This window comes from Dermacentor variabilis, chromosome 7, assembly GCF_050947875.1.
Source record: "Dermacentor variabilis isolate Ectoservices chromosome 7, ASM5094787v1, whole genome shotgun sequence".
Taxonomy (NCBI): domain Eukaryota; kingdom Metazoa; phylum Arthropoda; class Arachnida; order Ixodida; family Ixodidae; genus Dermacentor; species Dermacentor variabilis.
The window spans coordinates 91,356,181-91,500,359 of record NC_134574.1 but is presented as its reverse complement, the minus strand read 5'-3'; the positions used below and the strand labels follow the sequence as shown (position 1 = coordinate 91,500,359).

Here is a 144,179-nt window from a genome sequence, read left to right as displayed (position 1 = left end):
TGCAACCTCACAGTATGCGAAAGACAGGTACAGCAGGGCTTAAACAAAGTGTCCAAATGGGCAGACCAAAACGGATTTAAGGTCAACCCCCACAAAAGTTCTTGTGTTCTCTTCACAAGAAAGAGAGGCCTGGTCGCAGATCCTTGTGTAGAACTGGGCGGACAACAAATTCCTGTCAACAAAGAACACAAATTCCTAGGTGTTATTCTTGACTCCAGGCTCACTTTCATTCCTCACTTAAAACATCTTAAAGAAAAATGCCTTAGAACAATGAACATACTTAAAGTACTATCCCACACAACGTGGCGTAGCGACAGACAGTGTTTATTGAATATTTACAGGAGCCTAGTTCGATCACGGTTAGATTATGGTGCCGTAGTATACCACTCTGCCGCACCGAGCGCGCTTAAGATGTTAGATCCCGTACACCATCTGGGTATCCGTCTGGCCACTGGCGCATTTAGGACAAGCCCTGTTGAAAGTTTATATGTAGAGTCAAATGAGTGGCCGCTCCATCTTCAGCGAACCAACATCAGCTTAACGTATTTTCTCAAGGTTCGCTCTAATAAGGAACATCCGTGTTTTACAACCATTAACGACTTCACGTGTGAAACACTTTTTAATAACAGACCCTCTATGAGACTTCCTTTCTCACTGCGTGCAAGAGAACTTAGCAAGGAAATGGATGTCCTAATTCTCGAACAACGCCTAATGCCTCCAGCTAAGCTAGTACCGCCCTGGGAGTGGCAGCTGATAGAGTGTGACACATCCTTTGTAGAGGTCACTAAACATGCGCCAGAGACACATATCAAAATGCATTTCTTGGAGCTCCAGTACAAGTACTCGTGCACAGAGTTTTACACAGACGCTTCTAAGTCGCATGCCGGGGTGTCCTACGCAGCCATTGGTCCATCCTTCTCGGAATCCGGTGTACTGCACCCTGAAACAAGTATATTTACGGCTGAGGCCCATGCACTATTGTCGGCTGTGAAACATATTAGAAAATCAAATATTCAAAAAACAATTTTATTTACAGACTCCCTAAGCGTCGTGAAAGCCTTGAAGTCACACTGTAAACAAAGAAACCCCGTAATTACTGAGCTCTATTCCATTCTCTGTAGAGCGTATATGTCTAACCAGCATGTCATTGTATGCTGGGTGCCTGGACATAGGGGCATTGAGGGTAACGTTCTAGCAGACCAGATGGCCACATCAATTTCATTGCATGCAGTTAATCCTACCGCTTCGGTCCCTGTCACAGACCTGAAGCCTTTTTTAAGAAGGAAACTGCGAAACCACTGGCAACGTAAGTGGGACGCAGAAGTAAACAACAAACTGCACGTGATAAAGCCACAATTAGGTTCTTGGCCCTCCGTAACAAAATCACGCCGGACAGATGTCCTATTCTGTCGTCTAAGAATAGGACACACATTTGGCACACATAACTTTTTACTCACCGGAAACGAGCCTCCAACCTGTGGTAGATGCGGGGAGAGGCTGACCGTCCTCCACGTCCTTCTGGAGTGTCGGAAAGCCGAATCTGAGAGAAAGAAACATTTTCCCTTAGCATACCGCCAGCACATCCCCCTTCATCCAGTAATGTTACTAGGCCCAGAACCGCTGTTTAACTCCAGCGCAGTCCTGGGCTTCCTGAAAGATGTTGTATTACATGTTATTAGCCCCACATGTTCATAGCGGGTCCTCTCTTCAGAGGATGCCGCTGTGATAGCTCTTTCGTATAGCACGCGCCTCTAGGCCCTTGTGTTCCAAGGGCTCCGGTGAGGCAGCAGTGCTCCAGGTAATTTTACTATCTCTTATGTCTTTCGTCATGAGTCACTGCCATAATTTTATAGCACGTAGATTTTACGCACTTTACAGCGACAATTTTTAGGCCAGTTTACAGCCAAGTCACATCTCCATAATACATCGTCAACATCACCACTTGTCATGGCGCTCTTTGGCCAAACCTGGCCCTTGCGCCATTAAACACCACATATCATCATCAAACTTTTACACGCATTCCAGTGCAAAATAAAGACAAAAGGTACGCGGTTCATTCCGAAGGAGAATGATGTCCTAGCAACAATCCCCAGGTAAGAGCACCCTGCTTAAGAGTTATTCGCCTTTATGTTGAATTTCAAAAAGGTATTTGTGGTATAAAGTTTGTAAACAGGGATAAGGTGCCTCAGAAAGGCTGGCCAACGTTTCGATAGGAGGACCTATCTTCATCAAAGGCGGCCTCGTCATCCTCGGCACATTAGTTTTAAAGGTTTAGTACAGTGACGTCACGTGTGGGTGTTGTCACTGGCGGCTGGTTTTAAAGGGAGAGACTTCAGAGGTAATGAGTGCTGTCGTCCGACGTCTGTGAGCTCCGTTCCCAAGACGAGGGCACAAGAGCAGGAGAGTATTTTAAGTTCCTGCATACTGCACCTCAATATACTAAATTTATTGCCAACAATTACACTCACGAAACGAACGGTTATATGATACAGATACACCGCGAGGGCGATCTGTTCATCCTTAGATTAGATTATCTGTTTCACTGCAACAATAGCTACTACTGCAGAAACTTGACATTTCGTCCCACAGCGAGCTTTATGGCGAGCTACAATGTGATTTCCATATTGACTGACAACTTAGTCCGAGTTTACGCTAATACTTTTATTGCCTTGGATTACACTGCGCCAGTATGTGGCAAAAGTAATGAGAAATGACACGTAAAACTTTTACTAATGCTATAGATGCGTAGTGTCAGGGCGTAAAAAAGTGTATGTACCTAAAGCTAGGGATCTGAATATAGTGCAACTGACGGTGGTCTCCTCCCGGCCACCAACAGTTGCACTTCGCTCCTAGAAGACGTAGGACGTGTGCTGAACGACCTCCTTAACAAGATTTGACATTGTGGTCAATGCGATTTATGTCATGGTTCATGGGGCTTCAGTGAGGTCAATCGGCAACCTGACGCATTTGTCTCGCATTTACCGCTAAATCCCCTCTAAATCTTCTTTTATCGAGGTACAGTTATATGACAGGCGCACCCGAAGGTGCCTGAAGAAAGCGGACTCTTCGCAAATAAAGAAAATCTGCACAAAAGAACAGACAGAGCAAACTCCTTGACCAGAAAATTTCTACAATATTCAAGGCATGGTTTCCACACGGTACGTACAACACGAAGCACTTTTCAAAGTCTTGCACATGTTGGTACACTTACCAATTTACGGAGGACCTCCAGCGCATACAATATGGAGTACCCCATACTGGGAAAGCAATAAACTCATCGCATCTGATTGCGCCCTCTTCTGCATCTGAAGCGGCTCAAGAGAGGGGTTAAAACCCTTGGCATTCCATACGTCAGCCTACTTGGTAGACTGTGCACATTGCTTCGGTATTACAAGGAAAAAATTTGTGATCAGTGGCACAATATCACGAACACATTGAAATTTAGAGAAACAAGCCAGAAGAAAGGAATACCTGCTAGTATAATGTGCCCATATGTGAAAACGTGTGCAAGGTGAATTGTTTGAGAAGACAAAATTATTTGTTAGTATTGAATACATCAATTAATGTCCCACAGTTACTGAAGATACACTGATCAGAAGCAAGAAATCATGGTTCATTTCAAATACTTATTTGCGAGCACGGTACTTGAATAAAACCTGTCGAGTATGCTATGTCTAGGCAAAAATATTAAAAAGGTGTTTCCCACTTCAATGTGTTCAGTCTGTTTCCTGTGTACTTACTTTGCGACAGGGGCACCGCAGTGCCACTTCCGTCACTGCTACCACAGTTCTCCGTTGCGAATGCTATCCTCCAAAGCAAGCCATCCCGCACCCAACCCCCCATGCAAGCATAGGTTCGACAACTCCCCGGACTGCTCAGTGTGTGGCACTGTAGAGACTGTAGACCATGTGCTCGTGGTGTGGCATTAGCATGCGCGCGAAATACTGACAATGGCAGATACCTTGAGACATTTACACAATAGACCACTGTCGGAGGACCTCTTGCTAGGCGCATGGCCACAGACTTGGCAGAAGATAGAGACAATGCGTGCTTTTTCACGTTTCTTAGGCGACACGGGCCTGGACTCACGCTTGCGATACCACTTATGCAATGTGTCCTTCACCTCGTTCCTCCCATTGTCATCCCCCATTGTGACCCTTTTTCTTCCCTTCTTCCCGTACCCTTACGTAGAGTAGCAGGTCAGATGCTCCATTTTCCGGCCGACCTCTCTACATTTTCCAGTCATTCAACTACTTCACGTTCGGCAACAATCGGAATGGTATCTAAACCTGATCTTTTCAAGCTGCAGGCTATCGTGCAGCACAACCACTCTGTTCGTAGCCTCAAAATGAAGGCAGATGGTGATGGTCGTGGTCGTAACAATTTTATTAAAATTCTGCTCAGGTAACGTCTGACAGGCCCGAGTCTTAGGATCGCCCCTCGCAAGGAGCGACCCTTTTGGACCAGCTGACGAGGATTTGCTGTCGTCTTTTATCAGGCGTTCTTCGCAGTTCTTCCCCCGTCTGCTGTGAGGGAGCTAGCAGGAGTGACGTAGGAGGGGTAAACATTCGGACCTCCAAGGACTGTGCTTTTGGGTAGCCAATGCTTGATTTGTGCAGTTTTGACATATTGGGGGGTTCCATTGCCAGCTGGTAATTATGGCCAGCCTATGTGAGCTGGCAAACGAATTATTTTAGATTCGAGGCACGACCGAGGCATGTGCTCAAGTGAGGCTTGTGTTAGGAGGCGGATAAATTCTCCATTTGTCCATATAGTACTTTCTTTTTCGTGGTTGGTCATCGGTGTCTCATCCATGGGATCCGAGTCTTAGGGTAATCGCTAACTTTCGGGAGGCCGATTGAGTTCAGCTCGATCCCGCTACTGGCGGGATTGAGCTAAACTCCCGGTCACACTAGGACGACGCTACACTAATTTTTTCTGTGGCCTACGATTAAACTATCGCTCACCAATGTGCACATATTTTCAGTATAGTTTCATATTGTGTTGCCCTTTTAATGTATTTTTTAGATACACAAATATATGTACGCGGTAGGTGAGCTATGCGATGTGAATAAAGTGCGATGACGCTGTGTGTTCGAGAGAATATTGCCCGAGGCTAGCAATCTGTCTTAACTGAACACCAACATTGTGATCGCTTTAGCTCGCAGGACGAAAATCTAAAATATGGTGTCTGTTTCTTCACTATTGTATATAAGTCCCCTTATGAATATAAAAAATAAGGTAATATTTTGTTTGATTTCTCTTACTAGGGATATCTAGGCTTCTTTATTGAGGCGTTTAACATGCGTTTCTTTCACCTGTATCAAGAGAGTAAATACGCCATGCCATTCAAGCAAAAGTTTTATTTTTGTGCGCCCCCCCCCCTAAAAATGATTGTAATACAGCAATCAATGAAAATGCACCCATTTTACCCGTGGTAAATAGTGCTACACTAAATTTGCAATACGTAGGAAACATACTGGACTAACAATTTACCTTAATCAAGTGAAGCTATATTCTTTCTGGGTTCTTAGACTCTACTGTGGCTTCAGATCATGAAGTGCTGCTTGTTCAAGGCACCATAATCTGCTTTTATGTTCAAACCACGCCTATTGGTCTAAGCTGAAATTACAGAAAAAGACATGAATATCACCGGTCGCACGCATCAGGTGCAACTCCTGGTGCCGGCGAATCTTAAGGCGAGTGAAGCAGCGCACGTTCAAACTTGTGTTACGTTGTGGACGGAAGCACAGAGCGTGGCCGGGAGCAATGCCCCATCTCCACGTGTGTTTATACATCCTTTCCTTCTTATCTGAGGGGACGCAGCCCCAGAGGCGTGTATTTCCGGCTTCCTTAAGAAGATGAAAGAGCGCAAATATACTAGGCACGCACATCGAAAGCAACGACGCTATAACCGTTCTGTGCAGTATATACCTGAGCGAGAAATTTTTTGCTGCATTGCTACATTAAACGTTTTGTGTTTCATTAAGTTTTGTGGCCAACGTAGATACGCACTCCAACAGCAACTTGCACGCTTTTGGGCGTGCATTTATCCCACGACTGTATTCGTCTCCTTTATTAGCTTGGCAAGGTATTTTTGACAAGCAATGACGAATGCAGATAATTTGAGAAAAGAAACGCGAGCAACACAGATGACGAATATTTCTGGGTAACAATGATGGGCACCATAAAGGGTGTCAGCTGATTTTACAGAATGCCACAATATAACTTCTTGTAGGCATTGCACTTTTCATTCCAAGGACTCTACCCTCTGTACGCGGTATTTTTTCATGAGGCGAAAATTGGATTCTAATTTTTGTTCATCGGCTAATAAAAAGAAAAAACTTTTTATGCTTGAATTCAATGAGCCCAAGGTGATCCCATTGGCTTTTTTCGCTGTATACAAATTTGAGAATCCACCAACAGCAACATTATATTCCTACTGCGTTCATGTTACAGTAAACGTTTCCTGACGACCCGATCTAAGCTCCTAATTTATCCATTATTTTCACTATTCCTAAGAGCATGTTGATCCTGCCACTTCATTTTCTCAAATTTCGTTCTCTTTTTGTCTCTTCTATTTCATTCTCAACGGTAAAACACGTGAGTTCCCTCCGATTTATTTCTATTTGGCTCTCCTGTATCTTTTTTCTGTAAGCGCAACACTGTTGTGTGGTTTCTCTTCCTATTGCACAGGCTGTCTTATTTTGCACACTTGTTAATTTCTTGCCCACCAAGCTCGGCCAATGCTGTTACACAATCATACTGCCAATGTGGACGATTATAATGTCGCCAGGAAGCGCATCCAGGGTGGAAATGCTGATGCATCAAGCCAGTAAACAATATGTTTAATGAACTTTTCGTTGCATTGCTTTCTTCTGCACATTTATTTCCTTTGCTAGCATTTAGGAAGTAGTTATTTCTTGGTATTTTTATGTTTGCTAGTAAGCCAGTTACCAGACCCTTGACATAACGCTAAGCGTATTGATCCGCGCCCACCCTTACCTCCTTTCTCAAAAACAATACTTAGTAAATAGCGTTAGCGTGTCCGGTGTAACCGTGTTGCTCCCTTAAATACACACCAGCAGGAAATTAGCATACACTCAGATACTGCAATATTTGCCATGTTTGTCTGGTTGAGCTCTGTGCCACCAGGTCGCTGCGCCGTGCAAGCCATCCCCGTTTGGATCTCTGCTCATCTGGTAAAACATCCAGTCCGCTTTTGTTTACTAGAGTACCGGACACCTTAAAATGTAATAAAGCTAAGTCGGCCGCTCTCGTTCGGCTAGCCATTTTCGTTTCCGCCACATTGCGCGTGCGCCGTTCGCACACGGATGACGCTGTCGTTCGCTTATACGACACATATTTGTTCACGCTCTACGGCTGTACATCACATGACCTGGCAGTCGCAGACGAGTACATATGTTCTGGCGGTTTAAAACCTAACGTTTCGGAGCCCGGCTGGCTCTTTCTTCAAGGGTGAGAAGGCGTCAGGTGTAGCTGTGCTTATATGAATTTTTGGTACTTTCACAGGTGCGCAGGCAGGCGCCGAAAAGCTTCTGTAGACTTTGAGAGTGAACGCCGGGAAGTGTTACTACCGAACGATTGATGTAGCCGACGTCTTCTGGACGCGCAGGTATTCGAAAAGGGGCCGCCACAGGTAGTTTCATTCTGTCTCCAAGAAGACAGCGCCGTCGGGACTAAAGTGGTGATAAATAGGATCCCAGTGTTCTACCGCAGCACTGTGCTCTCGGTTTAAGTGGCGAAGGTCATTCTTGCCTTGAGAAATTTTTTCATGAAAATTTTTAGCCTCGCCGAAATACGACGCGGGACATTTGGCGCAGGTAATCTTGTGCACAATGCCTGGAGCCTTTTCATCAGGAATGCAGTCTGTTTGACGAGGGAGGAGCCTACCTACCGTAGAGAGACGCTTGTGAGCGACGTTTCCGTGTGGAAATGTGAAGACGAGCTAATTTGTTCATTTCTCCGTAGACAAATTCATATCCCTATGTGCAATTGTCACAATTACGTCGCTACGCTTCTGTGGTTCGAGAAAATGCTGAAGAAATGTTTCTCCGTTCGTCTTGCTGAGTTTGTACAGTACATTCCGCAGCAGTATAATTAGTATATACACCCCAGGCCAGCACAAAGCGGGTCCAACAGCGCTGTGTAAGTTTTGACAATGCTAGCCTTCGTCTTCACGGAACTAAAACGCTAAAGTGTCTCGACTGCGTAATCACGTAGGTCATTTGCGGCTGTCTGTGTTGCCGCTTTCAGTATCGCGGTGGATCACTGTGTCACCGCATGAAAGTGTTGACAGCGCCACTTCAGCTGCAGGTCACGACCCACACAACAATGCATTTGAACATGACGCTGGCAGTGCTCAATGTATATTACAGTTTGGTGAGCAAGACCAAAATTACCAAGTAAATAGATGCGACATAAAAAGAACACAGTGAGCACTCCTCAACTTGCCTCTGGGTAGAGGCAGTGCCGTAGTTCAATAGTGCTGCCGTCTTACGGTGTAGGCACAAAACTCAATGTTTCTCATCCTCTGACATGAAGCTGACGCTTTACTTTGAAGGCAGCAGGTAAAGTAGGCACTGCATACAGTAACTACCCAGAAAGAGATGTTCTGCCGACAGAAAATGCTCCTTCGCAGTGTTTCGGTGCCTTATTTTAGCAGCCCACGACTGCCGCGTGCATCATCTTCGTGGCGCTGAATGATGAAACACTGCCAGCACTGTCCAACACACCCGGCGCACTCTTCTTTCGCATATTCTCAGCCGCCCTAGTTCTTTTCCGCCGTAGTTGCCGCCGTCTTAATTATTCTTAATTTGTGACCAGCGCCGCTCTTTACGACCCAACCGCAGGGCCACTGCGAGGCTACCCACCTCCTGGGAAGCTCTCTCTCCCTACAGGAGTTAAGCGCAGCTGCTAGCCACAAAAGTTGTCAAGTTTCGTTTTGAATGATGCTTTGATAAAAACTGCTTCGAGCGTCAGCCTCACAAAATAGCAGACAATCTGTCACGTTGGCGCTGGCTCGTAAATCAGGGCAGCGCCAAATCACAAGGACCACTAGAAAGCAATAAGTACGACCGATGTAGCGTTGCAAAATTTGATTCGCAGCAAACGCATATCTCCTTCTGCGCTGCCCGTATTCATGAAGCCTAAATGCGGAAGGGTGTAAAACGCGTACGCGAAAACCTTCACATCATTTATTCTACTGAATACTGCTATACACAGAGACGTGACCGAACGTCTTCATACGCAAGTATTTCTTTTTTTCTGGTCCGGTTCTAACGGAAATGCCATATATTTAAATACCCGAAAGAAAACTGAGAAACACGTCTTTAAAGTGGTTCACAAGGAATATAAACAAGGCCTTCTTTGGCGCATTGGCATATCACATGGCTTCTTAAGACTTCGTGATGCACCGAAATTGTTGTGCTGCACAATCTCCAAGTTTGTCATATTTTTGCTGAGTAAATATTGCCACTTCGAGTAAACTTTGATTCGCCTTCAGGTTGAACAAGCGTATGTGCGTTGAAAACGCATATAACTTCTCGACACTTTTCTACTGCTAACCTGCTGTGCCTTTTTCAGCTTCTTTATGACGCTTTTTTTTTTCTGGGTGCATAGCGACGCCTGAAGCTCTCTCGTTTTACGAGACAAAAGCTGCCAAAAACACATATCCAACTAGCCCCAAATCAGTCTGTAATCGCCAAACAGAACTTGTACTCAGAAACGGACCTTTTTCTTGCTGCGCGTGCAATAAGCTGCGGCCCTTTCCTTTACACGGTGCTGTAAGGAAACATAAATATAATATTTTCTTCTTTTTTGTGCACCAACTTCAGCCCTACATTCTCTTGATTTATCACGTGATGTTTCCATATGTGCGCACATGTAAAGATGTTTACAATATTGCGGTCACGGGGAAATAGACCGGATGTTTATTCTGACACCTTGCAGGCGCAGCATAAGACACGACAAAGGAAGCCGTCAACTACGTTTGAAGCGAATAACCTTCTTTGGCTTTTTCGTCTGTTTTTGCAGCAGCAGGCAGCTGATCGCAAGCTAAACAAAGATGTCGAGGCACCGGGCTGCGCTTTCACGTTGTTGGGTGCCTTTCTTGCTGAACGCGAGCTGCTATAGCTTATTGAGATCCGCATGTTCTCGACCTATGCCACCGCTGTTCATAAACCCTGCCTGTATGGAACCTTTGAGCGCATCAATATGTATATAAAGGCGTCCGTAGGTGTCTCGTGTTCGGTAGTTATATAACCCTAACATTGTTTCCCATTGATGCGTCGTATGTGGTAAGCGTTTGGCTCTCATTTCTATTCGGCTTCAATTTTGTAACCAAGCTCAAACGCTATATATAAGTATTTCTAAATCTAAGGGAAACTTTTTTTTCTCTGAACACATCAGTGATAAAGACCTGCCGTCCGTTCACGGCATGCATGTCTCCTTCCTCCTCGTGTCGCGTCATTGCACAAGCTGAGAAATACGCTTGTGCATAGAAAAGCTGGCGCTGTTACAAAGTGCAGCTCCGAGTGTCCACTGAGAAGCACAGTATAATTGACAGGAAAGTCTCAAGGACAGCGTTTGTTTATTCTGCACGGCATGCACCAAATGTTTCACAATGTAACCTAGAAAGGCTCTCCACACAGCCCCAGCTTCCTCCACTCAAGAAATGTGCTTCCAAATCATCATAACAACGCTTCTTCAGCCGTCTACTTGCGCACAAAAATGCTTGAAAAGCCCAAGTGGCATCGAAGAAAATGAAGTTGCGCATCCCGAGTCAATATTTCTATATTTCAGAGTAACAAGACCGGTTGATGATGCTTTACTATCTGACATCCTCATAGTAAACAGATCCTCATATCCTCAGGCGATCGAGACAATTGATAATATGTTTCCCAATTTTGATGTGAGCACATCAATCCAAAACTCTTTGGAAATTTGAGGCAATAGCTTCCCCACCACCGCTGTCACCGTAGCCATGACGTCCCCGGCTCCATCAAGGAAAAGTGACATCTTGTCGATGAACACAGGCCTTGGAGTTCTGTGATGTGTTAGGACTGGGCCGTTGGCACCATGGCGAGGAAAGCTTGGGCTTACAACCTAAAGGAAAGAAAATAATAGCAAGAAAGCGACCAAGATGAACGTATTCATTTGTGCTATAGACTTTCATTGCATTCATTTCATTTATTACGCCATAAATAATATAGACGCTGGCACGCTTTCTTTGTTGTTTGGCTTAATTATACAGGTACCCATGCATGCCTATAATTTTTCTATAGATTGCTCCAGCGGACTCCGGCGCAGTGCAGCTGTTGTTTATTGTTCCGTTACATGCCAAGCCACTTAGGTGCTTTGCAAGAGCATGTGTTTTCGCCAACGGTGTAAAGTTCCCCATAACGCGTTGGAATCAAAATTGGATCGTAATACGGCAACTCATTACTTAGCGCATGAATTTCCTGCCGTGATTCAAAAAACAACATGCCATTAGAGTCTCCCTCAAGAGCCATGTGGTCAAAATCTTCGATGTACTTGCATTATTGAGAAGTGTCCGCTTTGTGAGAGTAACCCATCAGTCCCAAAAAAGCTTGATAAAGATATCTCACAGCTTTGAGATTGGTCTTAATGAAATGTCTTTGTGTGCTATATACAAGCTGTTTAGATTTGTATAAATTTGTATTTATACTCGTGTGTGATTCCTTACCTGTTCTTGGTATTTTTTTAGAACGCATTCTATAAAATAAACATTTCAAGTTGTAGTCACCGCTGCATACTGTATCTTCGTGTTTTTACCTTGGGTGACGCATTTGATTCGCCAACTAATCAACATGAGATCACGCTCTCCAAACGTCTGCTCCCCAACACGTGAGGCATTTGACAAAAATATTAAAGTAGCATGTTGAACTCACGTTCATTATCAATCATATTCTCTTCCACCAAAACTCCTGCTTTTCTAAAAAAATTATTGGTCCTTATGTTAATTCCTACTTTAATTGAGTATTCAATTTACCTCGAATGTTACGGTCACTCTCGCTCCAGTGTAGGTGCCGAACGTTCCGTTCAGACCGTTGCATGTCTTCCAGCGGGCCCAGGCACCAATCTGATCATCTCCTCTCGTCGCCAAATCAAATTGTACGAGCCTCGATGCGTTTCTGCAGTATGGCACAGCAGGACCAAAAAGCTTGAGCTTCTCTAAACCAGTGTAGACGATTGAAGACGACAGAAAACCGGCAATGAACTGTTCGGGCCAGTGTTCGTGCTCTGCGTACTGTACGGGCAGGTGGCTCAAGACATCCTTGATCATGCGCTCGAGGTCGAGGCCAGAAAAATCACAGTTCCCTGGAATATAGAAACACACGAATACTAGAATTACATCCGCTGTGTTGGAGCAATCGGGGAAGAATACTGAATACCCGATCTAGTCCACTAAGTCTCTGTTTGTCTGTGTAGGACAGTCGTAGTTGATTTGAGGATGCTTGGTTTTCCGTCCATTGTCGCAAAGAAAACTATTATTTTTATTGGGGCTACAAATTCGCGTTTTTTCAGGCACCTCAGAGCTCCACTACGCCGCATGTCTTGTATATCCCCTCGTAAGCTTTTCTTGACGATTTACTTTTCTTTAGGACCGCACTGGCACTCTGCGCAAATCGACGGGCTCCTATATTTTATTCTTACCAGAAATCGCATACATGTGGCACAACTAAATATTTATCCCTACTGCCATAAAAGCCACGGTTTCTATTGAGAAACTCGGAACATTCGTGGCAATTGCAAGCTACTAGATTCTGATATACGAGGCAAGGCTCTTCGCTTATTAAGCAATATTACTTGCACCAAATATTCCCTTAGTAAGTATAGACCCCGGATGTGGCATGCTTAAAGAACACTTACAGAGTTCCAATCGTGACTACCAGCACTTGTCGTCACAACGCTCGCGCGGTGATCACTGCGGGCAGCGGAGAGAGCGTCTGCTTGCAAAAAAACTCACATCGGAATAAAGCTGTAGGCCAAGCTTCGTGTATTAGTCCGATAATCTAATCATCCCATAAATATTTTGCCTTTTGGGCAAAACCGTGGCGTTTTTGTTGCTCCCTTCATGGCATCAGACAACAGGTTCAGTCATTTCGTAATCACGTGCACGCCCTCACGGCCTCTTCCTTGGCCATGGAACTCAGCGAGCTGCAAGATGTGGTCAGAAGACGCACCGCTTCACGCACAACGCCTGCGGTTGAGAACTGCCAGGGGTGTACGCATAATTACTACCAAGAAAGAACGCAGAACCTGAACGCACTAGAATAACAACGCAATCTAACACATAATATGAAGCGATGTACTGCGATTTCACATTATATTAAAACCACATATATCATTATTAAAATATGCAACTGCGTTGTACAATGCTTTCTTAATATCGGCTATTGCATGCAAGGAACAACTATCACAGGCTATTTTCTGTTACACGAAAACAAATTTGAATTGTAATGTATCTGTGGTATACGAATAACCGCGAAGAAAGGGTTCAAGAAAGCAGCAACTGAGGTTCAGAAAAGCCCGATCACAGAACAACGGTACCAAAAGTCGCTTCAATTGAATTTACAACCATAGGCTTATCACATGTTTTTGACATTATCAAACTGTACCACTACGTGCAATGCAAACTCTTCAAATCTGTGCATGTTTGTATGTCGGGCTTCGTACAAACTAGCGTATGGTACAGACCTGGTGGTGGTTCGGGTTGCGAGTCAGTGTAGGGGACTACAAGACCAAGTAATAATAAAGTGGCGAGACCTTGCCTCATATTGGAAGACCTGTTGGAGAAAGTAGACAAATTCCAGCAGAAAATTATTTCGAACCATCCTTAATTTATTTAGCTATAGCTCAACGTATACTTAGCATGCTTCCTAACAAGTCTCACTTTGCGTGGTCTGGTATATATTGCCATATTTATGGATACAGTATAACAGGCAGACGTGGAATATCTTATCTTGAATGTCACTTTATATAGTGGAAAGCTATGATAACTATTTCACCGAGAAAGATAGCCATGGGCGTTCATTTACAGGGTGTTTCAGTGAACACTTTCAAAAATCTCTAAGAGTTGCCTGCGGCAGATATCAAAATTCCTGTTCATGAGATGGTCTACTCGAAGCGGTGGAGTAGTAGCACGAGAAATTGAGATGCAAATTCGACAAATAATTGAAATTCACTACTTAATTTTTAACTAATTACAATATGGCCCATATTGTAATTTGCAAATTCTAGCCATGGAGTTCGCAAAGCGGATCCACTTGGAACGAATTTTGAAGATAACACCAGTTTCGAGATACACATTCCCGAACTTTGTGGAGAAAGGCATTGGCGTTCTAGTTAATTTGTTAAGAAAACGTCGTTTCATGCACTGACGCAAACAAGTGACTGGAACGCCAATGCATTTCTCCGCAAAGTTCGGGGACATATCGAAATTGGTGTCGTACTGAGGATTCGTTCCAAGGGGATCCGCCTTGCGAAGTCCGCTGCTAGAATTTGTAAATAGCAATATGGGTCGTAAGATAATTAGCTAGAAAGCGAATTAGAGAATTTTTGTTAAGTACTCGATTTTGCATTGCAATATTTGTGCAAGTAGTGTGCGCTGCTTCAAGCAGACAGGCTCATTTACTAGAATTGAGCTATCTGCCATAGGCAACCTTTAAAAAAGTTTGAAAGTGTTCGTTGAAACACCCTCTATGCTTTCTACGTTATTAGGGAATATTTCTAGTTAGGGAAACTGCATAGTCTAAATATACTATTCTAGTATTACTATTTATTTAAATGCACTTCACATATTACACGACGCTGAATACCAGTAGCGAAAACTGCCATCTATTGTCTCACTGGTACGATATAAATATATCATATCACTTAATAAAAGGCCCCCAGTACTTTGCAAGTTTCGGCGCACTGCTGGACAAGAAATATTTCGCTGATACATTATATCATGTTATATCAGCTCAAAAAGTATATCATTAAACCAGATTGCTTAGTGATCAAAAGGTTTTGAAAACAAGTGTTGCACTGTGGTGTTTGTTGTGATTTCAAAACTAACAATATCAAAAACAAATATCATATTTAAGTTGCGCAGAGACTGACTAACCTAATCATAAAAGAAGGCTGATATGTTGGCTAGAATACAGTGAAAAGTATATTGTGGCCGAAGTGTTTTGTATGGTTTGCGAAGGAAATTAGCTGGTAATAATATAACGTGCCAGAGTTTGGTGATAAAAGCTCCATTGTGTTGCGGCTACTATCTCATTGGAAGAATTTTCATACTAGATACACTGCGACTCTTTTTGGCGAAATCGAGAATCTAGTGGGGTAGTCAGATTGCCAGTACGTTTTATAATATGAGAACAGATCAAAGTTTGCACTTGGGAAACAACTAAAACTTTAGGTTAATATAGCTGTGCTAGTTTGTTGTGGTTGTATAACCTGATGGCAAGGAGGCTCTTACCTGCTGGAATATTTTTACGGTGTTTGCATTGTAATCACTGAGGTAATATACTTTTAACAATTCCAAGTAATTAGAGATGCCTTAACTTCTCTGATTCTTACTCGCTCAGCAGTATGACTGCTCGTTCAGTTTCAAGAGCGTTACCCGCGTTAGTAAACCTTCGCGCACGATATAAGATATATATCTTATATTTTGCGCGAAGGTATATTGACTTGGGTACACGCTCTTAGAACTGAACGGATGTATATATCCAACACTTCAGTTATTTCACACAGTGTGCTTACGCCCTACTTATCCGTATTTCACGTGTAACATTAGAGCCGCATTCAAAACATTGCTGATTTGAACAGTCGCAACATTCTGCTAGGAAAAATTACTTAATTAGGGAACTGACTGACCGCATTTGATTTGTATGAGTAGACTCACCCACTGGAGCAAACGAACGTGTTTAAAAGATCAAAGCAAACCAGCCAGAAGTAATACTTACTTTGCTATGCAGCTATTTTCCGAAGAAGATACGTCGGGCCCGGCTCCTGCCTATGCTTCACATGCGTCGTGTACACCCACCTCCAACGGTCGCTATTCTATCCAGCACTGCCACGTGCTATACAGGAAAGCCTCGTCTCCACGTGTGTGGAGCCAATCCTCATTTCTTATCGCAGATGAAACCGCCGTAGAAAGGTGCGCCTCGACGATTTCTGTACGAGGCCTTCAGTTCCTGCTTCCTCAAAAAGGCTTCAAAATGTACGAACGTTTTTCTAAGTGGCACACAGTGCCATAAATTCCTAAAGGAAGCGTCCCAATATGCGGCTCTCACGTTGCTGGCGCTGTAAACGCAAATGCCTGCTGAACATTACTAAATGCAGTCTACGGAGGTGTAAACATATGCCAGCCCCTCCAAACACAACTAAGCAGCTAAGAAGCCAGCTAGCGACAAATTTGCCACGTGGGAAAATACTAATCTCGGAAGTTTTTTTTTAGCTATGAACAGTAAAAAACGGTGCGATCTTGCCTGCGGCAGCAAATTTGTACAGTGGAAACTGCAGCATTTTACAGTGAGTCGAAACAAAATTATCTTCGACTTTATTTACGCTAGTTCCTGCTCAGTGCTTATTTTTTAATAATTTTTTCGATATAATCAAAATTTCCACACTTTATGAGGGCATTCTCACGAAAATTGTCCTCTAAATTGACTACTGTTTTTCTCCACTTTCGTGAGTGGAGTGTACTCCATTACACACTTTTTTTCTGCTAGTGTTATTACTAGTGTTATGTCTATAGATGGCATTGCATCCTAAATGGCGAACGTTAGAGCTCAAATTCTTTCTCGACCGAATTTGCGGTTCTTCGTGCGTAAGTTGTCTGACAAAGAAACTGGTAATGTAATTAGAACTCCTTAAAAGAGTATATGCGTGTTTAGGAGGGTCCTTAATGAACTGCGTAACACCCATAATATAAATTTATAGGTAATATAGGGAATTTTTGTGCTTAATAGAAATTTGGAGGTTCGTTAGGGGATGAATGAAAATTGCTTAACCCTGGATGCTTGCTTCATTAGAAGCGTTATAATAAATGATGGCAAAGCTTTCCTCCTTCTCTGAGATAGCTAAAGGTGTTAGCTATTCAATATTTCTAGAATATCAGGCCATGTCATGGGTAACCTGTGTGGAAAGCTATTAATATGTAGTTAATTGCAGCTTTTGTGGGGGAAAATGGGTTCAAGCTTGCCAGAGGTCGCTTGATGACCAAGATTTCGCATATGCGTACGCAATGGGACCTGATACTATCTTTTTTTCTTGTTAATTTTTCGTATATCGTTGTGCACACGGCCAGTACAGTTAGCCGGTGTATACATGCACGGTCTTTTCTACAAAAATAAACTGAATTGTCACTCAGCGCTGGTTTGTTAACACGCCTGTTTTCATCTTTCGCGCTTTCATCTTTCCTCCAATGGATGATACGAAAATATTTGCCTTAACTGGCAATATTTAAGTGCAAACTTTCCAATCGGGAGGTTTTCTGCGAGGGCAAAGTTAAAGGTTCACTGTCGTTTGCGCGACTATCATACCGGCCTTCTAATGTACAATGAGCTTAAATCGGTGGCACGAACTGCGTTTAATTTCTATATTTTTAAGGGCACGCGGCCGTGTACAAATATGCCGCGGAGTTGCAGGCGATCGCGACCACTTTTATTATAAATTGCAAAGTCCTTAAGAAAATCTACGATGAGTTTCTGATTAGAACAGTATGCATTCCTAGTGTGATATCAGACAGCCATTAGAAATACATCGTCTAATGCTCCTTAGCATCACAAGTGCATGAGAGACTCAAATGGCAATACATATTAACACTTCTCAGGAGAGGAGCCGACAGCTTTTTGTTATTGCTAATGTCAAAAGCGATCAAAGGCGATGTTAATTAAGCACAGGTAATTATTAATAGTCAATTAAGCCACTCGAACCAACGCCATTCGTTGGGGATGAAGGCCATGTTAATTAAGACCTGATTAATTAAGGCACTTGCGACCTTTGGTGGTTGCCGAGTCCACGAGCTTTGTTGTTAGTTAAGGCGACGTTAATTAAGACCCAGTTTATTGAGATATTGTTAATTAAGACTCTTGAACCTACGACCTTCGGTGGGAGTCGACACCAGGACCTTTGGTTAATGAAGTGAAAATGATACATCCACCCATTCGTAGCAATTGCTACACAGGAAACCCATACGCGTTCCTCGAAAGAAAAGCCTCGCAGTTAAAAGAATATTCGTCCTGGTGCGGGAGTCGAACCCGGGTCCACCGCCTTTCCGGGGAAGCCGCTCTACCATCTGAGCTAACCAGGCGGCTAGCGGATGGCAGGGCGAAGTCGAATTCATCGACAACTCGAAGCAAAGGCAATTGTTTGACGTAATAGTTCTGCGGAAACCCGCTAGGTGGAGGGAAGTAATTAATGAAGGGAAAATGATACAACCACCCTTTCGTAGCAATTGCTACAAAGGAAACCCATACGGGTTCCTCGAAAGAAAAGCCTCGCAGTTAAAGAAAAATTCGTCCTGGTCCGGGACTCGTATGGGTTTCCTTTGTAGCAATTGTTACGAATGGGTGGATGTATAATTTTCCCTTCATAAATTACTTCCCTCCACCTTGCGGGTTTCCGCAGAACTATTACGTCAGGATCTTTGGTGTTAATGAAGGCGATGTTTTAAAGACGCTGTTAAATAGGATGGAGTTAAGGCACTCGAACCAACGACCTATTGTGTTAATAAATGCAATGGTAATTAAAGCACGCATAATCAAGATATCGTTAATTAAGGCACTGGGGCCCATGACCTAGGGTGGGAATCGAACCGTTGGCCTTTGGTGGGGGAGGTATAGATTCAAGGTTGGAGCCAGTCTAAGTGACAAAAACGAAGAAAACCATATAACATAGCATCAGCGCCTAGTATTGTGTTTTTAGTCCCTTGTGCAGTCACGAAACATGAATATATTGCTTAAATAAATAAAGGAGGTAATGCATGCTCTGGCAACGATTCCGATTTATCCGGGCTCAGCACAAAACACTGGCTTTCTTTAAGACCACTGTGAGTTTGTGCTGCCCCGCTACCACTTCTAGCAAACAGTGCAGACCTGTAGCGTATGCTTGATTTTGCGTAGTTTGGTTTCTTGGCTGTGTTACTCGTCTTTAAGTGGCAACCGACAATTGTGCAGATTGACATGATTGGCATGAGGTTGGCAAAGAAAACTGCGCGTAAGTGGCCACGTCTGTTCACTGGAATTCACTGTAGTACTTGGTTGCAAGCACATCGTAAGCCGGCGCACATTTCTGGCATAAATCTTATAGGACACGTGCACCCTGCAGAGATATGTGGGTTTTTCGAGGAATGTTTGTGGGTTGCACGATAAACACTGATGGCACGGACGACAGGAGCGCAACCCGCGCACAATAAAAACCTGCGCCACACGAGCACATTTGATGCTTTCCGACTGACACAGCAGCAACGCACCCTGAAACATCGCAGACTGCACAAGTGTACCTCGGAGATCGCGTCAGCAATCTCCGAGGCTGTACAGTTGATGTTAACGACAGCAGTAAGTTATTTAGGATAGAGTAAGTGCCCACGTAGCACGGAGAGGCGTGGAAAATGTAAGTCACTGGATTTAAGAGAGGCTACCGAAGTGCAAATCATTCAAATAACGCCACAGCGATGGCTTCCTATAAGGATAATATTTTCGAATCTCGAAGGCCATGCTTTTACTCGCTGCAGAGATTAGAAGTAATTCAAAATTGAAAATGCGTCATAGAATTTCTTTCTATGCTAAACTATAGCGTAAAATATACACTGATTTGTGGTTCTTTCACGAAGGCCAAAATGGCATCACGGAAGCAACAACAGCCTCACAAGTCCACAGATGACGAGGGCCCCATGCGACTTCTTGATGGCGCCCCCCCCCCCCCGCCCCGTTTCAAACAGAACGCTCATAGCATCCGTCCATCCAGCCTGTTCCTGTTCCGTTTTCAATCTGCCGGTCGGGTGTGCAAGCTGCAACGATGTGCTTGTCTGATCATCAGTTTTTTGTGTTTGTTTTATTGAAATGTCGCGTAGTTCGCATGTGCATAAGTGCCAGAAGATAGCGTGTGTCTCCCTACAAACTCGTCGTATGCCTGTCGCGCCAGCACAATGTGGACAAACGATGTTCATGCCATGGAGTGCGTTCCCTTTGTCTCGGTAGTCATGGAAAGTTGGGTGGACGTCGCGAAGAAAATGCGCATTATTAGCGTGCCACGGCTCATCCACTACGCGAAAGCAGGTATGCTGGGAGTAATAGCGCAGCAGCAGCAATCCGTATGTCGCTTTTGTACCGTGTCATATCATTTGAAAGATGAGTAACTGTGCTTGCTAATTACGCATGTGTTGAGCTTGATCTTCTTGTGGGCATGGAGTGCCATGCGAACGCAGTAAATATAACTCGCATGACAACAGTGAAACCTGTGGTGATGCTTCCTGAGCGCTTTAGTTATGCAAATTTAGTTATGCAAATATATTGCCTTAATGCAAAACTGTAAATTTTGATACGCATTTTCTTGCGATTAGAAAGATTACGTTCGGAAATAATCGTGTTCATCATGCGCGCCTGTGCGTGAGCTCTCGCTTTTCTGCTGAAGTTGCATGATAACTACTCATCTGGCTCTTGACCGATTCTTACTGCAGTAACGTTTTATCGCTTATAAAGTATTTGACGCTGTCAATAATCTCTGCTTAGAATGCTTTCGGCTTGCGAGCACTATCAGGGAAAGAAATGTAAGCAATCAGAGCTTGCTACTAGTGCAGCTTCTTTTTTCAAGACAAGGGGTGTTGCCGTAACTTTGACGTAACTAAACATGACAGGGGAAACTTGCTTAAACTAAGTCATGAAAGAAACTCTAGAACTGGTATGTAAGCAGACATTTCTTGTACTGCGCTGCTGCTGCGTGCATGCTCAAAATTTTACTTTGTTCGAGGGGTTCCTATTATCCTGACATTCATTAATGGCTTCCATTTGTGCTCTGTTGCCACCCTGCACTAGAGGAGACATTGTCTTCGTGACTTTTTACATGCCACAGCTATAAGTTAACACAAAATCCATTTTGCATTGGCGAGGCCATGACCCACAACACTGTCCAGATAACAGAGCAGCCCCCGGAAATGCAAGGAACCCGTAGACATGCCTGCAGCAGCACGGCGTGTAATCTGGATGGTCATGCCAGGTGTATATTAAGTGTACGTGTTCTCGAAAGTAGAATCTCGGTATCAATCGTCGACAAGTTTATCGACATATTAGTTGACGCAGCTTACTAAATACGCTAAATATTTATGCAACTTCATTTCAGTCGCTGCTTATTTGCGATCGTAGACAATATGGACATATTATCACGTTCTATATGAAACTAAACCTAACATGTCCTGATGTTTGGTATGTTATTCGCGTCACTCGTTTAGCTGCAAGTTAAATTTTATTTCCGTTACTACACAATATATTTCTCAGTTCTTCTTTTGGTTTTATTGGTTTGAATCTGTTTCCTATGTTGCAGCATTTATTTTCATTTTGTTCTGCTTATGCTATGCGCATGTGCAGTTTTTGTCCATGTAAGAAGTTGAAGTGTAGTGTGCAAAATATGTCGCAGGTCTAAGCATGCAGCGTGAATACCATTGCTTAACATTGAGATTTACAATTATTTCTGTCTCGTTCTCAGAATAACTCCCACTGGCAAATACACATTAGAATAGCTTTAACTCCTTGAAATGAAGTAGCAAGATCAGTATTCACTGTACTGCAGTTACTTCAGTAGTGAGGTGTTTTTTAATAAGCTTGTTGTATTTCCTCTCCCTTTATTTATCTTCTTTCAAGCTGTCCCCATTCATGTAGGTAGGTATTGTAGCAGTTGCGAGTCTGTGTCTACTGCAGCAATGTCTAAGCTTGTGCGCACACGCTACAAGATTCCATCAGATACCTATCACTGTATTTGTGCACACCTGAGAACCATCCGTGTCCGCTAGATGAAGCTTGTAGTGTCTGCTTCAGTTTGCCCGTCCATTTATGTAATTTTTCAGGCCAAATCTACATAGAAAGGGAAGGGAAATTATAAATGTCCAAGGCTAAGAACTTACTGTTTAAGTTGATTGAAGGGTATAAAAATATAGTACTGGATGTGCGCTTGTATATGCACAAGTTAATATGAAACGGAATACAAAGCATAGAATCACGATAAACGGTGTTGGCATAAAAAAATAAGTAAATAGGCAAGGCCCAATTTCTGTCTCGTGTCACCTAGAAAGGACGTCTTTTTTCCTGCATTGATATTGGGGGCTGACTCGCACGCTTTCTTATAAATGTCTTATGCCTCACTGATTTCTGTTGCCAATGTTCAACCATGGTTGAAAAAATATATATAATCTTAATCTCGCTTGAAGCCCCATTGCAGTAGTGCATGGCCAAGTCGGACAAGCATAGTGGTCATTTGAACATAATATAGGGATCTCATAGGCAAATATTTAGGCACCGGCCAATCTTCCCTACGTACATTTGACCACATGTGAAGCGAATACAGTACGCTGCCTCTAACACACGCTGGACAAATGTGGTAGTATCTTTAATCAAGTAGGCCTTGCTTGCCTCGTTGTATTTGTCAATTCAATTGTGAACTGTTGTGCATATGCGGCCCATTTTTTTTCTGCTCGAAATATATGCACATAGCACTCCACAAACAAATTGGGAAAGGCATCCAGGCAGTAGAGGCTTGCTTAATTAAAGATGTCCAAAATTTATTTGTGCAAATGTACATAGCACAGGCAAACTGGCCGGTGCCTCAACATGCGCCTAGGAGAACACCGCAATTCACTCAAGGGACCAGTGGGCTCGTCCCACTTGAACATCCATTGACATGGTGAGCTGTGCTCCGAATTCAGTCTGTTCATTTGTTTTATTCACCTACGACGACCGATCGATGCAACAACATCAGTTAGGAATACATCATCCAAAAATGGGACGTCTGTCCGCCAACGCTCATTATGATCGCATGATAAAGACGAGCACTCCTTAATCACACCGAATAGCAACACCATGCCTATTTATTCAATTTTTAAGCAAGTATTGTTTATCATGCTTTTATACACTTGTTTCGCAACTTGTGCCCTCCCTTTGAAGGAACTGTTCTTGAGTAAACGATAAAAATGACCAGACATGGTCTGGCGTATTTATCGATTGGGATGTATGCCATCATACAAAAGCTACACACAGGCCTGGCACAGTAAACTTGAAATATACGAGAACTATGCCGGTAACTGATGCAAACATTCTATAATGACTGGCATTTGGATGTCTCGGGGATGCGTGTTGTTGCCCGTACACGAGCACTCCTATGCTCGTTCCTATGCTCGTTCCTATTCCTATGCTTGCGTGCCGATAGAGTAAGCCTCTTATTTATTAGTGCCATCTAGGTTAGAGCCGAAAATCCTTAGTGTCTTTATGGTGAATTGCGCGAAGACCGGAAAAGGAAGGAAACAAACACGAGCGCAGACTATCAACATATGATTTATTCGAAAATACACAGAACATATGTACTGACGCGAATGCACATATGGTTATCGAGGTATGAGTGCCTATCTGTTATCTAAGCTAGACAAATTTCATATTTCTCAAACTGACTGATGGGGATGCTGACGCAATTGTCTGTTCGGTGGATAGCGTGGGCTTCAAATATTTCACGCATAAGGCGATTCTCCTATGGCTTCAATATAGTGTTACGCGCAACATCTGGTTTGCTGCACGTCAGCACGTGCAAGCAATATCGCTTTCTTGGCCGGCTCTGAACGAGCTTGAATGCTCTCAGAGACGGCCGTTAACACAACGCCCTGTCTGTCCGATACACGAGAGACCACACGTCAGAAGGATGTTGTACACAACATCGCTGTGGCAATCGACGAATTTTTTACGTGTTTGTTCTTGAACTTCTTGGTCGTCGCTTCGTCACGGTGGCTCAGCCTGCATAAACGTGATAACTTGTTGGGAGCCGAGAGAACAACCTGCCCCCGGCTTTTGAAGTAATTTTCTTGCTGCTCACGCAAAATATATTATGCACCAAAAAGCTCCGCTAAAAACCTAAGGCACCCAAACTGCGAATACCTTTTCCTTTCGCCGATCGCGCATCTACTTGCCGAACACCATCACGAGGTCTAAAATGACCTTTAATCTTCCGATTTGATTGAGAGAAGGCAACATCAGGGACGCAATGCCCCCTTTTCCTTACGTTTAATGACATCAACTTTGCAACCCACTGCTTGCTTGGCATGACTCATTAGGCATGACTCATATGCACGCCTAACGTGTAATAACCTAGGTGATATTACTTGCGTCGCATAACTTCATAAACGACATAGATGACTGTAATGGCAAAAATGACATGAGATACATCGCGTGACACTCAAAAAATAAACAGGAGATTGCATGCCCGAAATGAAATGCGGACATCATTTGTATGACATGGACGCATGTAATTAATTATATGTTATGACGTAGAACATGACTCTAATGTCACGACAAATGCACATGACGAGTGTGTATAACAGAAGAATAACATGCACGGCATGGATGTCATCGCGTCTCTTAACATGAACATAACTGACATGTTCGAAATCCGTTCATGATCTGAGATCAATGAATTGCTATCAAATGCACGACTACAAGCACATACCTAGTGACCCAGTCTAGCAGTGCATAAGATTTCAGTGATGGGACATAGAAATTAAGAAAAAAGCACCTACTGTCGTCGATGGCCGTCATCCTTTGACATGGATGTCATGTGTGCACGTCATAACCTGTAATAAATGTCATGAATCTCTATCATTCTTGTCATGTCCTTTTGTGCATGCCATACAAGTTATACATGTTGTGATATGATACCGTAAATCGAGTGACCACGTTGGCATCATGACAGTGCAAGAAACTAGATCTTGGTAGTCATGATATGGTGCCATGCATTTCACGTCATGTCATGCATCCAGGTAACGCATATTATAATTACATCCGGATAAATTGATGTAGTTAAATAAAAGACAACTGCGGCATCACTGTGGCGTAAGAACATAGATAGATATGCAGAGACAGACAGATATAAGGAGAGTCAACCAGCCTAAGATAGGCAAAATGGGATAAAGAAGCATATATTCGCTGTCTCATGTTTGACTCCTGCGCGCGAGATGAGTGCGTTTACCGCATACAGTTTGAGCAACATATTATAAATATGCATTACCCTGCTCCATTTCTGAGTTTTAGAGGGACACTAACAACGCTAAGCTAGACGCGTCATGTTCTGCTCCAAGCAGACGACGTGCGCGGTTCCAACATGATTGACAGGAGCCTGGCGTTATTTTGACGTCAATAAAAATGTGACCGCGCCTTGCGGTTAACAACGTCGGCACGGCCTCAGCCAAGTACGTGCGGTGCCAAAGAACGCCTGCTCCGCACAACGACCTCCGATCTGGCCGCTGCTTTCAGTCGTTAGTAGCAATTATTCTACGCCTGCTGGTTTAAATGCAAAGGAAATACGCAGGCGACTAATAGGCTAATTGTACCATCAAAAGTCGCTGAAAGTGCATAAGTCAAGAGCAGTTCAAACATGAGCAAGAAATACTTCTGATGTAGCTAATGACGAGAATAACAGCTTGAGGCTTGGCGTACTGATTCATTGCTGGCGCCAAGGTGCCAATGGACCCCACTTTTAGCTTCCTTAAAGTGACCTTTTCAACTGATGTATTCCAAGCGTGTGGTATCTTGTCCGAAACATTATTTTTTGTATGAGTCTTGCTTTCGCATAATGATTACGTCTAGGCGCTGAACGCTTATTATGTGATGTACGCTGTTTTAAGAAAGAAATAATTCTAAAAATGTAGCTAGCGGCCGCAGCTCTAGTAAATAAATTGCTGGCTGTCCCGCAATTGAGAGTGCATCTTAGCCTGGACATGGCAAACGGAAAACCAGATTAGTTGGAGCCACAATCTTAAAATATCTGTAGAGAATGTTCGCAACGGCACGCTCAACCCACAACACCTCACCCACCACACTTTACCCACCACACCATACCGCACCGCGCCAATTGTGCGCTGGTCAATATGGGCACTGCCCAGCTAGAAGACGAAAACCAATCGAAGGAGGCACGTCATGCTGTGAACGTCACCAGGGAGACAGAGTGCATTGCCCAGTCAGAAGAATGAACTGAATCCTGAGGTTTTACTTCCTACAATCATGATTTGATTGTGAGGCAAGCCACAGGAGGGTGGGGCGGGCGCTCCGAAATAATTTTCACCACCAGGAAATCTTTAACCGGCCCCAAATGTGCGGGACATGAGCGTTTTTGAATTTCGCCTCCATCGAAATGCGGGCGCCGCGGCCGCGATTTCTCGCCGCAATCTCCTGCTTTGCAGAGGAACCCCATTAGTGCTAAGCCACCGCGCTGAGTACGCTACACAATGCCCGTGCCACGGAACTCACGGACCGCTGGCGTACAGAACAGCGCTCAGAGCCAAAAGCTGATGGAGTATGGGGCCCTGTACCTGGCTATTGAACGTCGCCTATTGGAAATGACAAATAAAACTTCAGCGTACAGGAAGTTACAGCTTAAGTAACATTGTAAACAACATTAGGAAGAACTCAGAAGCTATATTTTTGGTAACTTGTTTGCAGCAACTCTCTTATGGGATGCGGTCCTGTACAAAGGGGTTGAGGCCAGAGCTCGGATTTTGTTAAGCTTTGACTGGTTGATTGGATGATCCCGTTTAGATTTCGCAATTTGCCCGGATGTGCTCGTTTGAGTGCCAGCATAACGGCTCTTGCTTTCGGCTAAAGGTCACTTGAACGAAGCCGATAACTGGAGCTAAAAGCATTTCATGTTTTAAAAAACAAGGCGGCCTTCCACACTGTGAAAAAGGATGACCAGCGAAACGCAGTACGTGGGCACCTTATTGGCGCACTTCACCTCGACTGCGGGTCGGGCTGGCATTGCAAAATTTCGGAATCGGCCAGCGTATGGGCCGATTGACAGCTTTGCTGTAAAAATGCCTTGTGCCTTTGCACTAATTTCGTCGTTTTTCTTTGTTTTCTTATTAGAAAACACAAAACGGCAAAGGCTGTTGTTTCATACATGCACCAGGATGAATTGTTTTCGACTACGAGACTTTGTTTTCGAGGAAACCATATAATATTTCTTTGTAGCAGTTTGCCACGTTTGAGTGGATACGTCGTTTTGCCATCTTTAAGCACAATATAGCTATGAAAACCGGAAACCCACTCTCGCACATTTGCTTCGCCGCTGGCTCCACTGATACTAGCGCACAATATTTAGCTTCGCTAAAATTCATAGATTGTCTAGTACTACGGTATGGGAGAGTACTCATGCAAAATATTGATCCTTTTACGTATGGCTTGCTTCCCTGTCAGTGACATTTCACCTTCAACCAGTGATATTTTGCCGAATTTTTCTAAAACTGCGATAGAAAGGAAACTAGACGGCCGTGTTAAAATGAAGGGGACTGTTTTTCCCTGTTTTTCGATGTGACGACGTAGCCAAGGTCACCAATAAGCGATGCCGCTGGCATGTTAAAATATCTAGCCAAGCTGGCGTCGAAAGAAAAAGTATGATATTGCAAAAGCGTTTCTGGGGCAGAAATCACGTCAGTAACACTCTATTGCATAGTCTGTTACGTTACTCGGACGCGGTCGGCAACCACATCAAATGCAGTCATTTTACTGAATATATACCGGCACCAATGTCCTAAAATTCCTGAAACTTTAGTAGAATCTTATAGTCGGGAACCGCTCTTTCAGATTACATTGGAGATGCCTAAGAATATGAGATCGAATCATTGATTTCGTGAAGGATATGATATCATGCGGAGTCAGCTTATTATGTCTCGTCGCCTTGGCCGCCGCACGATCGCGTGCCAACGTCGACTGAAGACAAGGTTAACAAACGTCCTATTCTTTGATTAGTTTTCCTTGAGAACATTTCAGACTTGATTTCAACCGACGGAATTTATATTTTGGTATGAAAATTACTATGACTAGTGAAAAGCAGTTTGCAAATGTAAAGACATAGAGCATCTTTTAATTGAGAAGAGCGGTTTAGCAAGCTGGCAAGGCTTTCTGCGCAGTTACGCTCACTCATCGGGGTAGACTTACACCGCAGCTGCCTTCGCACCACACGCCGTTGTGTTTTAAGCTGGTGTTTCAACATGACGCCATCTACTCTACCATTTCTCGTGCACAACATGACGAGTCTAGCTTAGCGTTGTTAGTGTCCCTCTAGTGTCCCGCACGAACTTGGCCGACGCCGTGCCGACGTTGGTAACCGCAAGGCGCGGTCACATTTTTATTGACGTCAAAATAACGACAGGCTCCTGTCAATGACGTTGCAACCGTGCACGTCGTCTGCTTGGAGCAGAACATGACGCGTCTAGCTTAGCGTTGTTAGTGTCCCTCTAAAACTCACAAATGGAGCAGGGTAATGAATATTTCTGATACCTTGTTCAAAGTGTATGCGGTAAAAGCACTCATCTCGCGCGCAGGAGTCAAACATGGGACAGCGATTACATGCTTCTTTCTCACATTTTGCCTATCTTAGGCTGGTTGACTCTCCTTCTATCTGTCTGTCTCTGTATATCTATGTTCTTACGCCACAGTGATGCCGCAGTTGTCTTTTATTTAACTACAGATCAATTCATCCGGATTTAATTATAATATGCGTTACCTGGATGCACGACATGACGTGAAATGCATGGCACCATATCATGACTACCAAGATCTAGTTTCTTGCACTGTCATGATGCCAACGTGGTCACTCGATTTACGGTATCATATCACAACATGTATAACTTGTATGGCATGCACAAAAGGACATGACAAGAATGATAGAGATTCATGACATTTATTACAGGTTATGACGTGCACACATGACATTCATTTCAAAGGATGACGGCCATCGACGACAGTACATGCGTTTTGCTTAATTTCTATGTCACATCATTGAAATCTTATTATGTATTGCTAGATTGGATCGTGCGACACTGAACTCTGCATCCTGGGCACGGTAGCAGATTTTTGTTCAAAACGCCTTCTGTTCAGTTGTTGAAAAGTCACAAAGCTGGCAGTATACAATATTTTTTTAGAATGGGAGGGAGAGAGCAACCAATCGGCAAGCGGTGAACTCCCCGGAAGTTCATGTCCTTGGTTTCTTGTCTGATTGGAGAAAATATAATACAAAACGAGATATTTGTCGTCTTCCAGGGAATAAAACCTTGACATGAAAATTCATTTTTTTTTCTTCTCTCGCTTAAACACGTTCTCAAATAGTAATGGCTATGACTACTACAATTTATAACTATCAGTATATCTGCGTGGTCACTAGGTGGTGTCGCGGTCAGCGACAAGAAAAAAAGGAAATGACGGAATCAGTGGCGCTTTTTAAGAAGCAATAAGAACATTTCAATGGCTCGCTGGCACGAAGTGGTGCTGTAGAGTTCGCCGCGGAACCAACGCCCTCTTCGTTCATAGAAACAAAAGCGACGCCGGAATTGGCTTTGTGTTATCTCTTCAAGCACATTTTGCACCTCCAATCGCTCTGCTTGCTCCTCGAGCAACGCCAAGGCAAGAGCCGAAGCTCCGATTTAAAGCGCCGTTTTCTTGAATTCGACTGTAGATTGAATCCAAAAGTGTTAGTCCAGAGACGGAGTCACCGTTTGGATCCAATCCACTGCGATCTGCCAGACTTGCCATACGAAGCCAGTCTCGTAGCGAACGCGTGACCGCTCGAACATCTTACTAATCGTGGCGTTCTGCTCCTAGCAGACGACGTGCTCGGTTGCAACATGATCGACAGGAGCCTGTCGCTAGTTTGACGTCAATAAAAATGTGACCGCGCCTTGCGGTTAACAACGTCGGCACGGCCTCGGCCAAGTTCGTGCGGCGCCAGAGAACGCCTGCTCCGCACAACGAAGCAAATGGCAATTAATATATTCTCGTCCTGCCTAACAAAAACCTTAGTCGGTGAATAACAATAAAGGTCAAAATCGTTTTTCTGCCAGCCGCACCACAGACATTTTATCTTCAAACGCGTAGGGGCTGTGCATAGCAGTCGATGCTTCGCCGTTCGGGCGAAACTGCGACTCTTTTTATTTCTGTCAGCGTGCGCTGCTCTTTCCTTCTTCACATGACCCTCACTCGAAGAAGGTCACGTGGGCTTTTGTACCACTTCTTGCGCTTGCCTTGCATCGCTCAAGCTCACGGAGCAACGAACCATCTAAAGCTTTCGTTTTAAAATTATATTTAAATCAATTAGGGCAGCTTTCACATCGTGAATAGAAGGTGACAGCTTGTATTTCCCCAGCCATGTCAGGTGATTCAGATGGCTGACGGTGTTTCGATAGGAGGAGTATATCGCATGTATTATGTGCATAAAAATCAATAACGTTTGCATGTTTCTACTTCATACTGTCTGTAATTTGTCTTCTGAGAATGAGTCACACCGAAAAACTGGTATATATAAATTCCAGCAAATGTATTTCGTAGAATACATAGCGGATCCCAAACTCATGCACTCGCTGCAGAACATCCACGGCGTGAGTATCACGAAATTTTAACATTGGAAGGTATCATCACCAGTCCAAAGATTTCAGCGGCCTACACGTCTATTAAATTCGTAATGGCCGTTAAATGAGCTTTCTCCAAGATTTCAGCGTTACTGCTATCCAGTGATGTTGAAGTGGCCCAAGTCTTGCATTAGTATTTCTATGTTGTAATTGTATCATTGCGATTCACTCGCCTTGTGTTATTATTTCTGTGTATTACTGTTTTGCGACAAATAAGGCAGTGACTGCTTTCTTGCGCTCTTCCATCGCTTAAGAGTTTTAGTGCTTCTGGCCATTTGATCAAAAAGAGTCAACTTGGAGGACTAGTTATGCGCTCGCTGCTTTTATCTGAGCAGATAAGATGAGTCACTATGTATGCTACCAAATAGGAAACTTGCTGCTGGCTGGCCTAATACACAACATGGATAACTGTGCATGCTCCTTAATAGACAACTTGCTGCTGGCTGGCCTAGTAAACTTGGGTCACTGGTACGTGCACGAACAGACTTCTACGCCAGGTATGTGTCACTGCTTTTTGCCAATTCTGCGGCAGTCCACGTAATTAATATGACAAAGTCACGCAATGATTATGTAGCCTTAAACGCATAAAACGATAGCGCCCTCTCTGCAACAGAAAGCTGCACGCCGAGTGTGGCTGTTTTCAGATATTCATTGCAGCATACTTGCAGAAAGTATATTACTGATAGTTGGGGTTGCTACGGAGTTTTAACTGGGCGCTCTGATTACAAGATATACTACGTCATGGTATCATTTGTCACTGGGTTTCGCAGTGAGAATGCCATTTTGTGTGTCTGCTAATGTGGCCATAAGGTTTCGGGATTCACGGTTGATATGGGGATATGCAGCAGAACAAAGTTATCATTGATATTGAGGTGTTGTTCGATAGTTGTTGCCGCAATTATTTGCCAAATACAGCACTTATTGCCATTTAGAAAGATTATCATTCTTGACAAATCTGAGAAGCTATTTTGGCAACCAATTTTATGCATAATCCTACAAGTTTAATAGACAGTGCTGCTCTTCGCAGAAGGAATGATTCTGGCATGCTGATACTACTTCATCAATAAAATTTAGCTGAACTTTCTTACTTCCTAAAGAGTGGACAAGCAAAAGAGCGAATAGCTAGCTGGAAAAATCTACTAAATATTAAGAATTTACATTAACCATTTCAAGAAAAAGAGTCAACTCGGACCACTAGTTATGTGCTGGGTGCTATTAAACTGAGCAGACAACAAATTTAAAATAAAAGTGTTCCCAAATGTTGCTTGAAATTTAATCTCGTCGATGTTTTTACAGAGCCCACTTATCAGTCAGCTTATCAGCTTGCTAGACTCACAAAAGAAAGTCTGCAGTCTCTACTTTACCTTCTGTAAATAAGAGACCCTGTTGTCTAGCACATTGCTTTCAATTTATGCCCACTACAATGATAAAGTCACTCAAAAGTAATAAAATACGAGGATACTAAAACCTTCGCCTACATTGCTCATTCTGAATGAGAATTTTAGCAGAAAAATGTTTATAACTGAGAACCCTGAAGATATTCTGAATCCGATTCTTTTGATCAATACCCTCAGCATATTTGCATACTTATGAGGAATATAGGTGAAGTTATCTACAGATATTCCAAAGATAGATTTTCGCTCTTACCTTCAAAGGATTAAATTAGATGATCTCTGCAGCTAATGGAGAATATGAAAATTGACTCTTCGAATCAGCAATCTAAAGGGTAACTATTTACGCTGTGGTGCAGTATTCTTATCCCCAACCTCAACAGCGGTCCCCAGTCTACATTGCCGAGTGGTTGTCCCTTCCGTTTAGCTTACTTAAACTGATAGCGAGAAATCCAAGTAAATTTTGGCAATATTTAACCTATCTACAATAGCTTCACCTACACTAAAGCATGCAATATGACTACAAGTCTGCAAAAAGTGAATGTGCAGATATACTTGTACGTGTAATTTCTTAGCTTTTTATTCTAAGCGCTCATCTTTTTTTATATCATAGGTCTCCCTGTCATCCCACGAGGCAAAGTTTGCATTTTCCTTCTTTGCATTTAACCGTAACAGAAGATGTAAAATAAGCGGTTTATAGCTGTCAACGTTAACAACTGGCAATTACAGTAAGACATAAGATTTAACCTATATTTGCCATGGTCTTCAATTTCCCGCAGTCTCCGACAGCAAAGCACAAAAAAATTATAACCTGAGAAGGCTGCTATAATGTATCTGTAAGTTGGATAATAAGTACTGCCTTTTGTCCTATCGCACAATTTGATTTATATTCATGTACCGCGTATTCTACTCTTTGTTGTAAACCTTATTGAAAAAACATGTTTATTGTAGGTTTATCAACACGCATTTGATAAATGGCTATTATTTGAAATACAATTAGCGTGTTCATGCACGACCATCATTCCCTTCTCTGTTGCGCCCACAGTGGCACCTTGAGACATATTTGGCGCTGGTGCTTGGCACCACCGCGGTCCACAAGCCCCACACCTAAGCCGTTATCCGTACTGCGGCGATTCATTGAAACATAGAGCGATACTAACGGTGAACGGTGGTGGTCAGGGTTTTTGTCAAGCTCTGACCGAAGCACCTACGGCTATTTATCAGGCCTGGGGCTTCCGGACCTTACTGGCAAAATGAGGGTGAATTTCAACTGGCGTTTCTAGGAACCCCCCTACAGCCTATTCTTATCCCACACTTCGTACGTAGCGCAAAAATAGATGTCGGATGACAAAGAAAAGCACACATGAGACAGCGCTTGACATTATCAGAATTTCTACTGCGCAGAAACACAGCAATAATGGGATGTGCAAAACGCGATGTATAGAGCAGCTCCCACGATTCCAGTTTCCCCCTCCAGCGCATGAACCATCAGAAGAAATCGATGAGGAGATTATCTTGCGAATAAGAACACCCTTTCTTGGTGAGAACCAAGGATGGGTGCCTAAACATTTCTCGCCCGCTTTTTTACAGAATACGCTTCGAGTATTTCTGCATCAACTTGCCTCTGAAGTCGTATAACTGCGCGGCGCACGAGTAACTACAGCAATGATGAGCCAGATTGTCACCAGGCGTTAAGACACTGACTGCTGCCCTTGTGTTCACCCAAGCGCCTCTTCAATCACGGATCCGCTCACCCAATATAGCATTTCCCATATGAAAATGCGCAGCATGAACCGCAGTCACATCACAGTCAACAAAGCGCGTAACATTCGCTTTCAAAAACCGCTGGTCATGTGGCTTTCATTTGCCATATAACACACTCATGATATTCTTTGTGGCTTCAAGAAAGCGACTTCAATACCATAGTTCACTGGTGCCTTCTTGAGGCAGTGCGAAATGTTGTGCAAGTATGGCACTAGTAAGTGACATGTGTGATGCCATATTACACTACATCCGATGCACTACCGATGTCGCTAGAACTCATAAATAGGATTTCCAACACAGTCATTTGCATAGATGCGTCGACAAACTCGGTGATCCACATGAGATGCTGCCTGGTGCTCAGGTTACCTGTGGAAGGCCGGTTCAAAGCTGGTCATTAATCTTCGTCTTTTCATAAGAGTGGTCCGCGTTTGAGTTACCGGGTCGTTTTATAGATAGGGTTTGAGAGATAGGGGGATAGGGGGCGGGGGGCTCGTCCAGCATAGGAGGCTGTCATTGAAGCTACTACGGAGATCATCAAACTGCAAGCTGCCCGATACCGGTATCTCATGAGTGACCATCAATGCTGGTGCAAGCACATCAAAAACATCCAGCGTCCCATTGAAAATGTCCTCCCTCTCTCCAGTTGCAACTCTTTTGATCAAAACAAGAAAATCCGCTACACATCTCAAAATGCTGTCCACAAAAGTATTGTAAACACAAGTCTCAAACATGCTTCTCAAAATTTGCAAAGACAGGTCACCTGAAACAGGAACTACACATGAAGCTATCGTGTCACGGTGTAGTACAAAGATAGAATCAAAGCATTTCTAAAAAGTATATATATATATATATATATATATATATATATATATATATATATATATATATATACCTGAAGTATTCCGCAAGGCAACAAGTCCATAATCATCTGTAGGCTTCATAACAACACTATACAGCTGAATCTGCGGTAATCTTATTTATAGATACGGCAGCGCGAAAAGGGCTATGAATAATAACGCCCGAATGAAAGGGTTATGAATGCAAAGCCTGAACGAATAAAACGAACGTTTTCGAGTTTTCCGGGAAAGCAAACAAAAGTGCTCCCTGTGTTCTCGTGCTCACAGAATTATTCATTTACAGTTGCAAATTTACATTCGTGTAAACAGTTATCGCTCACCAAGACATTGAGGTGTTTTTTCAAGTTTGTTAAAAAAGCTCTTTGGGAGCATTCTTTTTCAGTCGCCATCCGCCTTAGTGGCATTCCTTGCGTACAACAAGATTTGCGTGTCCTGCCTGGTCACATGCACACACTTTCTAAAGCTACCTGATTCATTCCATTGCACCATTACAATCCACTCCTCACCTTCGCTGCTGCAAGTTTTGTTTGAAGAACATTTCTCGTATCGCCCCCACTTACTTTTCTGTGGAACAATTATTTGGGCATCGCCAGCGTCTTCTTGTATGATTAAGCAGAAAATAGTCATTTCCGTTTAATAAAGGCGCAGTTTCGCCCGAAAGGCGAACCGTCAATTGCGATAGCAAATAAGTGGTCAGCTATACGAAGTAAAGATAGTAATATTGCCAATCGTATATGCTTCAGAAGATAGGCATTCCAAATAATTTAACAACCATGGTGTCATGCGCGCACCAACAACCATGAACACATCTCCCTCGATGATCGCGGCATCACGCTGTCAAAATTCTGGATTGAGGAAGCGCATCAGCAGCAGCTGGCGAATTGACCGTCATGCAGCTTCTCGCATGAACACGAACTAACCCGCCAAAACACAGCGCGTGGTGGACTGTATCCTCGTTGCCGATGCCTTTCAACATGCAGCCGCCCGGGTGCGCCGAGCCCCTGGCGCTGCCTAGAGTAGAACTTTCCCCCTTTCCCTACCCACGGCTGACTTAGTCCCCGTCGCAGGTCGCTTTCAAGACAAAGCGGCCTGGGCGGACACACGAAGCCACTCGGGCCACCCGTAGTAGAACGCCCCCCTCTTCCCCCCCACCCCGCAACCTTGCGCATGACAGAAAACTGGACGCTTCCCGCCAAGGCGTTTCGTCGCGGTCCACCGCTCCGGCTTCTCCACGCCCACATGGCCGTTCCCGAGCGTTGGTCAACCGTCCTTGTCGAGTTTCTGGATGTTTTCCCAACCCCCTTCTTTCAGTCATTGGTAGCTCACAGCATGACACATAATATCGTCCCAACTGACCCTCCCGTCTGGAGCCACCAATTTGTGGGTGAGGAAAAACCAAATGGACGCTAGCGTCGGGTGTCCACAGATAATATTTCTAGCCGGGCGCGCTCAAGCAGGCGGAACCCTGATTCCACTGATTCGACTGATCGCTACTGCCAATATGTCCGGCGAGTCTTCATCTTTGTGTGAGCGGAACGCGCCGGCACATAGTAGTGTGCTGTAAGCATACGGCGCGAGGCGACGATATTATCATCCTTGGACTTTATAATGAGCCTCATGGTGACGCTATTAGCTATCGCAATGAAACTGCACCGATAACTTCATCGATTTGTTAAGGTCACATTCACGCCCTTTTGAAAGGAAATAATCAACCACATCATAAGTTCACCATGTACTTCATCATCAACAGTGCGACTCCCTACTATTCTCAAATAAAAACTCAGGGAGGAGGGCGTTGAACTAGTCTCCCTATGACATGGTTGCCTACATTCTTATACTTCATGAATATTGAGGGGGTGCCAAGCGCCCTTCCCCCAGTTGGCTGAGCTAAACATTTCACTCAAAAAGCGCAATGTTCGAAGCCTCACGAGTTTTATTTTTTTTTTTTTTGCATAGCCCAGCTTCCCAGCTGCACAGCCGCTCGTTAGTGATGGTGTAAATACACATAGGCAGATCTGGGATTCACTGACTTCGTACCAAATTTTACAACAGATAATCTTTGCAATTCTTCCAGCATGCCGTGCTAAATTAAAAGATGGCGTCAACAGAGGTTCAACATCCAATTGAACATGATCGTTCTCAAGTACAAAAGTAAAAACACCGGCACTGCACGCAGAAATAACAATGAGATTGACTAATGATACAGAGGTGCCAACAGCTAGAAAACGTGGAAGAACAGGGCCTACGGACCTTTAGAGTAGTAGAGCTTGAAATGACAGCTCGCCTAGTGAGTGCTTATTGAAATTTGTATGAGCCCCCGTCCAGTGGCAAGTATTGGACACACGAGGCGGTGTTTTAAAGACTCATTCAGAGAACACAGGGCCGTACTCAGTGCGTTAGCAGCTGAAGTCCCTGTAGCTGATTATTGCCACAGGTGCTCGTACATCACGTAGTTTAAAAGCACTCGTGTGCACAAACGGCTTCAAGAGACACATTGATCTAGAAGCATTCGAAGTGTTTTGTAGCAAACAAAAGTGCGTGGTAGGTGTCTATGCACCTCGTCTGAGGCTCTCCCCAAGAAAAAGTATTCCTATCTGGAAAATAACCTACCTACTGATTTGTTCCGATAGGTGCTGTGCTTGACGGGGATGGCTAAAAAATTGAAAAATGCTTTTTGCATCGGAATTCTGCGTATCCTATGAATTCTATGTTTCTTTCTAGCAAACGTTTAGTTGAAGTTTCACGTTATATCCCGTGTGCACTTCGCGGCAGTCTGATGCCATATTGCACAAGTTATTGATAGAATATCTAGTTAAAGATGGGCTCGTTTCAAGCGGTCGCACGACACTGTATCTTCTTTGCTACGGAAGTGAATCTTGAAGGTTTTCTCTCAACACAAAACAACACGAAAGGGGCCTTCATAGGAAGTAGTAAATGGCGGCATGACAGAGTCGCGTCGCAGAAAGACTTGCGTGGTTGTGTCCATGGTTGGGAAACTGAACAAAGGCTTCCCGGGCGCGATACGCGTGGGTGCAGGTTGAAGCTCTTCGAACTGGGAATGTAGACTCTCTAAGGGCGCTGCGCGGCCGTTGGCGGAGTGCCTTGCTGGGTGCCGTAAAACTGGCCTGGAACGGGGATTGCTGACCCATAGAACGTCTTGGCTGCGCTGATTACGACATCACCCTTGATTGTTGTTCACAGCTTCATTAGTACTGGAGGTAGCATTTCCACCCAGTGCTGTCTGTTGAGCATGGTGGTCAATGATGCCTTCAGTTGTCGGTGGAGACGCTCAGCCATGCAGTTTCTATGTGCGTACTCAGTCGTGGAGTTATGAACGCGCGTGCCAAGCAGTCTCGCCTGGGCAAGAAAAGCGAGCTTTGGAATAGCCCCCCTCGGTCAGTAGTTATGCGTAAAGGGTAACCGTGCTGCGGCACCCACGTAGCAACAAATGCTTCCGTTGCTGTTTCGGCCATGAAGTCTTGTAGAGAAGTGACCCCATGTACCTGAAACCATAGCAGGGCATAAAAGGCCCACCAAGTCTAAATGCATATGAACGAAACGGCTCTCTGATAGTCAAAACGGTGGCACCGCTGAACTCGTGTGCCGGGTCACTTTTACAGCTTCACAGGGTTGGCGGCTTCTCGCCCAGCCTTGAACTTCTGTGTTGATGATCCCTGGCCAGACGAAGCAGTCTCTGATAAGCCTCCTTGTGGCTCTCATTTCGGGATGGCTGAGCCCGTGCAGTGAATCAAATATTCATCGCCGAGCCTAATGGCACCTGAAAGGGCAAGGAGCTACCTGCGATGTGTCGCACGTGACCAATGTTGTTGTGCAGGGAAGCGGCGCCACCACGAGGCGGAGCGACAAGCTTTTCTCCCGCAATTATCGTATCTTGGGGTAGTTTTGCTGGGTGGAGACTAGAGTTTCGAAATCCACAGGGCCAGCAGGTACAGCGCCGATCGGCAACATTGCACCAGCGGCCTGATTTTCGGTCCCTGACATATGGTGGATGTCCATAGAAAATTGGACATAAAGGAAAGTTGCCGAAGCTCACGTTCTAATCACGAGGAACTGCCTGTCTTGAAAACTAAGGCAGCGGATTGTCAGAATGTAATAGGTACAGCCTTCAAGAAAAAAAAGCGAAATGCTTAACAGTGCAATAGATGGCCAGGATTCCCCTCGGGAACGTGCTCTAGAGAGCTTCTGTAGGTTTGAGGTGCTTTAAGAAGCCCAGCGGCCTGCAGTTTGTGTCATTGGGCTGCTGCAGACTCCACATATTGAAGTGGTCGATGCGGCTACAATTAGGCGAGTAGGCGCGTCTGACAGCGGATGAATCAACAACACTGAAGTCGCAAACAGATATTTTCCTTGCTGCAAACAGTGTTCGTGCTCAGACGACCAGCAGAAGGTAGGTATTTTATGGACTCGCCATGTAGCAGGGCGGTGAGCGGCTGAAGAACTTGCGTACAGGAGAGTATGAAGGGCTTCTGAAAATTTGTGACCCCCAGAAGCGCGCGACTATCGGAAGGAGGTTGGAGAGGGGAAGTTCTCGCTGGCCCGCACTCATGATACCACTAGTTTGATGCATCTGGGTGAAAGGCGACGGCCGAGAAAATCCAGGGCTTCAACTCCGAAAATGCATTTCTGGGTCTTTAGGACCAGGCCGTGTTCATCCAGTCGCTAAAATAGAAGGCAAAGGTGCTCTTTATGCTCTTCATCTGTGCGACTTGCAACGAGAATGTCATCAAGGTGACGAAAGTGAACGGCAGCCCGCGCATAACCTCGTCCATGAACCTTTGAACAGTTTGCACCGCATTTTCAACCTGTAAGTTATACGGGCAAACTCAAATAGGCCGAACGGAGTAGTAATTGCTGTCTTTAGTAGGTCGCTGGATTCGAGACGATTTTAGTGGTGCGCTTTCGTTAAACTGATCTTGCTGTGTATTATGTTTCCTGCGAGACGAGCAAGAAGTCATGAATGTAGGGAAGGGTCATTTTTCCAGAGTAGTGCCAGCCTTCAAACCTCCGTCACCACTACAAGTTCGTCACTCGCCAATGACTTGCTTGAGAACCAGATGGAGAGTCGAAGCCCAGTTGCTGGAGGAAGGACGAATAAGGCCGAGCTGAAGCATGTGTTCCAACTCAGGGCGGGCTACTTCCAACCTCAGTTCAGTGAGCCACCGCGGCCGTGCGGCGACAGATGTCTCGTTTGTGATGATATGATGCATCACCTTCTGTTTCATGGTCAGCACATTCTTTCGGGGCTTAGTGAGTTCCGGGTACTCAGCAAGTATCTTCTACGTTGCGAACGACTGAAACGTACGGATGCCACATGAGGTGAGGCTGGACGGCAGGCCAAGTAAATAGAAGGATGCGACGTTATTCTTTGGTAGATAACTTGGTGGAGACTAGGTGTTGCGATCAAATTAGGAAATTCGCGGGTGCTAGTTGGAATCGGTTGGCGCAGGACAGGGGCAATTGGAGATCGCTGGGAGAGGCCTTCGTCCTGCAGTGCACATAAAACAGGCTGATGATGATGATGAAGACGACGACGACAATTATATATATATATATATATATATATATATATATATATATATATATATATATATGCTCCAAACGCCTGCCATGGGCTAATAATGTTAATCCCTATAGAAACAAATTATGTCTACTCCTGCCATTGGTATTTATGGAATCCTAAAACATTCTAAGCAACATGTGGTAAGGAAAGAGGATAAACAACAACACGTAGAGATCCTGTCCGATGTCTTGAAAGTACACAATATTAGTCAAGTGTAAGGCTTTTGTGGCACCTAGACATCGACCATATTTGTGAGAACAAAGTGTCGCGATAGACACGACAGTTTCTCCATTTCACGCTTATGCAAAGAACTTTGCCTAAGCGCTAACCGCTACACGGCCTCACAAGCTGCAGCCCAACAATCGAAATTATCAGTCATGCTAGGAACTACTTTACTCGTAATGACTACCAACATTTATTACCAGCATTATTATTCAGCCTGACAATCACAGATTGCTCTTCGGTAGTACAGAGAAATATCAGTCCAAGAATTGTACTGAAATTTATCTAAATGATGGGTAAAATTACATGACTGCAGATCACACAGCAATATAGCAAATTACACATAACCCTGCAGATAACATCTTGGTAAACCAAGGAATCTGAAATAAAAAAAATATTTGTCTGACATATACAAAAATATAATCATCGCAGCTTGATTCCGACCGCGACTGAGACCGTATATATCATATTACCACATTTGTTTGCTTTGATTTATACAATTCTTTAAAAATCTGTCTTTCCGTATTAGTAGAAACGTTTCTGGGCCCCACATCACGCTTTCAGGACTCAGAGGTTGAATAAGGTCCAAATGGCCCACAGCAAAAGTTTCAGGGAACAACATCAAATAATTGGATATATTTATACACAGTAAAAGACACACGATCGAATACTGAATCGTTTGACCATCTTAATGTAACTGCTGCATGCATGTGCATGTGTCCTACTTTTGTACCTTTGCTCTACGACTGAAAAGTACGATTTCAGCGCTGGCAGTATTCCTTTTCACTTTCTCCTAATAAGCCTTTGTTTCCACGTCACGCTATTATGTGCGCCCTGTACTTTATGATGTTGATCTCATTGTAGCACAAAGAATCTTAATATTCCAAATTTTTGTACAGATAAGCTTTCTTTGCCTAGAAAGAGAGTGAGACTCTTTATTAAACCACGTAGTCTTGTCGCACGTATGCAACCGCCATGATGCTGATCCGTATAGGGATGGGGAATGAGATTAAAAGATTCCAGAGCAGAGTGAACAAAACGAAATGCGTAAGTGGAGCTCGCACTAATATATACAAGTGAGATGGCGGGCAAATTTAGGCTTGCCTATATGAAATGGTCACTATTTGAAGCTTTCCGATGAGACCAATTTCTCACAGGGTTTTGAACAATAAATCCGCAAGACGTCACTATATTGAAGGGCCGGGCATCGAACCAAAGATGCTCGGTAACGTTCACGGATCGTGGCAAATTATTTCCATTTGTTGCTTAAAAAATTCTCTCCCCATGGTACATGCGGCATTCAAGCAGCATGTGCTTCACGGTCTCTAAGTTTGAACAGTTGTCACAGTAGGAATTAGTGCTACGCCCAATGCGGTTCAGACAGTTCGTGTATTCCACGTTCAGCCGAAGAGGATCTAACAATGTCTCTAGTGTCCAGGAAGTCGTCGTGAAATTTTTATCTCACTTCTAGGTCAATATAACGCACAAAGCTGTCTCGGGGAAACAGTAGATTCCAGAGGCGGTCTTTTTCTTAGCAGGCATGTTTTGTGCTAGGTTCAAAGCGCTGGCTTTTTTAAAAAAATATTGTTAGTAAATTTCGGTATTCGATTCCATTTCGGGCAGCGTCATTCGGTTTTTCGTTTCCCGAAGTACCGGCATGGCCAGGTATCTACTGGAACGTGGTGAAATGCCCAGCAATCTTAGTTTTGTGGTAATGATAGGCCATGTCAGATGCTGCAGGTTGGTTATTGCATGGATTGTGCCCGTTCCACATAATTTTTACGGCTGCTTTTGAATCCGTGTATATCACCTATTTCTTCGGCGTCTGGTGACCAAGTATATCCACTAGGGCCTTCTGAATGCGATGATGCACATGATGTCGCTCGCTCAAGACGAAACGAGAATCATTGCCCTGTAGAGGGCAAAACAAATGCGCACGATGAGCGGCGTTGGTTTGTAGAGCCATCTGTGAAAACGTGCGTTGTGGCAGTGTGTCCTTTATGCATATATTCCAAAGCTGTCTGATGGGTCTCACCTAGATGAATTTTTTGCGGTGATTCGAGATATGTGCCACAATTTCTAATGGTGACAGTGTCCAGGGTGATATGTTTCGTGTCATAATTTGTGGTACCTGAGCAGAAATCGAAATTGATATGCTTTCGATGGCGTGCCCAAAGCTAGATGAAGCACGGGTTCAAGGAATATCCTTTAAAGAGAGGGTATTCGTGGGAATGACGTGTCTGATATGAATCTCATGTGTCTTCTTTTGAGGTAGCCCTACGATAAACACGCATCCAGCTTCTGCTACACTCCGTGAGCGGGATGACTCCTTCGCAAGGCCAAGACATGCTACAAGACAGTCATTTCATGCTGCTTCAAGTTTTATTTTGCTTATGGGAGATATTTAGTGGAGGATCGGTAAGTAATACCGTAGTGTTCAGTCGTAGTGCTCAAGAAGAAGTTGGTTGGGTGTGCCGCACAGGCTTGCGAGGGCTTCATAACTCCCACCATCATGGCCAGGGGATGACCGCTTGTTTGTGTGGCCAATTGCACCCGTGTGCCCCTGAATTGTCAATGGTAATTCTAAATCAGGAAGGGTCACTCGAAGTGGACTAAGGCGATGACTTGCAGTTTGTAGCGAATGTATTGCCGCAAGGGAAAGGACTTCACAGTAGTGCTCTCCCAGCTCTATCAGCGACGCGCGCTCATGTAATGGTAGTGCGATAAGACGGTAAAGCTGTTGCGGCTCTTTGCGAATACCTCTGAGGACTCGCCCTGTGATTTTGGTATGTTCAGCGCCCCAAAAAAGTCACGCCACCTTTTCCGCTTCCATTTGGTGAGGAAACGCCGTATGGTACTTTGTTCCCATCGACAAATTCCGAGGTCTTCGTTATTCTTAGAACGCAGAGCCTTCCCTTCGTCACGCCTTTGAATGGCACATAACATTTCTAATTCTTCGTCGTTAGTAAGTACATTACAAGGCTCAGTGCCAGAGCGGATTCCTTGTTTCGGGCAGTGAGCTATTCTCGGCATTAATTCTACATTCTTAGTCGAGGTTGTGTTACCTTTGTCTACGCCTGCTGTGCAAGCTTCCCAGTCTACCGACTTTAGTTTTACTTTTCTGGGCTACGTTTGGAAATGAACGGCAGAGATTAGTATCGGGTAGTGATCGCTACCTCGAGTCTTGATATCTTTACACCAGCCGAACTTAATGCGAACGTGACGTGAATTCAGCTAACAGTCTTAGGGGTTTTCAAGTATGTTATGCTGTCAATGTAAAGGACTCTACATTGTATCTTGCAAGAAGCTTCGCCAGCTTTGCACCACGAGCTCGTGTATGTGAACTACCCTAGACGTTTTATGTGCTTTAAGATAACGATATATAATTATATGTGAAGATTGAGTGCTTGTCAGCAAGTTTTCAGATCTTGACACATCAACCTTGAATAACGAAAATAATAACACTTTATTCTTAACTCCTCGTTCACCCAAGAATCGGATATGACCATAAAAGGGAATCGGGGACTCGCGGAAGCTTCTCAAGGTCGGCTAACTTCGACGGCAAGTGGTGAGCGTGTCACTGGAATATAGTACATGTGCGGAAGTGCTTGTTGGAGGACACCGCTGGCGAGACGATTGTTAGCTAAGCCATTGTTGCTGCCTGAAGAATCACGGTGCTGCTCCGCGAAAGAAGTTGATAGCAGCGGTTCTAAATCCAGGACGGCCTCTACCTCAGGGACGCTTTTAAACGACGGACTGGCACGGAGATCTTGCATTGCTGTAAACATCATGGCAATCAACATACTTGATATGTCATTTACAGTGCTAGGATCCAACAACTTTCTTCAGCTGCAACCTTGGGGAAATTGTTCGCTTGTGGCTGTATCATTTGAGGGCTTCGATTGACACTTTATCGATGATGGTCTTTGCTAGTTTTCTCTCATGACTGAGGCGAAGGACGTTTTTGAAGCCATGTCTCTGCATTGTACCATGTCGTGTTGCTCTTTGTAGCTCTAAACAAGAAATCCGGAGCCGGAGCCTAGTGGCTCCGGTTGCATCCCAGACCCCGGCCACGATTTCTACGATGACCTTTGCGCAGCCGTGCTTGTTCAAGTGCCCAGTCACAACCGTTCTCGCCATTTCAACAGCAGCGTTATTCCGCATCCTGTCGTCCCACATGGCCGGCCATGCCGATCGTCTGCAAGCGCCGGCCCCAGCATTAGACATCGGTTCGTGAGCCTCCTCCCCAGCTCATAGGCAGTTGCGCGACAACTCTTTCCAAGGAATTCACTGAACCAAAGGCAAGCGCTTTGACCTAATGTACAGCCCACTCCTCTTCTTCCTTGGAAGTTGCCGCAGGCTGTCCGCTTTCCGTACGGTGGCATCTCACTCATTACTGATACCGAGGCTCTTCCAACGGCTCCACTAGGCAATAATTTCACTCTGGAAGGAATGGCGGCACCACAAGGACTACGTTCGCGATGCAATCAGCGACCACCGCGACCCGGATTCTATCGGCATTCAAAATTCCACCGCAAGCAGCAGGTGGCGAGCCTTCCGATGCTCTGTTCTCTCACGTTCCACGGATGCATGGCCCACCGAAGTTTTGCAGGAGCGGCTCTTCCATCTGGCTTCCTCAGCTGGAAAATCACTTCTACGCCAACAACGTGAATGATCAACACTTCAGCTATCTGCATACAAGTCCTCAACAGCCAGACGCAGTAGTTCTGGAGCTCCGGCTTCTACAGGCCCGAGCATCTACGATAACATGTGGCAGGTCGCGATTTTACAGTATGGTATCACTGTCACTGCACCTCGCTCACAACCTACGCTGCCAGTACTGTCTAATACATCTCTCTCGGATTGCGTAAACACGACACTACCAACGACGACACCACCGCCACACTTTACCGGGACTTTATTTCAATCGCGCTTCGTATTAGGAGCGGGTCCCTGTAGCGTCTTGTCAATCACCTCCAAAGCAGACGAAGAAGGTGTGCCCACGTGCATGTAGCGCGAGAATAGACCAGGTTAGGGCGCTTGACCTGAGCGGACGCGGTCTCAGCAGCTCCCGAAATTCCGCTGCATCATGGCCTAAATAAACCGTGGCTACGGGGGTTACCTTTCGCGCCGTCTCCCAAAATAGGAAAGTCTGCGGGTCTTTTGCTTTTGTGACACAGCACAGTAAGTCGTCTGGTTCGCCTCTTTGCCCACAATCTCATGGTTTTGCCTCAGTACGTCGGTCGGTTGGTCGCTCTTTGGCTTCCCGCTGATTAGATTTCTCCCCTATTATAAAAAAAGAAGCATGTCCAGTCATGGGATCTTAAACTTGGCCCCCAGCGCATCTGCACTACGTTATAGCTATTAGGTCATAATCGGAAGCATAGCTTTCTTCCAACACCAATTAGCTCACTGTAATTTTCGCCACGAGTTCAATATGGTGAAGGTTTCTATATTATGACAAATGACCACAATGGCGGAATCGCCAAGTAGCGAGCGGAACATATCTTACCAGCGCCAACCAGCTCTCTGAGATGATTGCTGCATGTCGATGATGAATATAACTTTTATACTATGGCAAGTACCCACGGTGGGCGATCTACCATGAAGCGGGTGGTAAATTTGAATTATAAGAAACGAAGAAATGCAAGGCAATAGAAGATTAGTCACATTGCGAAGCACTGCTGTGCAGGCTTCAAGCACGTGCCCATATTTTAAGCCAACGTATCGGCAATGAAATAAGCAGACAAAGGATTACCAGAACCACTAGACAATTTGCGCTTCAGATATGTTCCAGTAGGACAGTTGAATTTCTATATTGTCTTTTATGTATGTAGGCAATAATATAATTCATGTACTGTTAGTGTTCAGATTGTTTCGCATTCATACTTATAACACTCTACTTCGCCTTGCAGGAACTTGTCTGCTATAAAAGACTCAAGGTCAAAATGAACAATAGACGTAAATCTTCTTCAACATACGTCACGCATCTTGCAATGTTTTACATCATGCGTGAGTATTTTATTGATTTTGCAGATGAATGATTTCACAAGCAGACTGTGTGGTGTGTCTATCGCCACGCGTTGTTCTATATTTGCCGCTGTCAGGTTTCAGCGACTTATCATTGGTGCTATGTTCTTGCTTGGTGGAACACGCTGATTGAGTGTGCTGCTCCTTTTATAGAAAGTTATGCATGCTGTATGCAAGGTCACCAACAAGCCCAGCAGCTAAGTCTTCTAAGGTTACGCATGTCTGCTTAGAGTATGTGCGGGTAGAGAATGGGGTTTTAAATGCCGAATAATTCAAATGCGTATGCCCCAAATGCATGGTTGCCAGTGCTTTTGTCGCCACAAGTAAGCGCTGGGTGATCGCTGGCAGCCAATTGCATTCACATTGCGCGAGAAACTTCCTCTTAAGAGGAAGCTTTAGCTTTCCAAAGGTATTCAAAAATTCGAAAGTATGAAAAAAATAGAAGCACGAAGTTTACAAATTAATAGCTCTGAATGAACAACAGATATCGCGGTTCTGTCAACGGCATCCGTTACACCATTCAAAGCGGCCAAATTGGATGTGTCATTTTATAGCTCACGTGAATTTGTTACGTTGTGTTCAAGGGTTCTGCAAAAGCTGTATTTTCATATTACAAAATTTTTTAGGTTCATGTGTAACATGTGAAGCTTGTCCGCCTTAGGGTGCTGTCAGATGCAATTCACAGAATTGGTATATCACTTTTCCTTGCTGAGTTACCCCGAGTTTTAAACTTAAGAACTGAATATTCTGAAAATTCTAGATTTTTGCTGAACTTCAATAATAAATTAACAACCTAAATCAAGAATTTGAAACCAACAGTCGCTAGATTTTAAGTTTTTATCTTAGATGCAATAAACGTCGTCAAATTTGGTGTAGTGGTTGCTGAGAGAAACGAATTCTCCTTTTTGCATGTATTTAGGCACAAGCACTCAAGCTAAAGCTTCCTTATTAGTCAGACATTCACAGTTATTCTCGGTGTCTGTCAGAGGGTCATAATACTAGCAACGCTGCTACGCACAAATGCCCTTCTTCAGAATTCACTAGCCTAAGATGGTACGCAGGTGTTTTTTTGAGAAGTACAAAAGCGGTAGAAGTCTCGGGGGGGGGGGGGGGGTAAACATCTCGAAAGCTTGGAATAATCCTAACAGACTGCGAGCATGGCCTGCGGCGATTGCTGGAGGCGGCCGTCAGCTCAAATCGAAAGATTACGTCTGCGAGAAGCACTCCACGAGCAATAAGATCACACGGGATAAATACTATGGTGAGCTTAGAGGCGAGGTAATCCTGGACCACCCGAAAGAAACCTGAACTGAGTCCAGAGGCTGTTTTTTGCATCTTTCATCCTTCTCCAGCTTCTCTGACATCGCCGAAAAACAAACGGACTTCCCGGGAAGCGTCAAGAGTTATCTGTGATGATACCGTTAAAAGATCGAGAAGGATTGCATACCAAAAGTCAGGAACATCATCGGCGGGGAACGTCCGTGATGTTTACACAGCGTGTGAGGCCGATTAGTTCGAGGAGAATCTGTTTGGTCATATAATCGAAGAAATTGAAGGCATGTTTTCCTTTGACGAATGCCAGCAGCGCTTACAACCATCCAATCAAAGTCGTCGGGCGCGAGTGAAATAATTGCGCTGCGTACAACCGGAAGCTACTGATCATCTTATGATAGTGGTCATCGAAAGGAATCCGCTTTATTTTTTTACTGCGCTGAAATGGTTTTTAAAAAAATTCGCGTGTTGATAAAATTGCACAAACTGGCCTGGAGTGTTACCTGACACCGGTGACCACAGCCGGTAACGCACTCCCTCACCAGAGGAGGATTGGCGACCCTGGTGCAGTACTTGGCCACAACTTCCTATATGAACAAAACAATTAAACCCCGGCCCTCAGTCCCCAGCAGATGCGAAGCAACTGACCACGGCGGCGGTCAGACCTGCGACGCAGCAGAGGGTGCTAAGAATCCCTGGCTCCGGACAGGCCGCCATTGGAATATGAACCTGGCAACGTTTAACGCTTGAACGTTATCTAGTGAGGCGAGTCTAGCAGTGCTATTGGAGGAATTAGAGGGCAGTATATGGGATATAATAGGGCTGAGTGAAATTAGGAGGCCAAACGAAGCATATACAGTGCTAAAAAGCGGGCACGTTCTGTGCTAACGGGGCTTAGCAGAGAGACGAGAACTAGGAGTCGAATTCCTGATTAATAAGAATATAGCTCGTAACATGCAGGAATTCTATAGCATTACCAATAGCGTAGCAGGTCTTGTGAAACTTAATAAGAGGTACAAAATGAAGGTTGTACAGGTCTATGCCCCTACATCCAGTCATGGTGACCAGGAAATCGAAAGCTTCTATGAAGACGTGGAATCGGCGATGGGTAGAGTGAAAACAAAATACACTATACTGATGGGCGAATCCAATGCCAAGGTAGGCAAGAAGCAGGCTGGAGACAAGGCAGTGGGGGAATATGGCATAGGCACTAGGAATAGCAGGGGAGAGTTATTAGTAGAGTTTGCGGAACAGAATAATATGCGAATAATGAATACCTTCTTCCGCAAGCGGGATAGCCGAAAGTGGACGTGCAGGAGCCCGAAGGGCGACACTAGAAATGAAATCGACTTCATACTCTGTGCTAAACGTGGCATCATACAAGATGTGGACGTGCTCAGCAAGGTGTGGCGCAGAGACCATAGGAGGGTAAGAACTCGAATTAGCCTAGACCTGAGGAGGGAAAGGAAGAAACTGGTACATAGGAAGCTGATCAATGAGTTAGCGGTAAGAGGGAAAGTAGAGGAATTCCAGATCAAGTTACAGAACAGCTATTCGGCTTTAACTCAGGAAGAGGACCTTAGTGTTGAAGGAATGAACGACAATCTTGCGGGCATCGTTAAAGAGTGTGCAATAGAAGTCGGTGGTAACTCCGTTAGAGAGGATACCAGTAAGCTATCGCAGGAGACGAAAGATCTGATCAAGAAACGCCAATGTATGGAAGCCTCAAACCCTACGGCTAGAATAGAACTGGCAGAACTTTATAAGTTAATCAACAAGCGTAGCGCAGCTCACATAAAAAACTATCATATGGATAGAATTGAACATGCTCTCAGGAACAGAGGAAGCCTAAAAGCGGTGAAGAAACTAGGAATAGGCAAGAATCATATGTATGCGTTAAGAGACCAACATGGATTAGATAGTTCAAGTGGCTGAGGAGTTCTATAGAGATTTATACAGTACCAGTGGCACCCATTACGATAATGGAAGAGGGAATAGTCTAGAGGAATTTGAAATCCCACATGTAACGCCGGAAGAAGTAAAGAAAGCCTTGGGAGCTATGCAAAGGGGGAAGGCAGCTGGGGAGGATGAGGTAACAGCAGATTTGTTGAAGGATGGTGGTCACATTGTTCTGGAGAAACTGGCCACCCTGGATACGCAATTTCTCATGACCTCGAGCGTACCGGTATGTTGGAAGACCACTAACATAATCCTAATCCATAAGAAACGGGACGCCAAAGACTTGAAAAATTATAGACCGATCAGCTTACTGTCAGTTGCCTGCAAACTATTTACTATTGTAATCGCAAATAGAATCAGGAGTACCTTAGACTTCTGCCAACCAAAGGACCAGGCAGGATTCCGTAAAGGCTACTCAACAATAGACCATATTCACACTATCAATCAGGTGACAGAGCAGTATGCGGAATATAACCAACTCTTATATATAGCTTTCATTGATTACGAGAAAGCGTTTGATTTTGTCGAAACCTCAGCAGTCATGGAGGCATATCGTAATCACGGTGTAGACGAGCCGTACGTAAAAATACTGAAAGATACCTATAGCGGCTCCACAGCCACTGTAGTCCTCCATAAATAAAGCAACAAAATCCCAATAAACAAAGGCGTCAGGCAGGGAGATACGATCTCTCCAATGCTATTCACAACGTGTTTACAGGAGGCCAGAGACCAGGATTGGGAAGAACTGGGGATAAAAGTTAATGGAAAATACCTTAGTAACTTGCGATTCGCTGATGATATTGCCTTGCTTAGTAACTGAGGGGACCAATTACAATGCATGCTCACTGACCTGGAGAGGCACAGCAGAAGAGTGGGTCTAAACAGTAATCTTCAGAAAACTAAAGTAATGTTTAATAGTCTCGGAAGAGAACAGCAATTTACAATAGGTAGTGATGCACTGGAAGTGGTATTGGAATAAATCTACTTAGGACAGGTAGTGACGGCGGATCCGGATCATGAGACGGAAATAATCGGAAGAATAAGAATGGGCTGGGGTGCGTTTGGCAGGCATTCTCTGATCATGAACAGCAGTTTGCCATAATCCCTCAAGAGAAAAGTGTATAAGGGCTGTGTCTTACCAGTACTGACATATGGGGCAGAAACCTGGAGGCTTACGAAAAGGGTTCTACTTAAATTGAGGGCGACGCAACGAGCTATGGAAAGAAGAATGATGGGTGTAACGTTAAGGGATAAGGAAAGAGCAGATTGGGTGAGGGAACAAACGCGAGTTAATGACATCTTAGTTGAAATCAAGAAAAAGAAATGGACATGGGCAGGACATGTAATGAGGAGGGAAGATAACCGATGGTCATTAAGGGTTACGGACTGGATTCCAAGGGAAGGGTAGCGGCAGAAAGTTAGGTGGTCGGATGAGATTAAGAAGTTTGCAGGAACGACATGGCCGCAATTAGTACATGACCGGGGTTGTTGGAGAAGTATGGGAGAGGCCTTTGTCCTGCAGTGGGCATAACCAGGCTGATGATGATGATGATGATTATGATCATGATGATGATGATGATGATGAAATGGTTGATGTGTAGCATCAATTGCTGTCTAGGCTACCAGCGCTAAAGCAGCACGCGTAAGTGCCTCAGCAGAACTTTTGCTGAGTGCCTCAGCAAAAGCGAGCAACGCACGTGACCGGTTGCCTTTGCAACCGAAACGGCGGTAATTACTTTCTCGGATGCCAGGTACCGCAAGCATGGTAGTTTATCCGCGGGCTTCTGGCCTTTTATGGTTGCCGAAAGCATCGGAGTTTCCACTCCTAAATGTTTCTTGCTCCCTGGCCGGTGTTCAATGGAACAGTTAGATGCCATGTTCGGCCGTTTGGTATGCGCCACTTAGTGTGTGTCACTATTCAATAAATCTTTTTCATGTCAATTTCTGCAAATAAGCATTTGCCACGGCGGATGTGGTGCACTTCAATCACACAATACACTTGGTGAAATGTATTAGATACTCAACGGAATCGGACATGCACCACGGCATCGCAGCGAAATGGCGCACCGTGAGAAGCGCGAGAGGGGACCCCTGCTGCATACACATTTAGGCATAGCCAAAACCTGGTGTCCCCATATTGCGCAGGTGCTAATCACGTTAACGTCGGCATTCACTGTGAGCTGGGTTCTGGAGTAATTGCTCGACGTAAAATATTTCAATACCACTTTCGATAATGACCAGCTACCGTATGCCATGCCTCTTTCAAGGCCGCCTTTTTCGGGGGACAAGCACGGAGCCGCGCTCAACGCTACTTTCCATGAAGTGTTCTTTTACAACGCGTATCAGGAAGCGAACTTTTCTCTGTTCGTACATTTAGAGGACGGGGCGCTGAATGACGGGAGTAAGTTCCTCTGTGGAGATCCCCATGTTTTCATTTAGGAGCTTCACAGAGGCATCCAATAGAGCTTCGGCCCTCTATTAAACCCCACCTATATATAGTGCGGCGAGGAAAGCATATGTCGCCTTGAAGAAGACAAGTCCACTTGTCGAAGCGTTGGCTCTAGCTTTCACCTTGTTCTGGTTTCGCTCATCCTCCCGTATAAGTCAGGTTATTTATGGTCGAAGCAGGCTTCATAGAACAACAGATGTTGACAATTACGGCCATTCCACTCTGTGAAGATGGAATGGCAGCGAAAGCTGACGGCAGTCAAACCTATCAAACGAAAAGCAAAGTGCTTTGGCTGCCATTTCATCTTCACAAAGTGGACTGGCTATATTTTTTTTGCGTTACGAGCCTGGCATTGTTGCTCCTTCGAAGATGACCGGGCTCGCGATTGTCGTTTTCGTTCAGCATCGCGGGAACTTGCTTCGTCGGTGGTCGTTTCGCGCCGGCGCGCCGTTTACATTCTCGTTGCTGTTCCCTCCGGCGCTCCTCGTCCTCATGTTGTTCTTCGTGTGCACGTATTATATCTGTCCTGTCCATCGATAACGCACCTGTCTTTAGTGCCTATACCTCTCCTGCTTATACTGCGATAACCTTGACATCACGCTATTGTTCATGGCGAGCATTCTAACGTGTTAAACATTTTGACACCTGCGCCGCCGCACTGCACCTATACGTGTTTGTTAGAAATCGCTAATTCCGTTTCTGTTGTAAAACGCCGAAGAAAGCTACGGGAGCATGGTCATATTGTCACGCAGTAGTGACGGTGAAGAAAGCAGCCAAACTGGGAACTACGAAATTAGCGTTTTATTGGGCCAACTTGTGCCCTCAAAAACAGGCTACAGTCAAAGAACGGCGACAGCGGCGAACACATTCGGCGATTGTTGAAAATCTGATCAGCGGGTCAAGCGCATCGGCTTTTATACATCCGTCGTCGAATGTTCCAGTAGTCGCTGGGACCCGCGTGCCTTCCACAAAGTTCTACATTATTCGCGTCGCGCACACATGCGATCAGATTAGACAAGGTTTCGTCACAGACAGCGGATGGAAGCATCGATAACATTCCAGAAACTTGCGATACATGCAGGCGAGTCGTGCGCTGTGCGATAACATTTGTTAGGCGGTGAAACGTGTCGCCCGATAAAGACAAACATGTACACGTTTCAATACCCACTCTTAAAAAGCATCGACCCGATGCTGCAAACGAAAGTATTAAAGAAAAACACCCGTACCAGAGATAACAACAAAATAAGGAAGTTCGTTAGCGTCCGCAAAATTGTTTAAGACGCATCACGTGGACTACTTCAGATCGTACGCGACCCCGCTGTGAATGCGAAATGCCGTCTGGGACGACCTCATACTCCGGTGCACCAATACGTCGAATGACCTTGTAGGGTCCAAAATAGTGTCGCGATAGTTTCCCACTCAGTCCTTGTCGGCATATTAGAGTCCAAACCCGAACACGGTCGCCGCGCTGGTGCTCGACTAAGCGTCATCGGCGGGTGTAGTGTCGGCTGTCGGTACGCTGCTGGTTCTTGATCCGTAGGCGGGCGAGCTGTCGGGCTTCTTCGGCGCGCTGGAGATAGGTAGCGACGTCAAGATTTTCCTCCTCAGTGACGTGCGTCAGCATGGCGTCGAGCGTAGTCGTTGGGTTCCTGTCGTAAACCAGCTTAAACGGCGTGATCTGTGTTGTTTCTTGCACCGCCGTGTTGTAAGCGAATGTTACGTACGGCAGGACGGCATCCCAGGTCTTGTGTACGACGTCGACGTACATTGCTAGTATGTCGGCGAGGGTCTTATTCAGGCACCTACCTGTCGCCGCAACGACGACCATACGCTGGCCCAGCCCGGGGCCGGTCCGTCAGCCCATATCCGGAAAACTAAAGACAGCAACCGATGGAGGTGCGGTTGCTGTTCGTCGAACTGACGAAGATCCTCCACCACCGACGAAGACGCCGAAAAGACTATCACGACGACATAACAACGACGACACAGTGCACTCCCGACGAAATCTGGTAGCAAAGAACACGTTGATGAAAGACGACCTGACGATGCGATGTTCCAGCCAGAGGTCAATGCGACGCAGCCATCATCCGACGCCAAGACCTAACGGTAACGCAAGACAAAGAACCACCGACCTCGACGTGCTTCTCGATGGCCACCCAGTCACTGCCTTAGTCGACAGAGAGGCCGATTACTCCGTCATTAGTAGACACATTGCCGCCCAGTTGAAGAAGGTTAAGACTGCATGGGAGGACCCCCCAATTCGGACCACTGGAGGACACCTCATTACGCCGAGTGGAATCTGCACGGCAAGAAATACCGTTGCCACTGCACCTCCACCAATTACCACTGCGCCTCCACCAGATGTCACGTGGTTAAGACGGTGAAAAAAGCAGCCAAACTGGGAAAGGCGAAACTGGCGTTTTATTGGGCGAACTTGTGGCCTCAAAAACAGGCTACACTCAAAGAACGGTGAAAGCGACGAACGCAGTCTGCGATCGTCGAAAATGTGATCAGCGTGTCAAGCGCATCGGCTTTTATACATCAGTCGTCGAATGTTCCACAGTAATCGCTGCAACCCGCGTGCCTTCCACAAAATTCTACATTATTCGCGTCGCGCACACATGCGATCAGATTACACAAGCTTTGATCACAGACAGCGGATGGAAGCATCGATAACATTCCAGAAACTTCCGATACATGCAGGTGCGTCCTGCGCGGTGCGATAACATTTTTTAGGCGGTGAAACGTGTCGCCCGATAAAGAGAAACCTGTACACGTTACACGTGCCAATATACACCTTCGCTGTAAAAACTATGGGTGCAATCATGAAATTAGCACCCATATTGCTTTAACAAGTTACAGCGCACGTGAATCTTTCTTTCTTGGAAGCAATCTTTCTTGGAAGTCTTGTGAAGCAACAGTAACCTTATCTCATGACAAACTACACTACTCGCGTCATCACCATGTAGCCTTCTTTATTCTGTTGCATCCTTATGCCGGTAGAACTTATTCTAGATGTTCTAGCTCAGGACCTAGTAGCTACTTTTCAATAGAGTGACTGTTTCGTAATTTAATTTCATTACAAATTCATCATTATTGATATAATGAACGAAAAAAGGTATTAGCTTGATAAGGTGGCACGAAGATAATCAATAAGCCCATGCAATTTCCTTTAAAAGGACATATAGAATCTTATAGAAAAGTTGCCCTTGTTCGGATATAAAACCCGTAAACAACATATGTTTCGCAGGGTTATTCTGCAACCTGAACTAAATAGGTGATTACTAGATTTCAGCGAGAGCAAAATAATTAGACCACTCGAAGTGTAAGGATCGATATTGATTTCAGTTGCCAACTATTTCAGCTGGATGCGACGATAAGTTCATTGCACACACTTCTGAGACATGCTACCCTGGTAACATAAATGGAAAAGTCGAGTACTGCGTCAGGATGTCTGTCAAAGTTTCACCGACCCAAAAATGGCTCATAACTGTAACGGTGGTATGAATTGAAGTAAAGGTGTCATGACTAAATAATATAGAGCTGTGGTGCTAAGCGTCCTCTGTCTGAAGCGTCTATCGGAAAATTTCATTTATGCTTATAATTAAAACCAACGTTTTCTTGAGACATTATTACCCATTTTCCGTATCAGGTATGTTTCAAAACTCCGTTCTCGGCCCATCGCGGAGGCTCTGCATAGCCGCGCCAACAAATTTACTTAATTCTCAGGTTTTAGCTCTCCTAAAATTTCGCATTTAATTCCGAGAAGATTTAAGAAAGAAGGCTTGCGCTCACGGTGTTTTGTTTAGTGACATTTGTTTGTGGGCTGTCATTCTCAAAATTCATAGGAATAGGTTTTTCAAGAATGAAAGACCTGGTATGGGCAACTTTAGTGGTAGAATGGTGTGGCACTATAACCCGGATATGCCGCGCGTTATATAGCATCTCATGACATGCAGCATAGATACACCTAAATATATACGAAACCGCACTGCGATGGCGACGGGGAAAATTCGCTTGGAGTGTCTGTATAATCCCTATTGCAAAAAAAATAATTTTCAGGAGTTCGAAATAATGTTCCAAATTAGCTTTGAGTGCTGCAAACTCGGTCGCTTCAACTTTTTGCGCGATCGAGCACCATACCATCAAGGATTTCATCCAGAACTCCCTAAGGTGCAACATCGGTTTAAAGGCAATGACGGCGTAACCAGGGCGTCTCTGCGGAACCTTGAAGAATACACAGACAAGCAATTTATCCGCTGATGCAGTGTTGGTCAGCAGCTAAACCTCAGCAAGATGGAAGCATTCGATAGTCACACACATACAGAATCGAAGCAGTGAATTTTACCGTCAAACATGGGGCCTTTATCGTTCACACTTACTACGTGAAGGCTGGTGTAGTGAATGGCGATGACGCGCATATCCTTTATAGAAACAGAGGATCACTTCCCTCCGCCACATACAGGATTTCAACAAAACTTTGGCACTCATGACAGCCTCCTGCATGTGAAGTAGACTGTACGGCGTCGAAAAACGGTGTGTCAAGGACACCGCCACCCGAGCATCCTCATTGCAGTGGCCGTTCATCATAAAAATCCATTATGAGGCCATCTATCATCGAGGTAGTGTAAAAGCGCGGAATCACAGACCGCCTGCTAAAGTTCGTGCGCTCCTTCTTTGAAGACCGCGCTTTTTCTGTACGGCAGACGGAAACGTTGCGAAGGATTTATCAGGTTCCATACTGTCCCCCCTGCTCTTTCATTTAGGTACGATAGGCCTGGCTGAATGGCTAGAGGCTATTTCCGAACTGAGCTACAGAATTTATGCCTATGACATCGGCTTATTGTCCGCGTAACGACGAATTAACGATCAACACGGGACCCTGCAGGTGCACTTGACAATGTTGACCACTACTTGCCAGAAACTGTTATGCCGCCATTTCAAGAGAAGACAAAGTGCATGGTGATCCGAGGTAGAGTGCATGGCGAAGCAGCCGTCGCGTTCACGCTCTCAGGGGAAACACCACTTCGAGTGGAAAAAACCTCAGTGCCCTTCTACTCTCTGAAGAAGTCTGACCAGCCTAGATCTATATGTGGGCCCCTTAATGGCGAACTGCACCTCCGCCGCGGGCCGCCCGGCATTGTACTATCTTCGGTATTGCCCCACGTATGGGAAGTGCTTAACGCCTGCTTCACCTCCGCCGTGGGTAGGCCTGGTATTGCACAATCTTCGGGAGCGACTTAAGTACGGGGAGTACTTAACGCCTGCTTCACCTACGCCGCGTGAAAGCCCGGCATCGTACTATCTTCGGGATCGGCCCACGTATGGGGAGTGCTTAACGCCTGCTTCACCTCCGCCGCGGGTAGGCCCGGCATTGCACTATCTCTGGGATTGGCTCTAGTATGTATGGGGAGTTTCTTGCTTAAAACAACGACACGAAAATTTCCCTGGATGGTAGAGGTATCCAACTTCGCTGTAAAACCAGTGCGCATGCTCGGCATGCGCATTGACCACACAGGTACAGCGGCTGCGTGGCTCACGGTCTTTCATCAAAAGCGGCACACGAAAACAAATTTGCTTCATCATGTGTGGCGCTACTACCGGCAGTAAGACCGAGATTCCTCCTCCAGGTAGTAGGTGTGCTTCTTCTCTGCTTGGGCGGCCGAGACTCAGCTCCAGAGAAGGTATGCGCATGTGAAGAATACTGCTGAGAAGGATAGTGGCGACATGTTCGCTAGAGGCTTCTGTAGCGCCCAGTGACGCTGCGACACAGCGTCAGCCTGCGCCGTGGCGCAGGTTGCGAAGGAAGGAAAGCATAAATTGGTGTCGCGCGTGCTCGCGGTGCAAACTGGGCCTGCGCTATTCCATTCTAAGAGTCTGCTATACTGGTCGCCACCTTCGCCCTTCTGCCGAAATATAGGTAGGAACGACGGCGCGGCTCGTGAGCCGCCGTCGTGGCATCCTACACCCTTTGGATGGATTGAATCAGCCGCAGCTGAAGCTTGAAGACTCTTTATATGTACAACCGTTTACAAGGAAAACACATAAGTGCAAGGTGGAACTGGAACACATAGGACAACCCTATATCGGCAGAGCCGGTGGTGCATCGAACCTGAAATTTAGCATAGAACGCTCCGTCGAGACAATGGAGCCACAACCTACATCCCATGGTTCCCCGCCCCAAACATTTACAGCCCAGTCGCGACCGAGTGGTTTTAAGTCTCGCCCGCCGATACACCGATCACAAATCCTGTACGAGGACAGTCGAGTGACTAGTCCGCCAGGTATGCAATCCCTGAACCTCAAATACGCCCCCTTTTTTTGCCTTCGTTTAAATTCTTGCTCCTCTTCCTCGAAACAACATACAAAATAACGCAACAAAGGAGAGGGCTAGAAACGCAAAGCAATTGTACACCGAGAAAAGGAACAGAACCCAACACAATGGGTGCCGGTTGTCCCTCTTCTTGACATAAGCTTTTTGCAATAATTCTGCTAATCGCGCCGCCATTTGCCCCACCCCCGCGCGTTTGCTCAGTGCCAGCTGGCTCCCATGTACATCAGGTTACCAATCGCCATTCTGTGTGTCGGATCAATCGGTCAGTGCAGTGAGCCACGCACCTATCTATTTGTAGTGCGCGACGCATTTTACCTTTGCAACTGCTGATACGAATCGCCCAACGAAATTTGAACTACGGAACTACGGTCTGGGTGGTAGAGAGGGTCCCAGGCAGGACGCAGGCATAACACATCAATATTCAAACTGAATACCAATTCGCCTTCCATACCTGCAAGTCCCACTACACAGCCTGTTGTGCAATACTCTCTCTCTCAAGCGCGCCTTGCGGAGGCCCTTGGAGTCACTGCAGCACTGCGTTATATCCCTGTTCACCAGGGCATCGAGGGGAATGAGAGTGACCACGAACCGGCACACGCGATTACCTCCAAACGCGCCGTCTCTCGGGATGCTTCAGAATTCCTGAGCTCCAGCGGAAGCTGCACAACAAAAGGACCACCGTATGACCCACACAGAGCACAGGCAGCAGCAGCCAACCGATGGAAGAGGCAAGTCTATGCGAGTGACCCCCGATGGACCCACTTCCCGCAGGTAATACCAGGTCGGGGCACGTGTTGCTGCATCGGTTCCAGTCAGTCTTTGTCATCACACCTGACGTGCTGGAGCGGTGGTGTTGGTACAGGCCATGCCGTAACAGACGCCCTTCTTTCGCGTCTGCTAACTGCCTTCCGCCGGAGGAACACGGTCCCTCAGAAGCCTCTGATCAAGAAGCACCCCAGCAGCCACAAAGGCGCCCCGACTGTGACTTGGCCACGCGACCATCTGCAAACCAACTGTGTTGGGAGTACCAACCCCACGCCCAATATCGGCACCGGGACCTGAAGGCAATGCGAGTGTCCTCCTACGAGGAGTGGATTTGAATGTCAACCGGATCAACAGCTTCGGATAATTTTACTCTGGACTCACTCTTGGGTCTCGCCTCAAACGCCCATCTCCTAGGGCGGCCCCAAGTACGCATCCACTCCTTTTCCCACTTCAAATTATAGGCATTCAAGCCATCCCTTAAGAAAACCATCTTTGTCATCATCATCATCATCATCATCATCATCATCATCATCATCATCATCATCATCGTCATCATCATCATCGTCATCATCATCATAATCGTCATTCTCTACATGCAACCAGGTGAGCGCTGACTGTGGGAATTCCGAGCGTAATACAGACGCTCGGACCATGCCGCACATCATAGGCAGTGGTTTCTACAGCAGCCGATGAAAGCCGCCCCATAACCTTTATTGACTTTAGTTTCTTCGCGTGAAACCTTGTGTTTGATGTTCTACTAACTGTCCTAATGCGATAGTAAATTTTACATGCTTCTGTATTTCAGATTTATCTCCAAGCACGGCTGAAGAAGGATTGTCAGGTGCAGCTACCAAGGTGAGAACGACGAAGTAGTTCTCACCTTCGCACGACCAAGTAGGAGATTTATTTGTGAGACGCATGAACCAGTGCGCTATGCGATGGCTTTTTCCTTCTTCTAAGCGTTGGCATTATTATAGACGTCGCAATGATGAAAACGTTTTTATATACTAGAAGCTTAAAAGCGCCGTACGCTATGCCCTCCAGCAGCAGGTTCATTTTCTCTACTTCTGACGTATACTCTATTACCTTGCGGCACAGGGCGATATTGTCTTGCATATCTGTCACATATGGTTCGGACAACGTGGGTACGCGGGACCTAAGCTCCTTTTGCGTAGCCGGCTGAGAGGAAATACGCTTGCCGAACAACTCGGGGAGTGTTCGCTTGCATTGCTCTCAGCTGGTTAGTTTTTCCTGTCTGTTCCTACTTTTTGTGTCTGGTGATGCGCTCCTTCACTTTGAACCAGTCATCGACGTCAAGATGGTCACTCCTGGAAAATATTCCTGGGTCGCGGGCCTGGTAAAAGATTACTGTCAACGTCGTGGTAGCTGATGCCTCTGTCGGCATGGGGCCTGTACCTGCAACGGCTCCTTCGGCCGTCACATTGTTAGAAGGCAAGCTACGTCCACTTCGGTGTTCTATCATGCAGAGCAATACTCCGTACTTATATCAAAAAGGTTGCTGAGGAAGCAAGCAAGCAGGGAAATTTTTTTTGGTATGTACCAAATTCACAACAACACGATGTGACCTTCTTACTTTTATATTTTATCTGCCGTATAGCAGAATTCATTTGAGTGGGTTTATTTGCCGAAACCATGGTCTGATTATGAGGCACGAGGTTGTGTAAAACTCCGGTATAATTTCACCGACCTGAAGTATTTTAGCGTGCACGCATAGCGCGGTATACCGGCGTTTTTGCAATTGGCCCCCATCGAAATTTGCACGCCGTATCTGGCATTTGATTGCGCCCTCGTGCTTAACAGTGTAGAGCCAAAGCTACAAAGGAACCACGCAGGATAGCCGTATAGATTGCCACAAATATTCACCTGCTGATTAACTAAATAAGCATTCTGTCACGCATGCACTAGCAAACAGGAACACATCTTACTAGATCCCTGCAAATATTCTCTGTCGAAACGCTTGCGTAATGAAGACTGCTGGCAGCGGGGAGCAATCGCTTCATACAGCGTCTCGCTTCACCGCGTCTTCGAAAATTGGATTATGTGACTTCCAACGTAAGGCGCCTGGAATGAAAGCGCTCATGAAGTCGCCAGCCATTTCAGAACCCGCTTCGCAACCTCAATATTGCAGCAATAAGGCGAGTTGGGCGCGTGAGCGCTCAGTGGTGTGGACAGACATGCGCAGCTTGACTAGAGGAAGTGAAACGTGCTCTCCTACACCAGTGCCCGCTTTATCGCATCATCTTGAAGATTTGGCGAACAAGAAGACATCAAGCCACCATCCTTTTCCTCTCACTCACGCACGCTTCCTAAAAGAAATCTCGATACGTGTGTAAATATCTCGATAAGGGTGTAATCGAAGAGGCTCCTTTCAAGTGGACAGGTGCTGCAAACTGACGGCTACAATTCGTAAATTGTTTCTATTTGTTTCAACGTGTTTCGATTTCTGCTGAAAGTAATGTCCGCTTCTTCGAATAACCCAGCTCAAGGACAAGAATTATGAAATCTGCCACAGGCGATTTTCAAACAATACGGAAACTCTAAACATGAAAACACCATACAATGACACTGCGTTGAAAGTGGAATGCTAAGGAACAAGCGCAATATGATTGAAGACATGCAACGATCCAGTTATGGAAATGTATATTATGGTATACATGTCTTTTTCTAAACATAATGTTTTTGATGCTGCAGTTTCGCCTAAAAACCAAAGCATTGATTGCAATAGAAAATTACTAGGAAGCTTTACGATGTAAACATGGTAGTTCTATCCGCTGCATAAGGTTTAAAGATTCGGGTACAAAATAATTTACAAACATTGTTATGCGCACGCATAAGCAAACACGAACACATCTCACTCGATTGCTGCGGAAACTTGCTGTGCAGTTGATGTCCTGAGGAAGAACTGCAGCACCATCGAGCGAAATGCTTTTCGTGCTGCTTCTTGCTTCAACTTGAACTAAGCAGAAAGAACACAGCGCACACGAAGACGTCACTCATCAGCGTGCCTAGACTCAGCATCCACCGCAGATTTCTTTGAAGATGGGGACTGCGTGGTAGCGCTCAGCCGCGCCAACGCAGCCGCGGCCAGAAACAAGGCCCTTGACCGACCCCTCCCCCCTACCGCTGCCCAGTATGCGATGGAATACAGCTTCCTCTCCGCCTTCCCACATTGGCGCTCGCGAGATCGAGCCACTATTCTTCTCGACACGCTCTCACGCGCTTTCACTTGCGCTCACAGCATACGGCTATTGGCTGCGACGATATCGAACTTGGAATTTATACGGAACATCATGTCGAGGCCAGAACAGTGCCTTGAGTTTCTAAATAATTGAATAAAATCGATCGTGAACAGGGAAGTATGCGTCGTTCGCTTTTTCTTTGCAGTTGTTGCGACAAAACGAACCACTCTTTCTACTATGGGGTGAGGAACCGCCATCAAGCTTCAGTGGCCGCAGCTGTTGGCAGTCTACATATCATGCGACAGGTGCACACAGCACAATTCAGCATACTGTCAAGAGCAACTGGAATGATGTGAGTACGAGATTATATATTACCATAATAATGGAAAATTCAATATTCTCCATAAGCATATGTTTTCCACCACGATGGGTCAGTCAGGCATTTATCTCGCCTTAGTAGTAGTGAAATATGGGTAACAGCGCGAACAGACGACCACAAAAGGGGAGACACGTATACACAGCGCTTGGATGTACGTGTCTTCCTTGTCGTGGTCGTCTGTTTGCGCTGTCACCCATATGTTTCAAGAAGAACCAACTCGCCCAAGAAGTAACGATGATTGGTAGTAGTACTTGCATAACTTCACTGTCTCCTACTGCACTACTCGTGTTTAAATAACGGCTTTGCTTCACGGTGCTTCAGTGTCAAGCTTGCACTCAGGTCACAGTTAAACGTACTTTAACTAGCCTAAGCATTTTTAGCATACTTCGCGCACTTTCCGGTAGCATACTATGTCTGCTTGTCTGCTTTTATATATCTCTGTGTTCCGGACCACTAAGCACATTTAAAGAACTTCGAGATTTCATTTCCTTAGTTGCGAGAGATCCTACCGTCAATCCACCCATCGTCCATTTTCTTCGTTCTTCCTAGCCTTTCTAAAGTGTTTGAGCAGGGCCGCGTCAAAGTAAAAAGCAAATGCACCCCAGGTGTCCCCTCTCCCGCTGCACAGAAGTGGCAGTGGTCGCTTGAAAAGTCATGCAGGTGGGCACGTGGGTAATGGAACAGCTTTGATCCTTTCTAGTGCAACTGTGTCCTCACGTCCATTGCGCAGTATGGTAAAGTGGTGTAGCGAACGCTTGACCACTGAAATGAGGCCGTCCACGCGACGTTGAAGATGACGACAAGACGCCTCAGTAAGCATGAAAACAGGAGAGGGTGTTTACAAGTTTGAGGGCAGGAAAAGGTCACGTCGTCTCGTGTGAGCAGACGTAGGTGAGGACGCAGCCTTTGCGTGAAAATCCGCCGACGCTGAACTAAAGGAAGTGGATCGGAAAGAGGTGGCATGGGAGAGGTGGCCCTGATATCATGCAAGAAGCACAGGGTGCATCCGTAAGGCATCTCAGCTACTGAGCAGAAGAGCTGTGGTGGAAGGGTGGATCGAAGGCCAAGCACCACGATTGGCAGGTGTGAGACCCAGTTTTAAGTGCCAGGCTGAGCACGTATATTGCTTTCAACTGTCGGTGCAGCCTCTAGACAATGCCGTTGGATGCCGGGCGATAAGCAGTTGTGCGAGTGCGTACACAGCCCAGACGAGATGGTAGGGATGTGAAAAGAGCGGACTCGAACTGTCTGGTCTGGATCAACCAAAAACGTTGATCCAGGTTGACAGGGAAATATGGGTAACTGTGCCTGCCCTGATGTCAGGCATGAGCCGCTTCAGGCCAACGGGTATATCGATCAATTCACCTAAGCAAATGCGTATAATCACGAGATCGCCGAAACTGAATGGTTTTGGAAGCATGCATCGGGGGACGCTTGCTAAACTTTTACTACACCGTTCGGTTGCTCTACTGCTGATGGTCGCGACGAAGGGGACCATTCAGCCCGTGGCGCTGTCGCGCAGTAGCGGGCCACCGCGGGGCATCAAACCTCGGCACTGAGAAGGAACGAAGAACCGTTTTGATTGTTGTTTTGCTTATACTCACCTTATGTTTCATATTAGTGGATGTCGCCATCGTCCACCACAGTTCGATTTTAGGCAACATATTGCAAGTAGCCGCAACGGCGGCTACGGTGACGCGCGCCCTCTCGCACCGGTGCGATAAGTTACAGGCGCCAAGGCTTACCGCGGGCGCGGCTTGTCTGCCGAGATTACTTCTCCGGCATTGTATCCAGCAGCAGGTTTAATATTTACGTCAGCGACTCCTCTGAAAGCTGCCTTATTTTTCTGCTACAACGCGTAAAGGCCAGAATACATGGAGCGAACTTTCACGACGAAGTTCGGGCGGCAAAAAATCTGCCGCGGCGCGACGCCGTATGTTCGTCGGGCTGCGCTACATGGAGCGAAAACACGCCGGCATGCACGCCGGCGAGTCGCTGCGTTGTTATCAGTGTGGCTAGACGAGGAAAATGCGCTGTAGTGAAACACATGACACAAAAAAAACTTTAACGACAACTATTATCGCTTTTGAAATGCGGAACACTCTAAGAACGCGTAAAATATTGTTTAGAAATGATTTCTAGTGTTTTTTATGTGTTTGAGACATTCATGTGCCGATGTAGCTTAAAGGAAGCGGCGATGCTATGCGTTGTGGCAACACTGGGCGGGTAAAAAACTTTCGGCTTCTCCAACTATGCGACTCTTCTGTGGCTCAACGCGTGCGTGGCACGCTTCTGAACAGCCGAAATTAACTTGTTAAATTCCAGCCGCTCCGCTTTGAATGCCATGAATACAAAAAGCAGGAGACCGGCGTGAACGATAGAGCGGGATCGGGATACACGGACAAGCGGGGAAGCCTAGTCGGAAGTCGGGGCGGATAGTGAGACCTGATTGATTCGCTTTGGGGCGCCGCTTGTTTGCCGCTTGCGGTATCATCGACGCCCGACGAACTTTTCTGCGCCAGCTAGACCAGCGGCGAACGACGTTTTCTCCGCTCCCGCGCGTAGCTCGTACGCCGCCGGGCGTCGAACGCCGAGTATTCGTCGCATATTCGCTCCATGTATTCTGGCCTTAAGGCGTTATGAAATTTTCTTTACAGAAGTACCGCCAGTATGAGTTGACTGGTAAGCTTTATTATTCAATATTATTCAATAGTAAGCATTATTCAATCTGAGCCCTGTATATTTCGCCATGCAGGGCCACCACTTGGTAAAGCAAAAGTGAAGTATTCTCTACGTGTACAAGCAGTACCCATGCATTTATGTCCCATCGTTCCGAAAGCAATGAATTTCGCTAGCTAACTCTGCTTTATAAAAGATTACAACTTGAGCATAAGTTTATACAGTTACGCTAACAAGAAGACCTCATTGTCGCATTTGATTTTAACAGTAACTAGATCTCTGTTGACGGCAGCGTCGTGCAATGCTAAATCTTGCTGCATGTTTTACAGAGAAATTACATCAGTAGCTCTTCACTCAAAACTCTTTAGGGCTGCGGTGTGCCAGAACAAATCTCCAAATGTCTTATTTTATGTGTAGCAGCTTGATTGATTTGCTTCCACAACCGACCAGGAGGATGTTAAAATTATTTATCCCTGTTTAGAATTTGCGCCTACTAAACCACAGTTGAATGAAATTCATATATGAAATCATAGAGCTAAATTTGGCTTGTCTATTAACCACTTTGTATATTTCCACAGGAGCACTTTGTCAGATGCGTTGTAAAATTGAAGAGGGCTTATCTACCAGCACTTCAACGTCACGAACAATGACAACCTACACAGATAAGCAGATGACCACTATTCAGGAAATAAACGGCTGACATAAATAAATCCAACCACTTTACGGGGGCAACAAATGGTCATAACGTGAGAGATATGGACCCGTACCAAGCAGGAGACCTCTTCTCAGCTCGAGCATGACGACAGAAACTAGCCTTTCGGTAAAAGAAAATTGTGAATTAGTAATATTAAGTTATCTTATTCCTCCCAACTATTCACACAATCATCTGAGTCTCTTTCATCTCAACTCACCGTTTAGCAATACAACTGGAATACTTGTAAAACCATTTATGATGGTTCCTTTTGGTTGTCCGGTACTTCCAATTTGTTTTCCACCTGATAAAGCGTTTACAGCTGCCTTACTGACATGAAAGCCCTGACTGCCCAGATATCATTCGAAGCAAACCGTCTTGCTGCACGCAACCAGATCCATCACGAAAAGACACGGGAGATCTAACACAACAATAAGCGTGCATACAAACGAGAAAGTAAATAATACGCGCAGTCAGCCACTCCTATTAGTGAAATCGAGAAGTACATGTTGCTGGGCTAGTCGGTTCATATTGCGCTCGCCTTCTTCCCTTCCTTCCTCCCTTGTTTGCGCCAAGCGATCATATTTATGGCCTACTCAGCTATTAGTGGAACAATTGGCTCTACAAGCATCTAAGCAGACGATCCAATACAGTGTGCTCTGAAGCCGGTAAAGGTGCTAATACAAGATATGCGCGCAACGTAATGCAATTTTATACGATATTTTTGACGCAAGTGAGCAGAGGGTTATAAGTTTAACATTGAAAATTTCGATCGTGATGATGCATTTGAGAATAATTTGTAATGATAGCTAATCCTCTTTCCAAGTAATGCGCCATATTTTTGGTCAGACGCTGTTTACTGCCCTTTTGAAACAATATCTGTTCGCGATACCAGTTACCACATCGCATTTGCCCACCTACGCTATCCAAATAAAATCAACAATACAATGAGCTTACCTGGTCAGAAAGTTACGAGTATGCGTTTACAGTTGAACAACCATTGAGGGTAGGCTATCAATTATGCAAGCATATAGGTGCACCGGAGCAGAGGACAACTTCATCGGTGCCGCACAGTGCAGAATTTTGTAGACGAAGCGACACGTTCAACGCAAATATGTCCGCGCTACGACGGCACATGACGTAAACATGTGGCGCTAAACTTAGTGTCACAAGATGGCGGCGCATAACTCCCCCTACTTCTCTTTCCTATGAATCGTATTGGCACGGATTCAACGTGCTTGCGCTCGCATTTCCAAGCAAAGATTCTTGCGCGCCTGGTTATCGCACTGGGCTTTCAATAGATAGCACATTTGTCGTCCTCTTTCCTCTGTATTGAATTGACGCGGCTTCTGAAGATGGGTGTATATCACTGCAGATGGTGTCTTGACGTCCATTGCCCTTAATAACGTTGAGTTGAGCTACTCCACTAGCACGCACGAATTATAACTGCGATAAGGCGGCCACGCATTCATGTACAGTGTTTTCGGTGACGTAAGTTTCTGTGTGTCTACAGTCGCTGTGATGGTACCCAGTCACCCTCACAGTGCCACTTCTCCGAAGCGCAATGCTTCCCGTCTTGTATGCACATATATACGAATGTTTTCAATTAGAAAAGATCTTGCACGTTTCTTCTCTTTGTGCCTGTATTTGTGAGCGCTGCACAAACGCCAAGTTGATGTCATTTGGGGTTTTACGTGCCCATACCGCGATTTGATTATGAGGCACAACGTAGTGGGGAATTCTGGTACAGTTTTCGCCACCAGAGGATCTTTAACGTGCCCCCAATAAGTAGGTGACAGGCAGTTTTCCACTTCACTTCCATCCAAATGTAGCTGGCTATGCCGCGCTTTTCACCGGCAACCTATTTCTTAGCTGCGCACCAACATAGCCGCTAAGCCGCTACAGCGGGCTAAACCATTACATCCATGACAAAACCTACTTGCCCAGTTTCCAATTTTGATGCAGATATAGGCACATCTGTTTTATTAGTTGAAGGACATAAGCGTGCCACCACATCAACAATTCCGTTTCAATGGGATGCAAACGAGGAGAGCCTCTGAAAGAAAAACTTCCTTGCCTCAGCTGAGTTAGCACATTCACAGGCTGCCCCAAAACGGGCCCTTTATATTGAATGACAGCTAGGAACTCGTAAAATAGAAGTTACCCATCCCCGTGTGCTAATTCTCCAAGAAACTGGTGCGCCTATGTACGATAGGCGCGAACCTGTAGGGGTAGAATCATTCCTAACAATCGTCGCTTCCATCGCTCACTCGCCTTCCAGATTTCAAAGTGCTGGTATGCGTTACATTACCACTACTAGATAATCTTATAGAGCAGCTCTTCGGCGGCCTTTCCTGCCCTTGGCGTCGACTCTCGGCCTCCACCTCACACGTAAATGAGCGAAAGAGCAGAGCAAAGGATCAAACAGTGAACGCGCAGCGCAGCGGGCGCTGAAAGAGGTGATATTGAAGAGAGCTCGGGGAGCACAGCGGAGGAGGAGGCTGCAGCGGAATTATTACGTGGAAAGTAGGGGAGGAGATTATGGTAAAAGCACGAGGCGAAAAGCGTAGTCCTGCAGAAGACGATCTCTGTGGCAAAGACCGCTACGCGATGGCGTTAAGCGAACGCGTGGTCAGGATACCATGTATGGAAACAAAGTGCTGCGTGAGCAGAGGTCTGTCAGAGACGGCTGCTGTAAATCATACCCACGCGTTACCCACGCACTGTTTTGGCGTTCTCCCGATTATCAGGGCAGTCGGGCCGCCCTTCTATCTGTTTGCAATGTCCCATACGAGACAGATTGTCCGCGCCAGCCAATGTATAGCGAAATGAAAACACGTATAGAGCTGCACTGAAACTTCCCATTAAGGAGTATCGTAATCGTCGGTGAACTTTTTAACTGCTAAGCGTTTCGTGGTGAACATTTGCCACTTCGACAGTATCTATCTATATAGCCGCCGGCGTTTAGGTGCTATCGTGGCTGTTTCATTAACTTGGGGTGCTATAACGTAAAGCTGTTCCTAGGTTTTCTATTCCAATTCTGCAATCAGCCCTCCGCGATCGGTCAAAAACTTTTCTGAACAACCTTTACTTCGCCTGTCTGTCACGCGACGTCACGAAAAGCGCGCTGACTCGCACGCTGACATGACGCGTACACATTGATTATGCATCATTGAACCGAAGAAAAAAAAATGGGTATTTCTGATTCGACGCCTTTTGGCCGTTAGTCCTAGGGTATTGGTCAAAAGTGTTCGGACTGCAACCACTTCACCTGCCCCTCACACGACGTCTCAAATCCGCGAAAACTCACCGCGTCAAAGTGACCTGTACACAAAGATGGATTGATATGCCGAACAAAACAGACTTATTTTTCTGAATAGCTGCAGGCTGCCCCGTTCGGAAAAGAATAAAAGATGGCTGCCACCGATCGCTCAGGCACTGACTGCTCACACATGCCGGAGAGCATGCGGTTATTTGCGTACAATAAACATTTTTCCATGGCCATGTATCGCTTTTGAGCACTATTGGCACTTTTGCGACCTCGCTCTGCCAACTGTTCTTTGTTGAGGATCCGTTTTAGCATTCTGAACCTTCCGTTACATGTCGTCGCGATTTTCTATCAGCCACCGCAAGCTAAGTAAGGGAAAGCGGACCAATCGCAGACGCCGTCACCACCCTCTTAATCCGGTTATCTATTTGCAGTGCACTGGTTCGGCCCCATCGAACCCCTCTCCAGTTCAGCGTACTCCTGGCCTCTTTTCAGCCAATTAAATAAGACAAGCCGCTCACTCTAGGCAATGTTATTCGTTTCATACCAAACAAAAGTCACCACCTATGAACGAGCAGAGCGTTTGAATGGTCTGTTCAGACAACCCGGCGGGTCACCACCCGATGCTTGCTTCGGCGGTTACGCAAATCTGACGTCAGGAGATTGGAATAAAAAGATATCGGAATAGTTTTATGTTATACGGCCCTTGGTATGTACCACAATTGACGTAGTATGACTAGAGCGTATGCTGAGCAGAAATGATAGGTCATGTGATGGATATTACGACATGCGTGTCATTTAGGTCATGATGCAGCCATGTACGTCTTGGTATGTATTCTATGGTATGTATGTATGTATGTATGTATGTATGTATCTATGTATGTATGTATGTATGTATGTATGTATGTATGTATGTATGTATGTATGTATGTATGTATTCTATGATAGGGTTTCTATTCCTATAGGGCGTGGGATCTGCCGGCTTTTTTTGTTTGTGATTTCTGGCATCGAATACAATGTCCATAGCAAATACCATTCAATATGGCTTACATGTTTCTACCTCATTGCACCTGCTAGCAAGTTGAATCAGAGGACAAGACCAGTCATGGAGATTAGGTCTTACCAGTCTCCCTGATTCAGTCTGAATAGAAGTGAAGTATGGTTTTTTACCGCCTGTTCATATTAGCGTGCAATCATTGTCATACTTCATTCTCACCGAAAGCCCTTTGGTAAACGTGGGGCTGATTTCATTTAGAGTTTAATAGAAATGTTTACTGCTCCAATTTAATCTGCGATAAGGACTCCGGCCAACAGCCCTCGCTCATAGCTGCTTTGCGCGCTCCAAATGGGTGGGCCACTTCTATGGAGAATCGTTGGGGACGCACGATTCAGGAGCTGTACAGAGTTGCACACTGCAAGTCGTGACTCGGCAACGGGGCCCTGCTGGCGCTCTCCGAAGGAACCTTTGTCCTCCAAAGCAGGTGGAATAGGGAATATGAACACTCTGAAGTCATCAGCGATAGTGCCCCGGAACAGCATCAACGCCGAATACCATCGCGTCGTGGCCGTTGTCGTCACCAGGACGCGGGTACGTTCGCCTGCAGTGAACACACGCGCATCCGCCCGGATCGCTATTGAAAAGCGGGCATCCTTGCACCGTTTTATTGCAGTCTGAATGTTTGCACTCTCCCATTTTGTTACACTCGCTGTTAGAGGTTGCCGGCTTTCCGGTGCTCCTACATCAGATTGCTAATAGCAGTAGTAGCGGTACGATGTCTGAGATTGAATCCGTACATCCTGTTTCCGTTTAACAGCTTCATCCGAAAGAGCGATCGATACGCAAAGAGCAGCAAAGGTGCAAGAACCTGCACATACGCTTTCCGGTTCAGGCAGAAGATTTCAAGGCGCCACCATGAAGAATGATATGGTGGCGCCGTGTTCGTTACCGCGAACACGCTTGTTCCGGTCCAGACCTTTCAATTTTTCAATTAGTTCATTTTGTGTATATGAGGATGTTTCTATTGTACATATATGTCGTGAATATTTATTTATTTATAGATACTGCAATCTCAAATCAAATCATAGCAGGGTGGTTCTACATAGAAATATGCAAGCACGTAAACACATACAATATTTCTCAGATATGCCGGCATTTTTCAAACATTGTTGAAGAATACATAAAACCTACAAGCAAATAAGGCACACAAATTCATAAGCCTACGTGGCCTTTGATTTACCAATAAGCTTAGTAACTCCCATGTCCTATTCGTCACGCGCACCTAATAAACCTGGATGGTAACACTATAACAATATTACTAATGCATCGCATGCCCCATTACGTGAAAATCCAACGTCGTTGTCGGTGCGACCGAACTATTGTGCGAAAAATGGCCGTCCGCGCAAAAGGTAAAAATACGACAATATATGCTCGCATTCGTATAAAATTTCTCACCCAGGTTCCTGCACACAAAGTAAATTGCTGACTTGGAAAAGAAAATTTCGTACGTTTTGGTCTGCGCGGGTATCAAGCCTAACCCTCCAGGGTGCGAGACGAGCACGCTTCCATGACGCGACAGCGACTGCACGGTTCTGGCTAGCTAAATATGTACTTAGTGTATGCTCCATTGCCCACGGCAAGTCGCAATCGTGTGGATGACCAAAGGCGTAGCCTAGTACATGCGTCATTGGGAGCGTTGCGCCGCGGCAAGTGGGGAAAAGGCGACGCCACGTCACACACGAGATTGAGCTGCGTTCGCCGGCCCACGCTCTCCCGTTTTCACTCCCGCATATAGCATACGGCACGCGGTCACGGTTTTATCGCCCTGGTACTATATACGGAACCTCATGGCAACGGCGACGGCAGAAATGCGCTCGGAGTGTCCATATAAGTGCCATCGCCATGAAATACTAAGTTCAATCTGTAATGAGCATTTGACGCCCCCTAGGACATAATCTCCGGTGGCTCGCCAGGCTCGGTTGGCAACATTCGTCACCACACCAAATAAGCACCGATGAGAATAACTGTTCGGCAGTCAGTCATCGTTCCCCGCCATCACTCTGCGAAGGGTCTCTCTATCGTGGGGTGCTCGAGCCTCCACTTGTTGGACGAAGAGTGCCCCCTTATCAACCCACGCCTCTGCGAGCGGCGAATCCCCGCCCCCGTTCCTGCCGCCATGCCACTGTACGGGAGATGGCCAGGTGGACCCAGGGAGATGGGTTTGCCTGGCCAGTCTACGAGGAGCAAGTCCACGAGTTTTTCTGGGCAAGCAACATACCCGAGGTGAAACAGTGGGACATCTTCCTGACGAGCTGCGGTACCCACGTCTTCAGTCTCCTCCTCAGCCTCCTCACGCCGGCCAGCCCGCATGCTAAACGCTGGGTGAGCTCCTCAGCACGCTGCCCTCGCCTTTCAACGCGGCACCGTCCACACTAATGGAGCGGTTCCGCTTCAATAACCTGTACCGCCAGGAAGGACAGACCCTCGGGCAGTTGGTCACTACGCAACGAGGGTTAGCGAATTCCTGCGCCTTCGGGGACCAGCTGGACTCTCTGCTCCTGGACTGTTTCGTCTCATGCGAACGCGACTCCTGGAGCTACGCGACCCCTCGCTAAACGACGCTGTGAAGGCAGCGCTGGCGATGGAAGCTGCGGCCAAGGACGTCGGCTGCAGCTTGCGGCCGGCGTCCTTTGCCGTACTACTGCACGTACGACTGCACTGTCGGTGGAAGCGAAGGAGGGCAGTGCCTGTAGTCGCTGGGATTGTGCCCAGCCACCCTTACAGTGCTAGCTCTCCGAAGCACAATGCTTCCCGTGCAGCAAAACTGGCTACCTGGCGCGGTATACCGACAGGGGAGCATGAACAGTGGACAGCAGCAGCCCCAGCTCAGGTTCCACACAAGCCCGCTGTCAGGTAGCCGTCGCAAAGTGCGTGGCGGGGACGTGCGGCAGCAGGCTCCAGTTCTTCCGCTTCCAGGCTCCACGTCGTGGCTGAGGACCCCCAATTGTCCACATGTGGCACTGAGGCCATCTTCCGTCACCGGTGCCATCGTACACGCTGACCGTAGAAGTATGCGGGCGCCCATTTCCATGTAGCTGGACACAGGGGCCTGCGTGCCAGTCATGTCCAAGAAACTGTTCAAGCGTACCTTCACCTGCATGTCCGTCAAGGCTTAGGGCGCGATGCTCAGTAGCTACTCCAAACAGCGTTCCCAACTCCAGGGTCAGGCCCAGGTCAGCGTTCGCTTTGGTGATAGGGAGGTAATCCTTCCTCTTTCATAACCAAGGGGTCGTCGCCGATTATGCTTAGTCGAAAGTGGATTCACGCACTGGAGTACAAGGAAGCCGTCTTGCCTGTGGTTAAAGACGTGCCAAGCCTCCTGAGTAATTTCACGTCCCTGTTCGAGCCAGAGGACGGCACATTCTCCGGCACGATGGTTATCATCTATGTATCTCAGGGAACCTGGCCTCGTACATTCAAGCCTTGCCCACTGCAGTTCGCCCTGAAGGACGGGGTCACTCAGGAGCTTCAACGGTTAAAGCGAGAGGGAATTCTAGTGCCCGTCAAGATGTCTGAACGGGCCGCTCCCAACGTACCAGTCCTTTAGCAAGACAGCAGTGCCAGGATCTGCATTTCAAGGTTACGACCAAATCCGCCGCTAACGGCGCGAAGTACCCGTTGCCCCAGTTTGAAGATCTCTTGTCAGCGTTGTCCAGGGCACAGAAGTACACCAAGGTCGGTCTCTGAGACGCTGACCGGCAGCTGGTGCTCCTGGATTCGTCCAGGAAGTATGCCACGATATCGACAACTTTGGGGCCCATACAGTACAGGCACTTACCATTTGGCCTGGCCTTAGTCCCAGCGATTTTTCAGAGGGAGATGGCAACCTCTTCAGGGGCATGAGGCACTTGGCGGTGTACTTGGACGACATCCTTGTTACCGGTACCGACGACGGGGACCACCTGCGGAACGTGCACGATCTCCTGGCAAGACTCGGATGCCGGTCTCATTGTTTTTGTATCATTGTTTTTGGCAAGATTCACATATGCTGATCCGTAATGATATTCCAATGCTTGTAAAATGTTTAGTGACATCTGCTGCTCTAGTTAAAACACCGTTCAAATTTAAGTATCGGCTTTTGCCCAATATTGCCTGATTGTAAAGAAAACTACTCAAGATTCTATTCAACAAGTATATGCTTCGTGAGAAAACCAAAGACTAACTGTAAAATATTGGGCAGTCAAGCAACGTTGTGTGATCTTCTGCAGCGCCTTGACTCGGGAAGCTCCTTCATCTAATTGACATTTTGCTTAACAAAGCTTGGTGTTCTCCACATTCAAGCACACATTTTGGTTTTTTTATATAAACGTTTTTGCTCTGAGAAAAGTTTGTGTCAGCAATATGTGCAGGCATACTGCGTAGGCAGGCAGGAAATCACTGTCATAGCAGGTCAGCCTGTTCTTTTAATTTGTGCAGTGAAATATTTTAGATATTGCCGTTTTACGCCCTTAATTAACAATCGTTCCACATGGAATCATTGACTATTCAAACGACAAGAAATTTATGAGCCATTGCACTCTGTGAACGTGGACGACCAGCGAAGGTGTTTCTCGCAAGACACAGAGGAGACACAGAATTTTGAACAATGATACGAACACAGTTACTGTCGTGATCGGTGGTCATCCTGAGGATAGGCACGCACACACATTCGCATATCACCTCTGTTATGAATATAATATTTCCGTCATGTTCGCGTATAGTCCAAGCTGCCGAGGAGCAACGCGCCTACGAAGACCGACGGCAGGAACAGAGACGAGAATTCAATCATCGCCTGCGCGCGGCAAACACCACCAAAGTTTGCACAAAACGCCAAGCGAATGTGGGACGTCAATCTTCGTAGGCGCGTTGCTCTTCGAGAGTGCGGACAATACGCGGTCTCCCCATTACGACGACAGAAGAGAAGTGAAATTCAAAATGGAGAACGGTAACTTATCTTTATGGTTTTTATATGCATTCGTTTGCACTATGGGACCACCGCTCCGAGGAGCCGGAGGAAACTAAACACGCATGACGTTTCGACGGCACCGGCACTACGGTAGATCGGTAGGAAAGGAAATTACGCTTGCGCTTGGAACGCCGAAAAAGAGAGGGCGGTGCAAATGTTGACATGGCCGAGGCAGGTCACTTTTTGGGCTAATACCCGATCGTAGTTTCTCTTCTTACCCTTGTGTCTGGGACGTCTTTGCCTCCCAGGTGTGACAAGTGCAGTTCAACGACGCGTTAAACGTCTCAGAGCCCACTACCAAGAATCCACAGGGATATGTGTCACTGCCATTTATACCCTTTCTGCGCTATTACCAGGATCAGTGCACATCTTTATTGACACAGAACAAAATTGCACGGAACTCTCGCCATAAACAGCTTTGCTGTAAGAAACAGGATATGATGTAGTGACAGTCATTGCAGAAAGTGCTTTATCCAGTACAATTACAGAACCACAACTGTTAAACTCTACAAGATTACATCGCCCGGTTCTTCTGTATTTTCGGTGCTAACTCTTGAGACAATTGGCTCGCTTGAGTCACATGATCCACTATAAAAAAGAAAGTGTAACCTAATGATGGCGTCGTTATTGGCAGTGACGAATCAATAATTTCGGCATAATTTGCTACCAACCACAAGACACTTGAAACACCATTCATTCTTGGTATAGGCCATGTTTGACACTCATAAATATTATTGCGATCTACGTCTATTGGGTGAACAATCTTGTTTTTACTATCATGACTACGAATAATTGCACACCAATACATTGCTATCATCTCAAGAACAAATTCTATGTGATGCACATGTCATCCTTGTGCGCATTGCTAAAGTGCTGACTGGTGCAGTCATCAAAACAAATGCTCAGACACCTCCGCTTTAAAAATTAGCGTGTTGTTCTCTTACGTCTCCTCAAATCCTATACTTCCCCCATTGTGCAATGTAAAATGTACTATTTAACTACCCATTTTAAGAAAAAGCAAAAGATTCTTTTCTGTGACAACGAGTAAGGTAGCGAACAAATACGGCGCCTTCACAGCACTAGTGTATAAAATTAACTGCCGTAGAAACGACCTTCTCTGACTATGTATCTCATCCGAGGTAGTTGTGAAAGATATGGACGACCTACATTTGTCTAAGTGCTGACGATGTTGTGACGATGATGGCGTGACGACAATGAGTTGATGACTCTGCACTGACGACGATGCCCTGATAACGATGGCGTGACGGCATCGTGATGCCGATCGTATGGGGATAGTAAAATGATGAAAATGGTAAGAGGACTACGGCAAGATGACGATGGTGTGGTGAAACTTTTATAATCACGGCATGTGGACGATTGCATGAAGCCAAGGCGACTACAAGAGGGGAATCACGATGACGGCATTATAAGAAATGTATGGACAACGAGTTGACAACAATGCAATCGCTACCGCAAAGTGACAACGGAGCGACCACAACCGGTATGACGGCAACTTTGTGAGCAAGCTGCAATGTGGACAATATCATGGCGGCGGTAGCGTAATGAAGACACCATTACGACGACGGTAGGACGGCGACCGCTCGCAGATTGCGTCATGATGAAAATATGACAACGCAGTGACAGCAACATTGTAAAAGCAGCGCGAAGATCGTGATAACATGAAGCCGACAAAATGATGATAACAGAATTATGACTACAGCATTACGACAGAATGTCGCTGTTCCAGCTTACATCGGCGTTCGTGTGCATCAGCTGCCATCCCTTGTGTGGCATATTTTGCACTATATGCGGCGATTGCTTGTACAAAGTTTTAGTACAGCCCCAGAAGGCTAGCGTAAGCTGCGGGATATTCTGTTTTTTGTTTCCACCCCATGCCGTAATGACCAACGAGGCCGCATTACCTCACAATATCCGGAGTGAGCTTCTTTTTTTTTTTTTGCTCTACAGATGGACGCTTTTTGAGCTCCACCATCACAGAGATCGGTCCGCAATTTAAGCGACACAAAAGTAGTGCGTTCTTGCGCGTGACCTTGCTGTGACCACAGCTCCTTCCAGCCAAAAATTACTTCGTATTTACAAGTCGAAACAGCAAAAGGATTCATTGCGATTCTCAATAACTGATGCTACAGGCCCAACAATCTTTGTTGAGTTCGGTGAGCTCTAGAGCGGCAAGTTGCCAAAAATTTGCAAAATAAAATTGCCTAAACTACCATAAAAAGTATGGTGCACACGTCAGATTAGCATCACTACCGATAGCGATGCTAGAGTGGAGATTGTAAGGATGTGAATCCATCTCGCTTTTAAAGGTATATGTGTAATAACAGTTTATTCTGATCGAGCTCCATCCTGCATCCCAATGGGGCACGACTTTGCGATAGAGTTTCCAAGTAAAAGCGCCAATAGAGAATTTAGGCGGATTGCGCGCAAAACTGCAAAGGGTATTACCACAGAGGCAACACGAATAATATAAGATGTTATATTGTACTCACATTTTTAAGAGTAATTGTACAACGTGTTTGCTATCATGGGGCCCTATAACATAAAAATGTTCGAATATGTTTTTATTCCAACCTCCTGATGTCAAATTTGCGTAACTGCCCACGCAAGCACTGGGTGGTGACCCACGGAGTTGTCTTACGAGACCAATCAAACGCTCTCCTCATTCGTAGGCGGTTACTTTTGTTTTCTTTACAAGCAACTAACATTGCCTACACTGAGCGGCTTGTTTTATCTAATTGCCTGACAAGAGGCGAGAGACACGCTCAAGCGGAGAGGGATTAGATTTGGTCGAGCCAGTGCACTGAGTATTCACAACCGGATGAAAACGGTTGTGCCCGCGTCAGCGATTGGTCCGCTTTCCCTTACTTGGCTTGCGGTGGCTGGTCGAAAATCGCGGAAGCCTGCAGCGGAAGATTAAATGACGCTAAAGCGGATCCTTAGCAAGGAAGAGTTGGGAGACCGAGGTCGAAACGTGTCGAACGTGCTCGAAAACGTTACACATGTACGCAAAAGATTTATTATCTGCAATTAAACCCATGCTGTCCGGCAGGTGCGAGCAGCCAGGCCTAAGAGGTCGGCGGGTTTTGTTCAGCATATTATTGCATCTTTACCGCGTGCACCTCACTTTTACGAGGGAAGTTCTCGCGGTTTCGTGACGTCGCCTGACAGGCAGGAGAAGTGGGTGCAGCCCGAAAACTTTTCACCAATAGCCGAAGTATAATGCAAAAACGCGTCGAATCAGAAATAACTACTTTTCTTTTCTCCGGTCCAATCATGAATAATCAGTTTGTACAAGTCATATCGGATGGAGAGCAACCGCAGTTTTCGTGAGGTCGCGTGACAGACAGGCAAAGTGGGGGATGTGCAAAAAAGTTTCTGATTGTGATAGAAAAGTTTGGAATAGCTTTAGGTTATAGCGCCCCAGCTGTGATCACAACTTCCCATGACGTACAAACGAAGGGTTCCGCACTACAGCTGACTTTTATCGTTTGTGCGTGAACTTTCTTGAACGTTTAATGTCCTTTATTGGCTAGGACATGACAAATATAATAGGCATGACGTGTTTCTGGCTTCCCCAACTGCTGACGGCACTTGCACCATTCAGAAGCAGGACCTTCGAAAGAGGTTTCCAGTTATTTAGAGAAAGTCGAAGCATATCTGTGCGATTTATGCACCACCTATATAATGTGGAACTCTCACGATCTCGCAGGTGAACTTTTATGAAAAGCACTCTGTTGTTCTTCTTCTAGAAGGAAACCACCTATTTCGTTTGCTGAGGTGTGTTAGCACCAACAGGAGGCGCAGAATTTTTCCACTAATTTCCAAGGAAAATTTGAGAAAAATAAATTGCAGGAGGTTAACATATTGAGTTCAGAATTATCGTCAAACGGAACACCCCGTACATATGCAGCCATTTGGAAATTCTTGTTACAAAGTTGAAACAGCAGATCTACGGGACACTATTGATCGTAGTCGAGGAAGCTATGTATCGAAGTCTACCACACGAAGTCTAGTAAACACACTATTATCGCAGTGTAGTGCCCGAAAAAATAAAAATGCGTTTTGCTGCTCTTGAACGGAGTAGCTTGAGACAGAACTTCAAAAACTCGGCACGCCGGATCATCAGAAAGGGTGAACAACTTCCCCAACAAGATTTTATTGTGAATAGAATTCTTGGCCTACTTCAGGCGTTTTAAGCCTGCCAATGCACCTACCAGTCTATAGCCTCTTTTGCCAACGCAGTAGTCCACGTTGTCTACCTGCTTAGTCCACTAGTTATGTGCTTCTGCACACGATGACGTCTTTGTCATTCGATTAGCGCCATTCCAGCTTGCCGTCATGGTCATTGCATCACCGTAATTCCAGCTTTGTCATCCTACACTTTTCAGGCCGTTGTCATGCATGGTTGACACACCGCCATAGTGATGCTTCTATGTTCGCTCAATCAGCGTCATTCTAGCTTCGTGATTTGACTTTCGTCAAGTTGTCATCACGCCTAATACTCCGCCCAGTCGTCAAACTTGCTTAACAGCTTGGACTACTACGCATGTGTTGAGGGTCGTAATGCTGTCGGGGTCACTGCATCATCGTCATTCCACTTTTTCAACCAATCCTCGTCATGTCGTCGTCACATAGCCGTCGTCATGCCGTCATTGTCCCACTCTTCGTTTTATCATTCTCATCACTTCAGAAACGTCATTCCGTTTTGTTAGGCCATTGTCGTCATACCACATTCATCGTTCAATCGATGTCAATATTTATTCCTCACCATGTCATAATCCTATTCTCGTTATTCAATCATTATTGTGCCGCCCTCGCCGCACCGTCATCGTCAGAGGGTAGCTACCATGCCTTCATTGTCAGACTGTCGTCGTATCACCGTCTTAGCCGTGCCATCATCGACACTCCAGCTTCGTCATCCGACCATCGTCATGCCGTCTTTGTCAAGCCATCTTCGTCAAATAGGCTCGTTACACAGTCATAGCCATGCCATTGCCATACACTGACGTAATTCCATTGTCCTCATGTCGTTGTTATACCATCGTCGTTACTGCATTGGTGTCGTGGTCGTTCCATAATCATGATTGTAACTTCTACATCCAACTTTCGTCGTGACATCGTCTTCATACCGTTATCGTCGCGCATCCTCTAACTTCAGTAAAGTCATCCAATTTTCCTCATCCGGTCATAGTCGTACCACTTCCCCCAACGTATTGGTGTCCTTCCTTGTTCATCATTCTTTCGTAATCAGTAATAATTACGTAGTGCCCCCATGGTCATGCCATCGTTGTCATCACAGCTACTTCATCCGGTTGTCATCACAAGTCACCTTGACGCCGTCGTGGTCCATATAGTGACCATCTCACTATTCTTATGTTGATGTCGTCACACTATTGTCGTTACACCATCACCATAGTTTAAAGATCAATTTATTATTCTAATAGTATCGTCATACTCTCGTTGTCGCTCCATCGATATCATTACTTCGTAATTCCATGGTCTCTGTGTCTGCGTCATGCTGTCTTCATCACACCTCCTTGCTGAAGAACGACCTTAACAAGTTAATGTAATACATCGCAATATGCGAATGACTGCATCCATCGGAGTATGTGGCACATAGCCGAAGTAAGGAAATACTCCCAATTGCCACTACACGTGAAAAAACATGACATCACGACCATTGTTAGAAGCTAAATTGCTGGACTGCTAGTCGCAGTCCCGTCGATAGTCAATGTGAGATGCGTTCCGCCGCGTTTTTTTTTTAGCAAGCAAGGCTCTAAAGAGCCAGAGTCTTAGCTAAACATTTTTGTTGTATGCGCGCAATGTGCTTTTCAAATAAGCACGCTTAAATACTACGGGTCCTGTTGTTTATTGCGTACTGCGTACATTGTTGAAAGCATCGCTTAGCCCGCATTAAACACCTGTGCCTGGAGCGCCGTTTTGACGTACTGCCAACCACCAATCTGTCATTGAGAAAATAACACAACCATTTATTCGCTGCTTCGACACACTGCGTAGAAGTTTAAAGCTTTGTTCTGCGCGTTGCGTAGTAGTCATCGAAATGTTAGTTGTGCCATACTGGCTGCATGCGCTGCCAAGAAACCCAAATTGTGGCTTTCTCTCTTTTGATGTTCGGCTGCAGTGCCAAGAAGTTTCAACCTATGTTCCTTAAAAACAAAAGAGTGAGGCGTATCTTAAAAACGCGGTATTGAAGCGGAGGCGACGACGTAAGTCAATGGATAAGACTTCTCAGTGCCACACAGAGGACTGTTTTGTTTAGTCACAAAAATCGGCGCCGAAAGCGAGTGTCAAAAATTTTGAAAGGTTTGGACAATTACGACACAGTTGTTGACATATCAAGAAGCCCCTGCATCGCGCTGGTGAGCGTACGGTACTCCTAAACGTAAAAAAAAAGCTCAGCGGTTTGAGTGCTTCACTGAGCGGTGAGACCACAAAGTCTAATGAAACCAGAACGTCAGATTGTTCAAGTGACGCTGCAGTAAACTACATATAGCTCAAAATATTGCGCTCACATAACCGTCAGTACTGCTATGTGGACGTGGGATCACTTTTTGCTTGATATTTTCGAAGCCTTCTACCTGACAGACTACAGCAAAATGTGGTTCGAATAACCAAAACAGTATGAAGATTTGCTTTACTGTCAATATTGACGACCGGCCAGCTTTTCTAAGTATGATGAAGCATCGAGCTGTATTTATTTTCTGAGGAGACAACTATATAAGTAGTAATTGCTTCTTAATTGCCCATCAAATGCATGTGTACCTACTCAGCGAAGTCATACAACAGGATGAAAGTTGACAGCATTATTGACTGAATACACATTGCTGTTATGCCCTATTTTCCTCTGTGAGTATAGCCAGGAGTAGAATGTATTACTTCGTGCAGAGCATAAGAGTACTAGAAAGGAAACTTGGACGAGTCGGTGGTAATTCACGTTTTGGGAAGTAACAGGGCTAAACAGACGAGAACTTAGGCAAGAAGAAGCGCCCGTGTCGCATCCTCCTTTGGTCCATGTTCTTGTCCATTTGGCGCTGTTGATTTCCAAAGCATAAGAATACAACAGCCACAGACTCAGCTTAAGTGGCAAATTGATTTAGTTGTAATTGTACCAACATGAGTATACTTATTTACATCTGCTCATCAAAAGACTGCCGCTATCAAGGGATATTGAACGGCCGTCTTGTGTATGCGTTCTCATTTCCATTACAAATATTCAAGTTAGATTGTGCATTGTCATCATGAAATGTGTGCTTTTTTGGCGACATTTTATAGCGTTAGAACAGTGGAGGAGACGCTGTTGCAACACATAGATCACGTTTTCGCTCGACCATCAGTGTGAAATCTGTTTTATTTGTTGGACCTAGCGGCCCAATCGCATGCTGTGAAAGGAAGAATTTTCACTTTGGCACGTGCTACCAGTCCATGCATTATTATGAGTAATATTGTTTGTGAAATTTCCACGAGAATCTGTCATGGCTAATTCTCTCTGACAATGTCGATAATCAATGTTCCTGCAGCCTCGACTGCTCTGTTAGAATGTGCTGCATAAAGATATTATATTCAAATATTCAAGGCCTGGACGCATTTGTTAAGGAAGCACGATATTGCTTATTTGTTTAAGAGTAATAAAATGATCTTTTGGACTGCCTGTTGAACAAACAAACGTCAAGCTTTGGCAAGCGTTGCCTGCAATGTATCGTGTGCTGCTAGCGCCACCCCTGTGTAGATTCTCCACACATAACGGCGCCTGCACCAGTGCTGTGGACTCTTGCAGAATAACTTCTTTAGACATTGCAGTGAAGTGTGCACGCAGTAAAACAATCATTTGGGCAAATAAGTGAACGTTTATACTGCATACACAGAAATACATCCGAGGAAGCAGTAGGGGAACATAAGTAGAACAAATACAGGCGATTAATTAGCTCTCGTATGATCAAGTTTTATTTCTGCAACATGTGTGAATAGAATAAATAGGTCGTGTTATGCACATTAACATAGTATATGCATTTTTGTGTATGAACTGTGTAATTTCGGTGCTCTTTTGCAGACAGTATAATTTGCTTGTGTTTACGTCTAATAGGAACTGCTTAAAGATTATGCTCTTTGTTGCCACGTCACATAGACACAGTCCACAGTTCTTCGGTATTTAATGTAATAGAACAGAATTATTTCAGGCATAAATCTCTGTTTACTATGAAGGAACTGTTGCAATAATTAGTATATTCTTTATAAATGTTTCCTCCTTTGCTTGGTATATTCTACAGCATTTCGGGCCTGGGGAACAGCACAATACATTCTATTGAGCATGGTAACCCTGCAAGAAATATAAATTATTGGACAACTATTCTTATGGTACACTTTTTGTATGATTACAATTGATTTTGAATGGATGAAAATGGTATTGATTACACTATGCGTAGCATGGGATATATGCGATATTCTACAGAAGGGTGGCAGTAGAATAATGCCGCAGTTCGTTACGTCTGGCAACGTTCAGGGAATGTGTGAATCGGTAACTTTGTTTCATTGTTGTAATTATCAGGTTAGCGAAATCTTTATAGGCAGCGTTGACACAATACTGGAATCTAACTGTCCATGGAGCATGGAGGTGGAGCGTTGCTCGAACGTAAAAATAGCACCGGGCATGCAACAGTAAAATTACCTGTGGAAGGCCGCATGACAATTCTTTTAATAAGGTAACGTGTACGAAATCGTTCTCAGCTACTTAGAATATGGCTGAAGTATTTATGGATCCTAGGAGTCCATATTTCTTCAAATACTTGAAATTGTTACAATGAGGCTAAATTTGACATGTTTTCAACGTTATGCGCTTCCTCTAATAAGTTTTCAGCAATAATAGTTTAAAACATATTAGTAGAAGCATATGTACGAATAGCATTCATTTAGTATATTGAACTCGGCTAGCTCGTAACTTGAATACGTTGTCGCAATTTTTTTAAACACAGATTAGCATGCTTGTTGGTTCACAGAAGGAGCTTTTCTTACTTTAATATATAAACCTGTATTTTGAACTTCCCCAAAAGTAGAATAGTATTGCATTACTAGGACTATGTGTTAAATAAATGTTTTATGGCAAATAAGACAAACAGTTTTGTCTTCAAATACATTCTATTACATTTCCTTTAATTCTTGTAAAGCGTAGATTCAAAATTTACCTTATTCCTATGGGAAATTTTATTCCAAGAGGAAGCTCACCTTTATAACTACATAATTCATGGTTTTAGTGCAAAATGTGCATTCAAGGAGAAACAGCTGATATAAAGTGGTTGAAATAACACATTAGATGCACATCTTCATGACTAAACTAAAGTTATTAAAGGGAAAATTAGACATCCACCCGTTTGTAGCAATTGCTACAAAGAAAACCCATACGGGTTCCTCAAAAGATAACCCTCGCAGTTGAAGAAAAATTCGTCCTGGTCCAGGACTCGAGCCCGGGACTAGCGCCTTTCCGGGGCAACCGCTCTAGCATCTGAGCTAACCAGGCGGCTAGTAGCAGATGGGAGGGCGAGGTCGAATTTGGCAACAACTTGAAGCAAAGGCTAAACTTTTACCTAATTGTTCTGCGGAAACCCGCAAGGTGGAGAAAAGCTCAGATGGTAGAGCGGCTGACCGGGTAAGGCGGTGGTCCCGGGTTCGTGTCACGGGCCAGGACGAATTTTTACTTAACTTTCGAGGAACCCGTATGGGTTTCCTTTGTAGCAATTGCTACCAACGGGTATATGTCTGATTTTTCCTTTATTAATTACTTCTCAACTTGCGGCTTTCCGTCGGACTATTATGTCAATCTTGCCTTTGCTCCGAGGTGTTGACAAATTCGATTTCGCCCTCCCATCTGCTGGACGCCTAGTTAGCTCAGATGGTAGAGCGGCTGCCCCGGAAAGGCGGTGGTCCCGAGTTCGAGTCCCCGACCAGGACGAATTTTTCTTCAGCTTCAAGGCTTAACTTTCGAGGAACCCGTATAGGTTTCCTTCGTAGCAATTGCTACTAACGGGTGGATGTCTGATTTTCCCTTTAATAATTTCTTCCCTCCACCTTGCGGGTTTCCGCAGAACTATTACGTCAAACTAAACAAAAGAGTTGAAAATTCAAGACTCTCATCTAATTTCAAGCTAATGTCCACCAAGAATGTTATATGATCTTAGATCGAGAGTGTTTTGGTTGTCCTTTGCGATGCATTACTAAAACTCAATTCGAATTACGTGAAACCAGGCGGCAAAAGAGCTCTCGATTTTTGTGTGCATGTCGTGGCGTGTGTGAGATTCACGGTAACATAACAGATAACTCCTTTCCTAGCAATTATCTTGTCGCGTTCAGTTGGCGAGAACAGGTCACAGCCCATATCTTTCACTGCGAGTTTAAAAATATATATAATTGTAATTCTTGTTTATTTTCAGCCAAAGCCGGACCATCGGAAGCAACAGTACGTATACTGAAAAATTATACGGAACCAGTTCTTTTTATGCCTCCCGTGCACATTTCTGTTAAGGGCATAATTTTTAAAATGCAGTGTATAAGCACATTCTCTGACTGGTGTGGTGCTATAATATATTAATGTTCCCCAATTTCCTCTGTCCATTAGAGGAACACCAAATGCAACTAAATAAAATATCCATGCTTGTTTAAGGAAAACTTCTGTTTCCAGAATAACGTCTTCTGTGTGTACAAATGCAAAAGGGTAAAACACATCAACCCTTGATTTTGGACTATTCGGCGAAAGGTTAATGTGAATTCAGGCTCCATCTCAATTTTAGGAAATAGCACCAGATGGTTCCCTGCAAACTAACAACAAAGGTTATTTATGACAAATGTTATAACAAAAGTTCGATTTCTTTTGTTATTGCACAGTTGATATAGTTCATGCTGTATTCCTCCTTTTCAGTGAAGCAGAAGTTTTTCTTAAGATGAATAGCAGGGAAGGCAGCACTATACTCAGTGTTGAAGTTCAAGGTAAGGATTCGTGCAACATTTTAATTACCTTGCACCTTTATGCGAGATACATTGGTGTAGAAATTTTGAACTGTGGTAACTATTATTTGGCATGTTTGATAAGTCACTACAGAAATGCACAAACAATTGGGCCCGATATATATTTACATAAGTGTTGAAATTGAATGGCCTGAGAAACTATGGCATTCGTCCCAATTCTCGCCAGTATATGCCTAAAGATAATGTTCTGTACCATACCTACATATAGGAGCTGTCTCAAAATATTTCACAAGAATGACCTTACAACAAACAAAGGAGAGCTCTGTGAACATACAGTACTACGCAAAGTTTGACAGCGAACCAAAGGCCATAGTCGTAAACATAGCGCATTCACCGTAAGAAGTATACTGCCGCCAGCTTTTTGTCAACGAAAGACATCCACCGCGGCCGGTGTTCCAAAGAGCTGTCACACTACAAACGTCCAGCGCGGCGCCGCAAAACAAGGCAGAGCCGTGTGTGCCACCACACTACGTGCCCACGGGCTGACATACCGGCGGCTCCTGCTCGAGAACCACATAACTGGCACGCGACAGGAGGTGACTAAGAAGAGGACAACGTTGGAAGAAGCGAAGCTCGGGTGACATTTTTGTTAACGTGTTGTCTCTTGAGTTCACAGGCACATGTGCGCCCAGAATAAAATAATTTTCTTAAAAATGGGTGTCGTAACTGTTGGTTAGAATTCTGATAGAGGTACGGGGTATCATTCCAAGGCCCCGCTGGTCAGGAGGTAGCCCAGATCACTGAAGTTTGGAGCCAACGGAATGAACGCCCGAGTTTGGTGCTCTCGCAGTTTCACCTAGGGCAGCGGCGGCAGTCGACCTAGGCGCCGGTGCAATGGCTGCTCTGATGACACCACCTCCCGTTGTCGTAGACTTATCCCGGGCACCAGAATCCTTTCACGGAAACGCACTCAAGGAAGCCGAGGACTGGCTCGAAAACTTCGAGCCAAGGCCATCAAGGGTTGTTGTCATCGTGGGAGGACTTCCGATGAGAGCTGCTAGCTACGTACTCGAGCACAGACCGCAGAGAGAGGACAGAAGCTGCTCTTCAGGCGACGAAACAACGAAGGTGCGATCATGTACACTGAAGTGATGTTCCACCTCTTCTACCGAGCCGACCCAAACATGGCCAAGGACAAGAAATTTCGGCGCCCTCTACCCCGTGTGAAACATAAGCTCTTCGCCTGCCTGGTTCGAATTCGCACTGTAGCGGAATTTCGAACAGAGGTGACGACAAAGGAGAAAACACTCTAGCAGCGTGCGAGGCCGTACAACAGGGATGTAAGTGCCACGTCATTTCACGTTGGGTCAGGGGCCCCCTCAGCAGCATCAACGCCCTATGGTAAATGGTGAGTTCTGTCGTAAAGGAAGAGCTGCAGAGGATCGCGAAAAGAAGGAAGGAAGGGTAGGAAGGTGAAACAAACTCACGTCAGGTTTGCTATGCTACATGTGCGAAGGGGTTTAAGTGATTCAAAAAGAGAAAGGAGCGGGAGGGAAGAAGGTACTCTCTCTGTGAACACCAGCGGTAGTCCATCACTCGACGCCTACAATCGGTCACTGACACCAGTCGAGAGGCTGCAGAGAGAGAGAATGAAGAGGAAAGGCAGGTAGGTTAACTGGATATGAGTCTCCGGTTTGCTACCCTACACTGGGTATTGAGGATAGGGGTTAGAAAGATGACAGAGAGGAAAACGCTACAATTAGAAAAAAAGAAACACGCAAACATGGAGACACGCACACAAAAGGCACTCCAGCTGAAGGCGTTCGCAAAGGCCGGTAGATCACAAAAAGCGCAATAGCGCTTTCACGGCCTTCTTCTGTGACGTTAGCTCCCTTTTATGCTGTAGAATTCTTTTTTCGGATAGCGGTTGGTCGTCCAGTTGGTCAAGTTCGTGGCGAAGGCATTCCCTGTGTGGACCGTACTGCGGGCAGGCGCACAAAATATGGCCAATTGATCCTTCATGGCAGCGGGTTGGGGTGTCGGTCATCCTTATGCGCAACGCATAGGCTTTTGTAAAGGCAACGCCCAACCACAGTCGATGCAAAAGCGTGGCGTCTCCACGGCGAAGCTGTGATGGCGCTCGAAGATAATGTTGCATCTAATGAGTACAGTCACGTATTTCTTAAAAGAGGGGCATTCCATTGTGACATGATGTACTGGCGAGCAAGCAGGCGGAGCCTACGTGCTGCGTCACTTCTGGAAAGTGGAATTGGTACGTGGTGCTCCTCAGTATGGGCTGAGCGGGCAGCTTGATCGGCCCGTTCATTGCCGATAATCCCGCAGTGACTTGGAAGCCATTGGAAAGTTATATTATGGCCTGCATCACTTATATTGTGTAACGTCTCTCTAATGTGAAATATTAGCTGTTCGTGCGGTCCACGTCGTAAAGGTGACAGTACAGACTGCAGTGCCGCCTTATAATCACAGAATATCGTCTACTTGTGTGGCTGTTCATTGCCAATGAAGTGAAGGGCGCTAAAGATTGCTGCCAGCTCTGCTGCCGTCGACATTGTCGCGTGAGTCGTCTTAAATTTGATTGTTGTGACTGTCGCTGGTATCACGATTGCCGCCGCTGAGCTGTTTGGCAAGGAAGATTCATCAGTGTAGATATGTATAGAATCACGGTATTGCTCGTACAGAAATAGTAGCGTGAGCTATGTAAGGGCTGGTGATGATAGATCAGCTTTTTTCGTGATGCCAGGTATTGTCAGATTGATTTTTGGCTGAGCGAGGCACCTTGCAGGAACCGAAGGTCTCGCAGCCGGAGTAAAACAAGTTGGCAATGATTCATCATGCGCGGTAATTGTTTGGCTGAGTGGTGACGAGGAGTCCTGTTCAGATGCCTTATATGGGTACTTAACACTTCAATTTCAATGTGGATCTTCACAAAGTGGTCTCTAGCCATTGCTATCGTAGCCGCTGTTGATGCACTCTGAGGCAGGCCTGGATAGATCCGGAGCGCTTGAGCTTGAACACTTTATACGCACGATATTGTATTGTAAGTTATGCAAGGGTGCTATCACAATATAAATCATTGAGATGATGAAAATTACAATTAGCCTTCTAACTCGCCCATCTGACGAAACAGCTTGACGGACCACATCACACTAAAGCCCACCTGAGGCTGCACCTTACGCCTTCATTTGTTAGCTTCGTCAAGCCAACAAGCGAAGCGCAGTACTTCCATGACTTGAACAAGTGCGGCTCACACTACTAGCTCCCAGATTGAATCCAAATGAAACAGGCTTGCATCTTGTTCCGAGGGAATGCATCGCGCGATCACGTCTGCAACCACAGCTCAATTCGAATGCAGAACTCTACGTCCACCTAAATAAATTATCAAATTGGCTTCTTTCTTGAACTTAGCACAAGGTGCCCTATAAACCTGCGCTTAGCCAAGAATTTCAGTACTTATAACAAAAAGGTTTATCTCATATATTATACACGTGGTCGGAAGTCAGCAGTATTTGGAAAGGGGACGGATACCATAAATGCTTCATTTTTCTGCCTGCTTAACAAACAGTTATTTAGGACGTAAGTGTATGTACGAGAAGCACTTTAAAACTTACTATATGTGTCTGCTTTAGAACCGGCGTATTACACCGAACTACATACTGTGTACACGGGAAGCTGCAACAAAAGTTTACGGAGGGACAGAGGACGGTATTACTAAACCCTCTTCTTTGAAGGTGCTACACACCTGCGAAACACTGTAACTATGTCTTGGAAGTAACGGCTGAACCGCATTTCCCAAGTACAGTAGCACCCTTCAACGAAGCCAAGTAAGAAAACTGGTTTATTGTGGGAGACTTCGGGGAGTGGTGGGTCGGAACATAGAGATTAAAACGCTTTTAGAGAATTTTCAGGAAAAGTTAACCGGGGCGTTTTATCGCGAAAGCATTAAGGTTCCCGTGTAGCAGAAAATCCGGCGTTGGCATCTGGCGTCAAGCGCCGACTCTCTTCAGAGCCAAAAAACATTCAGAACCACGCATACCAAACCATGCAGGCCTTCAGTGTAGTGCAGAGGCGTTACTCAACTAATTTAGAATTTCTGAAAGTGAAATGCATCAGCAAGAAATTGGATAACACTTCAGCTTCGCCTTTGCGAGTGTGACGTGATAGCATTCAAAGATCCCTGAGTGCTTCTCACGCTTCCCGGCAAGTGCAGCTTACGTAACTGCAATGTTTAGCGGCAAACACTGGGGGCAAAGGCTATTCACGAAGATAAGTTTTCTGGTAGAAACGTGGCCTGTTGCCTGAGCCGCGGATACGCGGAAGCGAGCACCATTTGGATGGCGTTGGAAAGAACCGGGCGCGCAGCTCTATGAATGGCAGAAACGCCGGAAAGAGTGCTTGTGCTTGAGTTTCCGCGTGACAGAATTATGTTCACTCGATATTCAAATTACAGGCTGAGGCTATCACATCTGTAGGTTATGTGTGTGCGTTCGTTACGATGCGGGTCGCGTTAGGGTCCAACCCAAAAACCCTAAACTCGAATTATAGTGTGGTTACAGAAGCCACTGAGGGTCCCTGGCGCAGGCACCCAAAGCCGTCCCGAGCTCGGAGTGCTCAGTCAAATTATGGCACCAAGCATCACTCGCCACAGAGCTTCATATGCGCGGTCGCCTTTCACCTCCAACTGAAATCGACAAACAGCGATTGCTTACACTTCAAACATGCCGTGTGACGAACCATTTTGGCATATTCAGAGGCAAGAGGCGCTACGCAACGAAAGACGCTAGCTGAGGTCGAGTTGGCGTCCTTCTACCCCCCGCCCCCTGCTTAGAAAGGGCATAAAGAAGTCATACAAATAAAAACAGTCAATATTCTTATTACAAACTTTATTCCAATGTTCTTGTTTCTTAAATATGGAATCCTGTTATGTTCCCCTTTAAAATAAAATCTTATGTTTTTTTTTCGCTTTCACGCATCTTCTATTTTCACCACTGCGGCGTCCCGCAAGCGCAGCTCAACGCTGCTCTTCTAACCAAATCTAAAACACTGATGCTCCTTCGAACCTAGGAGCAACCAGTGCAACGCTTCTTGGGGCCCCAAATTCGGGGTCCCAATTGAAGATGCAATGAGGCTATCGGAAGGGTAGTTCGCAAGAGCCTACGCAATGTGCATGTGAAGAGCTCTCTGCGGCAATATCAGGGAACGCTGCGCTCTTTTCTCGCTGCATTACCGCCATCAGGGCGAGGCTCGCCATGCGATTTCCACCGGAGACAGCTACTCGGTACCTACAACTGACCCAACAAGACATAACATGAGAAGCCAACAAATACACTAAGGAAAACATCGGAGAAATTACTTGTACTTAATAAGTGAATTAACGAAATGATAAATAAATGACAATGAAACTGGATGAAAAAGCAACTCTAAGCCAAATCGCACGCGTAATGAGCATCGCACACGTAATGAGCATCGTACACGTAATGAGCATCGCACGCGTAATGCCAAGACAATCGCACCCTTAAAATGAAGACGTATGATTGACCCCTGCTTTCGGCAAGTTGCTTTTTCATCCGCTTGCATTGCCATTAACTTATCATTTCGTTAATTCAGTTAGTAAGTACAAGTAATTTCCCCTATGTTTTCCTTGGTGCCTTTGTTTGTTTCTCATGTTGTGCATAATAAAAATCGGGAACCTCGGCGTTCCAGCAAAACAAATTGCTTTCTAATAAACGTATCGCAAGCTTTAATATGGCTCTTTTTCTGTTTTCTTGTGCTTAAGAAGTATTGCATTGCGGGTTCGAGTTGTATTCGAGTCACTATCTTTCTCTTCGACGAGGGAGTTTCATTGCCTGGGCGGCAATCTTATGGTATTTTTATTATTTTTATTTTCAAATGCGAATATGTCACTATGGCTCCACTGCGGTTGAGCAAATGGCAAATATAGTTAAAATAAACGGATTTGGCTTAGAGGATGTGTCACGCCAACAATATGACCATTAACACGAGATAGTATATTCACTTGGTTCATCTGAGAGATACAGTAACTTGTAAATTAAAACTTTCTATGCGGTCTCTTCTGCACATCTGTACAGAAATGGTCTCAAAGTCGGCATACCACATTGTATAATAAATCATTATTCCATATGTAATCTTGGTAGTAGAAGTTGTAAACAAAGTTTGCCAAGCATTTTTGCACCGACTGCTAACGTAGACGTTTGTTTTGTGCAACCTTTATCAATGCGCTTGTTTTTTATTATTTCTATAACTGAATGCTGCTTGGAAATATACGTTTTTGCAGCCCTGTTTGCTTATGTGGCAGTTTATTACCTTGGGAGTTTGATCTGCCGTGCACTTGTTCTGCATTACTTATGGTGTTGTCTTGGTAATGTCACTAAATTATATATATATATATATATATATATATATATATATATATATATATATATATATATATATATATATATATATATATATATATATAACTGTCGCTGTCAAAAACTTGTTACATTTTGTGAAGTCACCCTTACCCAATGCCTTTTCCGGGCCTATAAGGTATTATGAATAAACAAATAAATACCTTCAGCCAACTTTTGCCGGCGATTCCTAAAGGATTGTTTATGCAGAATAACAGAGTAAAAAATTAACATTCGTATAGCAACCGACAGGAACACATGGACTGGGATCCACGCTGAATCCCGCGGAGGGCTGAGAATCATTTTGTCACCGCCTGAATTACTTCCGCGTGTGCTTAAATACACGAACATTAGTGTTTATGCATCACCCCCATCGAAATCTGCTACAATTGGAAGTTGTATTCGGCAGGCGCATGAAAGACAACTTAACCAAGCTGTCGAATTTTGGGTGCTGATATTATATTTCTTAAAGGCACAACTTATCCCCAATTCATAAATCTCTGTCGAGGATAGAGCAGGAGTGACACCCCAGACTTCTTCAGAACAGAAGAGATCAGCCTGTTGATCGAGAGCCGCATCAAAACACAACAGCTTAACATCGTAACATAATATACCACATTTTCGCTACTTCTACCCTTCCTGAGAGAAGCTGCCATGCTATCCTAAAATGGCCACCGGAGATCCAAACCTGCAAGCCGCCAATAGAACCTGAAAATCAGTACGGGGCTCGTGGATCGCATTCTCCTTACTGATCGGATAGAGCCACCAGCATGTTTTCATTGGACAGTGGTTCTTCGCAATAGCCCAAAATCAGTCCTCCGGAAACGCGTTCATAAAAGTAAGCGTTTATAACAGGAAAATGTCATCCACTGAAGGTAGCACGGGAAGCTTCATTGTACAATCAGATGGATGATCATTGCCCCTTTCGTGAAACTTTCACCACTTTCACGACTTCCGCCGAACTGATTTGCCTTTTTCTGTATTTCTGTACTTCGAGTTCTGTAATATTTTGGATGCAGGCTGCAATCTGCTAGCCTCTTGGTTATATTAGACGACAGAGCGACCACGCCAAAAAGGCATTGGCCCTGCGTTCAAGCCCAAGGACCGGGTTACGGATACGAAGAACTTCATTAAAAGGATCCTGAGAAGCGCCGCCTCTTAGGGCGACACCGCCGACCGCTCCTACGTGGGGACAGTTAGGCCTAACCTAACCGCCGCATCGCAGCCTCTCTGGACAGCCCAAACCTGACGATGGCATGCCGCGCTCTTGATGGCCGAGTTGCACTTCTGTCCAGTGATGTCCTTATCTTCTCCTAACGAGTGACACCGCCAGAGCACGTGTTCTAGCACGTCGCCCTGCAGGCACTGTAGGGTAAAAACGTCCGGGAATAAACACTGCATGAAAGTCACACTAGGATATGAAGTAGTCTGAAACATTCTAAGGGTTATAGCTTGAGGTCTTCTGAGCCTTTTATGTGGTGAAAGAAATATTCATCTCTAGATAGAAATCTCTTGCGAATTCATTAAAGGTGAATAGAGTGTCCCGGAACTCTTGGACATTGGACTGTTACAAGGCTCGTCCTGCCGCACGGAGGCTTAGTACGCGCGCTTGGGTGTGGGCAATGTGCGAAGTTTGATGTTGGGAAACCAGTGTGTTACATACATGTTACATGCTGGTCGACATTTCTCGTTTTTTTATAGATTACTCAACAATTGTTTTGATCTCAGTTTTCGCTCAAAATGGGATGCTATGCGGCATCATTTTAGAAGAATTGAGTGTTTCATAGCACGGTAAAGGTAATCAATATATTGCTGCTGCTGTATTACACTTTGCGGTAATTGTGAGAGTGCAATCTTGTATATCATTGACATTAGAGCATATAACAATACTCAACGAATCTACTACTGCTCCGGAAATGTTCCAATTATCATTACCTTATCTTCACAGGGACAGGACAACTTCAAACACTTATTCAGGGAGATTACGATATTCTATATGTTGACAGCAACTGTGGAATAATACGCCCCCGTAACAGCGGTAAGTCAAACATTTTGACTTTGATGTCAGCACTAAATAAGCAGAACGCGACACTACATACTCTTTTTGAATCACAAAGCATTATGTTGTAGCTGATATTTGACTTGCTAATAAAAAGAAAGAAGTGCAGGTCAAATGGTCATGAAATGCGTTGACAAAATATGGGTACCAAAAGAAGTCGCGCACACACGTTTTCGGCAGAATTAAAGGTGTGCTATAGGATTAGAAATTGTAGCAGTACAACCGTGATCATTCTAATGGCTCTTCATCCTGCAGAGGAAACGGGTTTGTAAGTCGCGCTTCAAGGGTCACAAAAGAGCAACGCTAAGTGAGCGTTGAAGAAATTCTGAGTACTCTCAGCATCGGTTTCATTTGAAACAATTCTTTATTACCGGCTAGAATCAAGGGCAAGTCTTCCTAATTTCATTTTCGTGCCCCTACGTATGTGCAGTTATAGTGGCGTGGCGTCACAAATTTCAAAGTATTTGGGCATATACCTACCGAAATTTTTTTATTATGAATGTTCCTAAAGCTCACTACGTTTAGTAAAACATACTGTTGTGACTGTTATGCGGAGAGTGTCATGAGCGATATGAATGCGAAGATTTGGGTGCCTGTGTCAGATACGGTTAAAACAAAATGGCATAGCCTTCGTTTCGGTCGTTTAATGGCGTTGAAATAAATGCTTAGAAAGTTTTCCCGCTTCCTTGGGGAGGCGAAGAACGGCAGACACTGCAGATGTAAACAAAAACCACCTACCTTATGGCTAAGGTGTACCGAAGTTTGAAGTAGGTGGGTCAATTAGGTACGTAAAAATACTATATGAAGTCTCGCGTCCTCCCATTTTCTATGCGTTGTGCGAGGCATCTGTTTTTGTTTTCATAGTCTTCTCAATAACATACGCGAGGCACGTTGTTTATATTTCCATGGTGTAGAGAAAATAGGGTTACTAACGAAGGATTATTTCTTCACATGGATAGGGTAATTTTGTCATCTCTAGATGGCTACTTGTTGAAGTGTTCTCGTGTGTCATAGTACTGTTACCTGCAATGTTACACTGAGTCTGAAAACAACTATACAAGGCATCACTTTCCGATTCTCTGAAACATAGGCAAATGATATGTGTTATGTGTGGTTAAACTTCGCGTTCCTAGCCTAATTAAAAGGGGCAACAGTTTATTACCAAGCCTCATTTTTTCTGAATTTGAAGTCCCATATGGAGGTTCGTAGTTGGCTTCTCTAGTGATTTTAGTAAAGTGAACAATACCAATGGTATTTGTTTCATAAACGTCACGTTACGAGCGAAGCACAGGCAAAACTCAGAAAGTGGGCGTTAAATGAAGGCATTACAATGAATTAGTACATGAGTGCTCGGTAGCCATACTAGCATGTTTTACGAGAGTCTTAGAAATTTAGACCACTACTTAAATATAAATACAAAATGCGGAAGAAGAAAATTTTGCATATAGGAAAGGAATGATATGAAAACCTTCATGTCTGAAGCTACACGCATGTGGAATAAATACAGCCTTCATAAAAATTTGCTTTAACAACTGCTGGAGTGTTTTATATGGCATTTATTCAGTTTTGCCGTGTGCAGAGACAACACTGATTCACACAACTTTTATGTACTTCAAAAATAAAGGGCATGTGGAAGTGTGTGTAGGCGCAGGAGGAGGAAATAACTTTATTGAGTCCTGAGGGACCCCTCCCCACCTACGCTTGGTTTAGTGGTCGGCAGAGGTCGCGGGTCGCACCCACGTTGGGACGGGGAGCCCGTGAGCATCCGCCCTTTCGTGAGCCCTCTGGACTGCCCGGAGCTGGGTCTGGTGGTCGTCGCTTCGCAAGGCGTCCACCCAATCTTCTTTGCTGAACATGGTTTGCTTAACGCGGAGCATTGCCAGAGCATGTGCGCTAGCGAGCAGTACGATTCGCCACAATCCGGACATTGTGGCTCTACTCCTGGTGAACAAAGGCTCAGTCTGCCTCTCAAGGGCAACGACCCTGTCGGAAGCATTCTGAATATTGGTAACTTTGGTCTAGTGAGCTTAGCGTGGAGGAGCGGGAAGGTCCTCCTCGACAGCTGATAGTGCGTTGTTATTTCGTTGAAGGTGAGCAGCGGGTCTCGGTGCTCCCCTCCCTCCCCGCCGCTTCGCTCGCCACGATCGCTGCGGTGCGTGAGTCCCCGCGCGCGGCCGTGCGCCAGCTCGTTTGCGTTGAGAAATTCGGGGTGCATGCCTGCCCCCATGTGGGCCGGAAACAATTTGACGATGTGATGACCCGCGGCTTCCTTATTGCCGAGGACGGCCGCCGATAGCGAATCTGTGTACAACTAAGGACGTTCGGGGCACTCATTGCCATGGCTATTGCCACCTGCTCGGCCACTTCGGACGTTACCCCTTGACCAATGCCGCATAATGATCGTCCCATCCGAGCGTGTCGAGAAGGCCGCGTACCGGTGGCTGCGCCCGTACTGAGCCGCGTCTACAAATGCCACTAGTCCCGGCCAGTTGGCGGCCGATTTCAGCAGTTCTCGGGCCCTCGCCTTTCGGAGCCCCTCGTTGAATTTTGGGTGGACGTTTTTCGGAAGCAGTTCTACCTTGAAAATGCCCCTGACCGCCGTGCTGAGGGCGACCTTGAGTGCGCTGCACTCTGCCTCTGCATTTATGCCTGCTTCTCTAGGATGCGTCTGCCCGCCCTGGTGATCAACAGCCGCATGACCTGTGCCTTGGTCTGTGCTTCGATGATTTCTGGTGATGGAATTCTTTGTTTCTAATAGGTGTGCCAATATCGCGCCCATCTTTCCACGTTGAGTTCAGTTTGGATGACCCTCGTCGCGGTGCTAACGTCCTCTTTGAGCCTTCTAAAGAGGCTGTCTAGGTCCGCGTATTCGCATGTGTCTTCTTCCTTATTTTGCGGAAGGCGTCCCAGTCAGTGACCTTAAATTCTCTCGGTGGGGCCGCCCTGATGGGGATCGTCACCGCCAGTATGCTGTGGTCGCTGCCGAGGTTCTCCTGCGGGTCGCGCCACTCGGCCCCTCGCACGTTTTTGACGAAGGTCAGGTCGGTCGTCGTGCCCACGCCACCGACGTGCCTAGTCGAGTCGGATAGCGAGGGTCCGTCACCATCTCTAGCGAGCACTTACCGACTGCCTACAATAGCCGCTCTCCCTTAGGCATTGGCCTTGCGTAACCCCAGGCTTCGTGGGGAACGTTAAAATCTGCCGCCACTATTAGCGGGGCCCCATTGGCAATTCAAGTCGCCTTCGTTATTATCGATGCGAACGAGTGACTGAGGTCAGAGGGCGGGCTGTACACGTTCACTATGAATACGCTGATTTTCAGCCAACCGTTCGGTATGATTTCGATGGCGGTCACCTCCGCTTTCGCGTTGCCTAATTTCAATTCTCGTCCCTGGAAAGAGCATTTGTTCGCGACGAGGGTCCCCACTCCACGCTTACCCTGTTAGAATTCCGACGAGGTGACCCGGTAGCGGGGCAGGGTCGCCTCGCTACCCATAGTTTCTTGTAAGATTATGACATGCGGTTTGTCCATCTGTGAGGCAACGAACTGTAGCAGCGGCGCCTTGCGCTTTTTGAAGCTAGCGCGATTCCACTGCCGCACAACCAGCTCTCTGGTTGAGTTTTTCGCCATGATTGATATTTTGCATTTGTTTAGCACCTGCAGGCGCCATGTGTGCTTCGATACGCGTCACTCTTGCCGCGAGCGCTACCATGCTTTCCGCTAGTTGCTGCATCATTAGCTGCAAAGAGCTAATCGACTGCTGAATTCTCAGGAGGATGGACTCGGGTTCCGCCAGGTTTCCCTCCTCCGTCAGGGGAGGGGCCCTGCGTTTGACCGAGCGAACCGACTGCTCCCCTTGCGGGGTCGGCGTACTGTGCGGCACCTGCGGCTGCTGTTGTTCGACTAGCTAGGGAGTGCAACCTCGTTTCCGAAACGATTCGAAATCCGCCCTCATTTGCTGAATCTCCGCCTCGAGGCGCGCGTTTTCTTCCGCCAGCAGAGCTATTCTAGGGTCTTCCTTGTTATGCTTTGGCAATGCTACGTGCGTTACCTTTGATTGTGGTTTCAGCTGCTCTTTGGCTTGGCCCGGTCTTCCCTGGTCGGCCCCTCTTAAAGGCGCACTTGGGAGCAGGAGCGCCCCCTGAAGCGGGAGCGGCCTCTCGATCGGCTGCGCTGTCGTCGTGTCGGCGCTGTCGAACATCCCCGTCTGGAGGCGCTTGCCACGCTGGAATCGCGTAATATACTCTCCAGCTGTTGAGGCTGGCGTTGTAGCTGCGATTTCTTCGCGTTCCTGCGCCGGCGCCTCCTGCGCCACACAACGAAAGGGATTTGGTATCGTTGCTTGCACTTGCCGTCCGCCGTGGGGTGCTGGCCCCAGCAGAGGGCGCACTTGGGCTAGCACAGTTGGTCTTCAGCCGGGTCGTTGACTCCGCAGCCGCGGCACCTCCTCTTGTCAGGATTTGGACACACGTCGACTCTGTGGCCCAAGGCACCGCACCCGATGCATACGTCGTTCTGCCGCCTGTATAGTGCGCAGCGTATTAGGCTTACACCACACATGACATAGTTCGGCACTTTCATGCCGTCGAAGAGCACTGCTACCGTCGAGGTGTTTTTGATCCGCTTGGCTTCCAAGGCCTTGGGATTTCTTTGGTTCACGATCATGGCCTGAAGCTGGATCTCGCTGATTTTGGCGTCCACTCCTCTGATGGCCCCCTTGTACGTGTTGTCCGGCGCCGCAATGTATTCGGCCACATTGAATCAAGAAGCCGACCAGTGCTGATGTGGCATTTTCGGCTACCGCTAATGTACACGTTTTCGGACATATTTTTGTGATTCCTAGCAACGAAATGTGCACTATTCGACGCAGTTTCTTCTAAGGAACACGCCGATGCCCGATTTTTGCCGGTCAGTGAACTGTTCAATTTTCGAGACTTTTTAGTTCGGACCACGCCGCGGCTCAGCTAGCCCTACCCGACTGGGCCTATCGTCGGCGGTAAGGAGCGAGCAGGCCCAGGTCTGGCTCGTACGTGTGCGCGGCAGCATGCCCGCTACGGAGATAGTCGTGGAGGGAGAAGACATCTGCCGAGAAGAAGCGAATCGCCCAGGCTGGACGACAGCCATGGGCAGAAACAAGAAGGCCAAACCGGGACCCACCATTCAGGACCGAGGCAACGAGGAACGAGCAGAGACGAAGGGTGGCCGCCGCACGGCCGGCCCGCAGAGCGCAGTCAAGCGCCTCGTCGCCGCATCAAGGCTCCCCCGGCTACTGAGAGACCACATTCGCATCATAGCGAGCCCGAGAGACTACCTCGACGTGAAAAAAGTCAGTCAAATTCGCCTAGCACAAGCGCTAGCAATGGCGGCCTCGCTCACGCCGAACGAGACCGAGGAAGACATCGTTTACCCGAACGCAACCCAGAACATACTCGTCGTGTCCACGCCGACCGAGAAGAACGCGAACGCATACGCCGGAGTTCACAAGCTTCACCTAAGAGAAGGTGTAAGCATAATGCCACCGTTTGTGCTAAGCTTAGCCTGTCAAATTACTAACATTTCGAAGCGATCCAGGACGTATAGAACTTCATTTTCCAAATGGCGCAAATTAGGTACTCAACCGTATCCGAACTACAGCAGAAACCAAGAGCAATATTAGCTAAAATTGGTTAACCACTGTGGAATATAGGTTTGATAAATGTGTTCGTACAAAGGCAGCTTTTGCAAAAAAAATTCTTATGCAAGTCTTCAAAAGTGTCACACTGCCGTTATGAGTTGACGTTTCTAACGAGACGCAAGAACCCTAAGCGAAAGAAAAGGTGTATTTACTAGAAATGAGGGAAAACATAAATGAAATGTGTGGAAATTTTAATATTGCTTGTTTACTTGTGAGCTTTACTAATGTATTAGTTTAACATTCGTTATTAGTATTTCTATGCGTTATAGCAACCTTGGTCGGTGTTATCGGTGAACTAAATGAGCCACCTCATTTTTGTTGTTTATGTATAGGGACACCGTAAGGTGGAATGCATAGGCAAAGTTTATGTTGGGTAAGGCGATTGCGGCCGGTGCTATCAGTTAAGTATTCATGTGCCGCGGATCGTTATGATCGCTTTAGGAGTGAGAAGAATTCAGCCCGTTCCTTGGCATAACGATAAGCACCACTGAGTTGAAATTTATTGAACCAACGGGGAAGGTTATGAAAAATCCCTGTGCGACGTTGAATATTTGGGAAATAAATGGTGTTCCAGGAAGATTTCTTTATCAAGTATTGGAAATTACCTTGCTTCGGCTATTATCTATGTTTCCTAATGTGCGGAGATACATTACACCAAGCTACATCATTGTCATCATCATGATCATCCTATTCTACTGTCCATTTCCCCAAGATGAAGGTCTTTCTGAGCAATCTCCAGTTAGCGATACCAACTTGCGCCTGCGAATCCCTCCACCTAATTTTCGGTCATCCTTGACTGGGGCGCTTCCCTTCCCGTGGAATCTATTCTGTAACTGTACTCATCCAGCGGTTATCTGCACCACGCAATACATCCCCTGGGCAGCTCAATCTTCCCCCCTAATGTCAAGTAGAATATCGGCTACCCGTGCTTGCTGTGTGATCTAAACAATTTTCTTCCAGTCTCTAGGGTCACGCCTTACATTTTTCGTTTTATTTCCCTTTGTGCGCCCCGCAGGGGCGTCTGCGTAAGCATGCGTTTGGTGTGTTGCGACACCACGTACCCGAGCACACGAGGGTTGGACCCTCCCGCGTGTAGCCGTGCGCGGCTTAGCCATGTCCGGGGAAAGGGGGATCCTGGGGGTTGAGCCAGTGCCGGGTGTTCGGACCTTTAAGGCCCCCCGGCGGAGGCAACACACCTCTTTGGCCTCTGCTTCACGTAGACGGCACCCCCGAACTGACCCACCCGGGGGAAATCGGCAGTCGCCTTTTCCTGTCTCTCTCTTCCTACAACCTTCGTCTTTCCCTTACTTTCCACCTTTCCTGTCTCCTTCTCTCTTCTATTCACTTCCTTCTTCTTGGCGGCAAGGGTTAACCCTGTGTGGCTATCCAACCTTGGGTACACCATATTTGGTTATAGTGGCGGCGTACGGCTGGCGTCGTGCAGACTTGCATGCAAGCTCTGCCGCGTCCCCTCGTTGGGCTCCGTGGTGGGTGGTCGGCGCTGTTGCCGAATTTTTATATATTTCATGGAAACTTCTTTTCCCAAACTTCCTGATCTCCCTCAGAAACGAGGGCGCACCAAAGATCTCTTCCAATTTTTCGGACGACAAGTCCACAACTTTCCGCGATTCCACGTGATTCACTCAGAAAAGCCAGACAAACTAGTGCGATCCATTTCACCGTTCCTTGTATCCAAGTCTTTGACCGAAGTTTTCGGTACAGGATATAAGGTGTCGAGAATGTCAAGTGGGGATCTCCTTTTGGAGCTCCAAAACCAGAAGCAGTATGAGAAGCTGCCGAAACTTGTGTCATTTGGAGAGACCCAAGTAACAGTAACCCCGCACCGTACCATGAACACAAGCCGCGGTGTTGTCTCAGACGATGACTTGCTGGAGCTCACTGAGGATGAACTCTTGGAGGGCTTCAGTGATCAGAATGTTATCAATGTTAAAAGAATTAAGATCAGGCGTGACAGCAAAGAAATCAAAACCAAACACCTTATACTGACTTTCGGCTCAAGTATTCTGCCCGAATCTGTAGAGGCCGGGTACATCAAGCTCCGTGTTAGGCCATATGTCCCAAACCCCCTTAGATGTTTCAAATGCCAACGCTTCGGCCACAGTTCGCAGAGCTGCCGAGGCCGTCAAACCTGTGCGAAGTGCAGTGCCCACGAGCATAATTCTGAAGCTTGCAAGAACACTCCCCATTGTGTAAACTGTGAAGGCGAGCACGCCGCATACTCGCGGTCGTGCCCGTCCTGGAAAAAAGAGAAAGACATAGTCACAATCAAAGTTAAGGAAAACATATCGTTCAAAGAGGCACGCAGGCGGGTGTCCTTCCTGCCAAAGAACACCTTTGCCGAAGTGGCGCGTCAGGGGGCAGCGCCACAACGGTCTCCGGCGGCTGTCCGACCCACAGGCAGTGAGTCGGCAGTTACGCCATCTGCCCCCACGGTGGTTGCAGCTGGCGCTGCTCCGCCTACTCAGCAAACGGGGCCATCGACCCCGAAGGTGGGCGCAGCCGAGGCTGCCCCAACCCCCCCGGCCCCTTCCAGCGCTGGCAACAGCCGGCGCAGCCAAATCCCGCAGGGTGCCCCATCGACCTCCTGGCTGGTGGGCGCAGGGGTCTTGCCCTCCAAGGCAGGACTCTCCCTTGTAACTTCTCGCTCGCAAGAGCACGTGTCCGGCGCCTCACAAGAGGCAATGGACACTACACCTATCCCCAAGGCGCACCAAACGCCTAAGGAGCGTCGAGATTCACTCGAACGCTCCAGAAAGGGCAGAACTCCCGTTACAGGGCCTCGAAAGAGCTCTGTAACCTAACGCAACACCTCCCTTTCCATACACACAGCACTTATTTCCTTCCAATATGGCTACACAAATAATTCAATGGAATGTCAGAGGTCTCCTTAGGAACTTTGATGACGTACAAGAGCTTATCCAAAAACACAATCCAAAAGTGCTGTGTCTACAGGAAACACACTTAACACCACAACACACAAACTTTCTCCGACCGTATGTCAAGTTCCGCAAAGATCGCGATGATGCTGTCGTATCATCAGGCGGTGTTGCCATTTTAATTCATAAAAGTATCTCCTGTCAGCGTTTACAGCTACAAACGCCCCTCGAAGCAGTGGCGGTTCGAGCTGTTCTTCTAAATAAACTCGTCACCATTTGCTCCCTTTACGTACCCCCAAACTACAAGTTACCGAAACATGAATTCGAATCCTTTATAGATCAATTGGCAGAAGCTTATGTTGTTCTTGGCGATTTCAATGCGCACAGCTCCCTCTGGGGTGACTCTCGTATAGATGCGCGAGGTCGTCTTGTTGAACAGTTCCTTCTTTCTTCTGGTGCGTGCCTTCTGAATAAGAAGAAACCCACATATTACTGTCTTCCAAACAATACCTTTTCTTCAATTGATCTGAGCATAGTTTCCCCGTCCATACTGCCTGAACTCGAATGGGAAGTTACGAACAATCCTTACGGAAGCGACCATTTCCCTATACTATTAAGAACACTTAAAGAAGACGAATATCCACCACAGGCTCCTTGGTGGAAGACTGACACAGCAGATTGGGAGAAATTCCGAACCTTAACTAGCATATCATGGGATGACATGTCCGCGTTAGGAATTGATGCTGCTGTGGAATATTTTACAGCCTTCATAATAGATGCCGCAACTAAATGTATATCACAAGTAAATGAATTGGCATGCAAACGGCGTATCCCGTGGTGGAACAACGATTGCAGGATCGCTCGTAAGAAACAAAACAAAGCGTGGGGGTTGCTACGCGCCTGCCCCACTGCGGAGAATCTTATCAATTTTAAACAAGTAAAATCCCAAGGCAGGTGAACCCGCCGACAGGCCAGAAGAGAGAGTTGGCAGAAGTTTTTATCTGGTATCAACTCCTATACAGATGAGGCCAAAGTCTGGAACAGGCTTAATAGGATAAAAGGGCGACAAACATATTCACTTCCTTTGGTGAACACACAAGGTGAAACACTGAAAGATCAGGCAGACTCACTTGGCGAACACTTTGAGAGCGTGTCGAGTTCAAACCATTCTTCGGAATCCTTTTTGAAATACAAACAAATAGAAGAATGTAAGCCAATAATACGAAAATCCAGACAGAATGAACCTTATAACCAGCCGTTCAGTATTGCTGAGTTGAGAGCTGCCTTGACCACATGCAAAAGTTCTGCACCGGGACCTGATAGAGTCATGTACCAAATGATCAGAAACTTACATACTGACGCACAACTTACACTTCTCACACTTTTCAACACTATTTGGGCTGCAGGATACCTCCCATCCACATGGAAAGAAGCAATTGTGGTCCCTGTTCTTAAGCAGGGTAAAGACCCTTCCTTGGCGGCAAGTTACCGCCCGATAGCTCTTACAAATTGTCTTTGTAAGCTTTTTGAAAAAATGGTTAACCGCAGACTTGTACATTTCCTGGAACTCAACAATATGCTCGATCCCTTTCAGTGTGGCTTCAGAAAAGGGCGGTCCACAACCGATCACCTTGTGCGCATTGAGGGAAACATTCGCGACGCCTTTCTACATAAACAATATTTCTTATCCTTATTCCTCGATATGGAGAAGGGGTACGACACTACGTGGCGCTATGGAATCTTGAGGGACTTGTCGGGAATTGGCATCCGTGGCAATATGCTCGTCCTAATAGAAAGCTATTTGTCCAACCGTACATTCCGCGTGAAAGTCGGCAATGTATTGTCGCGACCTTTTATACAGGAAACTGGTGTACCTCAAGGAGGTGTACTTAGCTGCACGCTCTTCATCGTGAAAATGAACACCCTTCGTGCTTCATTACCGCCAGCCATTTCTTATTCTGTTTACGTAGACGACATACAGATAGGTTTCAAATCCTGCAACCTTACAGTATGTGAGAGGCAAGTTCAACAGGGCTTGAACAAAGTGTCCAAATGGGCAGAAGAAAATGGATTTAAAGTTAACCCCAACAAACGTTCGTGTGTGCTTTTCACAAGAAAGAGAGGCCTCATTGCAGAACCCAGTATCGAAATGTATGGTCAGCAAATTCCTGTGAACAAAGAACACAAGTTCTTAGGCATCATACTTGATTCGAAATTAACTTTTATCCCACACATAAAGTACCTCAAGGTCAAATGCTTAAAAACAATGAACTTACTTAAAGTGTTATCCCACACAACATGGGGCAGCGACAGGAAATGTTTAATGAATCTTTACAAGAGCCTCATCCGATCACGGTTGGACTACGGTGCCGTGATCTATCATTCTGCAGCCCTGAGCGCGCTAAAGATGCTAGATCCGGTCCACCATCTAGGAATCCGACTGACAACTGGAGCTTTCAGAACAAGACCTGTTGAAAGCTTATATGCAGAATCAAATGAGTGGTCACTTCATCTGCAGAGAACATACATCAGCCAAACATATTTTTTGAAAGTCCACTCTTATCCTCAACATCCATGTTTTAATACCATTAACGATACGACATATGCTACACTCTTTCATAATCGTCCCTCCGTAAGACAGCCTTTCTCGCTGCGTGTGAGGGAGCTTAGTGATGAAATGCGTGTCCAAATCCTTGAGCTTCGCCCAATGCATCCAGCCCAGCTGCTACCTCCTTGGGAGTGGCAGCTGATACAATGCGATATATCCTTCATGCAAGTTACAAAACACGCTTCAGAGATTGAAATCCAAATGCATTTCCGGGAACTCCAGCACAAATACTCCTGCACGGAGTTCTACACAGACGCATCGAAGTCACACGACGGGGTGTCCTATGCAGCCGTCGGTCCATCCTTCTCGGAAACCGATGTACTGCATCCGGAAACTAGTATCTTTACGGCTGAGGCTTACGCAGTGCTGTCGGTCGTAAAGCATATAAATAAATCAAAACTCCAGAAATCAGTTATATATACGGACTCCCTTAGTGCTGTGAAGGCCTTGATGTCTTTCTGCAGCCACAAAAATCCGGTAATTAATGAACTCTACTCCGTACTGTGTAAAGCGTATACAGGAAACCTGCATGTCATCATATGCTGGGTACCAGGTCATACGGGCATTGAAGGCAATGTTCTGGCGGACCAGATGGCCACGTCAGTTGCATCGCATTCTGTTAATTCCACCGCCGCAGTCCCTGTGACAGATCTGAAGCCCTTTTTACGGAGGAAACTACGGAACCACTGGCAACGCCTATGGGACGGGGAAACAAATAATAAGCTCCACGTGATAAAGCCACTGTTAGGATTCTGGCCTTCCGTAACAAAATCACGCCGGACAGATGTCCTATTCTGTCGTCTAAGGATAGGACACACATTCGGCACACACAACTTTTTACTCACCGGAAACGAGCCTCCAACCTGTGGTAGATGCGGGGAGAGGCTGACCGTCCTCCACGTCCTTCTGGAGTGTCGGAAAGCCGAATCTGAAACATTTTCCCTTAGCATACCGGCAGCACATCCCCCTTCATCCAGTAATGTTACTCGGCCCAGAACCACTGTTTGACACCAACGCAGTCCTGGGCTTACTGAAAGATGTCGTAATACATATTATTAGCCCCACACACTCGTAGCGTCTCCTCTCTTTAGAGGATGCCGCTGCGATATCTGTTTCATATACCACATGCCTCTAGGCCCTTGTGCTTCAAGGGCTCTGGCGAGGCAGTGGTGCTACAGGTAATTTCACCATCCAATATATTTTCTGTATTGCATCGCTCTTTCACGATGAATTTTATTGCACATTGAACACGTCATTTGTCATCGACATAATCTTATTACAGATATATTTTACGCACTCTGGAGCGACTATTTTTAAGGCCCCTATACAGCCAATTTACATTAACCCCATAGAACTCACAACTACATTGCAAACTTATCACCACTGCCTTGGCGCTCTTTGGCCAAACTTGGCCCTTGCGCCAATAAACACTACATATCATCATCATCATCCCTTTGCGCGGTCTACAACTTGCTCTCATCTTCTTTCTTAAATTCCATGTTCCTGCCCCATATGTTAGCACCGGTGCAATGCATTGAGTGTGCACTTTGGTTTCAACAACGGTATTAAGTGTCAAGTTTCTTTGATGAGATGACAGCAGTGTTATCTGAAATGTGTGACGAAACATCTTGAAAGAAGCCTTGAAAGTATTTACTGAGCACCCTCTTCTGACCGTTTGTTATAGCTTATACAAGGTTTGTAATAGCAATACCTGATGCTTGTTAAAAATTAGGAACAGGTCATTGGTAAACTGAAGCCTAAGTTCTAAGTTTGAGGAGAAAAAGCAGCCTTAGCAGTAAATTACCTACTGAAGCTTCCGGAGCATGTTAAGTGTTTCGCGAACAGCATAGAAGTTATCGGGATGGCCGGTGTTACAATAGAGAAAACTAAGATCACATTTAGTGAAAAAGGGGGTAACGTTTGCCGAAGTTTTGTTAGTTAAAATATAGGTAGATCAATCGCTAGTTTTGGGAAAATTCATCCCATCTGCTCGGGACCGTTGTGTCCGACTAAGTTTTCAAACAGACCAGTGATGTAGAGTCAATGTTAAGAACTATCTGATTCATTTACGCACAAATAGAAATTCGTATTGCAACAGCCCCAGAAACAGCTTCGCTGGCAATTGCCCTGTGATTAGGCATGGTCGCACAGCTCTCATGTCATTTATTTTCTGATATACACTCGTTCCAAGCTGCAGATTTAAACACTACCAAGAGTGAGCTTTGCGTTGCACCATAAAAACTAGGTGCTTAAATATTGGTTGTCAGTACCTTTAAAGGACAGGAAGCCTTGCTTCCTTACAGTTTTCCTTTATGAACTTATGCTAAGCTACCAACAGCGCTCAGCACAGTGCCTGAAGAACTGGGGCACACATTGCGCTTTGTTTCAGTACTGAGTCCATTTCATTGCCGATTGCCAACCTGGTTACTGCAAAGGTAATGTTTTGAAAATTTTGAAAATGTGTTGAAGTAAAATAAATAATATGCTAGCATTCGTTTACAGCCCTAGCTCAGGCTTTTTGGTAGGTTACTGCACATAAATGATCAAAAGATTCTTTACTGTGAAATATTTCAGCTGTTTTTTCTTTAGGATTTTTCTCCCTAATTAACTCAATGTGAGAGTTATAATGTCCCTTGTCCCTTGTGAGACCATTTCTGCATCCTGCTTACAAGTCTCACACTTGGCTTCACATACAGCGCTGGAAATATTATCCATAGGAAATATTATTATCGGAAATATTCATTGGTTATTCCCGTGCGCTTTCAAATTACGCAGTTTCCACGGGCTCCCCCTCCTCACTAAAATAGTTGTTGCTTTATTCATACTGAAGTCGAAATAAAGGAAACTGGCACTTCATCTGTACCGTACTATTGTGCCCTTCCCAAGTGTACCGTATCTGCAAGAACAGAGGAAATGTAATAGGCAACGCTTCTACAGCCTACAGTATAATCACATATAGTACAGTAAGTTTCGTTTCTCAACTACTCGCTTAGACATTTATATTTCCGAGAACACGGCTTCGCCGAAAAAAGGCACGGTTATTAGTGTGGTTAACCAGTTCCCAGGATCACATTTAATATATCTGCTATTCCATTTCCGTGTCGAAGCCATCATTTCCATGCATGTGTTCTTCCAATTCACTTTCCGTTCGTGTCATTTCACATGAAAGCTGCTCTAAAGGTACCACACCTTTAGTTCCTAAATGAATACAAGCAGCGCCATCCTCTGAACTTTTCAGCCCCGTCACCAGCTTTTGATGTCCTTGGTGTTTACTCCAAAAGAAAGCACGGGCTTCATTAAAACGCTCGCCGATAGTATCATCGTTGCACCTGCATACATTGGCATCTGCGCGCCCCGTACGTGGTGCTTCTGTCATCAACAAGCAGCCCGAAACGCTGCTTGAGGGCCCCTGCTGTCCGTGATGAGTTGCAGTGCATGTGCTTGCATGAACTGGTTCAGCAAAGGAAGTATTTGTATTCCACTATGAACAAGGATGCATGGAATGAAAATAATATGGGGGTGCCGGATTGACTGCATGAACTTTATTGAACAGCCACACTTGCGTCTTGTGAAGTAAAAAAGGTAGCTCCAAAATCAGATCTGGTACGACGAGCTGTTCCACCGCGTGCTCGTCTGGCAGATGTCACGCGACTTGTGCGTTTGTTTGTAGAGTGTGTTGTATTTTGTTTGCCTTAGAACAAAATTACGCGACGCAATTTGGAAGACTATATAGTACATTATATCAGACATTTCAAGCTTTGCTTATACAAGGCTGTGGCTACGCCGAGAGTAGTAACAAAGAATATTCAAAATTAAAATTAAATTATGGGGCTTTACGTGCCAAAACCACTTTTTGGTTATGAGGCACGCCGTAGTGAGGGACTCAGGAGATTTGGACCATCTGGCGTTCTTTAACATGCACCTAAATCTAAGTCTACGGGCGTTTTCACATATCGGTTCCAACGAAACGGGGCCGCCCTGGCCGCAATTAAATCCCGGTACCTCGGGCTTAGGAGCCCAATACCATGCCCACTAAGCAACCACGGCGGATGAATCATATTCATTTGAGATACTCCAGCAAATGTACTTTTCATTGATTTGTTTATTTATACACTGTTCATTTTTTTCAATTATTTTTACTGCAGCCTTACAATGTATAGAGCAGGAGTGGGGAAAAGTCGCAAATCAGCATAACCATGAGAAAAATAGAAAAGACACACAGAAGTAAAACAAATTACATATTCGAAAATTACTGACGACATCAAACGCTCCGTTAACGGCAAGGAAATAACAATACCTGGCAACGAATTGAACTTGAGCAAATAAAAGTGAGGCATCCGCTACTTAATACAGATTCTATGCGAGCACTTCTAGAACCAATTCAGACTTGTAAGGAGAGTTAAACTGTAAAAAAATGTCGTCCTCTCAGGCAAACATCTGCCGCAGCACAGCATGGAAGGTCCAAAGCTATTTTCTTTTTATACAGAAAAGCCACCGCACAGTGGCATTTCCACTATGCAGTCATCGCTCACCTAAAAACAGTCACAATCTTATTACATGAAGTAACACGTAGAGTATTTGATGCAGCATCCTGCAAGAAATATCGTGACAAAGCAGAACTTGTTACAGGGCTAGTTGATAAATCCTCATGGCAGTCTGAGGGGTTCGAACACATGCACATGCAATGAATATCAAGCAAAATTAGTCAACTACGCTTCAGAGCGGCCAAATCGTTGCATTATGTTGTGTACTAAGGCTTACGTACAAAAGGTCCCACGTTATTCGAGTTCTGTCAATGGCGCGCACTGTGTTCGCACGTTAGAAAGTACATAACACGCATAGTTGTATCAGAACTAAGCACGATATGTGCACAGGCACGCCACATAGGAGAAGCCACAACTAGGAGGACGGGTGCACCACGACAGCTGTGCTTGCAGAGAGCTTTTCTACTCGTACCAAACATTTCATTCTGCGCTCGACTACAACCAAATTACAAAAAAAACGGGTGCACGGACGGTCGGAATCTAGTAAGGCATGGTTCCATGACACGTGAATTCACGCAATGTCTGGCTTGATGGCAGCAGAACGCGCATTCTTTCATTTCCAACTGCAGAAACAAAGAATGAAGACGCAGTTTCTATGAAAAACGATATAAATCACGGTCAAATTGCAAGCATACGACATCAGTTGCCGCTAGACATGCGCAAAAATACGCAAGGTCGTCTGATACGTGTTGGTGTTGGCGGCACCGCCATTGAGGCGGGCGTACGGTAGAGTGAAAAACCAGGGCGCAATTCCGGAGGGTGTGGAAATTGTGCTACTTTTAATCATTGAGAGGCTTTAGGAATACCGAGTGCGAAACTCCCCACAGAACTGGTTTTGTGTTAAATGCGTAACCATTCCTATGCCCGCTCAACGAGAATCATGACCATCCGTCATGTATGACGAATGCAATGGCTTTGACGTACGTGAGGCAGAGGCTACAAGTGCTCAGCAAAGTAAAGCGAACGTTGCACCCATTCATTGAAGTGACCCATAAAACACACAGAATATTTTACGTTTCTATAAAGTACAAGCTCAAAACAAGCATCCGAACCATCAATAAAGCATTGCATACCCCCTGAGCAAATGTAGCGGTCGTTTTGCAACAGCTTTGCTGGAAATCCAGGTTAATAAGGACCGCTAAGAGTTGATAAGCGTTGGATCTTGATCGATAAGATTGATAACGACGATGACGACCGCAAAAGGCTTATACTGGTAGGATCAAGTTTCATAACATTGACAATGACACCGGGCTGCGTGGAGGTGAGCAAGTGACACTATGCGTACGCATACTTAGACAACTCCCAAAGGAGTTTCTCTGATTTTACGTATTTGTTCCAGCGGCTTTACAAAGACCTGCGATTTTGTCCTGCATTTCATTATATCATTTTGTGAAACTCCACCTTTCCTCTTTCAGAAAACTTACAGCAAGGTGGTTTTATAAGGTCCGGATCATTTCATGTTTAACTCACGCTGTTACTAGCCAGGTTCCTAAGACAAAAATGGCAAGTTCCTTTCGCCTGTTCGCAAGTGGTTTCAAAAATATGAAGGCCAAAACGTCACCTTTCCAATTTAGTTGTTTGCTGCATGGCACAACATTGGTTACAATGTGAAGTTGAAGAGGGTCGTTGATGAAGAACAATTTATTTCTTTATAAAACAAGCCAGTAACACTATCGTGTATTATGCTGTATAGTTCAACCAAGAAGTGTGGTTTTGCTGGAGAGTTCGTCTAAGAAGAAAGTATCGTGAAGAACAAGAGAGAGCCAGGGAGAGAGAGATTATTTTTAATGGCAGAAAGGTGGAGAGGTCGGCCTTAGTGAAGTCCCTCTAGCTTGCTACTCCATGCTGAGGAAGAGGTTTGGGGGAATAATAGAGATAGGATGTGAAGAGGAAGGAGGGTGGTGGTATGGTGAATATGATGACGGCTGCCCAGCATACTTTTCTGATCAATGCGTACATGTACACTTGAAATCCCGTTTGTAATGTTGAGCATCGAAATTAAAAGTCGTTGAGAATTCGTTGGGATATCATTGGGTCCAGTGTTCAGCGCTCTTGAGTATTGGCTACTGAAATTTGATTGAGACAGCATTGGCTGGTTCGATTATGAATAATTATTTAGTCACAATTGAAAGTCCATTGTGCTTAGACAGTTCGCTGTGTTCGCTTTGTTGAATGATTCATGGGTTAACATGGATGCTACATTGAAATGATGTAGTACTGTTCGCCTTTTCTTGAGTCAATATTGCCACAGCACTGAAAAGTACATTGTGGCCCAGTTGAGATGGCACTGTGATTTCGAATCCCGTCACTGAAATATCACATTTCATTGGGATAGATAATTTTATTCATGTCATGTAGCAATTGATTTGCTATATACACTTGCATGCTCCGGTGCATGCTCATAACTTTCCCTAACACAAAGAAAAGCGAAGGGGACTAATACGAGTCAGGTACTTTTATTTGCATTAAAGATGCGTGCCCATGAAATATTATTACAGTATAAAAGGCACAACTGTATGGAAGCTGGAGACATAGGCTGCTACCTACAGCACTCTTTACAGTGTAAAGATATCTCGCAAGCAAATATACGTTTGAGATCAAGCAGAACAATCATTCTGGTCTTCACTTAGGACTTATGTTTATGATTAGAGGGCAAAGTGACTCATAAGGCAGGGCTTAAGTATACCCTTGGAACAACTAACTTTGAACACATGAACCCTTGATGCTGGCTTGCATGTGTGAACACACAAAAGATATCTGAATACGTTACATTAAAGTGTTTCGCACACTAACACGTCGCAGGAAGAGTTACGGCTGCCTGTCAGAAGGTAAATTACAAATAGACGGGGAACAAATGACTTCACATAAAAATATACAAGCTTTAGCACATGTCTTTGACCACAATAATCTAATGAAGTACCAAAGTAGATATGTCGGATGGTTTGGGCGTTCTGTCCTCGCTATGTATATATTTTCATGTTGCTCAATTATCTTATAAATAAAGTCGCTCAACTTAGCTATTAAATGACAAGACGTCATTTAGATAGTTATCGGGGATGGTGAGAAAAACGTGAATCATGTGTTACTACGTTTGCTTTCTTGAAAGAAGGTAAATGTAGTAAATTGTGTAGCGAATCCGGCCTATCTTCCTGACACAAGTCAAGCAGTAACTTCACTCCATCTAATTTCTTAGGTTATTTTAAAAGTACAGAAGAGCTTATTGGTGGCATTTCTTCAATTTAGGGAGCTCATTTGAGTTCATGTTTCTGGACTTGCACAAAGATAATGGAAACACTTATAGTTTGGGGGTCTCCTTCCCCATAGCCAGCAAATAAGTGGTACCTCTGTCAGTAAAGAGATATGGCAACGCTAGCTAATACATTTCAATAAGTAAAAGAAAAACACGCCGCTAGCACAATTCCCCACAGCCAAACAAATGGTCTCCTGCACGTGCAGCATCAAGTGGCCCAGAAATATTCATTACTATGCATAAGAATAGGTTACAATGACTGGACAGCCAGATTGGTGAGACAGAGAAAAGCGCAAATAAATGCATACAAAAACACCGTATACCTACCTCACTTGTGCAGATAAAATGTAAGACGCCACCAGAATTCCGCTGCACAAAATCATTAAAGCTGCATGCTACTTGGGACAAAACAATAAATGAAAGACGGAGGGAGCTGCAGTACCAGTGTCGAAGAAAATTAGAACGAAAGCGATATGCATGCATATTAAAGCTCACTACAATTTTTGCTGCAATAAATACAAAATAATGCATGCACTTAAAGCACAAGAAAGGTTCCTGCGCCTCGAGAATACAGCACAGCGCAAATCAGCGTCACGAGAACCGAAAAGCAGAGTTTAAACTAAGTGTTTAAAAACTGTGAACGCTTGCATACCTACAAACAGGTATTTTACACGTCATACCTTGAATGGATGAAATTGATAAATATTACACACAAAGTTACCATCCCTGTTATTGTTTGCCTTAGGGGACTCCCTGAAATTGAACTAGAATCATGTACATCAGTGTTAAATATAAAGAGAAGATGAGACCCTATAGTGTTCTTGCAGAAATAAATGGAAATACCTTAATGCTTCATATCTACGTACACTTTGGCAATTTGGTATGCATACAGATTTGACAAACCGCCAAAACAGAGCCAAGAACGATGAACTAAGTTAGGAACCTACACGAACGCTGACTCAACTAGTTTATTCGTATATTGTTCGTATAAAGTGTGTCCAGAAAGTGTTTGTGATCCATTGAGGATTTTGATGTTAATTTTATTGTTGGTTGAAAAGAGGCTAAAATGCTACATATTTATCTAGACTGTCTTGACTATGTCCCCATATTATGAATATCTCGTCTGTGTACCGGGGCTTCTCAGAGCAGCGGGATAGGAAATCTGTTTCTAGAATCCCCATAAATATGTTCGCGTAGGTTGGTGCAAAACGCGTGCCCATGCTTGTACCATGTATCTGTAGGTAGTAACTCTCCTCAAATTCTAATCAGTTGTGCGTTAGAAGTAATTCAAGTAGACTTCAGTAGAGTGTCTTGCATGGTGTTTAGACAGCGTTTCTTTTAGTGAAGATAAACCATTACTGATTGGAATGTTGGTGTACAGGGCCGTGACGTCCAGTGTTTCGGGAATTATGTTGTGGGGTAGTGTGCCTTTAGTATTAATGTCCTTCATAATTCTCAGCATTGGGGAGTATATTGTGAAAGTGACGGAAGTGCTTTTGATAAGTCACCAACGAAGTGATTAAGAAATGTGGAGATGCTCTCTGTCAGGGTGTTGTTGTTTAATACTATCGGGTGCCCTGGGATAATAGCGGTGTATAGTTCAGTGGATGGAATTTTATGAATTTTTTGCAGGAGGTAGAAGCACCCGGCCGTTTTGTTGCTTGGTTTAAGAAACCGAAATGTTTATTCTGACGGTGTTATCAACCCATCAGCCAAAAGTGATTTCATCATCATCATCATCATCATCAGCTTGGTTACGCCCACTGCAGGGCAAAGGCTTCTCCCATACTTCTCCAACAACCCCGGTCATGTACTAATTGTGGCCATGTCGTCCCTGCAAACTTCTTAATCTCATGCGCCCACCTAACTTTCTGCCGCCCACTGCTATGCTTCCCTTCCCTTGGAATCCACTCCGTAACCTTTAATGACCATCGGTTATCTTCTCTCCTCATACATGTCCTACCCATGCCCATTTCTTTTCCTTGATTTCAACTAGGATGTCATTACCTCGCGTTTGTTCCCTCACCCAATCTGCTCATTTCTTATCCCTTAACGTTACACCCATCATTCTTTCCATAGCTCGTTGGGTCGTCCTCAATTTAAGTAGAACCCTTTTCGTAAGCCTCCAGGTTTCTGCCCCGTAGGTGAGTACTGGTAAGACACAGCTAGTACACACTTTTCTCTTGAGGGATAATGGCAACCTGCTGTTCATGATCTGAGAATGCCTGCCAAACGCACCTCAGCCCATTCGTATTCTCCTGATTATTTCCGTCTCATGATCCGGATCCGCCGTCACTACCTGCCCTAAGTAGATGTATTCCATTGCCCCTTCCAGTGCCTTGCTAGCTATTGTAAATAGCTGTTCTCTTCCGAGACTCTTAAACATTACTTTAGTTTTCTGCAGATTAATTTTTAGACCCACTCTTCTGCTTCGCCTCTCCAGGTCAGTGAGCATGCATTGCAATTGGTCCCCTGAGTTACCAAGCAAGGCAATATCATCAGCGAATCTTAAGTTACTATGGTATTCTCCATTAACTCTTATCCCCAATTCTTCCCACTCCAGGTCTCCGAATACCTCCTCTAAACACGCTGTGAATAGCATTGGAGAGATCGTTTCTCCCTGCCTGACGCCTTTCTTTATTGGAATCTTGTTGCTTTCTTTATGGAGGACTACGGTGGGTGTAGAGCCGCTATAGATATCTTTCAATATCTTTACATACGGCTCGTCTACAACCTGATTCCGCAATGCTTCCATGACTGCTGAGGTTTCGACTGAATAAAACGCTTTCTCGTAATCAATGAAAGCTAAATATAAGGGTTGGTTATATTGCGCACATTTCTCTATCACCTGATTGATAGGGTGAATATGATCTATTGTTGAGTATGCTTTACCGAATCCTGCCTGGTCCTTTGCTTGACAGAAATCTAAGGTGTTGCTGATTCTATTTGCGATCACATTAGTAAATACTTTGTAGGCAACGGACAGTAAGCTGATCGGTTCATAATTTTTCAACTCTCTGGCGTCCCCTTTCTTATGGATTAGGATTACCTTAGCGTTCTTCCAAGATTCCGGTACGCTCCAAGTCATGAGGCATTGCATATAAAGGGTGGCGAGTTTTTCTAGAACAATCTGCCCGCCATCCTTCAACAAAACTGCTGTTACCTGATCCTCCCCAGCTACCCTCCCCCTTTGACAAGCTCCCAAGGCTTTCTTTACTTCTTCCGGCGTTACCTGTGGGATTTCGAATTCCTCTATGCTATTCTCTCTCCCATTATCGTCGTGGGTGTCACTGGTACTTTATAAATCTCCATAGAACTCCTGAGCCACTTGAACTATCTCATCCATATTAGTAATGATATTGCCGGCTTTGTCTCTTAACGCACACATCTCATTCTTGCCAATTCCTAGTTTCTTCTTCACTGCTTTTACGCTTCCTCCGTTCCTGAGAGCATGTTCAATTCTATCCATATTATACTTCCTTATGTCAGCTGTCTTACGCTTGTTGATTAACTTCGAAAGTTCTGCCAGTTCTATTCTACCTGTAGGGTTAGAGGCTTTCATACATTGGCGTTTCTTGATCAGATCTTCCGTCTCCTGCGATAGCTTACTGGTATCCTGTTCATCAGAGTTACCACCGACTTCTATTGCACACTCCTTAATGATGACCACAAGATTGTCGTTCGTTGCTTCAACACTAAGGTCCTCTCCCTCAGTTAAAGCCGAATACCTGTTGTGTAGCTTGATCTGGAATTCCTCTATTTTCCCTCTTACCGCTAACTGATTGATCGGCTTCTTATGTACCAGTTTCTTCCGTTCCCTCCTCAGGTCTAGGCTAATTCGAGTACTTACCATCCTATGGTCACTGCAGCCCACCTTGCTGAGCACGTCCCCATCTTGTACAATGCCAGGGTTAGCGCAGAGTATGAAGTCTACTTCATTTCTAGTCTCGCCGTTCGGGCTCCTCCACGTCCATTTTCGGCTATCCCGCTTGCGGAAGAATGTATTCATTATCCGCATATTATTCTGTTCCGCAAACTCTACTAATAACTCTCCCCTCCTATTCCTAGTGCCTATGCCATATTCCCCCACTGCCTTTTCTCAAGCCTGCTCCTTACCTACCTTGGCATTGAAGTCGCCCATCAGTATAGTGTATTTTGTTTTCACTCTACCCGTCGCCGATTCCACGTCTTCATAGAAGCTTTCGACTTCCTGGTCATCATCACTGGATGTAGGGGCGTAGACCTGTACAACCTTCTTTTTGTGCCTCTTATTAAGTTTCACAACAAGACCTGCCACCCTCTCGTTAATGCTACAGAATTCCTGTATGTTACCAGCTATATTCTTATTAATCAGGAATCCCACTCCTAGATCTCGTCTCTCCACTAAGCCCCGGTAGCACAAGACGTCCCCGCTTTTTAGCACTGTTTATGCTTCTTTTGGCCTCCGAACTTCACTGAGCCCTATTATATCCTATTTACTGCCCTCTAATTCATCCAATAGCACTGCTAGACTCGCTTCACTAGAATTACCTTCTAGCGTTAAACGTTGCCAGGTTCATATTCCAATGGTGGCCTGTCCGGAGCCAGGGATTCTTAGCACCCACTGCTACGCATCCCTGGCTCCGGACAGGGATTCGCAGTGATTTCAGCCTGTTGGTAATTGTCACTGTGTAGCATAAAGTCGGATCGTTATCTAGCTTACGGTAATGTTCTGGGTTGTTTAGTTGTCTGTAAGCCTCGTGCTTGTATTCTTCTACTGCACAAATAACTATACTTCCACCTTTATCTGCTTCCATAATTACAATGTCATTCCGGCCACTAAGTTCTATGGCTTGTTCTGGTTCGGGAGTCCAAGTGGATTAGGCTCTAAGTGGTGTCGTCTCGCTGTCTGGTGTGTTCTCTGCGAAAAAGTGTATGATACGCATTCGTCTGAAAAATTCTGAGATGTACTTGTGAAGCTCGAATTCATTTGTTGTGTTGTTTGTGGGACAAAAGTTTAAGCTCCTTGCTGAGTACGCGTATTTCTTTTTTTTCACTTAATGTTTTTGAAACGTCTACAAGATTGGAGTGGTTTCATTTTGAGGGAAGTTTCCGTCACGTCTGGTACTTCCAAACTCGAGGTCCTTCTTGTCGGCGTGAGGTGGTAGTTTGACTGGAAGGTTGTTTTTTGATTAAAGGTTAAATTTTTTTCCTTTGTCGTTGAACCAATTTTCGAGACTGTTTTAGTCGTAATGCTCGAAATCTTTCTTCTGATCTAGTGTCAGAGCTATGTTCAGAAGTCTGTGGCTGAAATTTTAGATTTGTACTGTGTTCCTTGAGGATATTCAAAAGTGAAAGTGAGGCATTGTACAATGTTTCTTGTCGCTTTGCACGATGGTGTGGATCGAGTGTTCCTAGAGCTGGTACAACCTTCAGTGTTAGACCTTTAGGGATTATATTTTTCTTTGTGCAAACTGTGTAGGTTTTCAGATGGGATGGGTAGCTCGCATGTTTTTTCGTAAGTTTTTTAGCCTGTAGGAATCCGGTGCTTCGTGGCAGAGAAGAGTTATTGATTGGCGATGTCTGTCATTTATTTGTCTTTGTGCAGGAAGATTTCCGTGGGGTGTTTTGCGGTTTAGCAGGTATACTACCGCATGCCTGGCTTTATGCGAGCTTAATTTCTGTTTGACTTTGTGCGTGTGCAGGCAGGCGTGTGAGCGTCTGTGTGAAAACTTCGGTAGTGGATCTTCTGTTGACTGTTACAGTTGTGTCTGTTTGCACTGTGGTTGATGTCGTTTTTGGCATAGTTTGTGTCTTGTGGCTTGTTTCACATTTCGCTGTCTCTGTTCCGAGTGTTCATGAGGGGACTGTTGCACTTGTGCAGTGGCTTGTTTCACATGCCGCTGCCTGTGTTCGAAATGTTCTTGAGGTAACTGTCGCAGTTGTGTTGCAATCATATATTTCAAATCCTAGTTGCCGCAATGCCATTGTTATTAAGGAAGGAGATAAGGGTGAAAGTATAGTTATTTGGCCAGTAGAAGAATACAAGCAAGATGCTTACAGACAACTAAACAACCCAGAACATTATCGTAAGCTAGATAACGACCCGACATTATCCTACACAGTGACAATTACCACCCGGCTAAAATCACTTTTGGCTGGTAGATTCATAACACCGTCAGAATACAAATTTCTTAAACCAAAACAAAACTTTCGGGCGTTTCTACCTCCTTCAAGAAATTAGTAAAATTCCATCCATTGAACTATACACCGCAATTATCCCCTATAGTACGAAACAACACCCCGACAGGGAGCATCTCCACACTCCTTAATCATTTCCTTGGAGACTTGCCAAAAGCACTTCTGTCATTTGTAGAAGATACGCCCAACCTGCTGAGAATTATGGCGGACATTAATGCTAAGGGCACACTACTCCCCAACATAATTCTCGCAACACTAGACGTCACGGCCCTGTATACCAACATTCCAATCCCTGATGGTTTATCTTCGATAAAACAAACTCTGTCTAAACACAACGCACAACAGTCTACTGAGGTCAACTTGTCTCTCCTTGAATTAGTTCTAGCCCATACCTATTCGAGTTTTAGGAGAGTTACTACCTACAGATACATGGCACAAGCATGGGTACGCCTTTTGCACCAACCTACGCGAACATATTTATGGGGATTCTAGTAACAAATTTCCTATCGCGCTGCACTGACAAGCCTCCCACATACCTACGATACATAGACGACATATTTATAATATGGGGACATGGTCAAGACACTCTAGATAAATATGTAGCATTTCTAAACTCTTTTCATCCAACAATAAAATTCACATCAGAATCCTCAACTGAGCGCATAAACTTTCTGGACACAACAATATACGTTGGAAATGGGGCGCTAGAGACAGCGCTGTATAGAAAACCTTTCGACAAACAACAGTACCTAGAATATACCAGCCACCATCCCAGATATTTCTAACAAGGCAAGGCTAACAAATCAAGACTACAAACCAAGACTACATAGACAGACTCGATCACCTTAAAGGAACCCTATCAAAGAGGAACCCTCCAAACAGTGACTTTCGAAAAGCCTACACCCCTGCAACCAGATCTGATCGAGCCGAGTACCTCAAGCCCCACCCGAGGATCACAAGAACAACAACGCCTCTTTCTACTACTAATTTCTCAAACGCACACCCAAACGTGAATAACCTCCTCAGTAAATACTGCCCAATTTTGACCAGCACCCAGAAACTTAATAAGATTTTTCCCGACCTGCCCAGTGTAGCCTACAGACGCAACACTAATTTTAAAGATATTCTTGTGCATGCGAAACTAAGGACAAAGACGAAGTACAGAACTGGTCCCGCTGGCCGTCCCATGTGCTCTACATGCAAACATCTTCAATCTACTACTACAGTGAAAAGTACAGCATCGAACTACGCACACAAGGTAACTTCGGCTTTCACCTGCACATCAAGCAACGTAGTCTACTGTCTATAATAGGCCGCTTGTAGCAAACAATACGTAGATGAGACTGGTCAGCAAATTCATACAAGACTCAACGGTCATCGCGCGGACACAAAGCACAATTTGCCTAAAGCAAGCCACTTTAATGTCAGCCACTTCAATGAACATGGTCATATATTTAGCAAAGCAAGGCTCTATATACTACAAACAAATTTCCGTTCCCCTCGCGAAAGGAAATGTACAGAATCATACCTTATACACAAGTTTAATTGCCTACACCCGACGGAAATTAATTTGACACGTGCCAACTTAGAATCTATAAAAGCGGCAGCTGAAATCTGAAATTCTCATATCGTCAACCAAGGCACATAACACATTAAGCCACCAGCTAACCTTAATTCTTAACCTCACCTATTCCTCAATTTCGAAAATTTTTTCCTGCCTACTACTGGATTTAATATACTCTTTCATGTTTTTACGTTTATATCAACTGTATGACCCCCTTTTCCCATATTCACCTGCCCCGCCCGCTTCGGCGCACGTCACCTTCATATTTGTTATTCCAGTTTTGGTTCGCCCAGCTGTCTTTTCTTTAGTTTTGTCTGCTTTTATTTTATGTTTTTTGAAATGCCCTCATCAACAGATTCCAAAGTTCCAGACGTCAGTACACCTTTTTCGGTGCCTCAGCAACACAGGGTGTCGCCATTGCTGTATACTGCCGTAACAACACCTACGTTGAGCTACTGGGGCTAACGGCCCTTGAAAGACCATGCTACCTTCCATTTACCCCATACATTGCACCCCAGACTCTTTGTGGCCATCTTAACTATTTCAAAATTGCTCGACGCATTGCTGCTATGCTATTAAAGTCATTCTTTCAACACATGCTCTTTATTTTGGGGGGGGGGGGGGTGCGGTCTTTTCTGTTACTCGCGCACTGACCGCCTGACCAGCTCTTCTAAAGCCACAGAAACGTGCCGGCAACGACATCCCTGTATGCTCCCTATCCTCTCGCTTCCCGAACGCCCTCCCATGCCCTCTTCTTTTTTTTCCTTTCTTCTTTTCTTTCCTGGTGTGCCCCACCTCCGCGTTTTTCTCTCCTTCTCTTTCTTTTCTTTCCTCCCCACCGTCCCACTCTCCCGCTCTTGTCTCCTCGTCTTAGGAACCACGCTTACAGACGTCAGGCGACAGCGCTCATTATCTCAGAAGTTCTCCCTTTATAACCAACCACCACCGACAACCACACGTGACGTCACTGCACTAACCCTTTAAAACTAACATGCCCAGAATGACGAGGCCACCTTTTACGGAGATAGGTCCTCATATTGAAACGTTGGCCAGCCTTTCTGAGCCACCTTATCCCTGTTTACAAATTTTATACCACAGTGTGCTATTCCATCTGTCAGCCCCTTTCTTGATTTTATATTTACACAGAGCGTTTAGAAAGGTGCCTTTGTATGTACCCTCCCCTTGTCGTTGATTTACTTGCACATGTTAAGAGAAGTTAGAATTATGTTCCAATGCTAGCTAGAGGAAAATTTCTAGAGGAAAAGCAGTTTTTTCGTGGGTTTTTAGCTCGTTAATAATTTTCAGAAAATTTACGTTACGGGTCTTGGACCATACATGAGTTTGATAAAGTGGTACCTTGACTAAGATGGCAGTGATACGCAGGGACGGGAACCGGGAATTGAATTAGTTGGTAGTAGCATGCTGGAAATGCTTTTGTGAGGAAAGGTTATTAAATATATAGGCATGTAGTTGCGCATAACCTGTAGAGAGCTTGACAGGGAAGCCTTTATTACAGTACGTATAACACGCAAACTAACTTTTATAGAGGCCCCCAACGCTTTTATTCGGTTAGCGGTAAGTTTCTATGATTATGTGGTTCTAATCATAGGAGTGCACACTAAGAGGGAAGCAGAAAGCCCAACAAGGATATGGTCCTCCTTGCGCAAATATAGTACACAATCATGCTTTTGTGAAGCAGCATGAAACAGGAAGCAACTCTGTGGCAAGTGCTTTCACAGGGTCGTACTGGCGTTGCTGGAATCCTAGGGCGAGAGCAGACCGGTAGCCCGATAGTTCTGTAGAGGCCTCGGTATTTTCGAGGTATTCAGGTGCTTGATAAAAAAATTCTGGTAAGCAGATGTTTTACTGCCCAAACACCTGACACGTTCTCGCCGGAGATGGCCTCTCAGGAATAGGCTGCATAAAAACCTCAAGTGCTGCTTCTTCATGGGCGAAGCTTCTTCATGCAGCTTCTTCATGCAAGACGACAAAATAATTGGACCCGCTCACCCTAGGTGAAGGCGACGCTTACGGCGGTAAGAATGTTAATACGTCAGGGCATAAATTACGAAAATGTGAAGCTCTAGAAGTGTTCGTGAGAGAGAATCTGAAGCAATCCTAATTATGGACACACTATTAGCGGGTTATTAGGACACACTATTAGCGAGTGCAGCAAACAAAGGACACCACACAATATCGGCCTTGTATATGTATTCCTAATGTATGGTTTTGTGCCTTCTTCTCTTATTGAATTGACCTTGTGTTTGACGTTATATGTTTTTTATAGTAGAGAAATGGCGCTCATTTATTTCAGCTGTTCATTAGAGAACCTGCATTCGATCGTAATCCTAGAGTGTGTTCCATACCAATATCGATATGATTCGGTCCTATAGACGTTTAGTCTATTTCAGTGTAAGCATTTACAAACTTTTATAAAACATTTCAACTTCCTAATTACGAAAAGCTTTTTCTGCCGGCTCCGCGGGCTTAAGGGTTCGCCGTCAGTTTTCCGCCGGATGTATTGTTGTATATATTCTTATGCATTATTACAACTTAGACCACTGGGTATGTGCTGGCCTCTGTGCAGCTTAGTAGCCAACCTGGGGGATTAAGTATGTGCCACTCAGTACATTCCCATTCTTCGCCAGTAGCTCTGCACATGTGCAGCACTGTGACGGTTACATGGCGGTTATATTTACAGTTATATTGCCTATCACGCAATTACGTTGGCTTCTCGATGGTCCTTTCATTCGTCAACAGTTTCGTGGCAGTCTTGGATGGCTTGCGAATTAATCCGGCGAGCATGTCTTGTTTCCCACCCCACATCATGGATTGAATGTTCTTTTATTCCGAAATGTTGGGGTCGCTTTGTCGAAAAAGGCAAGTCATTTGCTCTATGAAGATCGCAATTTGTTTATTTAGTAGCTGCGCACGGGTCTCAAACAGGGCTATTGCCCTTTGTTTGCACACGACGTTCGTGAAGTTGTTTAGGAAGGTAGTGCGAAAGGTGTGGCCACGTCGTCCCGGGATCAACTTTCAATTCTCAATCCATGTCGATGCTGGGTCCACCAAGAAATATAGACATGGCACAGCTTTTCGTCTGAGCTCCAGCTGCTGAACGTAGCGACCCTGTTCCACGTTTCAGCCAGCTTTCAGTATCTTCAAAGGATGATCCGCGGAAGGTGGATGACTCCCTGGGTTTCCTCAGCGCAGTTGCTGTAGGCAACGCTGCAGCGGTCGTCGCCATGTTCTTCTTGGTTTCCTCGGTGAGAAATAAGTACTCTGGTGGAAATAATTACAGCACGCAGCAAGATCTCTGCCAATGGTGACATTGCTTTTGTTTTAATGATTGCAGAGGTTTCACAGTACACAAGAAGACATCTCAAAGAGATATCAGGTTGTGGTGGCAATGATCTAACACACAAAGGCGCAAATATGAGTAAAGAAAACTAGATATTTATTATGCGAAATTTGTACTCATAAAAAGCAACTCGCAATGGAGTGCAACGCACAATGAGCGCAGTCTGGCGTCATCAATAACCTGGTCTAAGGATTGTAAATTTGTTTACTATTTATACATGAATCATGCATTTTGGCATTACACGTGCATCATGCACACATCGCTGGTGCTTTGCAACGTTCGACAGTGCTATTTATGTCGCCCACGCAATGTGTTTAAACATGGTTCCCTCGCTACAGCAATCAAAACAGTTCCATTACACGAAAGGGCATGCTGCGATGAGGGTAATGAGCATAATAAGCGATCCGTTTGTAGCGGCTATAAAGCGGTGGAAAATGGTCATCGCGAAAACATAAACAGCTTTGCGATTACACACATCTAATAGTCATTCAGTGCTTGTCAAGCATCATGCATCGCCTTCGTCCTCGCAACGCCGACAGCGAACCACCACAGGCAACGAGGATGTGCGCGTGTCATCCGCCATTGCTACTAACCCTCTCACGTATTCCATCTTTGAATTGTCAGCTTTGAGCGTTCTAGAGAGCTCTAACAAGGCCGGTCTTGTTTGGATGGTTTCAGATCTTGTTTGAAAGGGGGCACTTAGTCATTTCAGATTGCTCGACTGCATGTCAAAGTACGTAGAGGCACTGCCACGGCCACCGTCAGGGCTGCCAAGAAATCATGTAGCTTTGCGTCGCAAGACCTAGCCTTTTCCGCATTAGGGCTTGCAAAGCGGAACTCTGATTCCATTCGCGGTGATTACAATGATTATTAACACGGCCGCGGCGCTGACAGGTTCCTCCCTCAGCCTTCACTTCCTTCCCTCTCACTGCTCCGAGAAGCAGCTGGCTGTAAGGCTGGAGCAAGAAATATGCTATTTTATGCACTATGCAATTTTTATGCAGACGGCATCATAATCTGTCCGCTTGGACGTAGGGGATCAGGGGCGCTATAACGTAAAGCTATTCCGAACTTTCCTATTCCAATTCTGCATTCAGCCCTCCGTTATAGGTGAAAAACTTTTTTGGACCATCCCCACTTCACCTGTCTGTCACGCGACGTCACGAATACCGCGATGCCACCCCCCACTTGATATGACGTGTGCCACTGATTATGCATGATTTGACCGAACAAAAGAAAAATAGTTATTTCTGATTCAGCGCCTTTTCTCCATTAGCCCTCGGCTATTGGTGAAAAGTCTTCGGGTTGCGGCCATTGCACCTGCCTGTCACACAACGTCACAAAGCCGCAAAAACTCCCCGCGTCAAAGTGACGTGTGGGCGTTGAAGATGCATTATTATGCCGAACAAAACTGAATTTTCTTCCGAATAGCCGCAGGCTGCCCCGTTCCGAAAGGAATAAAAAATGGCTGCCGCCGATCGCTCAGGCACTGGCTACTCGCACCTGCCGGAGAGCATGGGTTTATTTGCGTGTAATTAAACTTCTTGCGTGGCCGCGTAACGTTTCCGAGCACTTCCGGCACGTTCACGACCTCGTTCTGCCAACTCTTCTTTGTTTAGGATCCCTTTTAGCGTCATTCTTAAGCTTCCGCTGCATGCCGCCGCGATTGTCGACGAGCCACCGTAAGGTAAGTAAGGGAAAGCGGACAAATCACAGACGCTGTCACCACCCTCTTCATCCGGTTATCGATTTTCAGTGCAGTGGCTCGGCCCCATCGAATCCCTCTCACTTGAGCGTGCTCCTTGTCCCTTGTGAGCCAATTAGATAAGACAAGCCGCTCAGTGTAGGCAATGTTATTCGTTTTTCAAGCAAACAAAAGATACCTCCTATGATCGAGGGGAGCATTTGATTGGTCTGTTGAGACAACCCTGCGCTGACAACCCGATGCTTGCGTCAGCAGTTACGCAAATTTGACGTGAGGAGATTGGAATAAAAACATATTGGAATAGTTTTATGTTTAGGTCCCCAGAGCGAACATCAGAAGCTCATAATAGACAAGCTTAGCTTCATTTACATTACCACATCGCGTTCAGTTCGCGTGTTAGCGTGTTATTGTTTCAATTTTGTTTATTATTTTTCTTGAAACGCCTTGCTCTTGCGAGTCTTAATTCAGGAGTGTATATCGTTCAAAATGTCTAAATGAGAAGAATAAATTAGAAACTTGTGGGAAGCACTTAAGTTGGCCTACTCTAAGTAATTGTTTCAAATTTGCACTCTTCTGCTTTTTAAGCTTTATCTTGTTATTTTTTTGTTTTTCAGAGACCGGAGTTTGCACAGCGTGGGTGCGTGCACCTACCACCAACTTCCTGCACACAAGCTGTAGGAAGGCGTTTGTGGACAATTGCCGTTCATGTAAACCATCAACGCAGAGCGTAGACGGTAGTGAATCTTCCAAATCAAACGATGGAAAATAAAATCACCGACCCATCAGTATTTACAGCTGTTTCACTGGCTCTTACCTACCAATTCTGCCATGTGTATATGTGCCCATTTTTCGCTGCCATATTACACGTTTGAAACTCACCTTAATGGGAAGAAACTTGTCATTTTAAATACAATCGTACATGTCTAACCAAATAAAAAAGTTATCACCACTTCTTTCAAACAGCTTCAAAAATACATACCTCTCCGATTACTGATACCACTTCCCACGTGATAATGACATCCCAACTGCTCAGTTCCGTAATATGATGATGCAGTGAAATTAGCAAGAGGAACGCCAGAACCGCATCAGGACCTTTTGGACGTAGCTACGCCCTTTGGGATGAAGAGTGGCTGCTCGACATTGTGTAACCCTGTCGTCCCCTAAGATATTGTTACACAAAGGACGAGCCAGTAAGACGAGCAACTATTTACAGTTGACAGCGGTTGCACCGCTGACCAGTTAGATTCACAGCGCGAGCCCAGTTCGTTCTTCCTCCTCTTTTCTCGAGTGATGACGCCCACGTGCCTTTTTCAAACAATCAAATACCACACGCGTGTAGCATAATCCCCCGGCGGCAGAAGCGACGTCCCGGAGCGTCTAAACGTTGTCAGTGGGAGGGTGATACTGCTTCAGTCGTGTAACGTGCACGATATCACTGGACTGGGAAGCGGATGGGGCGTCAAGGGCGATTTCGTAGGTGACGGGAGTCACGGCACGAAGCACTCGGTATGGGCCTATGTAACGAGACAGCAGTTTTTCTGACAGGCTGACCTGACGCCTTTTCTCGACTGATGGCGGCCACGCGTCTCGTTCAAACAATCAAATACCACACGCGCGCAGCAATATGAGACTTACACTGAACAACTTAATCTTCTACATAAAATATTTTATTGGTGGATTCGTTGACTGACTGACTAGTTGAATTTGACTGATTAATTATTACAACTGCCCGAACCTCTCGAGACAACATTGGCACTTTAAGTAAGAGAAACGAAATACCTCTAAAATATAAGAGTGGAAAAGAAAAGGTCTGACCGACGAGAGCAAGTCTAAGAAGGAATTTTCGCCTCCTTTTCTTAAAAAAATGGCAGCGGAAGACGCACTGCTCTTGGCTCTTTTCAACTGAAAATTAAACCTGATTCAGCAGGACATTCTGGCACTAACGGATTTGGTAGTGCACAGCTCCGAGTTATTTATTTGTTTTATTTGAGTAATTATTTGGCTCAACCCATGCGCTTAGTGGCAAGTAGCCTCATGTTTTGGTGTGGAACACTTGTGGGAATTGTCAAAATAAAATCCCGTTCCTAGCGTAGCAAGAGATTCAGCATGAGCGAAGTATAACACAAGGCCCCAACCACTGGCACGCGCCAACATGCGCGTGCAACGCGCCTGCGCATCAAAAGCTTTGGTCGCGGACTGGGCGGCGCGGCGCCGGAGTTGGCGAGTTCTGCACGTGCTAAGATATAGTGGGACGCGTTGCTTGCGTCCACCAATAAGAGGTCGCGACGCCTCCAGTTTCCCTGCCTATGATAGGCGCCGATGCGAAGAGGCCGGCATCAACAATCGTGCGAGCTCTACGGGCACACCACGCGCGCAACAGTATCCCCGAATGGCAGCGTGGTCATACTATGCCAACAACGACACGACCAACTACCGTGAAGTGGTGACCAATAAATCTAACCTACCGACTGTGGCTCCACCGCTTTCAATGCGATCAGCTGCTAAACTGTCGAACCGAATCATGATAGCCGGAACGTCGGTGCTTCTTTCAGGAATATTTTGTTGTCCTCGAAACAATAGATAACAATCCTATGCAGTCAGAATTCTGGGATAATCAGCACTCGCCTAACGCCGATGTACCTCGCATTCAGCGTAGGCCTAGCACGTCTGTCTAGTTAGTGGCCCTCGAGTGAACGAGCCCAGCTGAGAATCTGTTTTGAAGAAAATGAATTTTCAGCTTAGTTTGCGCTGCAGCAATCAAAAATATAGCACTCCTGACTTCGTGTGGTCCTATGTGGCATGGTGAACCATGTGTTGAACCACGTGGAACTGCGTATCATGAACCGCAGCATGTTGCTGCGGTGTTAATATGCACTTAGGCGATCAGGCGACTTCAAGTTGAACGGACTACCACTGTGCTGTTTTCAGCTGCAAGAATTTCTTGCTAAAGAACAAGGCACTAGTAGCCAACCAATGGAAGAAAATCTTCAGCCATGCTGTCTTTTTTAGCTGACACTGGGCTCTTCAATTTGACATGGGGGGTGAGAGGGGGAATCCTATTGAGTAGAGTTTCACAGTAATTCATCACTCACTTTATTCAAGTGCCAGCGTCGTATTGCCTAGAAGGTAATAAATCACCCGCACAGCACTCAAGAATCCTCACGCACCAAAGGAAACATGTTGAAGCGTTGTTTCATGTTTCAGCCTTCGTGTGTTTGTGCTCAAACATTACAAAGAGAATTATTTGTTTGCGATATGCGCCCTCTGTTCAGTGCGGAGAAGGGCCTGTATAACACATGACCTACGCATGCAGTCGCGTATACCAGACTTACTTCTTTGCGTCCCCCCCCCCTGAGCAACAGCAAGTACTCAGTTAATGAAATTTTAGTTGATTTTTATATATTTTTCCTTTATTTAGACACTGCTGAGCCTAAAGAGTGCTGACTGTAAGTGATATCTCTGAAAGTTACCGTGCGAGAATACTGCCCCTGGGTTATGAGTCACCTCAAAAGTGCATTGTTGGCCAATCGTTTCTGCTGAAGCCCACAAGGTGAAGGGAGGTCGATAAAGAAAAAAATGAAACATTGAACTATAATAATAAAAAAAGTTCCTAACAGTGGCGTTGTCAAAATGCAAAAGCGCCCATCTACCATGCAGTGGCTACATCGTGCAGGTGTCAAATACTCTGGAGTCCATCCACTACGACGTGCGTCAGTCATATAGTGGCTTTCGCACCAGAACCACAGAATTTACAATTTTCGTTATTCAAGTGGAATGCCGTTTTCACAGTGTAACAATGTTCTTTTTAGGTGTGAAATAAAATGTAATAGAACGCTTTCTGCCCAATCATATGCATCCTGCTACTAATTTCTTCAGATGATTAGTAACTGTTGGCTACTGCATCCAGTGCTGTGCAATAAATTAATACGGAACAGCAATTATTTCGGGCCTCACACAACCAATTGAATGGCATTCTTGATAAGATCGTAGTAGGCTAGCAAACGAAGAAGAAATGGATATTTTTAGTACGGTGTGTACAAAAGCACAAAATGTAAAATCGAACTTTCTAAATGACAGTATTGTAGCGAAGTTACGCAGCCGTTAGAGTTCTGACGCATCAGCTCACCAGGGAGACGACGATGAAGGGGGATGAGCTCCGCTAGGGGCAAGTCCAGATCCGCAGGTACGAAGACGACGAGAGGTACCATTCGAACAACTCTGTTGATTAACTTGGCATTCTGATTTATACTCTACACATATCAAATACAAAACGAAGTCATACCCGTCGTCGACGGCCTGCCTGACCGGCCTGGTCTCCCGTGGTGAAGTTGCGCCATGCGCTGCTACCTCTTCCTTCTCTTCAAAAGTTCTCTTCAGAACATTCTTTAAATGAGTTTCTGCAGCATTCAGGGGATCCGCGGACCGGTGGGAGGCACACGTTTCTCCACCAATGGCCTATTTTGACCAATCAGGCAGGCCGATAGGATCCAATAAGGGCCAGAGTTAAAGAGGCCAAAAAATAGCCGCGAAAACACTCCCCATACACAGTCAATTTGCCCATAACTAATCAATTTTTGACGCCCGATACAGCCGAGCGTGACAAGAGGGCGCGACACGTGCACGTAACTACTGTCAGGTGCGGCGGCGTCGGCCGGGCAGGAGCGCATGACCATGACGCCGTCGCGGTCATTTCTGCACAAAGGCTTCCCCCGCATCGGGGATCCTACAACATTCGCAGTAAGAAAGAAAATGGGCCCGCTCTTTTAGCGACGGTATTTTGATATGCAATGAGCTGCCACTATACATTTCTTAAGAGAGCCTAAGTGAAAAAATAATTAGCGAAACTGCTGTTATCCTACGGTTACGTACTTCAATACTAGAGATGACATATATTCTGGTCAAATCTGTGACGCGAAGTTTAAAACAACTATTGTTTTTCAAGAGACTCGGTTTCTTGTATTGTATGTTCTTTCTTTTTGTATTAGACAAATATGCAACTTATAGAGAACATTTCGAAGCAAAAATTATGTTTTGCACCAGCTCATTAAAAGATGCAGCAAAACCTTATACACCAGCCAATGTCCGTTACACGAAAACTGAAGATGCTGGATTTTTGAGCGACGTAAAAATGTTTCGATTGTGTGCACCACTTCGCACTTTTCCTGCCGTTAATATTATGTTTAAAGAAGTAATAACGCTTGAAAAGCATTCACAGCATGTTGCCGCCTGTCATAAACACTCAGGACTGCGAACTATGTTTAAAATTTGTTGCCTTTACTGTTGCGGCGTCTGCTACATTGAGTCAATGTAATATTTCCTTTCATAAAGTGAAAATCAAACGTGCACTCGATCGTAGCCATTGCTACAAAGGAAAACCATACGGGCTCCTCGAAGGAAAAGCCTCACAGCTTCGCTGCTGCCGTTGCTGCCTCTTCTGTTGCTGCAGCCGCTGCTGCTGCTGCCGCCGCCGCCACCGTGGTCTTGCACGCCGCTAACGCCAGCAGCGTCGGGACTTGGTTGAGACATAGCCATGTCACGAAAACATAAAAGGCATGCGCTGTCAGTCTTTCGTTTCACAACATTTGCTTAAGGGCTGTCATTCTCAAAATTCCGAGGGATAATTTTCTGAAGAATACAAGACAAGGTGTGCGCCACATGGAGGACATGCCCGGTTGTGGTTCAGAATAGTTATTCGCCACGTGACGCCCGGGGCGTCGACAGCGGATTTTCTGCGACACGGGGCCCTTAGCGCTATCGCGTTAGTACATGACAGGAGTTTGGCATAAAGGAAAGACGGCCCGAGAAGCTCGCGGCAGCATTTACGATGCGTCGCATGTGCTCAATGCCCTGTGAAGGCCTTAACTAGGTGTGACGCTCCCACCAGTGCCGTGCAGAAGCTCCCGCGCTTGTCTCCGTGCTCACTCGTAACAGCAACGACAGCAAAGGGAGAAGGTGGAGAGAATGTCAGCGAGGAAAGAGAGAGAGGAGCGTGTTTTGAGAGCTACAACGCTATAACCCAGAGTAGCGCAGAAGCGTGCACTTAGTGCAGTGGAGGCGAAGGCTTGCATAAAGCGTCGAGCGGAGCAAGAACAAACACAAGTGGACCAGGGAATGTAACCTCACATCACGTTACGACTGTCGTATGCCGTCAATATATGACCGCCAAACAACATCAATGAACGCAAACAGAAGACAAAGGTTCGCTTACATCGATTCCCACAGTGCGTAGGATCAGCATACTTTTTCTTTATTGCCACATTGAACAGCACAAGCACAGAATAACTAACATTCGGGGAACCAATCTCTAGGAACGGGCCTTATTGCGCGAAGCCGTTAATATTCGCTCATGTTTAACATTGCCCCAAACCTAAGGAGCCATTCAGGCTCCGGGCTTTTAAACTGGTACACACCTATAATTCTAGTGAAGCTTTCGTTGAAATATAGCCTTGTTGGCTTCACGTCTATGTCAGCGTTCCGAACTGCCGTCGTAGATCGCCAAATGCTATAGAGACTCAAGAGCATGGTAAGGTCAAATGGTATACCGTCCTCATTTTCAACTTGAAGCCAAGGCTGCTCCACGGTTCTTGCTTACTAAGGGCACGACTAGTACGTGCCTGCACACGTCAGGTGCTCACGGAGACCCGCTCGTGCCACTGCTCGCGCGTTCGTCGCCGTCTTCGTCTACACCTGGCCCCGATTCCGGTCATCATGCCAGCGTTGCGAGCCACTGGAAAGTCATGTGATGTCCTTCTGCTAGTTGGTGATATAGCTACTTTATTTCCAGCATTAGTTGGTCTTGTGGTCCACGACGCAAAGCGGATAGCAGACAATGCAGGGCTGCCATCCAATCGGTAAATATGCTCAATTTTCGTGGTATATATTCACGAATCATGTGAAGTTTGCTGCAAAGTGCAGCAAGCTCCGGAGCAGTCTACGTTGTCCTGTGGGATGTTTTAAACTGAATGGTCACGGATTTTTCGGGAAAGATCACAACTCCTGTTGTCGCAACACTTGTCGAGTCATCGTTGTAAATGTGAAGATGGTACCTCTATGTCTCGTGCAGCATGAGTAGAGATAGCTGCTTGAGAGCTTGAGTGTCAAAAAGTTTCATTGCACAGCGGTACCTATGCACTCCCACATCTATAGTGGCCTCTGTCGACATACCACAGGTTTTTTAAGAGCGGCACATAAGTTAACACTGCCACGTACTCAGTCATACAAGGTTTTCCCGCTCATGGTTTCGAACCCTGTTTCCTCCGCAGGTCTACCCGATGCGGAACCCATTTCACAATGAACTACCTAGTCACATAGGTACACGTGAAAATGGTTAGATAAACATTGATGTTTAGCCCCTGGTTAGCTGCACTGGATAAAGTTGAATTTAGTCTGAAATCAAACTCATCCAGTATGATTTCAATGTGACAGTGAATCCTGCTAGCTTCAACTTCAGTCTGCAAAATGGAACCGAAACCCTGCCTCAATGTAACAAAATTATGTGGGTTGGGGCCCAACGAGAGCGTAATTCCTCTATTATCTATACTTCGCTAGGTACGATAGGTCATACAGACTTTAAGAAATACTACATTATTTCAAGTCAAAACTGAAATAGTCGCTCCAAACGTCTGAGATTGTTTTCTTACCGCGGTTGTCGAATAAAACATCAATAGACCTCGATTAAGGCTGGAATTCGACAATGTCTGTATGCGTGAATCACACACTATGGTATTCCAGTATAGGCTTCCGTATAGCACGTTCAAGCGAGCTTTCAACATTCTGCGGCTGCTAGTTAGTATCTCTCTCAGTAACGATTCCTATGAATAGCATAGTTGGTTCAACTTGGTTAGATTTGGAAAAAATGTTTCACGAACTACCTCGTTCTCGTCCTTGGCATAAACTCTCATGCCCTAACTATTACACGCACCTTCTCAATTGAAATCCTTGTTTTGAAACTAACCGAATGTACTTTTTGTTACATAACAACTCCTCCACATTTTCACCGGTTCGGTTTTATGTGTCCCAGGGCACCGCCCTATGACCTACATTATTGGTTGTATACATCAGCGACATTTCACTCTCTGTCGCACTTTAAATCTTTTTTTTTGCAGAAGACTGCTTTAGCCCCGCCTGATAAGTAACCTGAAGGACATTACTTTTACCCACGATGACCTCTCACGTAGTTAGCAATGACGTGTATCTTGGCTGATGCCGTTGTATGCCCGTATGATACCCCTAATCTAATTTACTGTTGTCAAAGCTATACATCTCCTAATTACGTGTACAATGAATTCACTGTACCTGTAACTTCGATCAAATGTCTAAGCGTCCATCTTTCTAATGAATGAATTCTGGGGTCTAATGTGCAAGAACCACGGTTTCATTACGAGGCATGCCTTATCGGGAACTTCAGAATAATTTTGACCACACGGAGATCTTTAACGTGCTGCAATACACGCGACACGGACGTTTTTTGCATTTCGCCCAGGGAACACATACGCAGTCGAAAGGGCCATATAACTCGCCGTTTTTATTAAATTGCAATATTTAACGGTACAGTAATTAAGTAGGCCGCAGGCGGTTACATTAAGGCTTCTGCAGACACGGACGTACCCTAACCCGGTCATCATGAATAAAATTAATCCGGACTGCGGGGTTTCAGTCTATTGTAGTAAGTGTGGGGGTTTGCTCGATTTACACCACATGCTGTGGCGCTGCTTGGCGTTGGCCGGTGATGGTTCTCGAGGTGAACAGTGGTGGCAGCGAATGCTGCACAGTGAAGTGCTAGCGGACCAACTCAGGGCTGTCCAGAGGGCCCGTGTGATGGCAGAGGGGCTCGGCCTCTCTGTACCGACGTGGGAGCGGCCCGCATCAGTCCCAGACTGATCCCTCAGGACCTCAATAAAGTTCTTCATACCATACCATATGGAGTGAGCTATCACAAGGCTGGCAAAGTCTACGGGAAGAAGTTATCATCCCGCAGTGAACATAATTAGACTGTTCTATTAAAATAAATATGGGTTGCAGTGCATTGCAGTGGATACGTCAGCCTAGAGATGGTTGGTTATTTTTTTTATTATTCGATTAACGTGTAAGGAAGAAGAAGTGGGCCGTGCCGAGCTCCGCAGCCGGATCGCCAGCGCTACTGAAGTGGGGCTCGGGCTAGACGCTGTTCCTGGTGTGACTGGCTAAGTCTACGCTGTTGCGTCTTCTTGTCCGAGTCCTTCGTGTCGTCCACAGCCGTGTCGGACTTCTTTGCCATAATTGGTGGAGGTTTTCTGGGTCTCCTACAATCCTGGAATTGCGCAGCCGGACTCTCCCTGCCATCATGACCACCGAAAGCGCCACGAGCTTACCACCACCTGCTCCCCAGTCTACCGTATGCCCCGGCACGTTCCACCAGCGGGACCCTCCTATCTTCAGCGGCACTGACGACCACGACGTTGATGACTGGCTGTCATCATACGAACGGGTCAGTCGGAACAACAAATGGATGAAATCACGAAATTGACCACCGTCCCTTTCTACCTCACCGGAATTGCCCACTTGTGGTTTCAGAACCACGAAAGCGAAGTCCCAAGCTGGACGGTGTTCAAAACAAAGTTCAGCGAGGTCTTCGGCCGCCCTGCTGTTCAAAAGCTTCGTGCCGAACAGCATCTGCAGTCGCGCTCTCAGCAGCCTGGTGAGAACTTTACCAGCTACATCGAAGATGTCATCGATCTCTGTAAACGCGTCGATACATCCATGTCTGAGGGCAATAAAATCAAGCATATCATGAAGGGTATCGACGAGGACGCGTTTCAGATGCTCGTTTCAAAGAGCTCCTCTACTGTTGCCCAAGTTATTGAACTGTGCCAAAGCTATGACGAGCTCTGCCGTCAACGCCTCCTCACCCGCCGTCCTGTTCCCTATCAGGAATCGTTGTCCGGTTGACCTCTCCTTTTCCAGATGCCACCCTCCTCTCGCAAGTCAAGGCTTTCGTCCGGGAAGAAGTTGCTCGCCAGCTCTCCCTCATCTCTAACCGACCGGAGTCAAGTTCGTCCCTTAGTCCGACCCTACGACTTGTTATAGAAGAACAAGTGTCCGAGGTTCTTCCTCTGGAACGGGCGCCTCAACTCACCGCCCCATTGACTTACGCCGACGCCGTCGCACGACCACGACCACCGACCTTCCGGGCTCCGCCTCCGATGCCTAGCCCTGCTTTTACCCCCACGCCGCCACGAACTCCAGTCCATCGAGTAATTAATCCCTGGCGTACAGCGGACAATCGGCCCATCTGCTATTCGTGCGGTATTCCCAGTCACGTTGCACGCCTGTGCCGCCGCCGTCCACTTCATCCACGTGACGACCCACGCACAGCCGCGTACGACCATCCGTTGCCTTACGCTCCTGACCGCGATTTACCCCTTCCCCGCCCAAGCTTTCGCCAAGTTTCTTACCGCCGTTCTCCTTCTCCTCGTCGTCGCTCGCCCTCCCCGATGCGTCGACGTCCCTCTCCTGCTGACACGGAAAACTAAGTGGCGCAGTTCCTGAGGCAAGAACTGCGTCATCGGCGCAACGCTTAAGCCCTCTTCTTTCGCCGCCTAACGTTATTGATGTCGCTCTTGAAGGTGTCTCTGTGCTTGCCCTCATTGACACAGGTGCCGCCATATCTGTAATTGCCGAAAAACTTTGCCGCTCAATACGAAAAGTCACGACGCCTTTCTTCGGTCCTTTACTCAGCACGGCCACAGCACAGCACGTCCAGCCGGTGGCTGCGTCCACCGCCAGACTTGAAATTCAAGGAGTGCTCTACACAGTCGAGTTCATCGCTCTTCCCCACTGTTCCCACGATATTATTTTAGGTTGGGATTTTTTCTCGCATCACCAAGCTGTCATTGATTGCTCCCGTGCAGAAGTCGCTTTCTCTTCGCTTGGCAATGCCATATCTAATGACGTTTCGCTTTCCTGCACCAAGTTGTCCCTCACTGACGACATCCAAATACCTCCACACGCATCCGTTCTGGCACCTGTATCCTGTTCCGTTGCCTCCGACGCTACCGTGCTCTTCACACCTACGGCTGCTTTCGTTTATCGCCACCTCTCACCACTCCCAACTGCGCTGCCTGGCCTTCAAGCTGGCGCGACTCACCTTCCTGTATACAATTACTTCCCATTCCCGATTACGTTGCTTCGCGGTGAATCTCTCGGCACTGTGGAGCGTTACGACACCATTACCACGTTGCAACTTCCTGTTGGATCGTCAGAGGTCAACACCCTCTACTGTAGTCCCGTGACTGCCACATCGTCTGAAGACGTTTTCAACCACGTCATCGACAATGCCTTAAACCCCAAGCAACGCCATGACCTTCTTCGTCTCCTCGAGAAATTTCGCCCTGCTTTTGACAGCCATACCACTTCTCTGGGCCGAGCGACGACTGTATGTCACCGGATTGACACCGGTTCTCACTCACCGCTACGGCAGCGACCATACCGCGTATCGTCGACCGAACGGCGCGTCATTGATGAGCAAGTAGGTGACATGCTAAAGCGTGGTGTCATTGAACCATCTGACAGACCACGGGCATCGCCAGTAGTTTTAGTTAAAAAGAAAAATGGCTCGATCCGCTTTTGTGTGGATTACCGTCGCCTAAACAAAATAACCCGAAAGGATGTTTATCCATTGCCGCGGATCGACGACGCCCTAGACTGCTTACAAGGCGCAGAGTTCTTTTCCTCCCTCGATCTGCGCTCTGGTTATTGGCAGGTGCCTATGGCTGCAGACGATAAGCCTAAAACTGCTTCATCACACTAGATGGCCTATACGAATTTCCTGTGATGCCATTCAGACTTTGCAACGCGCCCGCGACTTTTGAGCGGATGATGGACACTATTCTCCGAGGCCTCAAATGGAACACGTGCTTGTGTTATTTGGATAATGTAGAAGTGTTTGCACCAGATTTTCTTACTCACCTTCATCGCTTGGAGCAGGTTTTACGCTGTCTCAGTGACGCTGGCCTCCAACTAAACCTGAAAAAATGTCACTTTGGCGCACGCAAGCTTACAATTCTCGGACATCTCGTGTCGAAGGACGGCGTTCTCCCTGATGCCGCTAAGCTCCGTGCTGTTACAGAATTCCCGAGGCCAACGTCACTAAAAGACTTGCGCAGTTTCATTGGCCTCTGTTCGTACTTCCGCCGCTTTATTCGAAATTTCGCTTCGATTATGGCACCACTGACAGAGCTTCTTCGAGGAGACCCCAATCTTTCCTCATGGTCCCCGGCTTGCGATGATGCCTTTGCGACGCTACGTCGCCTGCTCACAACACCACCGATACTACGCCATTTCGATCCAACTGCTCCCACGGAAATCCATACGGATGCTAGCGGTGTTGGTCTTGGTGCTGTGCTTGCCCAGCGAAAGCCCGGCTGGCAAGAATATGTTGTTGCTTACGCGAGCCGCACTCTGACGAAAGCTGAAGCCAACTATTCCGTCACGGAAAAAGAATGTCTCGCGATCATCTGGGCCATCACAAAATTTCGCCCATACCTGTACGGCCGGTCCTTCGATGTCGTTACCGATCACCACGCACTTTGCTGGTTGTCGTCTCTCAATGATCCCTGCGGCCGCCTAGCCCGGTGGGCACTGAGGCTCCAAGAGTACGATATCAGTGTTGTCTAGCGCTCAGGCAAGAAGCACGCCGATGCCGATGCTCGCCTGTCCACGCCGACATTGTCAGTGTGTCCGTCCTCGACGACCCACATCTCCCATTCGCTTCTGTCGACATGGCATCGGAGCAGCGCGAGGACTCCTGGATTTCATCTTTGATAGATTACATCTCTAATTCACCTACACGCCCACCATCCCGAGCGTTACGCCGACAAGCTTCGACGCGACGGAATTGTCTATCGCCGTAACTACAGTTCCGACGGCCGCAAATGGCTGCTTGTAATACCTCGGCAGCTCCGCACTGATGTATGCGCCGCTTTCCATGCGGACCCTAAATGCGCATACGCTGGTCTCTTCAAGACCTACACCAGACTACGTCATAGGTTTTATTGGCGTGGTATGTACACATTTGTGCAGAAGTACATACGCTCTTCCACAGTATGTCAACGCCGGAAGCCTGATCCTTGCCGCCCTTCTGGACCAATGCAACCTTTGCAGTGCCCTTCGCGACCCTTTGACCGGGTTGGGATAGACCTCTACGGGTCTGTGCCATACACAGCTGCTGGCAATCGCTGGGTCATTGTTGCTGTAGACCATCTCACGATGTATGCAGAAACGGCCACTCTGCCAACCGCAACGGCTCGTGACGTTGCCTCCTTCCTCCTTCAACGCTTCGTTCTACGTCACGGCGCTCCCCGCGAACTCCTGAGCGACCGTGGCCGCTTCTTTCTCGCCGATGTCGTTGAAGAACTTCTCGCTGAATGCCGCATTATTCATAGCTGTACCACCGCATATCACCCGCAAACAAACGGATTGACAGATTGCTTTAACCGAGCTCTTGGCGACATGCTTTCGATGTATGTCGCCTCCAACCACACCAACTGGGACCTCATCCTTCCCTATGTCACGTACGCCTACCACACGGCACCCCAGTCAACGACGGGCTTTTCTCCGTTCTTTCTTCTATATGGCCGCGAACCATCATTTCCCATTGACACTATTCTCCCTTACCACACCGACTTATCAGAGGGTACACCGGTTTCCGAAGCCGCCCGGTATGCAGAAGAATGTCGGCAACTAGCTCGCTCCCTTACAACGCAAGAACAAGTGCTACAGAAATTTCGTCATGACGACGGGCGCCCCCACCACCAGTTTTCGCCTGACGCTCTTGTTTGGTTGTGGGTGCCTCCAACTATGACACAAGGTGTCTCCTCCAAGTTTGTATCCCGATACCATGGACCTTACCTGGTTCTACGCCAAACTTCTCCGGTGAACTACGTTATCGAACCTCTGACGCCCCCTACGGACCTGCGTCGCCGAGGCCGCGAAATTGTGCACGTAGATCGGCTCAAGCCGTATCACGAGCCCTTCGTCCTCACGACGCCTTAGGCCTCCTGTGCGGCTCCGTCTTCAGCGAGGGGGGAAGTTGCAAGGAAGGAGTGCGCCGTACCGAGCTCCGCAGCCGGATCGCCAGCGCTACTGAAGTGGGGCTAGGGCTAGACGCTGTTCCTGGTGTGACTGGCTAAGCCTACGCTGTTGCGTCTTCTTGTCCGCGTCCTTCGTGTCACCCACAGCCGTGTCGGACTTCTTTGCCATAAATGGTTTATCATTGATTGCTTTAGCCTCTAATCGATTAAACGCTTTCTGTGCAGGGTTTTGATCGCTTAATATAATTTTCGCCGGGCACATTTAAAAAGGTTCAAACACAGCTATCTACTGTTGTAGCACTATATTTTAATGTTTTAGAAGTTGAAGCAAGTTTGAAACACAAGTGTATAAACGTTTGATAAAAGTTAGGGGCGAAATATAGTTCGCACTTGTGACTTTTGAAAATTTACCGGTGATCCACAGAGTCTGCGTAGGCTCGCGTGCGAAGGAACGAAGCCTTGCGGCTGCATCTGTCCTCCACAGTGCTACTGGTATAACTTGGACACCATCGTAGAAGCGTCATCCGCACTGTGATTTTCCGAAGTTCCACGGTGACCCGATATCCACAGCTAAATTATGTTGTGCCCCTGGTTGATCGTGTGAGGGTGACTTAGTTGAATGATTGCGACTAATTCTACATAGGTACGTGGTTGAGAGGGGACAGCAGACACTAGAGAGCTGCCTTCAGGTCACAAATGATAGACCATAAAAGAGCTTCCCAAACGATGACATACGGTGCTTTGGTGCATTTTCAAACACCTAATCTTCGTACCTAATAATATGTGAAGATAAATTGATATGACCTGCAATTATCGTAATTAAGTACTAGTTATGACTCCATATAATATGATGCAGTTACACCTGGAACTTACAACACTTTCTATCAGCACGAACTGAATTATTGAGATTTATTGATGCGAAAGCATCTAATGGCCTACTGAGCGAAAAAGTGGGTGTCTGCAGCATTGAAGTGGCACCTAAAGTCCCATTTGCTGCGACGCCACGTTTCGCCCGCTCAACGGAGCAGAGCGCGTGAAGCGGAACTGCTCCTGCCGCGTTGGCGTGCCAGGAGCTGCGAACCGGGAGAGGGCATTGCCCTCACAGGCACGAACCCACGCTCCGGGAAGCCTGCATTATCAGCTTCTTACTAGTCCGCGTGAGCTCTCGCCTGCATTCTAACCTCGCCTCGCTAGTCGCTATAAATTAATTATTGTATAAAAGCAGAATAAACTGAAAAGCGACAACGATGGCGGTATAGGGAGCCTCGAGCCCACGACCACACACTCAGAATCCAAGTTCCTTACCCACTGGGCTAAACCAGCGCCTCCTAGATAGCAGGCCTGTGCCCTCTGCTTGATCATATCATGCTACTTGGACCGAAATTTCCATTGCCAAGAGCGCGGGTACAAAAGCGGTGACGTCAAAATCATCACTGCTTGCTCAGCCTCCTGTCCATTATATTTTACGGCAGTGGGGCAAGACAGCATGACGTCACCAATCGAAATGCGCCGGCATTGTGTTGCCTTGGAGGTGTAGGCCAAGCGTCTCAATTGGCACGCTTTCCCGCGAAGAGATCACAACTCGAGGACCGCTCAGCGGCGTTGAATTCTACTTTATTGCTTTAGCATTCGCAACTCAAGAGAAGTGATTAGGTGTCCTCGGAATTTTGGTGACGGTGGTTGTTTTTCATCTACGATAGTTGTGAGATATGGTACTGATCACCACAGGCAGTTCTTTCTAGAAGTACATCATTCAGTGGCTGCAGGCATAATTTTTCGATTGCGTAGGAGCAATCATCTTCGTCATTGCTGTTAGCGTCTTCAAGTCCCCATAGGGCGCATATCAATTCTCCTGAAAAATGGTGTCACAAATGTGAATAAATGCAATAAAATATTCGAACTGATGGAATATTGAAGTAATGTCCGTCGGTGTAAGGCGACTTCCATTTTGCAGAAATGCTGGAAAAGGCGTGACGTTCTCAATTTCTCCATAATCCAAGTCTGAGTTTCTGAATAGTCCGTTAAGGCTACGAGCAAGTCGTAAACATGTTATTATTATTATTTCAAGTTTTGCTGAAGGGTTGTCGTAGTTTTTAATGAATACTGTTTTTCTTTTAGAGATCAGTCTCACGCAAGTGATTCTACAACTTTGAGGCACTTGTATAACACATTTACGAAATCATATCATAAGAAGCCAACAAACAAGGACACCAATGACAATACAGTGGAAATTACTTGTACTTAGTAATTTAAATAAAGAAACGAGAAGGACATGGGATCGTTCCCCACCTGCGGCTAGTTGTCTTTTCATCCCCTTTCAACTTCATTAATTTAAAATTTCCTTATTTCAATTAGTCAGTACAAGTAATTTCCCCTATGTTATACTTCTGTATTTGTTTTTTGTCTTCTCATGATATGATCAACAAAAATCGTGCCCCTCGCCTAACCCCCTTTCTTCTCCTATATTTACGAAATCTAAGAATGTGCTTTTTGGTACGTGTCCCGGCAAAGTATTTCTAAAGAATGGTAGACTGAAAAGGCGCCCAGGTTTAACGAGCTATTGGTTGCATAGAAAAGACTTTTATAGCAGTTTCTGCTCCCAGGCAGTGAACCTATAAAATTTTCTCTGTGCATTGTAATACAGACCGTAAACTTGGTACCACGTTGCCTGCCTAGACTACTGAAATGCTCAGCTTTCTGTCTCTTCGGTCATATTGCGCGTTCGGTATCATATTATTGGTGGTGTGCGCATATATTTGCAACTGCTACCTTCAATATTAACATGTTCTCTAGCCGATGTTCAGCCGAAGCTCTCAGATGCTTTAATGAAATGCAAAGAAATGTGTTTAAACAGTGTCCTTTAAATTCAGCCACCTTTTTTTCAACGTAATTGCACGTAGACAACCTAACTGCAAAACGAAACTGTTCATGAAAGCTTTGTCACAGAAGCCAAACTATTCTTTATGGTAAGCGGCTTGGTATTCTTCTCTCGTCTGCTACTTCGTCTCTCGTGACACAGCTGCTCGCGCTGTGGATAACGTTATTAATTACGAATCGTCGCTCCTTAATGCGCGACTATTATTTTTTCGAATATACTGCACATTCGATAACACCCTCAGACTATTTCATTTTTATCAACACGTTGCTTTTGGAACGAACAACAAAAGAAGTTGCTTTACTTCAAACTCTATATCACGCAAGGCAAATTGCCAAATAAGCCCATTATTTGGTTATCTGTATTGATCAAAACCTTTTTTTTAAGCAACTGCGATTGTTTGTTGCAGAATCGCTGCCTGTTACGACGTCGTTATAACACAATTTG

General features: G+C 45.7%; 2 protein-coding genes and 1 long non-coding RNA gene across 5 annotated transcripts in view; 1 reads left to right on the top strand and 2 right to left on the bottom strand.

The window, feature by feature from the left end:
- Positions 1-10,593: 10,593 nt before the first annotated feature.
- LOC142586935 (uncharacterized) lies at positions 10,594-12,361 on the bottom strand. The gene is made up of 2 exons (XR_012829303.1): positions 12,035-12,361; positions 10,594-11,127 (listed from the first exon to the last, which is right to left on the bottom strand). It is a non-coding gene; the product is annotated as an uncharacterized LOC142586935 (long non-coding RNA).
- Positions 12,362-30,616: 18,255 nt separating this feature from the next.
- On the top strand, positions 30,617-127,576 carry LOC142586934 (uncharacterized). 3 transcript variants are annotated; one of them, XM_075697811.1, is made up of 9 exons: positions 30,617-30,652; positions 46,413-46,509; positions 60,112-60,161; positions 62,712-62,858; positions 85,986-86,011; positions 86,471-86,538; positions 94,894-94,983; positions 112,144-112,231; positions 127,403-127,576. In XM_075697811.1, exons 1-8 carry the CDS (start codon positions 30,626-30,628, stop codon positions 112,191-112,193), a joined length of 555 nt encoding a protein of 184 aa, XP_075553926.1. In that variant the 5' UTR covers positions 30,617-30,625; the 3' UTR covers positions 112,194-112,231; positions 127,403-127,576. The 3 variants fall into 3 exon arrangements, with proteins under 3 accessions (XP_075553926.1, XP_075553924.1, XP_075553925.1); XM_075697810.1 differs by lacking the exon at positions 112,144-112,231 and adding an exon at positions 31,111-31,179 and having other exon boundaries at positions 30,627-30,652; XM_075697809.1 differs by lacking the exon at positions 112,144-112,231.
- A 14,883-nt stretch (positions 127,577-142,459) lies between these two features.
- The window catches only part of LOC142586933 (uncharacterized), an 81,146-nt gene continuing 79,426 nt past the window's right edge, over positions 142,460-144,179 (bottom strand). Inside the window, exon 10 of the mRNA XM_075697808.1 lies at positions 142,460-142,709. Coding sequence (XP_075553923.1) covers positions 142,549-142,709 — 161 coding nt within the window. The 3' untranslated portion in view covers positions 142,460-142,548. The remainder of the gene's footprint in view (positions 142,710-144,179) is intronic.

Excerpts from the sequence above, each read along its gene's own strand:
- LOC142586934 (XM_075697809.1), top strand. The coding sequence starts at position 30,626 with ATGCACTCGCTGCAGAACATCCACGGC. Across the intron at positions 60,162-62,711 it reads TGTCAGGTGCAGCTACCAAG|TTGTTGCGACAAAACGAACC; the intron begins GTGAGAACGACG and ends TTTTCTTTGCAG. Across the intron at positions 94,984-127,402 it reads AATACGCCCCCGTAACAGCG|AGACCGGAGTTTGCACAGCG; the intron begins GTAAGTCAAACA and ends TTTGTTTTTCAG.